Source organism: Nomascus leucogenys, chromosome 13 (genome assembly GCF_006542625.1).
Source record: "Nomascus leucogenys isolate Asia chromosome 13, Asia_NLE_v1, whole genome shotgun sequence".
NCBI classification, from domain to species: Eukaryota; Metazoa; Chordata; class Mammalia; order Primates; family Hylobatidae; genus Nomascus; species Nomascus leucogenys.
Window position 1 is genome coordinate 88,224,221 of NC_044393.1, and position 129,800 is coordinate 88,354,020.

General features: G+C 40.6%; 1 protein-coding gene, 1 non-coding gene and 1 pseudogene across 5 annotated transcripts; 1 reads left to right on the top strand and 2 right to left on the bottom strand.

Annotated features, from left to right (window-relative positions):
* Positions 1-18,724: 18,724 nt before the first annotated feature.
* LOC115837955 lies at positions 18,725-19,756 on the bottom strand (annotated as a pseudogene).
* Positions 19,757-22,608: 2,852 nt separating this feature from the next.
* On the top strand, positions 22,609-100,563 carry UBN2 (ubinuclein 2). 4 transcript variants are annotated; one of them, XM_030825817.1, is made up of 18 exons: positions 22,609-23,312; positions 28,353-28,442; positions 44,130-44,231; positions 51,079-51,216; positions 51,859-51,962; positions 53,512-54,001; positions 58,620-58,690; positions 61,981-62,110; positions 64,917-65,035; positions 65,891-66,004; positions 66,523-66,666; positions 68,673-68,723; positions 71,889-71,931; positions 74,537-74,587; positions 75,554-77,104; positions 85,356-85,587; positions 86,322-86,414; positions 90,120-94,406. In XM_030825817.1, exons 1-18 carry the CDS (start codon positions 22,860-22,862, stop codon positions 90,167-90,169), a joined length of 4,026 nt encoding a protein of 1,341 aa, XP_030681677.1. In that variant the 5' UTR covers positions 22,609-22,859; the 3' UTR covers positions 90,170-94,406. The 4 variants fall into 4 exon arrangements, with proteins under 4 accessions (XP_030681677.1, XP_030681678.1, XP_030681679.1 ...); XM_030825816.1 differs by having other exon boundaries at positions 22,612-23,312; positions 28,350-28,442; positions 90,120-100,563; XM_030825818.1 differs by lacking the exon at positions 74,537-74,587 and having other exon boundaries at positions 28,350-28,442.
* Positions 100,564-107,309: 6,746 nt separating this feature from the next.
* On the bottom strand, positions 107,310-107,413 carry LOC115838077. Its single transcript, XR_004033132.1, has one exon. It is a non-coding gene; the product is annotated as a U6 spliceosomal RNA (small nuclear RNA).
* Between the last annotated feature and the right edge of the window lie 22,387 nt (positions 107,414-129,800).

Sequence of the window (129,800 nt, forward strand, 5' to 3'; positions counted from 1 at the left end):
GTGAATATTCAGCTACAAGATGTTGGTTACATAAATGCAGGTGCATCTATAAAATATAATACTTTGCAATCATAGGCTGGGCACAGTGGCTCATGCCTGTAATCCCAACACTTTGAGAGGTCAAGGCAGGAGGATTGCCTGAGCCCAGGAATTCAAAACCAGCCTGGGCAACATAGTGAGACTCTATTGCTACAAAAACATTAAAAATTAGCTGGGCATGGTGGCCCAGGCCTGTAGTCCCAGTTACTCAGGGGGCTGAGGTGGGAGGACTGCTTGAGCCCAGGAAGTCAAGGCTGCAGTGAGATCTGTGATCACACCACTGCCCTCCAGGCTGGGTGACAGAGTGAGACCCTATTTCAAAAAATAATAATACTTTGCAATCATTGAAAAATGGTAAGGTAGATTTACATTTAATGACTGTGGTAGTCAGAATAATGGTCCTACAAATATGTCCATATGAAAATCCCTGGAACCTGAAAATACTTGCAACTACATGGCAAGGGGAATTAAGGTTTCAGACAGAACTAAAGTTGCTATTAAACTGGCCTTAAAATGGGGCAATTATCCTGGGTTATCCAGGCAGATGTGGTGTAATCACAGAGGTCCTTAAAAGTGGAAGAGGGCGAACCCAAGAGATGGCAGCATGAGAATGACTCAGCTGAAGCTGCTGGCTTTGAAGATGGAGGAAGAAAGCCATGAACCAAGTAATGTAGGCTTCCTCTAGAAGCTGGAAACAGAAAGGAAATGGATTCTCTCCTGGAGTTTCCAGAAAGGAATGCAGTCCTGCCAACAATCTGACTTTAACCCATTTTCAGACTTCTGACCTATAGAATTGTAAGATAAAATTTGTGTTGTTTTAAGCCACTAAATTTGTGATAACTTGTCACAGCAACAATAGGAAACTAGTAACACTACAGAAACATTTATAAGATATACTGATAAGTCTTAAAAGTAGGTTACAAAATAACTTTGTGTTGTCGTTATAGTTTGAACGTATCCTCCAAAACTCATATGTTAGAAACTTAATCCCCACTGCAACAGTGTTAAAAGGTAGGATCTTTTGGGAGGTGTGTAGGTCATGAGGGTTCAGCCCCCATGAATGGATTAATGCCACTATGAAAAGGGCTTTTGGGAGTGGGTTTGCTGTCTCTTGCTCTTCTGCCTTCCTTCATAGGAGAACTCAGCAAGAAAGCACTCAGATGCTGGTGCCTTGATTTTGGTCTTCCCAGCCTTCAGAACTGTGAGATAATAACTTTCTGTTCATTATAAGTTACCCAGTCACAGGTGTTCTGTTATAACAGAACAAAATGGACTAAGACACATGTGATTTTATTTGTGCATATATATTTGTATATGCATAGAGATGTCAAGAAGGATACTCATGAAAAGTTAAATTTAGATTTTTATTAATAATCATTATACATCTATCTATGAGTAGCTGAAGAAAAAATATTTTCTTCTGGTATAACCAAAAGACTGGAAGAGGGTTTAGTGGCATAGTTTCAGTGGAAGGAGAAATGACTACCCAATGGTCTTAGGGACCCAGTGAACCCACAGTAAGATGGACTTTGGCCAGGACTGCACTTATTACCTTGTCTGCCAACTCCAACAAAGGGGACCAGGATGACATTTTGGGTCTCTATGTATAAATGCTAACTAAAACCCTGTGTCTCATAATCCTCAAAATAGCTGGATATTCCCTAGTGTACTGTTCCTGAGTAAATGGCGATAGGTCCTTTTGGGAAAGGACTGAGGATATCATTAATGTACATGTATATGGTAGTCATTACATGACTGTATACATTTGCCAACACTCATAGAAATGTACGTTTTAAATAGGTGGGGTTTTTTGTATAATAAAGCTATTTTTGAGGGAGTGGAGTGAGGGTTGAGAAATTACTATTGGGTACAATATTCACTATTCAGGTGATGGGTACATTAAAAGCTCAGACATCACCACTATGCAGTATATGCATGTAAGAAACTTGGACTTGAAATTCAAAAGATCATTGAGGCTACTGTGGGCAATAATAAGCCAATAAATTGGAAAACCTAGAAGAAATTGATAAATTCCTAGACACATACAACCTACCAAAATTGAACCATGAAGAAATCCAAAACCTAAACAGACCAATAATAAGTAACAGAATCAAAGCCATAATAAAAAGTCTCCTAGCAAAGAAAAGCCCAGGACCCAATGGCTTCACTGCTGAATCTTACCAAACATTTTAAAAAGAACAAATACCAGTCCTATTCAAACTATTTCAAAAAAGAGAAGAGGAGGAAATATTTCCAAACTCATTCTATGAGGCCAGTATTACCTTGATACCAAAACCAGACAAAGACACATCAAAAAAAGAAAACTACAGGACAGTATCTCTGATGAACATGGATGCAAAAATCCTCAACCAAATACTAGTAAACAAAATTTAACAACACATTAAAAATATCATTCATCTTGACCAAGTGAGATTTATCCCAGGAATGCAAGGATGGTTCAATAGATGCAAATCAATCAATGGGATATGTCATAACAACAGAATGAAGAACAAAAACCATGTGACTACTTCAACTGATGGTGAAAAGAATTTCATAAAATTCAGTATCCCTTCATGATTAAAAAAAACCTCAAAAAAATGAGTATAGAAGGAACACACCTCAACACAATAAAAGCCATATATGACAGACCCATAGCTAGTATCATATTGAATGGGGAAAATGGAAAGCCTTTCCTCTAAGATCTAGAACAAGACAAGGATGCCCACTTTCACCAATGTTTTTCAACATAGTACTGGAATTCCTAGCTAGAACAATCAGATAAGAGAAATAAATAAAGTGTGTCCAAAGTAGAAAAGAGTAAGTCAAATTATCCTTGTCTGCAGATGATATGATCTTATATTTGGAAAAACCTAAAGACTCCACCAAAAAAAACTATTAGAACTCATAAATTCAATAAAGGTGCACCAGTACCATTTCTACATGCCAACAGCAAACAATCTGAAAATGAAATCAGGAAAGTAATTCCATTTACAATAGCTACAAATAAAATGAAATGCCTAGGAATTAACATAACTAAAGTAGTGAAATATCTCTACAATAAAAACTATAAAACATTGATGCAAGAAATTGAAGAGGACACACACAAAAATGGAAAGAGATGCCATGTTCATGGATTGGAAGAATCAATATTAAAATGTCCATACTATTCAAAGCAATCTACAAATTCAGTGCAATCCCTATCAAAATACCAATGACATTCTGCACAGAAATAGAAAAAAAAAATCCTAAAATTTGTGTGGAATACAAAAGACCCAGAATGGCCAAAGCTATCTTGAGAGAAAAGAACAAAACTGGAGGAATCACAGTACCTGACTTCTAAATATACTCCAGAGCTATAGTAACCAAAACAGCACGGTACTGGCATAAAAACAGACACATAGACCAATGGAGCACAATAGAGAACCAAGAAATAAATCCATACATCTATAGTGAACTCATTTTTGACAAAGGTGCCAAGAATATATATTGGATAAATGACAGTCTCTTCAATGAATGGTACTGGGAAAACTGGATATCCACATGCAGAAGAATGAAACTAGACCCCCATCTCTCACCCTACACAAAATCAAATCAAAATGGATTAAAGACTTAAATCTAAGACCTCAGACAAGGAAACTACTACAAGAAAACATGTGGGAAACTCTCCAGGACATTGGTATGGGCAAAGATTTCTTGAGTAATACCCCACAAGCACAGGCAACCAAAGCAAAAATGGAGAAATGGGATCACATCAAGTGAAAAAAGCTTCTGCATAGCAAAGGAAACAATCGACAAAGTGAAGTGACAACCCACAGAATGGAGAAAATATTTGCCAACTATCCATCTGACAAGGGATTAATAACCAGAATATAGAAAGAGTTCAGGACCAGGTGTGGTGGCTCATGCCTATAATCCCAGCAATTTAGGAGGCTGAGGTGGGTGGATCATGCAGTCAAGAGTTCGAGACCAGCCTGGCCAATGTGGTGAAACTTTGCATCTACTAAAAATACAAAAATTAGCCGGGGTTGGTGGCGTGCGCCTGTTGTCCCAGCTACTCGGGAGGCTGAGGCAGAAGAATCGCTTGAACCCAGGAGGCAGAGGTTGCAGTGAGCCGAGATCGTGCCACTGCACTCCAGCCTGGGTGACAGAGCAAGACTCCATCTCAAAAAAAAAAAAAAAAAGAAGGAGCTCAAACAACTCAATAGGGGAAAAAAATGTAATAATCCAATTTGAAAATGGGCAAAAGATCTGAATGGACATTTCTTGAAGACATACAAATGACAAATGGGTATAAGAAAAGGTACTCAACATCATTGATCATCAGAGAAATGCAAATTAAAATTAGAGTGAGAGATCATCTCACCCCCTTAAAGTGGCTTTTATGCAAAAGACAGGCAACAACGAATGCTGGAGAGGCTGTGGAGAAAAGGGACACTCCTACACTGTTAGTGGGAATGTAAATTACCACAACCACTATGGAGAACAGTTTGGAAGTTCCTCAAAAAACTAGAAACAGGATGACCATATGATCCAGCAATCTCACTGCTAGGTGTATGCCCAAAAGAAAGGAAATCAGTTTATCAAAGAGACATCTGCACACTCCTGTTTATTGCAGCACTATTTACAATAGCCGAAATTTGAAAGCAGCCTAAGTGTCCATCAACAGACAAATGGGTAAAGAAAATGTGATACATATGCACAATAGAGGACAATTTAGCCATAAAAAGAATGAGATCCCGTCACTTGCAACAGCATGGATGGAACTGGAGGTCATTATGTTAGGTGAAATAAGCCAGGCATGGGAAGACAAACTTCACATGTTCTCACTTATTTGTGGAAGCGAGAAGTTAAGACACTTGAACTCATGGAGATAAAGAGTAGAATGATGGGTTACTAGAGGCTGGAAAGGATATGGGTGGGGCACACTGTGGGGATGGTTAATGGGTACAAAAAAATAGAAAGAGTGAATAAGATCTAGTGTTTGATAGCACAACAGGTGCTAAAAATAAAAATAGCCAGGCACAGTGTTGTAGGGCTCTAGTTCCAGCTACTCAGGAGACAGACAAGAGGATCCCTTGAGCCCAGGAGTTCAAGGCTGCAGTGAGCTGTGATCGTACCACTGCACTCCAGCCTGGGCAATACAGCAAGACCCTGTCTCAAAAAATAAAATAATAATAATAATAATTTAGTTGTACATTTTAAAATAACAAAAAGAATATAATTGGATTGTTTTTAACACAAAGGATAAATGCTCAAGGTAATGAATACCCCCATTTACCCCCATTTACAATGTGATTATTACACATTGTATCCTTGTGTATGAGATATCAAAGTATCTCATGTGCCCCGTAAATATATACACCTACTATGAACCCACAAAAATTAAAAATTATAAAAAGGAAACCTGTACTTATACTCCCTAAATATATAAATATTTAAAAAAAACTATAAAGCTATTTTTTAAATCCCAGGTTTAATTTATTTTTTCCAATATTAGTAGTGCTCACTCTCCATGATCACAACTACTAACCAGAGACTAGAATTAGACCTAGGCATCATTCCAGGGTGTCAGTGAAATTGAAAAAGAAAATTATAGGAACACCAGAGACAAAGAGACCTCAATCGTGGGGGGAGATGGGCACAAGTTGCAAACGATCAAAAATCACATCAACAAATGACATCGGACTTTTTTTTTTTGAGACGAAGTTTTGCTCTTGTTGCCCAGGCTGGAGTGCAATGGCAGGATCTCAGCTCACTGCAACCTCCGCCTCCCAGATTCAAGCGATTCTCCTGCCTCAGCCTCCTGAGTAGCAGGAATTACAGGCACCTGCCACCACGCCTGGCTAATTTTTTGTATTTTTAGTAGAGACAGGGTTTCACCACGTTGGACAGCCTGGTCTTGAACTCCTGACCTCAGGTGATCCACCTGCCTCGGCCTCCCAAAGTTCTGGGATTACAGGCATGAGCCACCATGCCTGGCCGACATCAGACTTCTCAGTAGCAACTCTGGACACTAAAATAATGATGCGATGCCTTAAGAATTCTGAGGAAAATATATTTCCAACTAAAAACTGTCATTCAAATATGTAGTAGAACAAATATCTTTTCAGACATGTATATAGCATAAAATTATTTCCTGAATAATGTACTCCATCAAAAATTGGGGAACAAATTTAGGGAAAAAGACATGGTGTATAAGAAACAAGGGCTCCAACTTGAGTACAAGAGAGATGAAGGGACTACCCTGACTAATGGTGGGGACATATTTCAAGACAGGTCAGAAGCAGGTCAGAAGGCTCTAAGATAGGCTCAAGCAAGATTAAATACACAAATACCTCATTTATCAACACTTCAATAACATGTTTATTAACATTGTGAGAGTTTGGAGATGAGTTACATAGAAAAGTAAGCAAATGAGAAGACAATTAGAAGGTGTACAAGAAACGAAAAGTATTCATAAGATACTTCATGGATCAGCCGTAAAAAGTATTTATTTGGTCCTAAAACTGTAAGCACTGAACACTGATTCAACCAAAAATTGACCCAACTGTATTAGGAGGATGGGGAGATAGGAACTATCCATGTGTGGGGGTTATGTGTGTGTGAGAGAGAGTGTGTGGGCACCAAATCCTCATATTTCATTGCAATATGATAGATGCAATGTATTTAGACTGAAACTCTCATATTTATTTCTGAGAAGCAGAGGAAGCTGAGCAAAGCAAAGAATCACAGAGACAAGCCATATTTGTAGGAAGCACTTTGCCCTGCAGAAGAGAAGACATCATTGTGAACAGTTCCACAGCTACTTATCAAATAGGATGGAGAAGAGTAAATGCAAAATTCAGGGTCAGGTAAATGCCCGCTAAATAGGTGGGCACATGGCTCTGGGGTCCCCCTACAAGTATATTCATCAAAATAGCTGGTCCAGGAAAACTCTTCCTCAAAGATGAGCAACTACACAGACAACACAGCTGAGAGTCTATAGAAAATTAACAGAAGAGAAAAAAAAAAACAGAAGGGAAAGGAACAAAAAAATCAAATGGTGGACAGAGAATATCAATAGAAAATAGATAACTAGAATATTCATGTATAGGAAAGCTATCACCAAACATTTTACTCTGACAGTGTATTAGTCTGTTCTCGCATTGCTATAAAGAAATACCTGAGAATGGGTAATTTATAAAGAAAAGAGGTTTAATTGGCTCATAGTTCTGGAGGCTGTAGAGGAAGTGTGGCAGCATCTGCTGGACTTGCGGGGAACCCTCAGGAAACTTACAATTATGGTGGCAGGCGAAGGAGGAAGGGGGAAGCAGGCTCATCTTATATGGCCACAGCAAGAGGAAGAGAAGCAGGGGAGGTGACACACACATTTAAACAACCAGATCTCATGAGAACTCACCACACAGTGCCAAGCGGGGGATTATGCTAAACCATTCATGAGAACTCTGCCCCCATGCACCAGTCACCTCCCTTACCTCCAGCAGTAGGGATGACACTTCAGCATGAGATTTGGGTGGGGACACAGATCCAAACCATATTGGACAGAAAGGTAGAAAGTAGTGTTAGTACATTGATATTAGGTTGGTGCGACAGTAATTTTTTGCCATTACTTTCAATGACAAAAAATGCAATTACTTTTGCATCAACTTAATATATTTAAGATATCATTTAAAGGTGATAAATCAAATAGTAGGACTGAGTGTATTTTGCAATACCAAGTTAAACACAAAATGTAGAAAAAAACCCACTAATTTCATCATTGAATTATAGTATGAAATGATAGATGTGTTTCCAAAAATTAAAGGTTAAAGGCATAGAGTAAGACCCTGTCTCAAAAAAAAAATAATAATTTAATTGTACATTTTAAAATAACAAAAAGAATATAATTGGATTTTTGTAACATGAAAGATAAATGCTAGAACAAAAATATAAACCTTCCAAATTATTGGAAGTAACATACACAAAATAAAGCAAATGGAGAAGCTCATGGAGGATTTTTTTTAAGGTTTAAAGGAGAGAGAATGACATAAAATAATGTGATAGATCTATGCTCAAACATACCTCTGGTGTCAAAAATGCAAATAGGCTGAACTCACCTATTAAAAGAAAAAGATTGGCAGATTGGACCACAAAGCAAACTCTAACTCTGTGCTGTTACTTCTACTCAGAACAAAGTGATGCATAAATGTTGTTAATAAAAAGATGGGCACTAGTACAATTAGGCAAATGCAAATAAAAAGAGCAGGTGTCACAATCAAACAAGGTTGAATCCGGGTCAAAATCATTAAGCAAGTCAAAGAAACACACGTTGAATGATAAAGGATCCATTTCTCAATGAAGATATAGCAGTTATGAATATGTAGCAAATAAAATGGCATCAATATTAAAAAACAAAAATGGTGAGAGTCACAAGGACAGTAGTAACAGAAGATTACAGGTCATGAGAGTTGACATGAAGAAAGGAGTAAAGCTTATAGGCAATCTAAATATCACAAATAATAAAGAATAGATTGTAAATATAGCTTATGCCTTGAAAACAAAGAATAGGATCCATAGCATGTTCAATAAAACTGGCTGTACCTTAGGTCACAAGAAAATAACACTAAACACTTACACAGCTTACTATGCCCCAGCCATCCTTCTAAGCAATTCATGTATGTTAACTCACTTAATTCCAGCAACTTTTAAAAGTACATATATTATGATTCCCATTTTGCAGGTGGGGAGACTAAGGCACAGAATGGTTACATCACTTTTGCCAAGATTGCAGGGAGCATGCTAGTGAGCAGCAGAGCTGGAGTTTAACCCAGGCGGCCTCACTCCCAATCTGCTCTTAACCACTAGGCCAGAGACTTTTTTCAATGAAGTCTCAAAAGTAGAACCGCTGTAGATAGTTTCCAATCACAATGCCCTAAAAGCAGAAGTTAATAGTAAAAACAAAAAAGCTTAAGAACTCTGCCACCTAAAATTTAAAAAGAAAAAAATAAATGAACGAACCAACCAATCACCCAAAGAAACAAACAGTTAACAAACAAAAACTACCCTTTAAGTTTTGGGTAAAAGACAATCCAAACTGGACTAGAGTTAAAGCTCAGAAGGTAAGGTCTTTAATTTTTATATTAATAAACAAAAAAATAAAAATGAATGACTTAAGGATCTTATCAAGAGGTTATAAAAAATAATTGAAATAAAAATAAGGAATCCACAAAGAAAAATAAAATGAAATTAATGAATTTACAAACAGAAAAAATGGTACTACCAATAAATACGTGAAGGAGCTGGTTCTTTGAATAAAAGGTAAACCAATAAAACAGAAGAGCCTTTAAACAATCAAAAGAAACGAAAACATATAAAATATTATAGATCTTAGAAAAATTCACAGAAGTGGAAAATCCTGGTTAGAGAGTATGAACGTTTATAATTTTGACAGATACTGCTGATTTGCCATATACAGAAGATTTTTCCAATTTCCATCTCCACCAGCAATGAATGCAACTGATTGTTTCCTCACATGTTCAGCAACGCAGTATTAGCCATTTTTACAATGTGTCAACCTGAAAGATGAAAAGTAGTGCCTCTGTATAGTATTATAGATAAATGTCTATTTTGTTTTGTTTTGTTTTGTGGTTATAGTCTTTGCCAGAATTGGAATCTGCTTTGCTTGAGTCATGATAAGAAGTTGGAAGGTTTTCTTCCATGCTGTATTACTTTAAATAATATTAAACCTATTTTTCTATAAATGCTTGGTTGGATTCCCCTGTGTAACTGTCTGGTCCTAGTTTTTTTGTTTTCTTTTGTTTTGTTTTTGAGACAGGGTCTCACTCTGTTGCCCAGGCTGGAGTGCTGAGGCGTGATCATGGTTCACTGCAGCCTTGAACTCCTGGGCTCAAGTGATCCTCTCACCTCAGCTTCCCAGGTAGTTAGGACTACAGGCATGCACCACCATGCCTGGACAGTTTTTTAAAAATTTATGTAGAGAGAGGGTCTTGCTATGTTGCACAGATTGCTCTTGAACTCCTGGCCTCAAGCAATCTTCCCAAGCAATCTTCCCACCTTGGCCTCCCAAAGTACTGAGAATACAGGGCAACATTCTTGATTTCTTTTATAGTAACTGGTCTGGATTTTCTGTCTTTTCTGAAACCAGTTTTGTTATCCTTTTTTATGGATAAGCCATCACTGTAATTCACATTTTTACACAAAGCTTCCTGAATCTTTTTTTTTTTTTTTTTTTTTTTGAGACAGAGTCTCGCTCTGTCACCCAGGCTGGAGTGCAGTGGCGCAATCTTGGCTCACTGCAACCTCTGCCTCCTGGGTTCAAGCGATTCTCTTGCCTCAGCCGCCCGAGTAGCTGGGATTATAGGTGTTTGCCACCATGCCTGGCTAATTTTTATATTTTTAGTAGAGAAGGGATTTCAGGCGTTTGCCACCATGCCTGGGTAATTTTTGTATTTTTAGTAGAGACGTGATTTCACCATGTCAGCCAGGCTGGTCTCACACTCCTGACCTCATGATCCGCCTGCCTTGGCCTCCCAAAGTATTGGGATTACAAGCGTGAGCCACCGCGCCTGGCTCTTTTTTTTTTTCTTTTTGAGACAGAGTTTCGCTCTGTCCCCCAGGCTGGAGTACAGTGGAATCTTGGCTCACTGCAACCTCCACCTCCAGGGTTCAAGCTATTCTCCTGCCTCAGCCTCACGAGTTGCTGGGATTACAGGTGCCTGCCACCAGGCCCGGCTAAATTTTTTTTGTATTTTTAGTAGAGATGGGGTTTTGCCATGTTGGGCAGGCTGGTCTAGAACTCCTAACCTCTAAGTGATCTGCCCTCCTCGGCCTCCCAAAGTGCTGGGATTACAGGCATGAGCCACTGTGCCCAGCCCATCCTGCATTGTTTTGTTCTGCTATCTCATGTTGTAAACATCAGATGGATTGCCTGACAAGCCCCTTACCCTTTCTTGGAATAGCATCTTGCCCCCTAAGCCCCTTCCACCTAATCAGAAGCTCCTGGTAGCCATACCTTTCCTCACAGTTGTTTGACCTAGGAGTGAGCCTTGGCCTCCCAAAGTACTGGGATTACAGGCATGAGCCACCGAGCTGGCCTAAAAATTTTAAAAGATGCAAATGTTCTGCTATCAGAGTTTGCCCCAAGGCTAAACAAGCACAGCTGGGCTGTCTCCATAGTTAAATCTACGGGTCTCTCTTCTGTTTCTAAGACTGTCCCAAAATAGGTCAATCACAGATCCTTCCCTAGAATTTTGGAGGTAGGTGTAAGGGTCTTCAGTCTTAGTCTGGACTGGTCCCTTCAACAAAGAAGGTATTTTTTAAAATTGCTAATTATAATAAGGCCATATTTTTAACCATGTAACTTGGGGAGTAGAGAAAACTAATCCACAGAGAGGGGAACAGAATGAAGTAGATCTTAGATGCATAAATGAGACAGAGATAAAATTGCCTGGAATCCATGTGATTTTTTAAATTCCCAATTCTGGTTCCATCTTCTTGGGACCTGACTGCAATCCTTCCCTTGGATTCTGGGAGATATCCCTACCTCTGCTATAAAAACTCTTCTGTTTAAACTAGCTTAAGTTGATTTTATAGTGCATGCAACCAAAAATTCTAACACATTCTTCAGTTCTAATTCCCACTGCCCCTCTTCTGTCGGGGCAGCTCACTCCACCTTCCCAGGCTGTTGAGTTCATCTCTAAACTATAGTCATGCCTGCCTCTTTTCTTTCCCTTCTTTCCTCTTTCTTTCTCTCTTTCTTTCTTTCTTTCTTTCTTTCTTTCTTTCTTTCTTTCTTTCTTTCTTTCTTTCTTTCTTTCTTTCTTTCTCTCTTTCTTTCTCTCTTTCTTTCTCTCTTTCTTTCTCTCTTTCTCTCTTTCTCTCTTTCTTTCTCGGAGTCTCGCTCTGTCACCCAGGCTGGAGTGCAGTGGCATGATCTCAGCTCACTGCAACCTCCACCTCCTGGGTTCAAGCAATTCTCCTGCCTCAGCCTCCTGAGTAGCCGGGACTATAGGCATGTGCCACCATGCCCGGCTAATTTTTGTATTTTTAGTAGAGGTGGGGTTTCACCATGTTGGCCAGGCTGGTCTCAAACTCCTGACCTCAGGTGATCCACCCGCCTTGGCCTCCCAAAGTGCTGGGATTACAGGTGTGAGCCACCGTGCCCAGCCATGCCTGCCCTTTTCTATTTATCCATATTCTCATCAAGTTCCCATTTCCTCCATCAAGTTTTCCCTGACTATTCTAAATTTCATTGATTTCTCCCTCCTCTGAATTTCCATGTTGCATTTATATATTGGAAGAGCTGAAAAATGTTACCCCAGCTATGCCAAATAACACTCAAAGCTTTTTAAATCTCAAGCCTCTGAGTGAATTTCACATGGAATCTTTTAGTCTTTCCGCTTCTGCAGTGAAATTCCCACAGCCTTGACCCATGGTCACAATCTCATCAACCTATTCAAGACTAAATTGGCTGGGCGCGGTGGCCCACGCCTGTAATCCCGGCACTTTGGGAGGCCGAGGCAGGTGGATCACCTGAGGTCAAGAGTTCAAGACCAGCCTGGCCAACAGGGCAAAACTCTGTCTCTACTAAAAATACAAAAAAAAAGATAGGCGGGCATGGTGGCAGCCGCTTGTAATCTCAGCTACTGGGGAGGCTGAGGCAGGAGAATCACTTGAACCTGGGAAGCGGAGGTTGCAGTGAGCCAAGATCGCGCCATTGCACTCCAGCCTGGGCGACAAGAGTGAAACTCCATCTCAAAACAAAACAAAACAAACAAAAAAAACCAGGACTAAATCTACTATTAATTTATTATTTCACCACTTCCAGCACAATTTGCAACAAAACAAGTTTTGCTCAAGGGAACTGTTCAACATTAATTAAAAAACAAAATTAATATACTTTATAAGCATAAAAACTGAATAGTACATAAAATGTCCATTATAAGTTCACAGTATAAACAAATGGTGGTATATTCATAAATGGAATACTATACAGCACGAAAAAGGATAAACTACTGATGATATGCAGTAACATGAATTTCAAAACCATTGTGTTGAGAGAAAGAAGACAGACATAATATATAAATACATATTGCAATGATTCCATGAACATAAGGTTCAAGAACAGGCAAAACTTATCTGTGGTGATGGATGTCAGAATGGTTACCTCTGGGAGCATATGGACTGGAAAGGGGAAAGATGGACCTTTAGAGGTGATGGAAATCTTATACATCTTGAATGGATAGTGGTTAAAGGAATGTGTGCAAAGAGTAAAATTCATCAAGTCGTATGCATCTTTCTGTAAGTCCAGAATCCCTTAATTAAAAAAAAATTTTTTTTTCTTTTTTAGACAGAGTCTCACTTTGTCACCCAGGCCTGGAGGGCAGTGGCACAATCTCTGCCCAACCGATTCTCCTGCCTCAGCCTCCCAAGTAGCTGGGACTACAGGTGTGAGCCACCATGCCAGGCTAATTTTTTTTTTTTTTTGAGAGGGAGTCTTGTTCTGTCACCCAGGCTGGAGTGCAGTGGTGCAATCTCGGCTCACTGCCAGCTTCGCCTCCCAGGTTCACGCCATTCTCCTGCCTCAGCCTTCCGAGTAGCTGGGACTACGGGCACCCACCACCACCACGCCCGGCTAATTTTTTGTATTTTTAGTAGAGACGGGGTTTCACCATGTTAGCCAGGATGGTCTCGATCTCCTGACCTCATGATCCGCCTGCCTCGGCCTCCCAAAGTGCTGAGATTACAGGTGTGAGCCACAGCGTCGTCTTTTTTTTTTTTTTTTTAAACTAGAAATGGGGTTTCACCATGTTGGCCAGGCTGGTCTCAAACTCCTGACCTCAGGTGATCCTCCTGCCTTGGCCTCCCAAAGTACTGGGATTACAGGCATGAGCCACCGTGCCGGCCTAAAAATTTTAAAAGATGCAAATGTTCTGCTATCAGTTTGCCCCAAGGCTAAACAAGCACAGCTGGGCTGTCTCCATAGTTAAATCTACAGGTCTCTCTTCTGTTTCTAAAACTGCGCCACATAATATCCCTTTTGAGATCAGTTCTCAGTGTTGTAAATATACACCAAGAGATTTATTTTATAAATTCTTATATACATACACATACATAGATACATGCATATACAAATAATACATTAGTTCTCCCTTTTAACAAAATGTTCCTCTTTTTATCCTAATGGTAGTATATTAAATAATAGTCTGCATATTCCTTTTTTCACTTAAGAATAGATTTTGGTAATTAATGTTTTAAAAGATTGCATAGAATTCGATTGCATGGATTTACTCAAAATAAGAGACATGTACACCAAAATCATTTTTTGAAATATATCATCTTTTGGCAAAGATTAAAACATTTGATAACATAAGTTGCCAAGGGGATTGGGAAATACAGACCCTCATGTATTGCCAGTGGAATATAAATCAGTACTTTCTATGGAAGGCAATTTATCAAAGTTAGAAATACACATATTATTTTGTTCAGCAATTGAGTTAGGTTGAACATATTTCATTCATATAAGAGCCTCATATTTCCTTTCCTGTGAACTATTTGTTCATATCTTTCTCCATTTTTCTTTTTTTTTTTTTTTTTTCGAGACAGAGTCTCGCTCTGTCGCCCAGGCTGGAGTGCAGTGGCACGATCTTGGCTCACTGCAAGCTCCGCCTCCCAGGTTCACGCCATTCTCCTGCCTCAGCCTCTCGGAGTAGCTGGGACTACAGGCGTCCGCCACCATGCCCGGCTAATTTTTTGTATTTTTAGTAGAGACGGGGTTTCACTGTGGTCTCGATCTCCTGACTTCATGATCCGCCCGCTTCGGCCTCCCAAAGTGCTGGGATTACAAGCGTGAGCCACCGCGCCCGGCCTATCTTTCTCCATTTTTCTAAGAGGTTATTGTTGTTTCTTTGATCTGCAGGAGTTCCTTATAGATTAGGGAAATTTACTCTTTGTGAAATGTATTGTAATTTTTTTTTCCAGTTTTGTCATTAGTCTTTTGATTAATGCTATTGAAGCAGTTGAAATTATCAGTCATACTTGGAAAGGCCTTTCTTTGTCTGTTATTTTTTTAATCTCAGCCTATTTCTTCTAGAAATATTATAACTTCTTTTTTCTATTTAAAACATTTATTCACTAGAAATTTATCCTTTTGTAAGGTGTGAGATAGAATTTTATTCTAGTCTAGATAATTACCTATTTGTCTTAAGCTATTTATTGAATAATCTAAGCTTTCCTCACTGATTTGAAATGCTTGCATATTCAACCAGAAAAAGACAGAAATCATAATAGAAATATGAATAATGATTATAAACAGGCAATTTACACAAGAAGAAACTTAAAAGACTAGCAGATATATGAAGAGATGCTCAAATTCCTTAGTCATCAGAGCAGTGCAAATTAAAATAATAATGAATGGCAGAAATTAAACTGTATTTATTGGTGGCAATGCGGTGGGAGAAGAGGAGGTGATACAGCAACCCTCACACCACTGGTGTGACCATTCTGGAGAATAGTCTCTTAATGTGTACGCAGGCCTGAAGATCCAATGGTTCTTTCCTGGGTCTGTGTCCGAAATAAATTCTCATATAGACTCAAAGAGCACATGACTAAGGATGTCCATAGTTGCACTGTGGTGGTGGTGGGGTTGGGGGTAGTTGGAGGCAAGCTGAGCATCCATCACTGAGGAAGTAAACAGGCAAAATATGCGATTGCAGATTACCACTCAAAAGTTGTTAAAAATAAAAAAAGTTGCAAAGTGAATATATTATACACAGCAGCATGAGTGGTTCTTAAAAATACGGTGTTGAGCAAAAAAAGAAACAGAATGAGATATATAACATAGTAACAAATTACAAATATATGGATGTAAAATAAAAATATATACAAGGTCACATACAAAAAGTTAAAATTGGCCAGGCGCGGTGGCTCATTTCTGTAATCCTAGCACTTTGGGAGGCCGAGGTGGGTGGATCACCTGAGGTTAGGAGTTTGAGACCAGCCTGACCAACATGGCGAAACCTCGCCTCTACTAAAAATACAAAAATTAGCCAGGCATGGTGGCAAATGCCTATAATCCCAGCTACTTGGGAGGCTGAGGCAGGAGAATCGCTTGAACCTGGGAGGCAGAGGTTGCAGTGAGCTGAGATTGTGCCACTGCACTCCAGCCTGTGCAACAGAGCGAGACTCTGTCTCAAAAAAAAAAAAAAAAAAAAATTTAAAATTTTAGAATTTTTGCCATTGGATGCAATGAATGGAAATAAAGAGGAATTTCACAGAGAGAGAAAAAGACTGATGATGATAATGTGCCACAAACTGTGAAATATGATTAATTCAACCTTCTTTGCCTGAAGTGAAAATTAAAAATAAAAAGGTCATCAAGGTTACCAATATCTCAGCTCTCATCTTACTAGAATTCTTGGTAGCATTCAACAGTTAGTTGGCTACTCCTACTTTCTTGAAATGTGTTTGTTATAAGATCATGTCACTTTTCTACTTAAAATTTCCCCAATGGCTTCTGGTTTCATTTACAGTAAGATCCAAACTCTTTTTTTTTTGTTTTTGTTTTTGAGACAGGGTCTTCCTCTGTTGCCCAGACTGGAGTGCAATGTTACGATCACAGCTCATTGTAGCCTCAAACTCCCGTGCTCAAGGAGTCCTCCCACTTCAGCCTCTTGAGTAGCTAGGACTACAGGTGTGTGCCACCATGCCTGGTTAATTTTTTATTTTTAGTTTTTTTAGAGACAGGTCTCATTATGTTGCTCAGTCTGGTTTCGAACTTCAGGGCTCAAGTGATCCTCCTGCCTTGGTCTTCCAAAGCGCTGGGAGTATAGGCGTGAGCCACTGCAACCTGGCCAGATCCAATCTCTTTATGCCATTCCATGAACTGGCCCTTCGCTCCCTCTCAGATTCCATCTTTGCCCACCCTGCTCACTGCACTTTGGCCACCCTCACCTTTCTTCCAACTCACCAAACCACTCCCTCCATAGGCTTCGTACTTGCTTTTCTTTCTGATACTCTTCCTTTGGATCTTCACAAGGCATTTTGGTCTTTAAACTTATATGTTGTCAAGAAGGGATGAGTAACTTGATCTCACAGGGTATTTTATTATGTATTCATTTATTTGCTAAATAAAACAAGAGTGCCTGATCTGACCTTATAGCATTACAGTTAAATAATATTAAAGGTATTTTGACTTTGTATTCTACAGGAATTGACTTTGACCTCTTCTCAGCCTCCTTGAAGGGCCCCCACTACCCAACAAACGCATTTTGGATTTTCCAAATTTACATGGAAATGCATAAGTAGGTGTGCTCTACCCCTAGTCCCTAGTAACAAAATTACTTTCTCATCACCTGCTCAGTCTCTGCTGGAAGAGACTGAACTAACTTTCAAATTGGTGATCGCAGCCAATTAGAAGTTTGTGAAACAGTTTTGAGGATCACAAGCAGCATTTTAAAAACATGCAATATATTACAACAGAATCTTATGGAAAATATCAGAGTGTACACACTGATCCTTATCCAGGAATACAGACACTCTAACTGCTGATGAAGAGAAGGACAGGGAGGGAGGGGTGACTGCAGTCCCTGGGATCTCACGGGAACTCCTAGGTTCCTTTGTTGGACAGAATACATGGTACAGCCTAATTTTATGTTATCACAACTGCCCATGACTTATGAAATGAAGTAAAGGAGAATTTCATTCAGTGATAAAAAACTCATAATTTTCAACTGGGTTACAGTGAAGAGCTTTAAGTATGTTTTTGGGAAAGCACCATCAGTATGACATGTGTGTGTGAACTATGATATATTAAACTAGTATAAATTGCTCTCAAAGAGATTGTTTTATTATTAGAAGAAAAAGGAATAAGAAAGTGAAAAATACAGAAACATATTCCAATTCAGCTGCTGGGTCTGGAATTATAGTGGAAATACTGAGAAAATGTTAACTCTATCATCAAACATTGACTTTACATCTCATTCTAAAAAGAAAAAGCACTTTTCCTGCAAATGAGTTTAATACCTTCAAAATTAAAAGGACATCTGAGGCTGGGTGCAGTAGCTCACATCTGTAATCCTAGCACTTTGGGAGGTGGAGGTGGGCAGATCATGAGGTCAGAAGTTCGAGACCAGTCTGGCCAACATGGTGAAACCCCGTCTCTAAAAATACAAAATTTTCTTTTCTTTTTTTTTTTTTTTTTTTTGAGATGGAGTCTTTCTCTGTCGCCCAGGCTGGAGTGCAGTGGCACGATCTCGGCTCACTGCAAGCTCCGCCTCCCAAGTTCACGCCATTCTCCTGCCTCAGCCTCCCGAGTAGCTGGCACTACAGGCGCCCGCCAACACGCCCGGCTAATTTTTTTGTATTTTTAGTAGAGGCGGGGTTTCACCGTGTTAGCCAGGATGGTCTCGATCTCCTGACCTCGTGATCCGCCTGCCTTGGCCTCCCAAAGTGCTGGGATTACAGGCTTGCGCCACCACGCCTGGCCCCAAAATACAAAATTTTCAAAAAATTTCTAAAAATACAAAAATTAGCTGGGCGTGGTGGCGCGTGCCTGTAATCCCAGCTACTCGGGAGGCAGAGGCAGGAGAATTGCTTGAACTCAGGAGGCAGAGGTTGCAGTGAGCTAAGATCGCGCCACTACACTCCAGCCTGGGTAACAGAGCAAGACTCCATCTCGGGAAAAAAATAAAAGGACATCTGAAAATTTAACATGATGAACTTGTCAATAAGTCCCTCAAATATGTTCCTAAAAAAGGGGGGAGGGGAGTAGAGTTATTGGCACAATTTCTCAGTTTTTCCACAAATCTTTTTAATTTTTTTAGTTACATAAATTAACCCATTTATTATAGGCTAGTCATGTCTCAAAGAGTAGAGGAGCGTCTACTGGTCTTTCAGTCGCTGCAGTCTTCTGATGGTGGACTTTACCGTGAGAGCAGAAGTGGTATTGTAGGTCCAGACAATGTGGTTCCTGGATGAAGACACCGCTACTGTCTTCATGCAGGAACCACAGCGCCAGATCCCCACAGCTCGTCTCTTCATCTTGGTTTTGCCACAGAAAAGAGCAAATGTACTTGGCGTACTGGCTGATTTCAATTTTCTTCACCATTTTCTGGAGGGAGGCCCCATAGCGGGTCCTGTATTTACCAACGATTCCTACTTCTTGGTTTAGCGATGTGGCCGTGAACTACGTCCGAGCTCAGAGAGCTGTTCCACAAATCTTAAGGATAAAGACAATCAGTGTGCAAAAGAAATATGGGTCATAGTTAAGTGCTGAAAAACTTCATCCAGTATTTATGGGTATGGTGCACATGCTTTCAGTGACAAATCAGCTGATCAATGAAAAACTATATTTCTTGGCAAAAACACAGTATCAGTGTATTACCTACCACAGAATATTTACAGCAACAATAACTATGATGTAGTAACAGTCCAACTTGCTGAGAGTACTAATACTGAAAGTTGCATAATACTTTTATGCCAGATATGTGTAGCAAGATAACTTTATAGAGGAATTATTGACTGTATAAAGAAAAATATATTCAGAATTTTAAAATAGTTCCCTTGGCTCCATCATGGCAAGTAGTAGCAGCATCTGGGCAGCAGCAGTGATCAGAATGCGGTGAGGGAGATCGTGGACATTCTGCTTGTAGTCCCAGCTACTTTGCAGGCTGAGGCAGGAGAAGGTGGTGAACCTGGAAGGCGGAGCTTGCAGTGAGCCGAGATCGCGCCACTGCAATCCAGCCTGGGCGACAGAGCAAGACTCCATCTCGAGAAAAAAAAAAGAGATTTCAAGAATTCTGAATACTGGCTTACTGGAAACTCTGGCTATTTGTGTAAAGCTTTGTGAGCAAGGACTTAACCCAGAATTAATAAATAACCAAGGAAATATCACCGGTTATTAAGGAGCTTCGAAAGACTACCAAAGCACAAAAGGCTGCTGAAAACATGACAATCTAACTTTCTGGAGAAATCCTGATATGTCGAGCTCTTCAAGAGGATTTGAAGACTGTGTTGTAATCAAGAACATACGGGGAAATTACTGCATGCAGTAGTGTAGAAAAATCTTCCTTTTTAAAAGAATTATAGAACCATAGCTTTATAAATCAGTGGGAAAGTGGCTTACAGACGGAACTATCAGGTGTGTTTACACTGCATCTTATTCACTTTTTAAAATGGCACTGATGTATTGGCATTGATATGTTTATATTTAGGCATTCCTTATTTATAGCTCTAACAGCTTTAATTTTCTGAGCAGTCTATCAGATGTTTCTATCTGCTGTGCCTGGGTGAAGTGTGGTGGAACCCATTAGTAATAAGGTGTGGTGGTTATATGACTTGTTGGCGTTTCCTTTATAAACTAATTTTGAATTGTTTATGCACAATAACTATGGATTTATGTTGTACTCTGACAGGATTTCAGCCACCATTTGTGAATTTTGATTTAGGTTCATTATATGAGAATCTTGTTTTTTAAATTAAGAACATGGAAAACATTTCTTGTAATCTGCCCTTTAACAAAGAATATATAGTTTTCAAACAGTTTGTTGGGCAGTTAATAGGGTGAACCAGATCATTTTTATTGACTTAAATAATTAATTTGATTAAACTTGGTATTTTATGAAGAGAATACATTATTACAGCTTAGTACTTCATTTACACAGAAAAATGATTGTCAGGTATGAAATTTATCATGATGTCAGACTAAGATTAAAGAAGGATTTATTACTATGTCGAACATGCATACGCATTATTACTATTCATGACTGCCTATATATCTGAACTAGGTTTTTCAATTTTGATCAGTTTAGAAAAAGAAAAAGATCAAGCGCCATAGTGGATCAGATGTTCATGTACCACTGTCCTCATGACTTCTGGAGTGCAATAAACCTATGAACAGGCAAGAACTTCCATGGCATTAAAATCTTTCCTAATTTGCTTCTATAGGATGTTAACTTTTTTTACACTGTATTATAAAATATTTTATATTAAATTAACTCTGTTGCGTCTGTTGCTTTTACTTTATCCTAAGCAGTAGGGAAGTATTGTGAAACTTATATTTCAGATATGCACATATGTGTTATGTATATATGGGTGTATATTCTGGGTTACAATGTAAAATTTCTTACTGTGGGTTGTGGATCAAAAAGTTGGAAAACTCAGTGGGTTAGAAGATAATGTTGGATAAGTAACACACCTGTAGGAGGTTTTGGCCCACAGACCACCAGTTTGCAGTCTCTGAGCTAAATTGTGGAGGATATTGAATACGAGTATACACACATAGAACTCAGTTTGTAGGTAAGTTGCAGCCAGAACAGAGAACGATATAATAAAAACTCTTTGAGAGATATTAATATGACCCCTTCTCAAGGCTGGTGGGAATAGAGACTGAAGGCAGAAAGGTCATTTAAGTATCACTAAGACAATCTACAAATGAGACCCGAATTCAGAAAAGGAGCAACAGGGAAGGAGAGAATGTAGGTAAAACATGGTGCCGAGTAGAAAAGATAGGGTTTTAGAGCTGGGAGAGACCTTTGGAATCATAGATTTCATCACGATCTTCGTCCACGTAGGGAAAGTAACAGGAGAGGAAAAAACGGAACCCTCTCAGAATTTGTCTATGACGTCACACGGACTTAATAAAAGAGATTTCAATAGTTAATCCAGTTAATGCAATTAACAGAAGGCTTGGATTCCCTTCAGGATGTGAAGGGCGAGCCCTCAAATTTACTTTTTATTCAATGGATTAAAATGGCCAGTAATTCTTATCCTTTTAAACCCCACTTCCAATTAATTAATTACAAGTGAGCCTATGGGGCGTGCCCAATCAATTCCTTCCCCATCCTGAAATGGGTCTTTTAGCATTCTTTTAAACAGTACGTTTCCTGAAATACCACTAAACCCTCTTAAGCAGTTTTCTATTATTTCAGCAGTTTAAGCCTTCTGAATGAGCCCAGAACTCGTCATCTGCTTGTTAATTTTCCAACTGCAAAGCGTTATTGAACATTTAATGACCCTGCCCCACGCAACGCCCACTGCGGCCGGGCAAGGGAAACCAGAGTAGGTCGAGGAAGGGGAGCCCTGCGCTTTCGGGAGGGAAGCCGCTGGGGCTAGTCTGGCTGAAGCTGGGCACTTCCTTTTTTCCCTCGATACTTAAGGCTACGGGGACGCACGGCGGGCAGGCAGGCACAACGGCTGGCGCGTCTCTCTACCCTTGCCCAGAGTCTGCCTTGAATAATCAGCTAACAACCCCAATTCCCTTGAACCCAGCGCCGGAGACCCGGCGCCAATGGCTAGGTCGGTCTCAGTCCCATCCCGATGCAAGCCCCGGGAAGCTGCTGGAGCGCCTCTGGTTTCCGGGTGCGAATAGTAAGCTACTCGGGAAACCCCAGAACCCTCCCTTTGAGGAAGGGTGCAGACGGCGTCTCCGTTTCCACGGAAACAGGCCGAGCCATGTCGTCACTTCCGCCGACCTGTCTGGACTCCAGACTGTTGGGAGGAAAAGGGGAAAACTGAGCAACAGCCACGACAGTGGACGCGAGCGTCTCCTCTGTGCGCATGCGCCCGCTCAGCGGCCTGCTTCTATTTATGTGGGGGATCCAACATGGCGGCCGCGGCGACCCTGGCGATGGCGGTGAAGCCCATCAGAACGTAGTAGCGGGGAAGGGGACACGGTCCGCACTCACCGTGGCGTCGGCGGAGACGGCTGAGGGTGGTGGAGGGAAGAAAAGCGAGGGAGAGCAAGAGGAAGGGCGGGCAGGCACGCAGCGCGGCGTAGAAGCGAGCGCCGGCTCGAGCAAAAGCGGAGGGCCAGAACAGTGGGGATGGCGGAGCCGCGCAGAGTAGCGTTCATTAGCTTGTCACCGGTGCGGCACGCGGGGCCCGAGCGTGAGCCCGAGTACTCCCGCGAGCCCCCCCGGCTGGAGCCGCAGCCGTACCGCGAGCCGGCCCGGGCGGAGCCACCGGCCCCGCGGGAGCCTGCCCCCCGCTCGGACGCGCAGCCCCCGCCGCGGGAGAAGCCGCTCCCCCAGCGCGAGGTCAGCCGCTCCGAGCCGCCCATGTCGCTGCAGCGGGAGCCCCCGCGGCCCGAGCCGCCGCCGCCGCTCCCGCCGCTGCCCTTGCAGCCGCCCCCGCCGCGGGAGTCGGCTTCCCGGGCTGAACAGCCGCCGCGGCCGCCGAGGGAGACGGTGCGCCTGGAGCTGGTGCTTAAGGACCCCACCGATGAGAGCTGCGTGGAGTTCAGTTACCCGGAGCTGCTGCTGTGCGGAGAACAACGGGTACAGAAGATTCCTCTCTCCTGCCCCAGACCCCGGGAGCCTCAGGACCCGCCGCCTTCCCCAGCTGGTTTGCACCTTGGGACGCCCACCGAGCGCGTCCAGGTCGCCCCGAGGGTGGGGTGCGGGGGGCCGGGGCCGAGCGGGTGGACGGGGCGGTGAGCGCTGCTTTCTCCACTCCCCGGGGTGGCCGAGGCTCTCACCCGGCTGCGCCGAATCTCCAAACCCCCGGCACTCGCTTCCAACGCCGCGCCGAGCCTGTTTTCTTGTGCACCTTTCGGAACTTCAGATTTTCCTTCTTTCCTTTCTGCTCCCCACACAAAATCCTGGGGCCCTGCAGGCCGTGTGGCTGGGTTCTCCCTGTGGCGCTACAGCTGTCGTTCCAGTAGAAAGGAAGAGAAAACCTTGGGGGACACGCCCCCGAGTCTGAAGCAGAGAGATTGTGTAACCCCTCTCGTATCATCCTCATCCTCATCACTGTTTGTTTTGCTGGGCGCCGTGGCTGCTGAGGTGTGCTTGCGTGCCTGTGATATTTTTCTTAATCGAAGGGAATTTAAGAATAATTAAAGGTTTTCAGAGACTTTAGGAATGGAGAAGTGGGTTAATCTGGTTACTAATTTTTCTCTCGTGTTGGTGTTGGAAAACCTTTTTAGCTTTCCTTTTTCGTGGAGTTCGTTCATATTGTAATTGAATGGGAAGGTGTCTCCTGTTTTATTTGACACCTACCCGTCATATTATTTAAGTGTACTATCATTAGTTTATAGAAGAATATTGTACTCAGCCTTTGTAATTTTCGGAGGATGATGAAAAAAATCTCAGCTTTGAATTTTTTAAAACAATTGAAAATATGTAGGTATGCTTTTGATGTAAGAGGTGAACAATGGAGAAAGAATAGGGGTTATGTTCGTAATTGTAATTTTTATTGTTGTGGGTTGGTGGATCTTCAGAAGTAAATTAGAAAAGGAAATGATAGATTAACAGTAAAGAAAGAACAGTTTTCTCTGTTGCTTAGCAATTATGCACGTTATTAGGTTTTGCTTTAGCTTGGGTCTAATGGACTCCAGAAGTCACTTGTTTTGTTTTCATCTTCAACTACCTTTATGGTCAAAATGACTGACTGCTTAGTCACAAAGTATCATGTTGAACAGTTTCACTAGATTTTGTTTACTTCATGGCCAGCTAATGTTTTCATCATTATTTAGAAATGTTGTGTGGTCAAATCATTACAAAATGTTTTCAACCAAATTGAGTTGTTTAAAGGTAGAGATCGTTTTGGTCACGTCCACCTAAGCTTTTGCTCTTTAGACTCACTTGAATGCTCCCTCTTTATAAATGTGAGGTCACTTTTTTCCCAAAAGAATATTAAAAATATTGGATTGGAGCATTTTTCAAACATTGTATTTGAGCTGCTAATCTAAGTTCGTTTGCAGTTTTTGTAATTTTCATAAATTACAGGAGAAAAGCATTATCTTTGGGTAAAAATACATAGCAATAACTACATTTACTGAGTTCTTACTGTATGCTAGATACAGTTCTAAGCACTGCACATGGTTTTTCTAGTAGTCCAACAGAACTCCATGAGGTAAAAACTATTATCCTCACTTTACAAATGTATGTAATTTTATTAGTACTTCTTTCCATAGTGATACAATTTCTTAGTAAAACAAAATTTCTTAAAATTAACTCATATAGTTTAGAGGATTCTGCCAAAATGACGTAAAATGTAAGTCATAGTAGAAATACAAAGACCTTTATTATGTCCCTGTTTATGCTGTAATATTCACACGATGGCAAATTAATAATGTGTATCATTTAATTATAAAAAAGAAAAAGGTTTGACACCCTAGCTTTGTTAACTTGATAACACCGGAAGTACTACTTTCATGCAATAGGAGAAAGAGGAATAATTCCATTTAATTTTTCTTTTTACTTATTAACAGTGTAGGTGTCTATTGGCCCAATTATCTCGTATATCAACCTTCTATTTTTTTCATATACCTCTGAACAAAACAAAATCCATTGTATATAATCACCTTTGCAGCAAAGATTTGCCACATTTTCCTGTGATTGCTACCAGCGTATATCCTTATTATGCAAGAAAGCATAGAAAACATATGTTTAAGTAAAATTGTCATGGTTTCATGAAAGGAAATCCTAGAAGAGAGACCATCAAAAAGCAAAATGCGAACATTAGGATTCGTCTGGGAAGTTGGTGGTTCCCAAAATTAGAAGAATTAGAAAAGGAAGGGCTCCACATTTTTTGAAATAGCCATCTATCACTAAATAAGATTTTAGCTCCAGATGCTGAAATTGGTAGATGTGGGGCTATTAAAAAAAAAAACAAACAACAAAAGGTATGTTACGGCTATGGATACCATTCATATGGGTGCATTTAAATCAGTTCCCTTCTTAAATACTAAATGAACAGTAAAACCCTGATTTACTGGAACACAATCAGAAATTTTTGTATGCCCTATTTGTATTAATGAGGAAAGCACAATTAAATAATTTACGTTGGGAAAATATGAAAAAAGCAAAACCACAAGTTAGCTAAACCTTTAACCTTATTGTCTCTAGGCAGTACAGTGCTGTGATTGAGATGGTTTAGGATGATGACCGGCATTGGAATCATCTCTATCCTGAAAGATTAATTTGGTCACCATTTCTGGCTAAAGGGTAATAGTGCATTTTAGAAATAAATTTTGGCAATGATTGATACACAAGAAAAGGTTTAACTCTTAGTAAACCAGAAAAATCAGTTAACCAGAACACCCATTTGTGAACATGCTTAATTGAACATTTACTGTAAAAAGAAAAATAAGTGATTATAGTGTGTTAATATAACTATACTATTTGAGAATTCCATGGTATTTCATTGTTTGCATATTTTTGATGAAATTTGTGAAAGACCTCCTGAAAATGGTATTGATGAGTTAAGATCAAAGGACAAAATTATTGCATCAGTTTTGCATGTGGGTAGTTGATAATTTTCAGATTTTTTTTCACCTGAAAAAACAAAAAAGCTTAGTGTTGATTGGGGGAGGGTGTTTATTCTTAACTGTAAAAGAAAAGTGAGTCCATTTTCTTAAATTTGTTTTTGTAGGCTGTCAAGAGAAAATAAGAGCTGTACTTTTGATACCTACATAAAGTACATAAAATATTTTAGAATGGCATATAAAGTGATTCTTATTAAAAATATAGATCCATGTGTTTATATTTATACATATAAAATGAGTCATACCGTAGTAAGTATTTGGGCTTCACAGTGCATGAGGGAGCAGTTTGTAATAGGCGTGGCAATTGCTTACTGTCCTTAACCTGAGCCTCTAGTTAAGGCTATACCCTGGACATGCCTAGGATTCCTTAGTTTATTCTCACTAGTTTATTCCCTTTTGGATCATGTTTCTGTTTTTCATTGGTAAATTTTTATTTATTTATTTATTTATTATTTTTTTTGAGATGAAGTCTCACTCTGTCTCGACCAGGTTGGAGTGCAGTGGCGCAATCTCAGCATGTCAGCTCACTTGCAACTTCCACCTCCCAGGTTCAAGCGATTCTCCTGTCTCAGCCTCCTGAGTAGCTGGGACTACAGGCATGTGCCACACACCCAGCTAGTTTTTGTATTTTTAGTAGAGATGGGGTTTCACCATGTTGGCCAGCCTGGTCTTGAACTCTTGACCTCAGGTGATCCACCCACCTTGGCCTCCCAAAGTGCTGGGATTACAGATGTGAGCCTCTGTGCCCGGCCTTTCATTGGAAACTTCTATTGGGGTGAACTATTCTATAAATTTATTACTTATTACAATAACTTTAAAAATTGATTCTAAAGTTAACTCCTTTAAAGAAGTATCCCTATATTCTAATGTCCCAAGTGTGAGGAATTGTCTCGTATTCATTCTGTCCACATTTTTCTATCATGTTTTTTAGACCAATCATGTCTCAACCTTTATATCCAGGATGAAGTGTCTCAGTTTCAAAGTGTGCAAATCTTCCTTCTGCATTTTTCCTTGCTCTTCAGGGTCCATTGAATCTATATCAGTATTTCAGTTGTAGTATACCTTCATTTTTAATTACCTGAGTCAGTTGTCTGAAATTGGATAAAAGTAGTATTTTTATCCTTGTTTTGGTTTTTTTGTGCATTGAAAACCATATATATGTTTGTATACTAAAACAGAAGACTTAAGGATGTGATCGCTATTTTTGTTTGTTTTGTTAAATAGATGGTTCATGTGGGCTTCTAGCTCTGTGTGTGTGTGCTTTAAACCATGTATTATAATAAACTTTCACTTTCCCCTACTAGAAGAAAGGCATGGTAATGTAATCTTTTTGCAGCTATTTCTCTTTTCTAGCTTTGTTTAAAAGTAATGTGTATTCCCTGAATGGATATCCATTGACAGGATATTGGTGATACAATGGTTGTTGATACTGGACCTCAACAGAAAGCCTTAGCCGCTACACACACAGTGTTAACTCACAGGCAGATGATTAAGTGTTGATTTTAATTAATAATCTAGAGCTCCTTTTAGAAGCATTTCCTGATCAAAGTAGTTAATCTTTGTTAGTGAAGATATCAATCTAGAGTTATAAGTGAGATTGTCGTATTTAGCTAGTGTTCCTGGGGATTTTTTTCCTTGTTATTTTGGATGAGGTGACCATATGATCATTTTGCAGGTGAAGACAATTTGGATTGTTGAGTTCTTACTCATCCAAACACTGTGAAATGTATATGAGTCCATTACAACTGGAAATATTTTTTGCTATAACCAACTTTTTTTTTTTTTTAGTTTTAATACTTCTGACTTACTTGTTAGTATTAGGAAAAGTTGTCTCATATTGATTAAATTTAAGATACAGTCTCTGAGTAATAATATAATTAATTATATAACATGTTATATATTCTCACTAGTTTATGTCCTTTCAGATCACATTTATTGAAATAGAATTGAGGTGGTTGTTACATAATGATAAATACATAAATAATAATACTATTTGTAATACTAATAGATACTTCTGTTTCTTTTCCCATTCACCTTGAATCAGAAGAAGCTCATTCACACGGAAGACCCATTTAATGATGAACATCAGGAGAGGCAAGAGGTGGAAATGTTGGCTAAGAAGTTTGAAATGAAATATGTGAGTATAATAAGCTGATCACTTAGGTAATTTTATCGTTTTGACCTGTTTGCTTTCTGTGGCTGGTTGGGAGGGCCTATAAATATCCATTGCCTGCCTTACCTTGTTCTCACCAATGGAAACCAAATGAATGGTTAGACAGTCAAAGATTCCAGTAGGCTTGTGATAGTTAAAGTAGCCATCATTCATTTTTATTTATTTATTTTGGAAACAGGGTCTCACTCTGGCGCCCAGGTTGGAGTGCCGTGGTGCAGTGTTGGCTCACTGCAACCTCCGCCTCCCAGGTTCAAGCGATTCTCATGCCTCAGCCTCCCAAGTAGCTGTGACTATAGGGGCAACACCACACCCAGCTAATTTTTTTGTATTTTTAGTAGAGATGGGGTTTCACCATGTTGGCCAAGCTGGTCGTGAACTCCTGACCTCAAGTGATCCATCCTGCCAAGTAGCCATCATTTATTATAGTCTTTCTAGAGTCTGAGCGGTTTGCTTTACATATATTATCTTCAATCTTTGTAATAAAACCACAAGCTAAGTAATATTGACCATATTTTACAGATGAGGAAACTGAGGCTCTGAGTTCAAGATTAAGTAGCTGATATAATGTCACACAGTGGCAAGAGTAGGCTACAGGTCCAGGTCTGTGTAGCTTTAACTCTATTCCCTTTCTGCCACCATCGAGAATGCTATTTTAATTCCTTTGGTATAGTAGTTCTGAAACCTTCCTGCCTCCTAAGAGTTTGAGAGTGAATGTGTGTACTTCTAAGCTCATTGCATCAGACTCAAAACCAGCATGAGACTTCTTTGAAAGTGTCCGGTTTATGCTAAATATTCATGTACATTTTATATTCAATGCCACAACATAGTGATGTTTGTTTGAATATAAAAATAATTTTTAATTACCTGATTAAGTTGCTTAACATTTTTCTCAAATTTTCTAGTATTACTAAATTTGTAGAAAGCCCCACTCCTCACCCCCCATTTACACTATGGCTTTAAATACTCTTGGCACTTTGCTAAAACATAACCCAGTTGAGAAGCAACACCTTACCCCTCTGATTCCTCTGTGAGCATTGAAAAATATCCCACAAGAGAAAGGATACCAGCTCACATTGGCCCTGTCATTCATACTACCCTCAAGATACAACTGGGATCTTGACCCATATGTGCTGGCTCCTTGTGGTAATTAAGAAACCATTTGAAGGTAGAAGAAGTAGATGAGAATAGATTGGAATTGGAGTCAGGTCCTAGGCCATACTTTGTCATCTACCAATTGTGTCCTTTTGGTGAGGTTTTTTAGCTTCGGGCCACCGTTTTCTTTTTCTCTCTTTTTTCTTTTTTTCTAAGACAGAGTCTCTGTCACTCAGGCTGGAGTGCAGTGGTGTGATCCGGGCTCACTGTAACCTCCACCTCCCGGGTTCAAGCAATTCTCCTGCCTCAGCCACCTGAGTAGCTGGGATTACAGGCATGCACCACCATGCCTGGCTAATTTTTGTATTTTTAGTAGAGATGGTTTCACCATGTTAGCCAGGCTGGTCTTGAACTCCTGACCTCAACTGATCTGTCCACCTTGGCCTCCCAAAGAGCTGGGATTACAGGCGTGAGCCATTGGGCCTGGCCAAGGCCACAGTTTTCCCATCTATAAATTGAGAGGTTCAGATTTTTCAGAGACCCTATTGGTTCTTTATTCTGTGACTATATAATAATAAATTTAGGGACGGACTGGTGGGTTTTTAAATAGAAGGAATAGCATTGTAGTATTTAATTACAATGTAATCTTTTGGGACTATATTGTATCATGATGTATAAATCGTAAAATCCTATAGGATGTATAAATCCTAAAATACTGTGCTTTTTATACAAGTTATACAGTGGTTACACTTAATGTTTTAACCAACTAGTACGCTTATGTGGCTCAAAATTCAAAAATTAAAAATCCTCCTTTTGTTGTATTGCCCACCCATGGAATCCCACTTCCTAGGCAAGTAACATTCCTATGGTACTAGAGATATATCTCTGTACATATACATCTATTCCTTTCCCACCCCCTTTTTATACATATTATAGAATTGTACACACTTAAGCTCTTTGCTTTTTATTTACTGTATCTTAGTATATTTGCGGGGGTCATACCAGGACAAAGTGCTTTCTCTCCCTTTTTTTTGAGGCTGCATGCTGTTTCATTGCATGGAACTGTCACACTGTAACCAGTCCCCAAATGATTTAGGTTGTTTTCAAAAATTTGCCCTTATTAATAGTGCTGCAGTAAATTAGTCTGTAAAATGGCATTTTACACAATTTCAAGTTTATCTCTAGGACAGATTCCTAGAAGTAGATGATTCAGGTCGGAGGATTTATGCATTTATAATTTTAGTATATATTACGAAATTACCAGTCCTACTCCCTCCATCACTATATTAGAGTGTCTTTTTTTTTTTTTTTTTTTTTTTTTTTTGAGACAGTTTCACTCTTGTTGCACAGGCTGGAGTGCAATGGCGCGATCTCGGCTCACTGCAACCTCCACCTCCCAGGTTCAAGCAGTCCTTCTGCCTCAGCCTCCCAAGTAGCTGGGACTGCAGGCATGCGCCACCATGCCCAGCTAATTTTTTGTATTTAGTAGAGACAGGGTTTCACCATGTTGGTCAGGCTGGTCTCGAACTCCTGACCTTAGGTGATCCACCGCCTTGGCCTCCCAAAATGTTGGGATTACAGGTGTGAGCCACTGCGCCCAGCCTAGAGTGTCTATTTTGCCGTGGGTTACAAAATCAAGGATTAGAATTTCCCTTTGCAAATGGAAAAATTCCTATATATAATCCTATAAGTAAAGTGATTCAGTATATGACGCACTACCTTAAAGTTAGCATTAAGTCTTCTTAGTTAACCCTAGGATAGTATCTGGCATAGAAAGACCAGCGTTCTGAAGAAGTTGTTTGATGCGTGAAATTGAGTTTCAGTTGACTTAGATATATTCAAGCCTTGTTATTTTGATTACAGTGATAAAATATTACTCTTGTTATAATCTAAATTAATGGGCCATATTTCTTGTCTGGATTTTTATTTTGCTGACTTACTCTCTTATTTCCATTCTAATTAGAGATTGTATGTATATTAACCAAAAAGCATGCCCAAGTGTTGTATCTATGAGTATTAAGTGTGTGTGTGTGTGTGTGTGTGTGTGTGTATGTGTATATGTATATATATTTATTTGGTATAGACAGGGTCTTGTTGTGTTGCCTAGGCTGGTCTTCAACTCCTGAGCCTAGGCAATCCACCTGCGTCAGCCTCCCAAAGTGCCGAGTTTACAGATATGAGCCACTGTACCCAGCCTAAATATATATATATATATTTTTTTAAATAATTATTTGGAACCTTTTAAGAAAATCATCAGGCCAAAAGTGACCTGAGAGAAGATACATTGTCCTGCTAGGTGCTATAGGCCTAGAGCTCTAGGCTATCACAAAATGTCTCTCTTAAGCTACGATGATCTTTATTGGTGTTTGGGGCAGGTGTTGCAGCAGTTGAACATCAGTGATATCAGAAATTATAGGGAGTATAAAATTGTAAAAAGAGCACCCTGCATTGAATTTATGGGGTTCTCCCTCCCATTGTGTCCTATTTTTATGGCCATGTTCTGTTTTCTGTTATGTTGTTCTTATGCTCAGGTAATGTGACAGTTCATATTCAGCATCAATTACTAAATGGTTTTTTGGGAAAAGGTCAGTATGACTATTAAGTACTTATTTTTACCTAGATTATACTAAATTGGTTGTTGTACATAAATCTTTTTAAATAGCTAAGTCCAAGTTTTGACATTTCTACAACTGTCTAGGCTCCAGATTCGTCTTGATGGCTAGAAAGGAGGCAGGATACAGGTAAAAGAGGCTCCCATGCCTCTCTTTATTCCCAGTTAAGGCTCCAAAATGTTTAGGCAAAACATCTTGGTTTCCAATTCAGTTTTTAGATGGTCTCTAGGTAATATGTGCCTTTTATGAGGCCACCTATACTCTATACTCGGGAGTAGGATGCTTCAGTTTGATGGGTATAGACTTGTTCTCTTAGCCTTATAGGACATAGGATAACCTATAATTGTTGGAAGATTTCTCTTAGTGATTTTTTTCTCACTCCATTACCCCAGCCATTTGGAAAGATCATACTGTCCTAGAATTGGATATAAATTCAATAATCTAAATGAAAGCACCTAGCACAATACCTTGTGCCTAGCAGGGGCTCAGTTAAGACTATTTGAATCTGAATGACTCTCTGAATAGGAAGACATATATTCTGCCAGGCATTTATTAATAATCATGAAATCACATTATAACTTTAAAAAAAATGTGCTTACTGTGCTATATAGACCTTGAATACCATCTTTCACGCTTAGTTCTATGTGATTTTGGGCTCTCAGAGCCCTAGTAGTTTCATATTTGTTTTAAAAAGAAGGGTAAGTGTAGATTTGATAGTAGAAAAGTAATTCTGAGCAGTCTTATAAATAAAACAGTTGACCAAATGGAATAACACTGTTTTTACTCAAAGACAAATTATTCTTCTAAATACTCTTGATTTTCTTGAGACCCTGTCTCTAATAAGAATAAGAATAATAAAATCAGCTAGGTGAAGTGGCCCGTGCCTGTAATCCCAGCCCTTTGGGAGGCCGAGGCGGGCAGATCACCTGAGGTCAGGAGTGCAGCCAGCCTGGCCAACATGGTGAAACCTTTCCATCTCTACCAAAAATACAAAAATTAGCTGGGCATGGTCGTGGGTACCTATAATTCCAGATATTCGGGAGACTGAGGCAGGAGAATCCCTTGAACCCAGGAGGCAGAGATTGCAGTGAGCCGAAATCATGCCATTGTACTCCAGCCTGGGTGACAAGCAAGAATCCAGCTCCCCCCCCAAAAAAGTCTTGATTTTCTTTTGTATGACTTGTTAAAGTGATTCTTTCCAGACAATGTTTTAAAGAATGGCAGTATCTTGGAATAACTAATTTCTGATGAGTAACTTCTTCACAGTAAATACTACTTGGCTAAGTGGAAAGAAATATAATTTTGTCTTAAAATAATTATAGATTATTGTTTTAAACTGTCTTCAAATGTGAAACCGATACCAAGTAGTTAGTTTTGAAAGCATTTGTGTACTGTTTCTGGGAGTTGTAAGAATCATATCAATTACTCATATTATTAGTTGATCATCTACACTTGCTGAGGGGTTAGAGCTTCCTTGGGAACTTCATAGGCTGGTTAACCTGTTTGTTTTGGCCTTACCTGAGGTCTGGTCCCTAAGGATGATCTCCATATAGAGCTTTGGGCAAACTTGTTGACACCACCACAAAGTAAATTCTACTTGCAAAACACAAATACCAGTGGATTTAGGGTTTTGTAGACCAATACTAGTATGATATTACATGTACAATAAAAATATAAAATAATCTTTCAGAGCAAACTGGGGGAGGGGAGAGGGCCTTAAAAAAAGGGCAAGGAGGAATCCTAGCTCAAATAATAATTTCTTTATTGCAGTTACCCATTCTAATCACTTGCTGTGACATGCCCTTTTAATTCCTTGGCCTCTTTGAATTGAATAAATTCTCTTCAGCCTTCTTTAATCCCTTAGCAACAATTGAGAATCAGCAGTTTTAGGGTATTTAGGAGGAAGGACTGGTATCCATATGTGGTGATTATAGAAATTCTGTATACTATTTTTGTGCTGTGTAGTCAGCTCTTGGCTGTATTTCCACTGCCTTGAAACTCAGCTCCTTTCTATTGGTAGGTTGAAGAAATGGGCATAGATGTAAAGAGATAAGGTTGTGGCAGGGCTGGGACAAGTAGGGAGTCTTGTGATGACAGGATGTTTTCTTCTCACTTACAGGGCTGGTGTGTTTTTTAGCCATCAGGGTCATTCTTGCTCTGTCTACTAGAGGTGATCAATGAATGTTGGTTTTTAGTTTGGTTTACTATTAGCTGGAGGCAATTTGGGGTCAGGGGGTCCAGTACTAAGAACATCTTGTTTGTTTGTTTTCCAGTTTAGTGTTACACTGTAATGAGGCGGCATTGGCCTAAAACACTGATTGTCAGGTTAAGCAAGTACTAATGACTCAGTAAGGAATATTCTTCTGAGTCACAGGGAGCTAGTGCCTAGAAGAGTAGATAAGAAGGAGGTTCTTCACTTTAGATGTAGCAAAATTCAGGGGTTTTTTTGTTGTTGTTCTTGTTGTTTGGAAAATAAGTTTTGATTTTTATAAGATCTACTTAATTTATAAACTGTGTAATATCAACTGCGGAGGTTCAGAGAATTTATCAAGTAAGACTTTGATTCTGCTGCAGTAAGGGTACTGAAAAAGAGAGTAATTCAACAGAAGTCTTTCTAGTAGGGAAGATACTGTAATCCTTTGCCAATGTAACTTGAGTTTCTTTAGGTTAAATTTTAATATTTGTGAATTAATTTATATGTACCTTTCTGGCAACTGCCAAAAGTTTGGTTCCAACTTATACAATTTACACATTATTGAATTTTAGCACAGTTAGGGAACCGGAGGGTGGAGAATAGATATGGGGTGGTAAGGCAGGAGGCAGGTCAGGGTTAGAAGTTTTCCAGGAAGACCACAAGTGAGGAAAAGCAAACTGTACCTAGAAAACTACTCTAATGACCTCTGTGATGAAGGAGGGAACTGGAGATTGTGCCTTATAGTTGGCAAAAATCTATTTATAAGTGGAGCAATGCCTTTGGAACTCTGGTTGTTGGAGAGTGAGTTAAGAAAGAGCTACTCAGGTATGGGTGTGTCAAATACAGGTTATCCAAAACTCCCCACAGTGGGACTGGGAAGTAGAGCCAAATGAGGAGGAGTTGGAAACTTTGGTAGTGAACATTTTGTGGGCCAAACCTAATAAAATAAGATTTATTGAGTGGGTAGTACGTGTCCTTAATAAAACTCGGAAGATACAAAAGCTAATGATAAAAAGTAAATCTCCTTCCTACCCCTGACTCCCAGCTAACCAGGTCACTCCCTAGAGACACTGTGAGTTTCTTGCCCCAGAGAGCTATGTGTATGTGGGCAGTCACATATTTCAAAGATTTTTTTTTTGGTTACTGTTCACTGTAAGAGGATATATAAATACAGATAAATGAAAAGATCAAAATAAAAATCAGCAAATCACCTGTAAGTCCACTGCCAGGCAGAACCACTGTGAATAGTTTGATGGTTTAAAGTGTATCCTTTCAGGAGTTTTAAAAATGCATGTGCAATTACATTTGTACTTTCTTACACTATAAAAAAATTTTTTTAGAGCCTGGTGTGGTGGCTCACACCTGTGATCTCAGCTAATTGGGAAGCTGAGGCAGAGAAGATGTCTTGAGCCTAGGAGTTCAAGACCAGCCTGGGCAACATAGCAAGACCCCATCTCTTAAAAAAAAAGTTAGATCACCTGAACAATACATGAATATGTTCCTTTTATTAAAAACAAATTCAAATAATACATCAAAGTCTTCCTGCACCACTGCTTCCAGTTCTATCCCTTCTCCATCATAATGACCATGGTTATCTGCTTGTTGTGTATTCTTTGAGCATTTTATACATATCTATAGATATATATTGCTATGTTTTGTTTTTCATAGATGAGAATATCCTGTTCATATGATAGTGGAAGAAACAATATCTTGTTATTTAGATGTTGTCTCCATAATTACCAGTTAAGTTGAGGACCTTTTCAAATGCTTAGTGAACACTGATAGCACCTTTTCGTGACTAGCCTGAGCTGTACATAACATTTAGGAAACTCTTCTTGTTACCTTCTATATTAGTAAATACTCTGTATCACAACTTTTAAAAATTTATTTTGGAGACAAGGTCTTCATCACCCAGACTGGAGTGCAGTGGTGTGATCATAGCTCACTGCAGCCTTGACCTTCTGGGCTCAAGCGATCCTCCCACCTCAGCCTCCCAAGTAGCTGGGACTAGAGGCATGCACCACCATGCCCAGCTTCTTTTTTTTTTGGAAAAACAGGATTTCACCATGTTTCCCAGGCTGGTCTTGAACTCCTGGGCTCAAGAGGTCAACCTGCTTCAGCCTCCCAAAGTGCTGGGATTATAGGCATGAGCCACCTCGCCCAGCCTACCACATTATTCTTCGATGGCTATTAACATTGAATGGATATGTGATAGTTTGTATAATTTATACTTTAATAATTAATACGCTTGGTGAAGACCTTATACCTGTAAGATCATTTTGGGGGCAAGCATTTTGGTCAGATTAATACTATTATGATCAAATAAAGCTTTAAGTCTTTTATTTGCTCCCCTTGATAAGATTTATACTTATTTAACAATACTAATCATTTTACTACTTTGATTAGATTATGGACTCAGAACTATTATGGTTTCTGGTGGCAACAAACTAGTCACTTTGGCTAGACATAGATGTTCCTAAATCTCTAATTACCCATAAATTGTTTGCACTTCTGCATATATCTGATTGTGCCCATTACAACAGAACCTGTTTGTTTAGTTTTCCCTGGTAAATCTTATAGGCAGCTATTTATGCCTAGACAAAAAATATGTTAGGAGAGCAGAAAAAGATCATTGTCATTGTGATTTTAATTAGAAAGTATCCTGGAGAAAAGATTGAAAATATAGGCTGATACGTGAAAGCTGGGAGGATTAAGTGAGTAGCAGGAGACTATCCCAGGTGGGGAGAAAGCACAAGGAACAGTAAGAAGGTGTGTTTGGGGGAGAGTTGGTAGACAGTTTGAATGGATGAAGGGTTCGTGTTGGAAAATTGTGAGAAAAAAGTTGGAAAGGTGGTTTGAGTCAACATGCAGAAGGCATTTAACTGGTGCCATGTTAAGGGTTTTCTTTTCTTTTCTTTTTTTTTTTTTTTTTTTTTTTTTTTTTTTTTTTTTTGAGAAGGAGTCTCGCTCTTTGACCCAGGCTGGAGTGGGAGTGCAGTGGCGCGATCTCGGCTCACTGCAGGCTCCGCCCCCTGGGGTTCACGCCGTTCTCCTGCCTCAGCCTCCTGCGTAGCTGGGACTACAGGCACCTGCCACCTCACCTGGCTAATTTTTTGTATTTTTAGTAGAGACGGGGTTTCACCGTGTTAGCCAGGATGGTCTCGATCTCCTGACCTCGTGATCCGCCCACCTCGGACTCCCAAAGTGCTGGGATTACAGGCGTGAGCCACCGCACCCGGCCAAGGATTTTCAGTTCTTACAGGTGGAGTGCTTCTGAAGCATTTTGAGCAGGGGAAATAATAGGGTATTTTCAAAATATTAATTAGGTGGTAATTATACAGGATAAATTTGAGGGAAGAGGCCGGGTGCGGTGGCTCACATCTGTAATCCCAGCGCTTTAGGAGGCCAAGGCAAGCAGATCACCTGAGGTCAGGGGTTCGAGACCAGCCTGGCCAACATGGTGAAACCCTGCCTCTACTAAAAATACAAAAATTAGCTGGATGTGGTAGTGTGCACCTGCAGTCCCAGCTACTCGGAGGCTGAGGCAGGAGAATCACTTGAATCTGGGAGGCAGAGGTTGCAGTGACCTGAGATCATACCACTGCACTCCAGCCAGGGCGGCAACAGAGTGAGACTCCACCTCAAAAAAAATTTGAGGGAAGAGAGGCTAATTAAGACATTCATTATATTTAGGTGAAAAACAAAGGCCAGCATTCTAGCATTGACAGCTAGAATGGAAAGGAAGCTGTAGATGTGGTTAATCATGGCAACAAAGATTTATGGGGAGAGACACTTGGAAGCAGAAATTATAAGAGACTTTTGAAATAGCATTATTGAGGTATAATTTAAATAAATATAATTCATCCGTTTTAAGCGTACAGTTCGATGGATTTTAACAGATGCATGCAATCCTGTAACCACTACTACAATCATGATACAGAACAATTGCGTCACCCCAGAAAATTCCCTTTATAGACAGATCTGTCCCTCCAGACTTAGCCTCTGGCATCCTCTGATCTGGTTCCTGTGACTCTAGGCTTTTTTGGTGTTTGTTTGTTTGCCTTTTCTAGGGTTTCCTGTAAATGGAATCTCACGTCTTCTGCGTCTGGGTACTTTCACTTAGCATAGTACTTTTGAAATTCCTCCATCTATTGCCTGTGTCCCTTTTTATTGCTGAGCAGTAATCCACTGTATTCCTGCTGTGGATTATGTACCACAATTGTTTATCCGTCCACCAGATGATGACCATTGGGTTGTTTCCGGTTTTTGGCTGCCATGAGTCAAGCTGCTATAAACGTGAGAGTACAAGTCTGTGTGTGAATACACGTTTTCATTTCTCTTGGGTGCATGTAACAGTGGGGTTGTTAGCTCCAATGGTAACTGTATGCTTAATAAGAAATTACCTGATTCGCTGATAGAGAGCTTTAAAAGAAAACAAAAAACAAAAAACTACCAAACCATTTTCCAAAGTAGCCACATCATTTTGCATTCCTGCTAGTGATGTATCAGAGAACCAATTGCTCCATGTCCGTGTTAGCATTTGATGTCATCACTCTTTTAATTTTAGCCAATAATGGTTTTAAGGCAGAAAAAATAGTCAGGATGAACAAAATTGGAATGTCAAGTGGGAGAAGCTAATTTGGAGACAAATGACAGTGGAAACACTAATTTCAGTTTTGCTTTATTAGAGTTTAAGGTGTTTTCAACTAAAAAAATGACCCTGTAGGTTCTATAACTTCTCATATAGAATTTTTTTTTTTTTTGTATTTTTAGTAGAGACGGGGTTTCACCGTGTTAGCCAGGATGGTCTCGATCTCCTGACCCCGTGATCCGACCGCCTCGGCCTCCCAAAGTGCTGGGATTACAGGCGTGAGCCACCGCGCCCGGCCCTCATATAGAATTTTTAAAAGAATGGCCTGTTGGAGTTAGGCAGTCATGAGTTTGAAGATTGGCTCGCCTACTCTCTGTGTGACCTTAGATAAGTTACTTGTCCTTTCCTAGCCTTCTTTTTTCCCATTTGTCAAATGTGAAATAATAGATGGTTGTACTTAGTATAGGATCTGATGCAAAGTTGGCATTCAGTGAATGGTAGCTTGGTATTTAAATATATATTTTATGCCCCCAGTAACTTGTGAATTTCTTGCAAATCTGAGCATTTTTTTTCTTTCTAGCTGTTTTATTCTCCAACTGTGTTAATTCCCCATACCAGTAGTCAGAGTGATTTTGTTAAACACTGATCTTGTCAGTTACTTCCTTGTGCTGATGCCTTCGGTGGCTTCCACAAGTGCTTAACTCCACTTGCCCTTGTCTGGGTATGAATATCTTAGGAAGAAGCCTTGATGAGGTCCTCTGTTGAAAAGGTCTCCTTTCAACCTTTTTCCTTTCTACCATTTATAACTACTGTAGTAATTTGTTTAATCTTTCTCTTCCCCTCTCTGTACTTAACTGCTTGTGTATAACTATAAAATCCATGAAGGCTGGCACATGGTAAGTGCTCAGTAAGTTTATTTAATAGATTATCTTGTTTTAAGTTACTTGAAGACAAGGACATTTCATACTAAAACTCTGATGTTTTAACATATTGCTTTCTGTGGCATAAGTTCTTAACAGATATTTTTGACTCTAAGTAATAGTTCGAAATAAGCTATGTAGAATTATTGGGTCAAATAAGATGAAGAGTTTTAAAAATTATTTTAGCATATTTCTGTTATAACAGGAATACTTCAGAGGAAATTTGGAAATCATAGAAGAGGCAGAAGAAGAAAATGTAAGAGTATTGCAAAGTCTCTTGGCAGGTGCTTTCAGATTGCTTTCCAAAAGGGTTTTATTGGTACATTCTTTATCAGCAGTGTTTGAGCAGTCCTATTCTCCATCTTTTCAGAATTTAAAGGTTTATAATTTGATAGAAGAAATTGATACCTTTCTTTAATCTCATTTATTTATTGATCATTTTCCATTGAGTTGTAATGCTGCCTTTTTCATCTTTAATTCTTAAATAGGGTAGGTTTCTGAACAATGCTGTTCATTAATCTTTTTATTCTTATATTCCTGCCTCATCTATTTTAACTCCCATAACTTTAAAAATAGTTCGTATGTGGCAAGACTAGTCCTCTTCATTAGTTTTGTCTGTGGATTTTTATATATTTCTTAGATCTCTTCCTCTCTCTCTCAGTTTAGGGTGAAATCATCCCTCATGTCCTTAACTGCTTGTGTGTAACTTTTTCTCAATAGACTACCTCCTACCAACCTCTCTCTTTCCTTTTCCTGAATGCTGATTCTCACCGTAATTCTATAACATAATGTAAAGGTCTCAGTCTGCAGACCTGCCAAAATGGGAAAAATAAAGGACAATCTAATATGTATTTTGCATCTAAGCACACGGGTATGTTGTATGTATATATGTGTATATGTGTGTGTATATATATATATATATATATTACATTGTGTGTATGTATATGTGTGTGTGTGTATATATATGTATGTGTGTGTATGTGTGTATATATATATATATATATATATATATATGCATGTATGCATGTTGTTTAAGGTTGCCAACTGGCATTTCTTGAGAAGGATTGTCATTGTTCTGGGATTATACCCTCAGTAGCCCTGTTCAGCAAGATGTTGCCACCCTATGTTGCTTCCTAGAATTGTACTTGAAACTTTTACCTAACTTGTAAAATCTAAAAATATGGGAACCATTACTTATATTTCGCACCACAGTACCTTTCTTGGTGATGATGGTACAGTAATCGTGTTGTTTTGTCCACTGAAAAGTGTACAGTGGAGGCACAGCTTATGTGGGAGTTAGGTTTTTTTAACATCACTGTGTAATACAGACATAGCAGTTAGAATTGCTTTTGCAAGTTACTTGTAAAGTAATGACACCATGTTGGAGATGTCTTTCATAAGTCTGGCATAACTTTTTTCCCTCAAGCACTGGAACAGATCAGTGTTTCTTTGCGCTGAAACAAGGCGAAGCAATTTGCTTTTATTTAAGGGCCATGTTACATACAACTTACTCATCTTTAACCGTTAGAATCACACTTTTCATTGAGAGGTATGCGGTTTGAGAGCTGAAACCAAATGAGGTGACTAGAGATTTACATCTTGCATCTCATGCTCTCAACAAGGCTTACTGTAGCTTAGTGGTGGCATGTTGGTTTGCAGAATCTTTTGCACTAATCGTTTTCTTGGTTTTGTTTTTGCTTTTGTTTTTAGAGATAGGGTCTCGCTCTGTCACCCAGGATGGAATGCAGTGGCATGAACTTGGCTCAGTGTAGCCTCAACCTCCTGGGTTCCTCCTGCCTCAGCCTTTCAAGTAGCAAGGACCACAGGCACATGCCACCATGCCTGGCTAATTTAAAAAAAAAAAGTTTGTAGAGACAGGTCTCACTATGTTGCCTAGGCTAGTCGCAAACTCCTGGGCTCTCGCAATCCTCCTGCCTTGGCCTCCCAAAGTGCGAAATTACAGGTGTGAGTCACTGCATCTGGCCTTCTCTTCTCTTTCTAAGCATCCTCTTCCCCCCTCCCCTACCAAAAAAAATATCATGGGACAGGGAAGTCTTAGAAGATGCGTAGAAAATTTAAGATGGTTACCATAGCTTGTGTCTGTAGTCCTGACTACTTGGGAGTGTGAGGCAGGAGGATCACTTGAGCCTAGGCGTTCAAGGTGAGCTATAACCATACCATGGCACTGTAGTCTGGGCTACAGAGCCAGACCCTGTATCATTTTTTTTCTTTTGGAGACAGAGTCTCGCTTTGTTGTCCAGGCTGAAGTGCAGTGGTACCATCTCGGCTCACTGCAACGTCCGCCTCCCCAGTTCAAGTGATTCTTGAGCCTCAGCCACCCAAGTAGCTGAGACTACAGACGCATGCCACCACACCCAACTAATTTTTTTGTGTTTTTAGTATAGGTGGGGTCCCGCCATTTTGGCCAGGCTGGTCTCGAACTCCTGGCCTCAAGTGATCCGCCTGCCTCGACCTCCCAAAATGCTGGGATTACAGGCCTGAGGCACTGCGTCCGGCCCAGACCCTGTATCAAAAAAAAAAAAAAAAAAAGAAGAAGAACTATAGATTCACAAAAGGTTGTAAATATACTACAGAGAAATCTCATGTGCCCGTTGAACCCAGCTTCCCCCAGTAGTAATATCTTACATATCTACAGTTATCCAAACTAGGAAATTGACATTGGCATAATACAGGTAACTAGATAATAGATCTTATTTTTTTTTTTTTGAGACGGAGTCTCGCTCTGTCACCCAGGCTGGAGTGCAGTGGCGCAAGCTCGGCTCACTGCAAGCTCCGCCTCCCGGGTTCACGCCATTCTCCTGCCTCAGCCTCTCCGAGTAGCTGGGACTACAGGCGCCCGCCACCACGCCCGGCTAATTTTTTTGTATTTTTAATAGAGACGGGGTTTCACCGTGGTCTCGATCTCCTGACCTCGTGATCCACCCGCCTCGGCCTCCCAAAGTGCTGGGATTACAAGCGTGAGCCACCGCGCCCGGCTGATAATAGATCTTAACTCAGATTTCACATACTCATTTCAGTTTTTACATGCACTCATTTTTCATTTTGTTGTATGTCTGTGTATATAATTATAATTATTAAAACAAATACCTTTAGGCTGGACCCAGTGGCTCACACCTATAATCCCAGCACTTTGGGAGGCTGAGGCACAGGATTGCTTGAGCCCAGGAGTTCAAGAGCAGCCTGGGCAACATAGAGAGACCCTGTCTCTACAAAAATATTTAAAAATTAGCAGGGCTTTGAGGCATGCACCTGTAGTCCCACTTACTCAGGAGGCTGAGGCAGGAGGTTCACTTGAGCCCAGGAGGTTGAGGCTGCAGTGAAGCCATGATCATGCCACTGCACTCCAGCCTGGGTGACAGAGTGAGACCTTATCTCAAAAAATAAACATGCAGTGAGCCATGATCATGCCACTGCACCGCAGCCTGGGCAATAGAGCAAGACCCTATCTTTAAAAAAATAATAATAATTTAAAACATAATTTTAGGTTTACAGGAAAGTTGCAGAGACAATACAGAGAGTTCCCATACAGCCTTCACTCACTGTCCCCCGTTGTTGACATCTTGTAATGTTGTTGACATCTTGAAATTTGTACATTTGTTACTGCTAAGGAGCCAGCATTGGCACACTACCATTCAACTCCACATTTTATTTGGATTTTACTAGTTTTCCCCTAGTGTCTTTTTTCAGTTCCTGAATCAGCCAGGTTACCATATTACACTTAGTTATTATTTCTCCTTAGGTTCATCTGTACTGTGGCAGTTTTTCACATTTTCCTTGTTTTGATAATTTTGACAACTTCGAAGAACGCTGGTCACTCATTTCATAGAATGTCCGTGAATTTGTTTTGTCTGGTGGTTTTCTCAGGGTTAGGCTGGGGTTATAGGCTATTGAGAAGATCACAGAGGTGATGAAGTGCAGTTTTTATCACAGATCATGGATACATGCAGTCAGTATGATGTATCCCTGTTGATGTTGACTGTGATCACCTAGAGAGGTAGTGTTGGCCAGGTTTTCTACTATGAAGTTACCCTGTCCCTCCCCTTTTCATACTCTTTGGAACAAGTCACTAAGTGCAACTTGCACTCAAGGTGTGGGAGGACTTAAACCTCCTGGAGAGGGGGATTATCTACAAAAATTATTTGAATTATTCCAACAGGTCTTTTTAAACTTTATGGAAAGAGCATGAGCACCAAATCAGTCTAACGTATCTGTTCTTTGCAGGGTGGGAAACCCCGTAAACACCGGAAGGATCGGCTACAAGATTTAATTGATATAGGCTTTGGCTATGATGAGACAGATCCATTTATTGATAACTCAGAGGCTGTGAGTAATGTATCTTTAATATAGCAGCAAATTCATTGTTTGTATGGGATAGTAGAAGTCAAGGGTAAAGTAACTTAAATAGTGCAGTGAATGTTTTTGTTTGTGCTTTTTAAAGCCATGTTCACTACTTAAAGATTTTTTTAACCTTTTTTTTTTTAAAGAATACTGCAGATTGAGAATTATGTAATTTCCGGTTTGTCTGTGGTGAGTTGTTATTACACTGTTAAAATAGATCAAATTTTATCAAACTTTTTTCTGTAAAAGGCCACACAGTATTTTAGACTTTGTGAACCCTATGGTTTCTGTCACAACTACACAAGTTTGCCATTGTAGCATGAGAGCAGCCATAGATAATACCTAAAGAATTAGCGTGGCCGTGTTACCATGAAACTTTATTTATGGTCTGTGAAATTTAAATTTCATATAATTTTTCGTGTGTCATGAAATATTAATTTCTTTTGATTTTTTTCCCAATAATTTTTAAAATGTAAAATCCATTTCTAGCTTGCAAGCTGTTTGAAAACAAGTCGGTGGGCTGGATTTGGCCAGTGCATCTCATGGTTTGCTGACTCTGTACAATGTCTTTATTTTCATATGCTCTGCTCCTTTCCAGTTCCTGAAAGAATCTCTTGGGATTCTCTAGTCATTGCTCATTTTCAGAAGTCTAATTATAGTGTTGACTCCATCCTCACCCCTTGCTCAAACAGAACAAAAATAAGTTTTTTGAAAAAAAAGAGAAAAAGAAAAATCAAATGCCGAAAAACATTATGTTAAGCTAATGGTTCTCAATCAAGGGTGAGAATATTAGTACACTTGTCTTAACTCAGACTTAAGGAATTAGGATTTCTGGAGGTGAGGCCTACAATGATTTTAGTGTTCTTTTTTTTTTTTAATTTTAAGATTAACATACGCTTATGGTAAAACAGCAATAAAGTACAAGGTGGTTATGAAGTAGAAGGTAAAGTACCCAAAGGCCCCACTCCTGAGAGGTAAATACTATAAATCTTCTTATGTAGTTATCCAGAAATTTCAATGATACTTATATATTAGTATATGGATATAATCCTTTTAATGGCTGCTAGTGAATATACCTAAATTACATAATGTGTTTATCTACACCCATTTGATGTACATCTAAATTGTTTCTGGTTTTATGTGCATACAAATAATTGAGCATCTGGGTGCATTTATCTACTTAAGTAAATGTGTATGAAGGGTATTTAGGGGGTGCATTTATATGGGTAGGATAAATTTCTAGCAGTGGAATTTATTGGTCAAAGGGCATTTATTTGCATCTTGATTTTTATTGATATTCCCAAACTTGGGCAGGTGTGTTTCAAAATGACTTCCAAGATAAGAACCACGCAATCTTAAAGATTGGTGCTACTGGGTTGAAATTAATCTGGCAGACATCTCTAATATCTATTTAATTCTTTATTGCTGCCAGGATGGTACATTGAATGCCAGTCCTTATCACCAGTCTGTTTTGATTGAGCCCTACAGCTTTTCCCCTGGAATCCTCTTTCTCTTACAAAAGGAAGAGGAATTTAGGAAAGCATTTAAGGACTGTAGCAGCCCCTTAATCACATAGCAAATAAAAGACAGTAAGTCATGTTTTGCAGTAGAGAAGGTATATGTTCTTCCATTCTTGTCCGTGTACTAGAGTAATCTAATCCCTGGGATTATGATATCCTCTGCAGTGTGCAGTAATTAAGCATGTACAGAAAGTGACACTAGGTGACTATTACACTACCCACAAATTATATAGTATGTCTTTTTTCCTGTTGCTACAGTGCTTGCTTATAAAGTTGATGACAGAACATATAAAGGTAGGAGAGTGACAGTAAGGGCTTCAACAGGAGACACATTGGATACTCTGTCAAACTCCTAAGTTAATTCTGTTTTCCTGGCCGGGTGCAGTGGCTCATGCCTGTAATCCCAGCACTTTGGAAGGCAGAGGTGGGCGGATCACGAGGTCAGGAGATCGAGACCATCCTGGCTAACACTGAAACCCTGTCTCTACTAAAAATACAAAAAATTAGCCGGGCGTGGTGGCGGGTGCCTATAGTCCCAGCTACTTGGGAGGTTGAGGCAGGAGAATGGCGTGAACCCGGGAGGCGGAGCTTGTAGTGAGCCGAGATTGTGCCACTGCACTCCAGCCTGGGCGACAGAGCGAGACTCCGTCTCAAAAAAAAAAAAAAAAAAAAAAAAAATTCTGCTGTCCCGACGTAAACTTATTTACCATACTAGGCAGTCTGGTCTGTAGAAGTAACCTATTGCCAGTGCCCTTTGGAGTAAAGTGGCCTTCGTCTTACAAAAAAGGTTGTCAACCAATAAATCAGGGCATGGAATGTTTTCCAGAGTCTTGACCTTGATTTGTAACTCGGTGCAGAAGTCTAGATTGTAATCTTAATTCAGTTTCTAATTTGCTGTGTAGCCAGGAGCAAGTCTTTTAGCACCACCCGGTTTTCTCTGCTATGACTTGCTTACCCCACAGAATTATTGAGCCTTAAATAAGGTAATGAATGTAAACCACCTGAAGAACATGAAGCAAGTGCAAAGCATCAGTAGAAGTGTTATGTGTACATTTTGAATTCTAAATAACCCAAGAAGGAACTTAGCCATATATAAATGGGCATCACGTGTACTCAAACTTACATAAATAGCTTTTTTAAATTAATAAACTTCATTTTTTTTTTTTTGAGTCGGAGTCTTGCTGTGTGCCCCAGGCTGGAGTGCAGTGGCGCGATCTCGGCTCACTGCAAGCTCCGCCTCCTGGGTTCACGCCATTCTCCTGCCTCAGCCTCCCGAGTAACTGGGACTACAGGTGCCCGCCAACACACCCGGCTAATTTTTTGTATTTTTAGTAGAGACGGGGTTTCACTGTGTTAGCCAGGATGGTCTCGATCTCCTGACCTCGTGATCCGCCCGCCTCAGCCTCCCAAAGTGCTGGGATTACAGGCTTGAGCCACCGCGCCGGGCCAATAAGCTTCATTTTCTTAGAGCAGCTTTAGAGTCACAGCAAAACTGAGCAGAAAGTACAGAGTTTCCATGAACACCTTGCCCGCATGCACACGCTACCTTCCCCCCCCCATCATCCTGTACCACAGTAGTACATTTGTTATAGTTGATGAGCCCAGACATTGTGACACATCATTGTCACCGAAGTCCATAGTTCACATTAGGATTCATTCTTGGGATTGTACACTTCGTGGGTTTGGACAAATGAATAATGACACGTATCTACCATGGTAGTATCACACAGAAGTATAGTTTCACTTCCCTTAAAATCTTCTGTGCTCTGCCTATTCATTCCTCCTTCCCTCCTAATCACTGGCAACTACTGGTCTTAACTGTCTTCAGAGTTTTACCTTTTCCAGAATGTCTTATAGAGAAAATCATATAGTATGTAACTTTTATAAATAGCATTTTTAATATCTCCTTTTGTAGCATTTAGGATATTTTCATGCTGACTTTTGTAACCCATAATTGGATTATGTATCAACTTAAAGGGCATGACTGGTATTTTTAAAGAAAATGAAATCAAATAGAATAGGAACTAGTACGTCATTGGTAGACTATACAGTTTTTATTGTGTGTGTATGTGTGTGCTAGATTTTGATGAGTAATGTATTTTCCACTTGGGTTGTGGTGAAGAAAAATTGAAAACTTCTGTTTTAATAAGTCAGGATAAATTTTGTAGATACAAATTGTTTAGTCAAACAACTAGTTTCTGAACAAGGTAGGTTCCTGTTTTATAAGAAGAAATCGAACTGAAATGCAGGTTGCTTGACTTAACAAAATAACTTAGTGTCTTTGCCCTTGACATATTGTTTGTTTTTTTTTTAATGAGATACTTCAAACATAAAACAACTATGGTCGAACCGAATGATTCTTGTTCTTTTCATTTATTGTATTGCCAGTAAGCTTTCAGTGTTGGCATATTATTTAATGTATTCCGAATCATGCACTAATTACTAAAAATAAATACCTGAAAATAAATGCTTTTGAAGATTATTTTTAGTCTCGTATTTATGCTACCAAATTATAAAAGAGCTGAAAGAAAATGTTTTATTTATTATTAATAAATAATGATACCAGGCATGAATCACACTTTTATTTAGATAGTCTCTTTTAAATTTCACTAGAACTTTGTGAAGTAATATTGTCCCTGTTTTATAACCCTCCAAAATTGATGTTAAGTGATTTTCCCTGGGTCACAGTAGCTAGTCATAGGCAAAGAATCTAAATCCAGGCCTTTTGATTCTTAAGTTCAGTGTGTTACCTCTTAACACATTCTACTGAAATGACTGAACTAAATATTCACAAAGAGTGTACTCCCCTGAAGAGTTTTCAGATAGGAAAAGCTCAGCAGAATACTGCATAAGAAAACAGACTTTGAGCACATCAGAATTGCCCTGTATACCTGGAGATGAACATATTTCACTCCCACGTGAAGCTGCTTGGTATAGTAGATGGGTTGGAGGCAGCCACTGACTTTGCCATAAACATATGTATAGAATTGCTTTGGTGTAAGGCTTTCATTTTTAAAGTGGGAGTAATATTTGCCTTTCTTACCTCACAAGGGTATCATGAGGACCAAATGAAATAATTTATATGAAGAAGTATTGAAAATTATAAAGCATTGTACAAAACAATGTAGGCAAAGAGTACAGGTGTTTTTATCTTATCACAGTTAGTTTTCAAAATTATTACTGTCTCACATTTAATCCCTCACTCCTCATATCACTTTATTTGCAGATGGTACTGCCCCTTTTCTGTAAGATCTTTATAATAGTGTAGATCTTTGTAGTAGATCTTTTTAGTAGCATATCAAGTAGAACGATAAGAAAGTAGTTCATTTTTTTCTTTACCTTTCTTCAATCATTTTATTTCTTCTTAATTCAGTGTGATTAAACTAGACCCTCTTCCTTTTTCCATTCTCCATATAACTGAAAAGGATACAGGTTAAAATTACAACTTTTGTACTTAGCCTTAATATTCTTACAGTAACTAATAGGATATGTATATTCCTTGCCCATGGCAATGAAGTTTCCCTAAAAATCTGACTTTCTTAAAGACTAGTTAGATGATGAAGAACCTTGGAAGTAGAGGTCTGGAGATCCCAGGTGACAGATATCTTTCTACAATCAAATAAGTTCCTTTTTTCTTTCCTACTTTGAATACCTTCATTTGGTTAAGTTGTCCTTCACTTAGTGTTTGCTTTTTACCCATCTTCATCAGGTGAGGTAATGATAAACCTTAAGATCCAGCCTTTGGGAACATAAGTGTGATTTAAACAAATTGAGTTCCTTGCTCCAAGCAAAGTACCTCCTCATTCTAGGTCCTCAAGTATGTGCTTTCTGAACTGGGCAGTTGTTTTTCTATGCTATTCAATTCTTTTAAAATATGTGCTATTCTTTTTATAAAATATATTTGCTATTTTTCTTTCTTTTTCTTTTTCTTTTTCTTTTGAGACAGAGTCTCGCTGTGTCACCCAGTCTGGAGTGCAGTGGTATGATCTCAGCTCACTGCAACCTCCACCTCCCACGTTCAAGCGATTCTCCTGCCTCAGCCTCCCAAGTACCTGGGACTATAGGCACCCACCCCACCACACCCGGCTAATTTTTTTTTTTTTTTTTTTTTGTATTTTTAGTAGAGATGGCGTTTCACTATGTTGGCCAGGCTGGTCTTGAACTCCTGACCTCATGATTCGCCTGCCTTGGCCTCCCAAAGTGCTGGGATTATGGGCGTGAGCCACCATGCCCGGCCTAAATTAAATGTTTTTAAGGTTTTCCCCACTTAGAAGCGTACGGCTAAGACAGAAAAAATAGTTTCTGTTAAATAGAATGTTGTTGCTGTTTTTTGTTTTTTTAGACCAAGTTTCGCTCTTGTTGTGCAATGGCGCGATCTCAGCTCACTGCAACCTCTGCCTCCCAGATTCAAGGGATTCTCCTGTCTCAGCCTCCTGAGTTGCTGGGCTTACTACGCCCAGCTAATTTTTGGTATTTTCAGTCGAGACAGGGTTTCACCATGTTGGCCAGGCTGGTCTCGAACTCCTGACCCCAGGTGATCCACCTGCCTCAGCCTCCCAAAGTGCTGGGATGATAGGTGGAGCCACTGCGCCCAGCCAGTTTTGTTATTCTTTATAAAATCTCCTTATGGTAGGAAATGAAATTTACTCCTTATCTGGACACTTAGTCATTTTTTTTTTTTTTTTTTTTTTGAGACGGAGTCTCGCTCTGTTGCCCAGGCTAGAGTGCAGTGGTGCAATCTTGGCTCACTGCAAGCTCCGCCTCCTGGGTTGACGCCATTCTCCTGCCTCAGCCTCTCCAAGTAGCTGGGACTACAGGCGCCCGCCACCACGCCCGGCTAATTTTTTTGTATTTTTAGTAGAGACAGGGTTTCACAGTGGTCTCGATCTCCTGACCTCGTGATCCGCCCGCCTCGGCCTCCCAAAGTGCTGGGATTACAAGCGTGAGCCACCACGCCCGGCCTATCTTTTTAAACTTGGTTTCTCATCAGAACCATTTGTCATTAAGAATAGTAGCAGTGGGAAGGAAAAAAAAAAGGAATAGTAGCAGTGATCCTTAAATTTTTCTTAGCAGGTGATATATTTAGAATTTACTTTATTATTTCAGAAGTTTTTTTCTTATACCAAATTATCAGAACTAATTTTTATTTCAGATAGTAACCTTTTCTAAATTTATTTTACAAACATCCTCATTGCAGTCTGTGTTGCAGTTAGGATTTAAGGGAGATGCTGCCATGGTGGATGAATTTCTTTGACATTTATAGAGTTAAAGACAATAGGATATAGCTGAAACTTTTTTGTTTTTTAATCTAGTATGACGAATTAGTTCCCGCTTCTCTAACAACAAAATATGGAGGCTTTTATATCAACACTGGCACTCTACAGTTTCGCCAAGCTTCAGATACTGAAGAAGATGATATTACAGACAACCAAAAGCACAAGCCACCCAAGGTGAGTTTATCAAACATTGCAACAGTAATGAGAATGTTCAATTAATAGGATATATTTTTTTAATGTTACTTGTGTCACAAGTGTGAATGTAAGGAAAAGTAAAATACAAATCATTGTGTCATGAATATATAATTACATGCTTTAAAATTAACATGTAGATATGGGAAAATTGATATTTACATCATAGAATTATATTTTCCTGTAAAAACTTCTCTCTACAAATGTGGGCTAATAATTTACTCTTTCTGGGAGAAGGTTATATTTCTCGGATAGGTTAATACTAATAGCTGTTACCTTTCCTAAGATGTCATTTTTAACAAAATCTATAGAATTTGTATACGTTGTCTTTGGGAAAGATATAGTGGCCTTAGATAAGTGTTTCTTGAAGTGTGGTCCAAAGACTTACTTATACCAGAATCACCAGAATGCATGTTTAAAATGCAAATTATAAGGTCCTAACTCAGATAACTGAATCGAAACTGGAGGTGAGAGTGCTCTTGAACCCCAAGGATCTGCAGTTATAACAAACGATTGTAATGCACACTGACATTTGAGAAAAACCACTGCCGATGCTGGATTGCTAACATCAAAGAGTAAAGCATTGATACTTACATAAATGATCATTCTTTTATCATTTTGCAGGTCCCCAAAATAAAAGAAGATGATATTGAGATGAAGAAGCGGAAGCGGAAAGAGGAAGGGGAAAAGGAGAAGAAGCCAAGGAAAAAAGTTCCCAAACAACTGGGGTACGTTAAATTAAACCTAAGAATGGAACTGGCGTCACAGTCTGACTGTCTCTCCCTTTAGAAAGATATACTTACCATTAACTAATTCAACCTAGCTGAGTCTAATTTAGTACGTTATTGACAAATATTAGTGACTTACATTTAATACTATTGTAGTATTTGTTCTTAAGTAGAAGGCTTTGTCATCTTAGAGACTCATAGTGTTTTAGGTGAAATGCTCATTACTACTTTTACCAACAAGAACCAGTTTGAAAAGATATTATAAACATTGGAAAAACTGTTCTAATCTTTTTGGTACTAAAACTAAGTTTAGATGCCTGGGGAATGAGGATTGGCAGTAGCCTATATGTAAACAATTTATGGTTGTTTTAAAAATTTTGATTTGAGTGATTTGAGACAGAGTCTCACTCTGTCACCCAGGCTGGAGTGCAGTCGCACAATCTAGGCTCACTGCAACTTCCATCTCCTGGGTTCAAGTGGTTCTTATGCCTCAGCCTCCCAAGTAGCTGGGATTACAGGTGTATGCCATCACACCCGGTTAATTTTTGTATTTTTAGTAGAGAATATTTTAGTAGTGAAACATGAGGGTTTCACCATGTTGGCCAGACTGGTCTCAAACTCCTGACCTCAGGTATTCTGCCTCCCTCAGCCTCCCAAAGTGCTGGGATTACAGGCATGAGCCACTGCACACAGCCAGTATATAGCTATTATTAATGATATTGCTGCTAAAAAACAAATAGAATTTCTTAGAAGCCTTACATAAGAAGAATAAAATATTTGTATAATGCAGTCAAAAACTACCAATTGCCTTGACTTCTCTGTGGCTTTTTTCACAGAGCTAAGGGAATGATGCTTGTGAGAGGCTGAATTTTCTTACTCTACTTAGCAGTGGAGGTGCATCTGAATTTTGGGTTATCAATATCCATAAGATTGATGTAGGGTGTATTTCTCCCCTCCTAAAACTTGGGATTACAGTCATTAAGAAATTAGGAGAAAAAATGTGTATATTACTAATGGTTGTCTTAAATGTTCATTATTTACAGGTAGACTTCTTTGGGAATGTAGGCTACAAGTAATCCCTTTTATTGAATGTATTGTTTTTCAACTTTATAATTTATTCATTTTTTCAGCTAATATTTATTAAGTACCCTGCTGTATACCAGGCACTGATACAGGGTTTGAGTTGTATAACAGTGACTGAAATATGGGGCTGCCTTCAAGATGCTAATAACCTTTTAGGTTCTGTAATGCACATGGAAGCATTTAAGCCATAGGATTTAGAAAAGATTTCTAGGAGGAAGTAATAGCTAAACTGAGCTGTTTCCCCATTTTCTTCACTGTAATGGCCATTTACCTATTTGCCTTTCATGGGTGACATTCCAGATTATACTGAAGAAGGTGCTATTGTAATAGTATAAGTTAATAAGAAATTAAGAAAACTGCTCTGTCACCTGTCAAATGATTATCTGAATTCTGTGCCTGCTTATTTATGTGACACTTTAACCTTTAAAATCACACATAACCTAACTGATCATTTTTTTCTTCACAGAGTTGTGGCTCTAAATTCACACAAGTCTGAAAAAAAGAAGAAACGTTATAAAGATTCTCTTTCTCTAGCTGCCATGATTAGAAAATTCCAGAAGGAGAAGGATGCATTAAAGAAGGAGTCTAACCCCAAAGTCCCAGTGACCTTGTCAACCCCTTCTCTGAATAAACCCCCATGTGCTGCTGCAGCACTGGGGAATGATGTCCCGGACTTAAATCTGAGCAGCGCTGATCCAGACCTTCCCATTTTTGTTAGCACAAATGAACATGAGCTGTTTCAGGAAGCTGAAAATGCCCTAGAGATGCTAGATGATTTTGACTTCGACAGATTACTGGATGCTGCTTCTGATGGTAGCCCCCTATCTGAGTCGGGGGGTGAAAATGGAACCACCACCCAGCCAACCTACACTTCTCAGGTTATGCCCAAAGTGGTACCTACACTCCCAGAGGGTCTACCTGTACTTCTTGAAAAACGTATCGAAGACCTTCGTGTAGTAAGTATAATAATTCTTTTGCTTTTTATTTGCTGCACAAACATAGGAATTAATGCTTTTGTTTTTTTTCTATGTTTAACACTGATATAATTGCTTTTGTTTTTTAAAGATAAAAATAATAAACTGCAATCCCAACATTTTTGTAACTTTTTATTTGCCATGTTTCCTTTTAGACCTTTCTTTTTTCTTTCTTTCTTTCTTGTTTTTTTTTTTTTTTAGTAGAGACGGGGTTTCACCGTGTTAGCCAGGATGGTCTCGATCTGCTGACCTTGTGATCCGCCCGCCTCAGCCTCCCAAAGTGTTGGGATTACAGGCGTGAGCCACCGCACCCGGCGTTTTATTTTATTTATTTATTTATTTTTTGAGACGAAGCCTTGCTCCGTCGCCCAGGCTGGAGTGCAGTGCCGTGCTCTGCTTACTGCAACTTCCGCCTCCCAGGTTCAAGAGATTCTCCTGCCTCAGCCTCCTGAGTATCTGGGATTACAGGTGCACACCACCTCCCCCGGCTAATTTTTGTATGTTTAGTAGAGATGGGGTTTCGCTATGTTGGCCAGGCTGGTCTTGAATTCCTGACCTCAGGTGATCTGCCTGCTTTGACCTCCCAAAGTGCTGGGATTACAGTCGTGACCCATTGTGCCCAGCCTAGACCTTTTCTCTTAAATAGAAATAACTGTCTGGGCATGGTGGCACATGCATGTAATCCCAGCACTTTGGGAAGCCAAGGTGGGTGAACCACCTGAGGTTAGGAGTTTGAGACTAGCCTGGTCAATATGCTGAAACCCTGTCTCTACTAAAAATACAAAAAAAAATTAGGTGGGTGTGGTGGCGCGTGCCTGTAATCCCAGCTACTCGGAGGCTGAGGCAGGAGAATTGCTTGAACCTGGTAGGCAGAGGTTGCAGTGAGCCGAGATTGTGCCACTGCACTCCATCCTGGGTGACAGAGCAAGACTCCGTCTCAAAAAAAAAAAAAAAAACCCAAATAAATAAATAGAAATAACTATAGTGATAACATCAATAGAGTTGATTCTTTTATTATTAAACAGCAGGATTCACCTGACTCCAGAATTGGTGGCATAGGTTTTTTGTTATCCCATGTGGCCCCATCTGTACAATCTTAGTTTCTTTTAGGTTTTAAAAAGTGCTAATGATGTAATTCAGGTTTTTCAAGGTGTAATTATTAATAATAGCTATCGTTTATTTAGCAAGAACCAATCCTGTATGTTCCTTATTTGTAAGATAGGGACTATAACACCAACTTTTTTGGCTGTTACGGAAGTTAAACATGGTGATGAGTATGAAGTCAGACACATGGTAGGCAGTAACATGCATAGAAAATGAGACATCTGTTTCTGTCTCCTTTCTGTTACCTTGGAAATCACAGCAAGAATTAATAAACCTATGGATAATCAAAATACACAAGACATCCAAAGTATTTGCCTCATTTTGTGAATTTAGGAAGACAAATTATTATATGTATGTATATCAAATATGAAAGAAGGGTATGTATGCTAAATTTCAACACTCTTTAATTGCCTACTTTATGCCAGGTACTAAATTGCATACCAAGGATACAAAGTTAAGTGAATTATAGCCCTACCCTCAAGGAGCTTATTTTTTAGTAAATAAATGTGGAAACAGTATCTTGTTTTTTAAACTGTGGATTGAGACTTACCAATTGGTTGGAAATCACAATAGTAGGTAAAGGCCAGCATTTTTAAAAAACGAAATAAAAATGGTCAGGCACAGTGGCTCACACCTGTAATCCCAGCACTTTGGGAGGCCGAGGTGGGCGGATCACCTGAGGTCGGGAGTTTGAGACCAGCCTAGCCAACATGGTGAAACTCCATCTCTACTAAACATACAAAAATTAGCCCCGCGTGGTGGCGGGTGCCTGTAATCCCAGCTACTTGGGAGGCTGAGGTGGGAGAATCGCTTGAACCCAGGAGGTGGAGGTTGCAGTGAGCATGCCACTGCACTCCAGCCTGGGCAACCAAGCAAGACTCCATCTCAAAAAAAAAAAAAAAGATAGGAATACGTGCTAATACATCAAAACTAGGTTCCAAAAGTATTGTTGTATGGCATGTTTGTTTAAATACATGTGTGACTACTGGATGACTAAATCTAATTTTCTATAACTAGGTCATATAAAAAGTCTTAAGGTTATAAAGTTTAAAATTCCATCAGAAATTCTTCTAGGTGTTTTTACTCAAAGGAAATCTATTTTTTATTCACATTAGGGTTTGGTGAGTACTGTATGCATCATGAAGAGATTATAACTTAATTTGCAGTTTGATACCTTTTATGACCTGTGATGATGATTGAATCTAAAAATAGGCAGTACTAATTTATTATTCACATTACTTTTTAAAAAATACTGTTTTTGCCTTCACCAAATCATCAGTTAAATGACCTTTTAAAAAAATCCTTTATTTCGACAGTTGTACTTTCGATTCCGTATTACTTTACTTATTCACTACATGTTTGGCTTTTTAACTTCCTCTTAGAGATTGCCAACTCTACTGATTTTTTGTTGTTGTTGACTATATCTAAGGTTATTTTTTTCCCCAAAATACAGCATACTGCCTCCAGCCACACATTTCAGCTGGATCATTGACTGTATTCTGGTCAACAATCCTCATGGAATGTAGCTAACTCTATTAATAATTATGATGTCAGTGACTCCTTAAGGACAGAGTCATAGAGTCTGTCTTCTTAGATTCAAGTTAGATATGGCACCAGATTCTTTTGTCTGCTCGTAGAAGTCTGCAACTTCAACGTGGGTTGATGACACGATTTGGACCTTTTTTTTTTTTTACCTACACTATTTTTGTTTGTTTTGAGACGGAGTCTTGCTGTGTCCCCAGGCTGGAGTACAGTGGTGCGATCTCAGCTCACTGCAACCTCCACCTCCCTGCAACCTCTGCCTCCCGGGTTCAAGCAGTTCTCCTGCCTCAGCCTCCCAAGTAGCTGGGACTAGAAGGTCCACATGCCACCACACCCAGCTAATTTTTGTATTTTTAGTAGAGATGGGGTTTCACCATGTTCGTTAGGATGGTCTTGGTCTCTTGACCTCATGATCCACCCGCCTTGGCCTCCCAAAGTGCTGGGATTACAAGTGTGAGCCACCATGCCTGGCCTACACTATTTTTTAATTGATACATATAAGATGTATATATTTTCAGGGTACATGTCATAATTTGATACATTCATATGATAAAATCATGGTAATTGAGCTAGCCATCACCTTAAATATTTATCTTTATACCAGGAACATTTGAATTATTGTCTTCTAGCTATTTTGAAATGTGCCATCAATTATTTTTAACTGTAGCTACCCTACTGTGACCTACACTATTTCTAAATATCTTTCTATTTGATTCTAAAGACTCTTAACCTTGATGGAAATTTATCTTTTTGTTTTTTCATATTCTTAGGATCACAACTTTTACAGATTTTTAAAATATCGGCCAGGCGCAGTGGCCCACGCCTGTAATCCCAGCACTTTGGGAGGCTGAGGCAGGAGATCAAGACTATCCTGGCTAACACAATGAAACCCCATCTTTACTGAAAATACAAAAAATTAGCCAGGCGTGGTGGCACACACCTGTAGTCCCAGCTACTTGGGAGGCTGAGGCAGGAGAATCACCTAAACCCAGGAGGTGGAGGTTGCAGTGAGCTGAGATCACGCCACTGCACTCCAGCCTGGACAACAGAGTGAGACTCTCTCAAAAAAAAAAAAAAAGAAATTTTTGTATTAAGGCTTACAAAAGATAGCCATATTCTAATCCTTGGAATCTGCAAATGTTATTTTATATGGCAAAAGAAGGGTGGAATCTTTGTGTGTGTGATTAAGTTAAGGATCTTGAGATGGGGTTGTTATCCTAGATTAGCCTATGGCCCATAAATGCAATCACTTGTATGCTTAGAAGAGGGAGGCAGAAGGAGGTGTTATACACACAGAGGAGAAGGTAATGTGAAGGGAGAGCCTAGAGGGATTTGAGGTTGGAGTGCTGCGGCTGTGTCTGAAGAATGCTACAGCTGTGTCCAAAGAATGCTGGCAGCCACCAGAAGCTGGAAGAGGCAAGGAACGAGGTCTTCCCTAGACCCTTTGGAGGGACCATGGGCCTGCTGACACCTTCATTTCAGCCCAGTGATACTGACTTTGGACTTTGGACTGAGGAAGGATACATTTCTCTTTTTTCAAGCCATAAAGTTTGTGGTATGGTAGCTGCAGGAAACTTACACAATATCCAGCTGAATTTGAATCTCTCAAATGGCTTTGCCTCTCTGTTCATCACAACTCATTTGGTGTTCTACTGATAGGAGATTCTTTTTTTTTTTTCCATTGGATGTTCATCTCAAAGTAATTGTTTATTGCAGCAGGGCACAGTGGTACATACCTGTAATCCCAGCTACTTGGGAAGCTGTAAGGTGGGAGGGTTGCTTGAGCCCAGAAGTTTGATACCAACCTGGGCAACATAGTGAGGCCCTATCTCAAAACAAACAAACAAACAAACAAAACAAAACAAAACAAAAAAACCTTTGAACACGTGTCCTAAGAATACAAAATACAGTAATGGCCTATTTTGAATTATGATCATCTTTCTTGTTTCTTTAGGCTGCCAAACTTTTTGATGAAGAAGGAAGGAAAAAATTCTTTACACAGGATATGAATAATATTCTTCTGGAGTAAGTAATTTTCTTTAAAAAAAAAAGAAACCTTAAGAATGATTCATTAAAAAATGTAATAGGCCTTTGAGATACTGAGTGTTTGGCAAGTCTTGGGCGTGAGTTCTTCCCTTTAAGCCTTACAGCATGTGTGATTCACATTTGTTTCTCAGCAAAATTATCTTTCTGTATATATTGGTTTTCCTGGACCACTTAGGATAATCAAAGCTTCCAATAGTTACAACTGCCAGAGCAAGTGATGACTATACAGGTTGGATATTAAGCTAGACTTAAAGTACTTCATATCACCTTATATGAAAGTATCTTTCTGGGAAATGTTAGAGCGTTTATATACAGATTTGGCATGATTTTCCATCTACTTTTATTACTTACAGTGGGGAATAGTAATTCCATTGATATCTAGTGAGGTTAATTATAATTTGTACAAACTTTTATAGTCAAATGGAAAGTAGTTTTATAAAGAAATTGTGGTTGTGAGGTAGGGTAGAGATAATGTAGAGGAGATAGCAGTTAGATTGAGAATAAGAAGGTGAAGGTAGATATATAATATAGATTGTATTTAAATTAGCAAATTTTGTATTTAACTTAGCAATAATTTCACACTCAGAGTTTGATACTAATGAAGCTGTAGGGTCTAAGGTTGTGGTCAAATAAACTGAACTTATAAACCTTGTCCTTAACTTAGATTTTAACCATCGTTTACTGGAATCAGGTATATAATTGGATGCAGAACTGGGCAAAACAGTAATCATGAGGAAAATAGCAAATTTTAGCCCTCTCTGGTGAAGATAATGTTTGCTTATTCTTAGTGGTTTAGTAGCATCATATATTATAGAAAGACACAGGAAAGGCCAGGCATGGTGGCTCATGCCTATAATCTCAACACTTTGGGAGGCCAAGGTGGGAGGATCGCTTGAGCTGAGGAATTTGAGATCAGCTTGGGGAACATAGTGAAACTCCATTTCTATAAAATATACAGAAAAATTAGCCAGGTGTGGTAGTGCACACCTATCATGTCAGCTACTCAGGAGGCCGAGTTGGGAGGATTCATTAAGCCTGGGAGATTGAGCCTGCAGTGAGCTGTGTTCATGCCACTGTACCCCAACCTGGGTGATAGGGTGAAACTCTGTCTCCCCTTCCAAAAAAAAAAACAGAAGGAAAAGGGAAATAAAGGGAAAAGGAAGGTAATATTTATAATACGATGATTCCCATCTTTTAAATACATAATGGAGATAGTTTCTCATGAGATGTGAAGAAAGACTGATTGATCATTGCTTCTGATAATGCTTGTAATTTACTACTGTCTATTATTTTAGAGTGCTTAAAAATAGACTCAGAAAATGTATAACTTAGTCTGCTGCTAGTATGGTGGCAGAGGAGTTTCTCATTTCTGTTCCTAGTTTAACCAGGAATTTTCAGATGGAGTCTTTCTGCCTGGCAGCCAGGCAAATGCTTTCTATCTACACCACCTCCTTTTACCTAGCTCCCTTTAAAACCCCGGACTCAGTGAACAGTGCAGCCATTACTTGTCAGAGCTGACCCAGATTCCATAGTCAGGGATCTGACCAACTCTTCTTTTTCTTTCCACCTGGGAACCCGAAGTGTGTTCAGGTCCTTCTCTTGTGACTGAGGCTGTTCTTTTTTATTTTGCTCTTCTGTAAAAGGGAACAACTGTTTCTCTCCCGGGAGAGTCAAAAGACCATCCTTGGGACATAGCATCTCAGATAAGCAGAATATCAGCATTCCATTAACAGGCTTTCCTGTTTATTCCTCTCATGTCTGTCTTAAAACGAGTCTTCTCATTTTTTGGAGCCCATCTGCTTTTTATTTCACAGAGGGTATGCCTCCAGTTTCACAAGTACTAGTGTTCTGAGTTGAATTTTTTCCCTTTTAGTCACTTTCTTATTCTCTCAGCCTCTTTTTCCACTTTCCTAAACAAACATGTCTTATTTTCTGTATTGAGTTGCCCTTCTAAGAGAATATGGAACATGATTATTTAGAGTAGGAACTCCCATGAAGCTATCCAGTTGTATTGGTGATACCTCGCCATTGCTTCCTTATACTAGGGAAAAAAGAGATCAATTTGTTGGAATAGGGAACCCCCCCTTTTTTTTTCCTGATTGAATTTGACCCGGATCAATAAAGATAAAACATGCTGACGATTTCCTTGCCTACTACCTAGAGCAGACGTTGCTCATAAATGTTTTTTTCTTTTTTCTTTTTTGAGACAGGATGTCACTCTGTTGCCCAGGCTGGAGTAGTGATGTGCTCATGGCTCACTGCAGCTTTGACCTGCCGGGCAATTGCCAGTGGTCCGGGGGGTACTATAGTATCTCTTTGAGGAAAGAAGCTTTTGATTAATTACAAATTTATTGTGCTTTACCTGAAAACATAGAGTTTGCCCCTGTAACCCAAAAAATATTTCCAGCTTGTTCATGGTTATAGAACCATGAACTAGACTGATAGACTTAAACTAGACTGATAGAATACTTTTTTTTTTTTTTTTTGAGACGGAGTCTCACTCTGTCGCCCAGGCTGGAGTGCAGTGGTGCAATCTCGGCTCACTGCAAGCTCCGCCTCCCGGGTTCATGCCGTTCTCCTGCCTCAGCCTCTCCGAGTAGCTGGGACTACAGGCACCCGCCACCATGCCCGGCTAATTTTTTTTTTTTTGTATTTTTAGTAGAGACGGGGTTTCACCGTGGTCTCGATCTCCTGACCTCAGGATCCACCCACCTCGGCCTCCCAAAGTGCTGGGATTACAAGCATGAGCCACCGTGCCCCGCCAAGAATACTTTTATAGCATTGCTATTTATTGGTATGGGGCTGGGTGCAGTGGCTCACACCTGTAATCCCACACTTCGGAATCAAAGGCCAAGGCAGGTGGTTCATCTGAGGTCAGGAGTTTGAGACCAGCCTGGCCAACATGGTGAAACCCTGTCTCTACTAAAAATACAAAAAACTTAGCTGGGCATGGTGGCGGGTGCCTGTAATCCTGGCTACCTGGGAGGCTGAGGCAGGAGAATCGCTTGAACCCAGGAGGTGGAGGTTCCAGTGAGCCGAGACTGCACCATCGCACTCCAGCCTGGGCTACAAGAACAAAACTCTGTCTCTAAATAAATGAATAAATAAACTATTTATTGCTATGGGTTTTTTTTTTTTCCTTGAAGAATACTGTTTAGGAAATCATGAAAAGATAAAATGAGAACAAGAACTGGCTTTGCTTTCTTGTCTGTACAATGCCACCTAAAATAAATTCTATACTATTCATTGTTGTTAACTTTTTTGGCCAGCATTGAGTTACAGCTACAAGAACTAGGCCCTGTCATTCGCAGTGGTGTCTACTCCCACCTTGAAGCTTTTGTGCCATGCAATAAAGAAACACTAGTAAAACGTCTGAAGAAGTTACATCTCAATGTCCAGGTAGGAGGAAGAACAATAATATCTACATCTTGGGTTTCATAACCTGTAAAGATACTTGTTTCTGTTTGGGGCCTTTGCACATTAATAGATTTATAGTCATATTGTATGTATTTAATAACCATGGGAGGTTATTAAAAGTATGTTGGATCCCCTGAAAAATAATTGCGTCTTCAACAATTGTTAAGTTTAGATGAGAAATGTTTTCTACGGCATAGATTGCTGGATGTAAGTTAATATAGTAGGTATGCTCTGACAAACAGTATTTTTTAATATAAGTACTCACCTTTTTTTTTTTTTCCTTTTGATACAGAGTCTTGCCCTGTTGCCCAGGCTGGAGTGCCGTGGCGTGAACATGGCTCTCACTGCAGCCTTAACCTCCTGGGCTCAAGCAGTCCTCCCACCTCAGCCTCCCAAGTAGCTAGGACTGCAGGCTGGTGTCATCACGCCTGGCCATTTTTTAATTTTTTTCTGTAGGGACAGGGTCTTACTATGTTGCCGAGGCTGGTCTTGAATCCCTGGCATGTTTGAAGTTATTTAATATCCCTTTGGCTATGGAAGAAAGATATCTTATCCTTGTTTTTCTTTATATGGTTTTATCACATATATTTGTATCCCTAAACATTATATTTAGTTTTGCATATTTTTGAGCTTCATATATATAAAGAAATACTGTCTGCTTTCTTCTGTAGCTTGTAATGCTCAATATTGTGCACCTGAGATTCATCTTACGTCTACATATAGCAGAAATACTTTTTTTTTTTTTTTTTTTGAGACAGAGTCTCACTCAGCCCAGGCTGGAGTGCAGTGGCGCGATCTCAGCTCACTGCAACCACCATCTCTTGGGTTCAAGCAATTCTCCTGTCTCAGCCTCCCGAGTAGCTGGGATTACAGGCACCCGCCATCATGCCCAGCTAGTTTCGTATTTTAGTAAAGATGGGGTTTCTCCATGTTGGCCAGGCTGGGGTCTTGAATTCCTGACCTCAGGTGATCCGCCCAGCTCGGCCTCCCAAAGTGCTAGGATTACAGGCGTGAGCCACCGTGCCCGGCCAGAAATACATTCATTTTTTACTGCTGGGTACACAGTGTTCCATTGTGTGAATATTCCCAATTAATTTGTCCATTTTACTATTTATGGATATTTGGGTTGTTTCCAGGCAGATAGTCTAAGCTAAATAATTCTTCAAAGTAATTGAAGAATTACTTTGTAATCATCTAGGAACCAGTAATCATCTAGGAACCATGATACTGGATGTTCACTTTTTAATTTTTTTTTTGAGACAGAGTTTCACTCTTGTTGCCCAGGCTGGAGTGCAATGGCGCGATCTCGGCTCACCACAACCTCCACCTCCCAGGTTCAAGTGACTATCCTGCCTCAGCCTCCTGACTAGCTGGGATTACAGACATGCGCCACCACGCCCAGATAACTTTGTATTTTTAATAGAGACAGGGTTTCTCCATGTTTAGTAGAGACAGGGTTCTCCATTCTCCAGGCTGGTCTCGAACTCCTGACCTCAGGTGATCTGCCTGCCTTGGCCTCCTAAAGTGCTAGGATTACAGGCGTGAGCCACTGTGCCTGGCCAGATGTTCACATTTTTAAACATAGGATTTTGTCATATGTGCTATAATATTTATTTACTGGTGTTCATGGAATAGATTAATATGTACATTTTTAAACATAGGATTTTATGTTATATGTGCTGTAATATTTACTGGTGTTCATGGAGTAGGTTAATATGCTTATTTGTAATGTTTGTGTTTTAAAAATCTTTTCTTTACCAAAAATCACATTTTAAAAACAGTTGTTTTGGCTGGGTGGCTCATGCCTGTAATCCAAGCACTTTGGGAGGCCGAGGCAGGCAGATCACTTGATGCCAGGAGTTCGAGACCAGCCTGGCCAACATGGCAAAACTCTGTCCTACTAAAAATAGAAAAATTAGTTGGGTGTGGTGGCACACACCTGTAGTCCCAGCTACTCAGGTGGCTGAGGCACGATAATCACTTGAACCCAGAAGGCGGAGGTTGCAGTTAGCCAAGATGGTGCCACTGCACTCCAGCCTGTGTGACAGCGAGACTCTGTCTCCAAAAAAAAAAAAAAAATTGTTCAGTGAAGAAAAGTCTTATAATATTTCTGCACCTATGATGGTGATAAAAGTATGTTTTAAGTAGTTACATATATATACGGTTGCTTGCAAGATGAAAGTAATAAATTGGTTGATTAAAACTGTCAGATGCAAACCTACTTTCTTTTTTGCCCTGAAAACCCACGTGAATAAGAGTTTTTGGGTTCCTTTCACTTTGGCCTTGACCTTGCATTTTTACTTGCAGCCTGAGTTAAAATTACTAACCATAACTGAGAGAACAGGATACCAACATCTGGTTGGTAGTCACCCAAACCAAACACATGTCTTCATGTTCCAGACCAGTGTCTCTTCTTAGGGTACTGGTTTCCCATCATAATGGAGATTAACCAGCAGTAGTCTATACAAGTAGAATACAATGATTTTGTTTTCTGTATGAAAGTGTCCACGGGGCATTTTTAAGAGTGTAACGGAACACTATTAATAATTATGCTGGGCGACAGGGAAAAACTGGGACTCTTCTTGGCTAACTGGAAAATGTCATTCTAATTTTGTATCCAGTGTATCTTACGAAAAGTCAGTGCTGTAGAAGAAATGTCCATATTTAGATATGCTAATATTTCAAATCTATAGTTGGTATCTAAAACATAAATTTTATCTTTTGAGGACCTGCTTACAAGATTTTGTAAATATGTCTGATAAAACTTCTAGTATGTTTTTCTTTTTAGGATGATCGTTTAAGAGAACCTCTGCAAAAACTGAAACTGGCTGTTAGCAATGTCATGCCTGAACAGCTATTTAAATACCAGGAGGACTGCCAGGCTCGTAGTCAAGCTAAGTGTGCCAAGTATGTATCTCTTCTATTTGGACTGGCTTTTGCATTTGAGAAGTGTGTGTACGTATGTATGTATGTATGTATGTATGTATGTATGTATGTATGTATGTATTTTGAGACAGAATCTCAGTCTGTTGCCCAGGCTGGAGTGGAGTGGTACGATTTCAGCTCAGTACAACCTCTGCCTCCCAGGTTCAAGCGATTCTCCTGCCTCAGCCTCACAAGTAACTGGGATTACAGGCACGTGCCACCACACTAGGCTAATTTTTGTATTTTTAATAGAGACAGGGTTTCACCATGTTGGCCAGGCTGGTCTCAAACTCCTGACTTCAGGTGATCCACCTGCCTTAGCCTCCCAAAGTGCTGGGATTACAGGCATGGGCCACTGCACCTGGACATGCATTTGAGAAGTACTTTTAACTGTTCTGATGTTAAGTGGACCTCATTCTCAAGTAGAAATCCACATATACTGCTGACATGATATAATTGAGTATTTTGTAAATGGCACTCAGTTGCTTTGCAGTCAGAGACAAAAGGTGTCTGTTGATTGATTGTATGGAGGTGATCAAGCAAGAGCTGACACTGGTGAGAGATTTCACAACCCCAGCTTGACTGACTGTGGTTGAACGCAAGTATTTTCTGACCTAAAAGATAAAAGTTGGTGCCTTTACATTATAATCAAAAGTCCTTATTTACCAAACTACTTTATAACTCCTTTCAAATTTGAAGTATTATGTGGAAAGGTAGATTTCGTCTTTACCCTCTCTTTTAACATTCAGTTAAGCAATTCAACGAGTATTTATGGAGCATATTATATAGGCAGTGTTGGGTTAAAAGTTTGTTTTGTAAAGTGTTTTTCATTTTTAGATTGCAGACAGATGAAGAACGAGAAAAAAATGGATCTGAAGAGGATGATGATGAGAAACCAGGAAAACGTGTCATAGGACCAAGAAAGAAATTCCACTGGGATGACACCATCAGGTAAGATTTAATTAGTTTTCACTTTTAATATATAATGCAGAAGTAAGATTCCTCATTTAAAAAAAAATCTATAATAAATATAAAACTAGATTGGAAGCAACCAAAGATTAGTGTGTAGGAAAAAATTATTCAAGAGAAGATTAATTGGGCTCTAATATCCTCAGAGTATTATTGCTTTTATTTTCATATACACTGTAATACTTTTTATAAACTAATCTAATAATGGAGTAAGTCATACTGGTTTCAGAAGGTGAAATACTTTCAACATATTTCTTCTTTAGCCATCTTTCTCAATAGAATTTCTATACCCCAAGTAGAGAACCATCCCTTTCAATCTTTGGTGCTTTGATTAAAGATATCAAAGGAAATTGTTTCATATTGCGGGTTTGACTGTGGTGCAATGAATGATATCTGTTGGAAATTGTTTGTTATTTTCTGAATTTTTCACATAATCTGTATTATTGCTGCCAAATGTATGTTCTAAAAAAAGTTTCAAATTTAATTTTCAATCTGTTTAGAACTTTGTTATGTAACCTTGTTGAGATCAAATTGGGATGCTATGAGTTAGAACCAAATAAAAGCCAGTCTGCTGAAGATTATCTTAAGTCTTTTATGGAGACAGAAGTGAAGCCCCTGTGGCCTAAGGGCTGGATGCAGGCAAGGTAAGAAATGTGACTTACTGGATTTTATTTTATTTTATTATTATTGCTGTTATTAAAGATACACATACACATATGTGACATTGATTTTGCTAAGAACCTAATATATTCAGCATGCTGTCTAGTCATCTCAGATGATCCTTGCTTTGAAAACCTTAAGCACTTAAATGACAAAACAGTCATGCACACACAGAGATAGATGTAAAGGTGATATTTTACTTAACTTTTTTTTTTTTAAACACCCAAATTTGCTAGTAGAGAAAAAGAGAGGAGGGAAGACTCCCAAATGGTTATGAAGTTTGGGAGAGGAGTTTCATATGGGTAACATGAAGATAAGGAAACTAATACGGGATTAGAACATAGGAAAAGAGATACAGCCTTAGATTCTATTGAAAATAGTCAGTGTAGAGGCCGGGCGTGGTGGCTTATGCCAGTCCCAGCACTTTGGGAGGCCAAGGCAGGCGGATCACCTGAGGTCGGGAGTTCAAGACCAGCCTGACCAACATGGAGAAACCTCATCTCTACTAAAAATTCAAAATTATCCAGGCGTGGTGGCGCATGCCTGTTATCCCAGCTACTTGGGAGGTTGAGGCAGGAGAATCACTTGAACCCTGGAGGTGGAGGTTGTGGTGAGCCGAGATCACACCATTGCACTCCAGCCTGGGCAACAAGAGCAAAACTCTGTCTCAGAAAAAAAAAAGAAAAAGAGAAAAGAAAATAGTCAGTGTCGGCCGGGCGTGGTGGCTCACGCTTGTAATCCCAGCACTTTGGGAGGCCGAGGCAGGCAGATCACGAGGTCAGGAGATCGAGACCACAGTGAAACCCCGTCTCTACTAAAAATACAAAAAATTAGCCGGGCGTGGTGGTGGGCGCCTGTAGTCGCAGCTACTCGGAGAGGCTGAGTCTGGAGAATGGCGTGAACCCGGGAGGCGGAGCTTGCAGTGAGCCGAGATTGCGCCACTGCACTCCAGCCTGGGTGACAGAGCGAGACTCCGTCTCAAAAAAAAAAAAAAAAAAGAAAATAGTCAGTGTAGGCCAGGTGCAGTGGCTCACACCTGTAATCTCAGCACTTTGGGAGGCCAAGGTGGGAGGATCACTTTGAGCCCCAGGAGTTTGAGACCAGTCTCAAAAAATAAGTAAATAAATAAGAAGATCAGTGTAGAGAGATATCTCAAGAAACAAAGAGTCGCTCTGTTTAAAGTCTCAAGGGTTAAGAATGTGGCCCATTGTGGTGGCTCACACCTGTAATAGCAGCACTTTGGGAGGCTGAGGCTGGCGGATCACCTGAGGTCCAGAGTTTGAGACCAGCCTGGCCAGCATGGTGAAACCCTGTATCTACTAAAAATTAGCTGGGCGTGGTGGTGGGCACCTGTAATCCCAGCTATGCAGGAGGCTGAGGCAGGAGAATCACTTGAACCCAGGAGGCAGAGGTTACAGTGAGCCGAGATTGCACTATTGCACTCCACCTGGGCAACAAGAGCAAAACTCTTGTCTCAAAAAAAAAAAAAAAAAGAGTTAAGTAAAAATTAATAAACTTGGCTAGTTCAACCCATGATCTTAAATTGCTCCATCTTCTATCAACAGAAAAGATCTGTTGGCCAGGTGTGGTAGCTCACCCCTGTAATCTCAGCACTTTAGGAGGCCAAGGGCCACAGTGAGAGGATTGCTTGAGGCCAGGGGTTCAAGACCAGCCTGGGCAGCATAGTGAGACCCCTGACTCTGCAAAAAGTTTTAAAAATTAGCTGGGCGTGGTGGCATACACCTGTAATTCCAGCTTCTTTGAAGGCTGAGTTGGAAGGACCATTTGAGCCCAGGAGGCCTAGGTTATAGTGAGCCATGAATAAAACTCTCCATAAAATAGATTATTGAGTATACTGTACCATTATAACTTTTACTTGGTAAATAAGCAGTAATAGTCTATTGAAAATTAAATTACTTTAAAAAATAAAACAATTATGTTATTATCTGCTATAAAGAAAATAATAATTTTGTTCTTTAAATTTTTCCAGAATGCTTTTTAAGGAAAGCCGGAGTGTTCATAATCATCTTACTTCTGCTCCGTGAGTAAATGCAGACCCCAGATTGCTTCATTTATTCACATTATGTGCTTTAGTGAACAAAAGTATCATTTATTAAATGCTAGTTGGAATAGGACTTAAAAAGATCATTTTGACCATTGACTATTTAGACTTCAGAACACATTTATCTATTGAAATAATTGTCAGGCTACTCTCTAAACACCTACTAAATCCACACCGTGACACATAATGGCCTGGGATTCCGGTAGTAGGGAAGCGTGAAGGCTCAGGGGTTTTCCTTTGTTCCTGGGCCTTCTACCTGCCAGTCTTTTTCTCCACCTCCTAACGTCCATCTGCATTTGTAATCTACAGCCCTCTGTGTCCTGAGTTTACCAGGACAGATCCATATGCACACCCACCCTTGCTGCACTGCAGAGTGTTTTATTCCACAAAATTAACCTGTTCTTGAGGTCTTCTGTTCAAAACTGGATATTTCCTTAGTGATGTGATTACTAGAGAAAGCTTTTATCCCCCCAACATACAACAAAAAGGCAAGTTTTTTCTGTGGTCACCTTTTTGGTTGAATATTGGTCAATTCCAGAACAGTTTTATTTTTCCCTACAACTTAGGGCTACTTCTCTGTAGCCTGCAAGGGTGGCATTAAGGGTTATTAAAGCCAGGCACAGTGGCTCGCTTCTGTAATCCCAGCACTTTGGGAGGCTGAGGCAGGTGGATCGCTTGAGCCCAGGAGTTTGAGACTGGCCTGGGCAACATGGCGAAACTCCATCTCTATAAAAACTACAAAAATTAGCCAGGCATGGTGTGTGTGCCTGTAGTCCCGGCTACTCAGGAGGCTGAGGTGGGAGGATGGCTTATGCCAGGGAGGCAGAGGTTGTAGTAAGTGGAGATCATGCCACTGCCCTCCAGCCTGGGGGACAGAGCAGACTTTGTTTCCAGAAAAAAAAAAGGGGGTTATTAAAATATAAAATTAGCAAGTTACTGAGAATTTACTGAACACTCTAATTCAATATTCTGCTGAGAGGTCTGTTTAATATCTTTTGGGCAACATTATAAAATTCGTACTCTGCTTGTATGCAGTTATATAGGAATTTTTTAGTTTTTAGGAAGGACACTTCATTACTACAGTTGACCCTTGGAACAACACGTGAGTTAGGGATTTCACCCCCTCATCCCACACAGAAATCCACGTGTAACTTTCAACTCTCCCAAAACTTCACTGCTAATAGCCTACTGTTGACCCGAAGCCTTACTGATAACATAAATAGGTCATGAACACATTGTATGTGTTTTATGTACAGTATACTATATTCTTACAATAAAGTAAGCTAAAGAAAAGAAAATGTTAATAAGAAAATCATAAGGAAGAGAAATTGTATTTACTATTCATTAAGTGGAAGTGAATCATCATAAAGGTCTTCATCCTCGGGTCAACTGTATATCAGAAATGCATTGAGTTGGTTGTGGTTTTTGGTTCTTACTGGTTTTTTTAGTATAAATTCTAAGTAGTTTGGTTTCATATATTACAGGTTTACTTTGTTGCAAGAGTTTTTGTTGTCTTTGAAATAAATTTTATATACATATGTATATGTTTGTGTCAGTAGTATTTTTGCCTTTAATTTCCCTATTCAGTAGTCCCCCTTATCCTCAGATGATATACTCCAAGATGCCTGCAGTAGATGCCAAAACTGCAGACAGTACTGAACCCTACATAGACTATTTTTTCCTATACATACATTCCTATAATAGATTTTAGTTTACAAATTAGGCACAGTAAGAGATTAACAACAACAATAATAAAAGAGAACAGTTTAACAGTATAGTATAATAAAAGTTATGTGAATGTGGTTTATCTCTTTTTCTGGAATTTTCCATTTAATATTTTCAGACCTCAGTTGACCACAGGCAACTGAAACCGCAGAAATTGAAAACTGTGGATAAGGGGGGCTACTGTAGTTCTAAAGCCATATATGCATTACAATTCAGGTACAAATAATGCATTCCTTTAATTCTAAAGGTGTTTACAAAAGATGTCTCCCTCTCTGTCTCTCTGGCTTTTTTTTTTTTTTTTTTTTTTTTGAGATGGAGTCTTGCTCTGTCGCCCAGGCTGGAGTGCAGTGGCACGATCTCGACTCACCGCACCCAGGTTCAAGCAATTTTCCTGCCTCAGCCTCCTGAGTAGCTGGGACTACAGGCATGTGCCACCACGCCCGGCTAATTTTTGTATTTTTAGTAGAGACAGGGTTTCACCATGTTGGCCAGGCTGGTCTCAAACTCCTGGCCTCACGTGATCCGCCTGCCTCAGCCCAAAGTGCTAGGATTACAGGCATGAGCCACTGCACCCAGCCTCCTCCTCCCTTTTTTTAAATAGCTTCATTATTATCATTAACTTTGTGTTTTGTTTAACTTTGTGTTTTGTTTTATACCAGAAAGTAGGAATCTATGGGATAAGTGGGCCTAGAGGTCGTTTCCCTAAATGGCCTTCATCAAAAAAAAACTCAGAAAATTACTGTTGCCTAAATGAAGTTGTAAATTGACAGTTTTAATCAAGATTCTTGTTAATCTAATTGATGACATTTTAGCCAAGTGAAGTAGACAAGGTGAAGTATTTTAGCTTGTCAACACTTTAATTGTTCAACAAACATTTGAATACTTTGACTTACTGTGGAACTCGTTCGTTTTTTCATCTTCAAACTTTATCATAGTTTTCCAAAAGTTCCAGGATTCCATAGTAATTTTTCTTGCCCTTTTTCTCCCTGTCATTTTGACATTTTTTATTTGAATTTTTACATTACAAAAATTTTTCTTTAAAAGCTCAGGGGTTTTTTTGTTTTGGTTAAGTTAAATCGCATTCACACCTTCTTGGCATGGTTTAATTTGAGCCTGAAGTTCCTTGAAGCTCTTTTTTTGGGGGGGTTATTTTATAGCTTATTTACATTTAATTTTTTAAAAATTGTATTATCTGCGTTTCATGGTTTACTAGTTGTTTGGCCTTTCAATTAATCTGAATTGGGGAAAATGTTGCTACATACTTCGTATAAACTGAGCACTTAAATACAGTTCCTTCAAAGAGCTTTCCAAATAGCAGAAGGAATTATTTACCACATAATTACAAAGCTATATATTATAACTTTCTAATGAGCAATATAACTGCTACTGAAATAGCCTTTTAAAATCTTTTTATCTTAGGGCAAAGAAAAAGGTGATTCCTGCACCTAAACCCAAAGTAAAGGTAAGTATTGAAACAAAATATTTAATTAGTTATAGTTGGTGAATGTTGAAATACATTCCTAAGATGAAAAAGATGTATTTAGCAGAGGTCAGTAGGCACTATAAGATAGATGTTTTCAACTTCCTAATAATCTTAGTACTTCTGTATTTGGGAGAATAGATTCCTGTGTAGCAGTGGGAAATATGCATACACCAATTGTAAAGCTTAACTCTATTAATACTTGGAAATGCTAGGTAAAATATAACAAATATTCTTTCATAGCATAGGTGTGATTGAAAATACGTAAGGAAAATTCATAAGACCAAAACCAAAAAAGGAGCTGACAGTGTTAATCTGTCGCTTAAACTTTGGTTGCCCTTGGAGGCATTTGGCACTTTCTACCCATCACTTTATGGTTTCTTTTTACGTTTCTTCTCAGAGCATAGCAGTTAGGGTTTTCTTGGGCTTGTGCAGGTTAAAACTTGGGATGAAATCTGCATAAAGCTGGACCTTCAAACAATAACATCTTTAGTAAAAGAAAGGACTAGAAAAAAATCCAGCCACCAGCAGAGACATTAAGTGGCTGTCTTGGACTGGGTTCTGGTTTGGGGGAAGAATGTCCTTGCTGAAAAATTTTCTTGGCTTAGGAATTTAAGTTACACTACCTCTACAATCTGAGAAAAACCCAAGCTGAAAAAGTAACTTAGTTACTGGATTAGTAGTAACCTGGGGCCACTGGCAAAAGCAAATTCTCTCTGGTATAATGTGCCTGCTTCAGAGGCCTCAAAGTCCTTCCTCCTATAAACCATGTCAGACCTGAGCTTACAGTCTGAAATACAGAATACATGAGAGAATAAGTTACGATGAGTGAGAGTCAGTAGGAACAATAAACAGCAGTTAGATCCCTAAGATGGACAAGTAGTACATTTATGGAATTTAGTACATAAAATAATTTTACTTAAAAATGTTTAATATTTAGAGAAATAGAAAAGGGAATAAAAAATATCCTATCAAAATAAACAAAGTAGATTTGAAAGAGAACCAAGATATAACCTCCAGAAGTAAAAACTATAATGATTTGAAATTAAAATTTTAATGAAAGCCCATACCCTTTAGGTTTTACACTTTGCTCCATAGCCTTTGTCTCTGGTTTTTTGTTGTTGTTGTTGTTTTTAATAGATGAGGTTCTTTGCTTATAAGATTGTGGCCAGATGGTCAATATATATTATTCTGTGGCCTTCCTGACTTTTTTGGTATTAGAGCCTCTTTAAATGCAGGGTAAATAGTCTTCTTTTTCTTTCTTTTTTTTTTTTTTCTTTTGGAGACAGAGTCTCGCTCTGTTGCCTAGGCTGGAGTGCAGTGGTGCGATCTCGGCTCACTGCAACCTCCGCCTCCCAGGTTCAAGCGATTCTCCTGCCTCAGTCTCCTGAGTAGCTGGGATTACAGGCGCGCACCACCACGCCTGGCCAATTTTTATATTTTTAGTAGAGACGGGGTTTCACCATGTTGGTCAGGCTGGTCTTGAACTCCTGACCTCGTGACCCACCCGCCTTGGCCTCCCAAAGTGTTGGGATTACAGGCGTGAGCCACCACACCCAGCCAGTCCTCTTTTTCTTAATAGCCTACTTTGTCTTCTGATCCAAATAATATTGAGCCAATCTTTCATTAAATCTGTTGAATTTAGACGTTGTTTTGACACTTGACTTTATTAGAATACTAAAGTCTTAATACCCTCCATAAAGGATTGGTTACATTTGATACATCTATGATTAATAGAATAATAGGATAGGAAATTTGTTAAATTCTAATACTGTTGTGTTAGGATGATATGGGGGAGTCATCAGTTTTTTTGTTTGTTTCCTTCTCTATGATTAAATTACTTTTTTCATTTTCCCAAAATGGAAAAGCTATATTGTTGATGTGGTTTTTTTCTACTGTAACTCCCCGTACTGTTTCTAGTTATAAAGGTAAGATAAGGGAATGACTACAATAGAAAATGCAAATAACCCAGAAAAGTAAGGAGAAAAGTAAAAGTATCTATAAATTTCTCCTCAGTCAGAGAGTAAAAGCTCTTAGCTTTCTAAGACACATCTTCCTTCCCTTCTTCTGAAACTCTGTTCCTCCCTCCCTCCCTTCCATTCATCCATCCATCTATCCAGTCAGCTATCTATTTATTTAGTCTTTTATATAAATGGGATAACCTGCTTTTTTGACTCAGTTATATGTCCTGAACAATTTTCTCTGCCAGTATAAATCTTCACAGTATTCTATTAGAGTGGATTTAGTGTTTTTATAAATAAAAATTAATCAAAAAGTTATTTTAAAACAGCAGTTTTATACTAGTAATACTTCCAACATTTGGATACATTTCCTACCCTTTATTCTGTACTTTTTATAATGGAATTTTCACTAATCATGTCAGTGGATGGCATATCAAAACAAACATGTTTCATCTGCATTACCCATTCTTCTTAGCAGACATTTGTGACCTTAATGCAGTTACACTTGTACTTCCAATAGGTAGTGAGGTTTTTAATCAGGGGTTTTAGAATAAAAGCTTAGAAAAAATACTAAGGAAGTTAGAGTGTAACAGTATTCTTAACAGCTTGCTTATGTAATACCTTAGGAGGTGATGGTAAAGACCCTTCCTCTCCATTCTTTCCCCACTATGCTTAAGGTAAGTGCTATGGTTGTATAAATCAGTACGTAATATAACACTTTAGGTTTGTTTGGGTTTGTTTAAGAAACTAATTGAAGAGACTTTGATATGACTTTTATGTAATAGGCTTTTGCTTCTCAATCTTAAAATGAGTCAAATACTTTATCTTTAAAAATAAATAGTTGCTTTTTAATTATTTTGCTCTTTGAATATTATAAACTGTGCTCTAGTTCTTTTTCTTAAATATTAAGAAGGTTGATTATTTGAGAAACAGACTAACAACTCTTAGGTATTCAGAGTTGTAATTCTTAATATCCTTGTTTTCTTAGCATAGAGCCCTGTTCACAGCGGACACTTAGTGGATATATTGAATAAATGACAAATGAATAATTTACAAGCAAATTACAGATTCACCATAATAAATAGCATAATTTATTTGTGCTTGGATTGAATCATCTGCCACTTTGACGTACCAGTTTTTCTATGTACTGGCTGTAGGGTAGCTGCAGGACAGGGCATACAAAGAGGCAGAAATGCATGGAAGCAGAAAGTGAAGGTCAGCCTCCTAGCAAACCATCCCAGACGAGAAGGAGAGAGTCTTAATATAAAGGCAGAATTTCCTCTGAGTGCAGGGGAATAAAAAGATAATAATCTGAACGATGGATTTGGAGCAGGATTTGAAGATCTGATGCAGGTGAGGGAGGCTCATCAGTAATGTAACTAGTATATGAATGTTCCTTCCACTTGGTGTTAAGCTTACCAAGGTATGACAGCTATGTGCAATATATCAGATACTTTGTCTTGTGAGGACAGCTCAGTCAGGAGCTCTGTCATCTCAAAAATTATTTTTGTTTTGATAGTCTCGAAAGATTTCCAGTAGAAAAACAATTTTAATTGCCATGAGAATCTTTTAGTTATTTTAAATTAACTTTGTAATTTTTTATTCACCATTTCTATTTTTTTCCATATGATGCTTTACATTAGGAGTGTAGTCCAAAAAAGGACCAGAAAACTCCAGCATCCCTGGTGGCTTCGGTTAGCGGTCCTCCAACGAGCTCCAGCACAACTACCGTTGCTGCAGCCAGCTCTAGCTCTGCACCAGCCCAAGAAACCATCTGCCTCGACGACTCACTAGATGAAGACCTTTCTTTCCATTCACCTTCACTGGATCTTGTTTCTGAAGCTTTAGCGGTTATCAACAATGGGAACAAGGGCCCTCCAGTTGGCTCAAGGATAAGCATGCCAACCACAAAGCCTCGTCCAGGACTGAGAGAAGAAAAATTAGCAAGTATCATGAGTAAGCTGCCACTAGCTACTCCCAAAAAACTAGATTCTACTCAGACTACACATTCTTCAAGTCTTATTGCTGGTCACACAGGGCCAGTACCAAAGAAACCCCAGGATTTAGCTCATACTGGCATCTCTTCAGGCCTTATTGCTGGTTCTTCCATTCAGAACCCTAAAGTTTCTTTAGAACCTTTGCCAGCCAGGCTACTTCAACAAGGACTTCAGAGGTCAAGCCAGATTCACACTTCTTCCTCTTCACAGACCCATGTCTCCTCTTCTTCCCAAGCCCAAATTGCTGCCTCTTCTCATGCTCTGGGAACATCCGAGGCCCAAGATGCTTCTTCGTTAACACAAGTAACAAAGGTGCACCAGCATTCAGCTGTCCAGCAGAACTATGTGTCTCCATTACAGGCCACCATCAGTAAATCCCAGACCAACCCCGTCGTGAAGTTAAGTAATAATCCCCAACTCTCCTGTTCCTCCTCGCTTATTAAGACTTCAGATAAGCCACTTATGTACCGCCTTCCCTTATCTACCCCCTCACCTGGAAATGGTTCTCAAGGGTCCCACCCCCTGGTTTCTAGGACAGTACCTAGCACCACTACCTCCAGTAACTATTTAGCCAAGGCTATGGTGTCACAGATCTCCACGCAGGGTTTCAAATCTCCCTTCTCGATGGCTGCCTCCCCAAAACTTGCCGCATCTCCCAAGCCTGCCACATCTCCTAAACCCCTGCCCTCGCCTAAGCCTTCTGCCTCACCCAAGCCCTCTCTGTCAGCTAAGCCTTCAGTATCAACTAAACTTATTTCTAAATCCAACCCAACTCCCAAGCCTACTGTATCCCCAAGTAGTTCCAGTCCAAATGCACTAGTCGCCCAGAGTAGCCACTCCAGCACTAACAACCCAGTCCATAAACAGCCCAGTGGAATGAACATCAGCAGACAGTCTCCCACCTTGAATTTATTGCCCTCTAGTCGCACTTCAGGCCTTCCACCTACAAAAAATCTTCAGGCCTCCTCAAAGCTAACAAACTCATCATCCACTGGAACTGTTGGGAAGAATAGCTTGAGTGGAATTGCAATGAATGTACCTGCCAGCAGAGGTAGCAACCTTAACTCAAGCGGAGCTAATAGGACTAGTCTATCTGGGGGAGCAGGAAGTGGAACACAGGGTGCTACCAAACCGTTGTCTACTCCACATAGACCATCCACTGCCTCAGGGTCTTCAGTGGTAACAGCCAGTGTGCAGGTATGTATGTTCTGTACATCCGTGTGATAAACTGTAAGATTGTATAATGTCATCTGTCTTGCGGGTAACTTTAATAAGCTTTTTATGTGTGGATTGTTCTCAATTGGCTTATTACAGCCTGCGGCCATGGAATGTTCCTGATGCTGACATCACAGTGACAGACACACTTGTAGATGAGGTGTTTGTTGGGATATGGATTTTTCTTAAAGTAACAAAGGTGCACCAGCATTCAGCTGTCTGACAGAATGATGTCTTCATTACAAGCAACCATCACTAAATCAACTTTAAAATTATTTGAAAAAACAAAACTAAAATGCTTATTTCAAACTTTCTCTCTTACCAAGTCCAGAACAAAGTAGTAACTTAGGAATTTAACAAACATTCGCTTAGCTCTTCCCTTCCCTTTTTCTCCTGCCAGTTTTCTTATTTTTAAATCAAATTTATACATTCATGTTATTTTTTAAATCATTTATCTTCTCAAAATTTTTATTTTGCGTTAATTTTGTAGTTATATATAATTTTCGGTGTCAAATTAGTGTCATTCGCCCTTTTATACCACAATTTTCCCATTCATGAATTTTTAGTTTAAACTTATATCTCAATTAGCTGAGTGCCTCACTCAAGCAATCTTTTTAAGAAGGGTAGCCGGGCATGGTAGCTCATGCCTGTAATCCCAGCACTTTGGGAGGCCAAGGCAGGAGGATCACTTGAGGTCAGGAGTTCAAGACCAGCCTGGCCAACATGGCAAAACCCTGTCTCTACTAAAAATACAAAAAAATTAGCTGGGCATGGTGGCACATGCCTGTAGTCCCAGCTATTCGGGAGGCTGAGTGAGGAGAATCGCTTGAACCCAGGAAGCAGAGGTTGCAGTGAGCCGATATCATGCCATTGCACTCCAGCCTGGGTGACAGAGCGAAACTTCATCTCAAAAAAAAAAAAAAAAAAAAGGGGGGCACTAACTGCTCCACTCCAAATTTTGTAAATACTACTCCACTGACTCTTGCTTAGTGTTTAGGATTATGGAGAAGTCTGAGGCCATTCTCAGACTCTTTCTCATTCTCGTTTTGTTCCGTTATCATTAATGTGTTTTCTCTGCCTAGTTTTCATTAATTGTATACCTAGAACATAGTAGTAGCTTTCCATCTCAGACCTGGTTATTTATTTTAGATCAAGAATATTTTATTGTATTATGTGTCTGATTACTGTTTCTGATCTATTTATTGTAAGTTTTTTGAGAACTCTTTATTATGTATATATTTTTTTATTTTTCCCTGAGACAGAGTCTCGCTCTGTCGTCCACGCTGAAGGGCAGTGGCGCAATCTTGGCTTACTGCAACCTCCGCTTCTCGGGTTCAAGAGATTCTCCTGCCTCAGGCTCCCGAGTAGCTGGAATTACAGGCACCCACCACCATGCCTGGCTAATTTTTGTATATTTATTTATTATTATTATTATTTTTTTGTGACGGAGTCTCCTCTGTTGCCAGGCTGGAGTGCAATGACGTGATCTCTGCTCACTGCAACCTCCACCTCCTAGGTTCAAAGCAGTTCTCCCTGCCTCAGCCTCCTGAGTAGCTGGGATTACAGGCATGGGCCACCATGCCCAGCTAATTTTTGTATTTTTAGTAGAGACGGTGTATTGCCATGTTGGCCGGGCTGGTCTTGAACTCCTGACCCCAGGTGATCCGCCCACCTCGGCCTCCCAAAGTGCTGGGATTACAGGCATGAGCTACCACGCCTGGCCTAATTTTTATATTTTTAGTAGAGATGGGGTTTTACTATGTTGACTAGGCTGGTCTCAAACTCCTAACCTCAAGTGATCTGCCCGCTTCCACCTCCCAAAGTGCTGGGATTACAGGCATAAGTCACTGCGCCGGGCCTGTATTTCATCTCTCTGTCTTCCATATCATCTTCTGTTATTGTTTTCATCTCTATGCCACTTCTTTGTATTCTGACACTTTCTCAGATTTGTCCTTTATGTTAATGATTTAGTTTCTTTAACTTTTTTCCCCTGAAAGTAATATGTGTTCATTGAAGGCAAATTTAGAAAAAAGGAAGTAAAAATCACCTATTAATCCAATACTGTTTATGCTTTGTAGGTACTTTTTAAGACTTTTTTCAACAAAATGTGTTTTATATAATATTTTGTTTTATAACCGGCAAAAAAAAAAATACCATTTTATGATATGCAAGTTCTTAGGTTCTTAAATATTCTTTGGAAACATAACTTTTATTTATTTATGGAATTGTGTTGTCTAAGGAAGTGCTCTTTGTACTGCCTCCTATTTATGTGGAACAGGAACATGTAATGAGAAGAGTTTCCCCTTGCTGTATGTCAAGGTTTCCTGCTGTTCAATATAGTCTAAGGGTTGATATTCAATATACATTGTGTATTCAAATCATCATTCTGCTACTATGTAGGCATAGGAATGACTGGATGCCAGAATTCTAATGTAGAACGAATTCAGCTAACTGGTAGTTCATTAATTGAAATCTAGGATTAACTGATGTTTTATGTATGTACATTTACTTTCATCAGAAATAAAATAATAAAAACATTGATATTAGGGATTATATGTTAAAATGTATATGGAGATGGATGAATAAAGGCCTTCCCTTATGAAAAAAAAGGTATATGGAAGATTGGAGTTAGTCTGCATTACTGTTTATTAAATAGTTTACTCTTCTTAAAATTAATTCTTAATTTGATCAAAGGAATAAGTGAAAAGATAGCATAAATGGTAGTTCCCTGCCCCGTATCCTCCTCCTAGGGTTAACTACTTTTAACTCTCTCAGCATTTTCTTTTTGCTTTTAAATAAGAATAATAAATGGAAAACTCTTGATTTTATCAATTTTATAAAAAATTGGGGAGTTATTTCTGGAATTAAAAATTCATTTTTGTTTTCATTTGCTTCATTTTCTTTGAACTTAAGATTAAATCTTTCTTCATCCTTTGTCATCTCTACATTCTTTCAGTTCTATTTTGTTCCCAAAGATCTTCCTGTATTTCATTATTTATTGCAAAAGAACCCCTATACTGTCTAACAAATAATTGGTTTGTCAGCATGGAGGCTACTTGGCAAAGTTTGAGTTTCTGAAGACTAACTACTCCCTCCTGGTTTTCTTCCTCTCCCAAATGGCTTTATGATTTGGAGACTGAAGGGTTCCTGCCTTCATATCTTATCTTTTTTTTTTTTTCTGTCTTACTGGTTTGACTGAAGAAAAGGTTAATAATTGAATAAGGTCATTTCTACCCTTTGGCGAAAGTAAGGTTCTTTTTGTTTTAACATAGCGTCTCAATGAAGTCTTATCAGCTATCTTGTGGCCTCTAGAACCTGTCTATAGCTCTCCAACACTGAAAACAGAGTTCCTATCTATGCCTGTAAAGCATTCACCTTCTGTCTGAAAGGCATCTGTGGGTGTCTACTCATTTGCAGAGTGAAAATGACAGGTCCTTTAACAAATGGCAAAAGTTAAACTCCTTCTGGGTTCAGCTTGTTAGCTCTGCTTGCTTTCTATTTAGTAACTTTCCACACAGGGGTTTCCTCCTCTTTCTTACCCTTCAACTTACTGATATTCTGTGAATCCTGTCTTTGCCACTTGATAATTCCAAACATCATTCATTCATTAAGCAAATGTTTATTGAGTGTTTACTATGTGCCAGGCACTCTTCTAGGTGCTGGGGATATAGGTATGAACAGCATACTCACGCATATAGTCTAGGTAGGAAGACAAGGAAAAATACAAGTTTTTTCAAAATGTGGTAAATGCTGTGAAAAAATAAAATTGTAGGATAATATGATAAAGTGATTGCTGCTAACGTAAAGAAGGTTAAGAAGGTTTGAGGAGGTAACGTTTGATCTGAGAATTGAATGAGCAGAAGCCAGCCATGTGGAGAAATGAGGGGGAAAGTAGTTCAGGCCAGAGGGAACAGTTGTATGAAGACACTGAGATGGAAAAGAGCCTGAAGTGAAGGCCTGCATGGCTGGACCATGGGGAGAGAGTGGTAGGTGATGAGATCAGAGAGAGACCAGAACCATGTCATGGAAGACCTTGTGGACCATAGTAAGGACTTTGGATTTTATTCTCTGTGCAGTGGGAAGCTATTGGAGGTTCTTAAACAGGGGACTGGTATGGTCTGATTTGCATCTCAAAAGGTTACTCTGGGTGTTGTGGGGAACAGGGGACCAGTGCACTCACCAAAGTAGAGTATGTGGTTTAAAAAAAATTTAATTGCGGCTGGTCGCGGTGGCTCATGCCTGTAAACCCAGGACTTTAGGAGGCCGAGGTGAGCGGATCACGAGGTCAGGAGATTGAGGTCATCCTGGCCAACATGGTGAAACCCCATCTCTACTAAAAATACAAAAATTAGCTGGGTGTGGTGGGACGTGCCTGTAATCTCAGCTACTTGGGAGGCTGAGGCAGGAGAATCACTTGAATCCTGGAGTTGGAGGTTGCGGTGAGCCGAGATGGCACCACTGCAATCCAGCCTGGCAACAGAGGGAGACGCCATCTCAAAAAAAAAAAAAAAAGAAAAAATTAATGCCCACTACGGGAAGAGCAAGGTTTCCCTTCAATGTTTTTTCCCCTGGGAATAAAATGTAGAGGTCACGGAAACTCTTTTTGATTCTGGGGCATAATCCGGAACTATTTACCTGCTTCATGCTGACTTCTTGTGCATGATCCCAGATGATATCAACATTGGAGTACCCCACTGCTGAAAGGTCTCCATCTTTTAGGATAGAGAGATTTGCAAATACCCATGTCACATTTAGATTATCTGATGCTTCCATTTATATTTGTAAACAAATGAAAGTGGATATAGAAGTTACTTGAAAGTGTAAAATGTTAGTTATGGCATAGTATCACTTTTTTGCTATACTTGAGTTATTTAATTTTGGAAATTGCCCTCCCTAATTTACATTTTGCTTTTTTTTTTTTTTTGAAACAGGGTCTAACTCTGTTGCCCAGGCTGGAGTGCAGTGGCGCAATCTTGGCTCACTGCAGCTTCCGCCTCTAGGGTTCAAGCAGCTCTCCTGCCTCAGCCTCTGAGTACCTGGGATTACAGGAGCGTGCCACCATGCCCGGCTCATTTTTGTATTTTTAGTAGAGACGGTGTTTCACCATGTTGGTCAGGCTGGTCTTGAACCCCTGGCCTCAGGTGATTCACCCAACTTAGTCTCCCAAAGTGCTGGGATAATAGGAGTGAGCCATAGCACCTGGCCCTCATTTTGCATCTATTTTAATGCTTCAATTACACTCCTCCAGAAAAGCTTTAAAAGATTCCTTTTATTAACAGTATTTAGTGTTCCTCACTAGGGAACTCCAACTGGGGCACACAGCCTTGGAGACTCTTTATCATCCCAAGACTGCAGTAGAATTATGATTAGAAGAAGCAACTCTGGTTAATTTTTTTTTTTTTTTTCCGAGACAGTCTTGCTGTGTCTCCCAGGCTAGAGTGCAGTGGCACAATCTTGGCTCACTGCAACCTCTGCCTCCCAGGTTCAAGTGGTTCTCCTGCCTCAGCCTCCCGAGTAGCTGGGATTACAGGCACGCGCCACCACACCTGGCTAATTTTTGTATTGTATTAATGAATTAATTATTGTAATTTTGTATTTTTAGTAGAGACGGGGTTAGTAGAGACCACCATGTTAGTCAGGCTGGTTTCGAATTCCTGATCTCATGATCCACCCACCTTGGCCTCCCAAAGTGTTGGGATTACAGGCATGAGCCACCGCGCCTGGCCAACTCTGGTTAATTTTTAAGTTGATGCAGGATCTTTTCTATCCTAGTTGCATTAAGATACTATTATTTCTAACTTGGTAATTTTTTCCTAAATTCTCCCATTTTATGTATTGTGGTTGGCACAGTACAGGAAAAGACAGGCAAATAAGAAAAACTGTCAGGTTCAAACATGGAGTGGTGAAGGTTTGTACTTAAGTGTAAGAGGAAATTTTGGTAAAAAAGAAAGAATGGGGTTTTTTACTATAATGTTATCATTTTATAATGCCTGAAAACTAAGGTTTCAAGCCTAAGGGACTGGAAAGAATGGAATTCCCTGATGAAAGCAGTTGACAGAAGATGGGGGAACCCATTGGAGAAGATGATTTCAGCTTTGGATATGTCAAGTTGGTGCTAGATATTCAAGTGGAATTATTCACTTGAATCTCAGATATGCAGGATGGAAATTGAGATGAGAGGCCAGAACTACGGATATAAATTTCAGTTGTAAAATTTGTTATTTTTATTAACAAATGAAGGAGAACAGGGGAGGGAGGCAGTTAAAGAACCAGAAAGAAGGCTGCTTGCGGATATTCTTCATTTGTTTGTTCAGCAGTGGCGTAGCCTCTTAAGTGTATAAATATATGTAATGTTATGTGGCATATGTGTGCGGAAAGATTGTCTGCATTTTTCTTATACATTAACTTAAGAAATACCCCACTAGGAGCAAAAGGACAAAGATTTTTAAAACAATCAGTCCTTAATTAATAATGCTTATTGATATACATAATAAAACTGGAAAGAGCTAACATTTTTAGTTATTTTTAAAATAGTCAACAAATTCTATTTTCCTGAACAAATTTAGATTTAGATGGACACGGTGGCTCACGCATGTAATCCCAGCACTTTGGGAGGCCAAGGCAGGCGGATCACTTGAGCACAGGAGTTTGAGACCATCCTGGCCAACATGGTGAAACCCCGTCTCTACTAAAAATACAAAAATTAGCTGGGTCTGGTGGCACACGCCTGTCTGTAGTCCCAGGTACTTGGGAGGCTGAGGTGGGAGGATCACTTGAGCCCAGGAGTTTGAGTCTGCCATGAGCTACAATTGTTCCACTGCTCTCTAGCCTGGATAACAGAGTGAAACCCCGTCTCTAAAAAAATAATAATAATAAATTTTTTTAAATAAAAAAGTCAAAATGGAAAAAAATGATTTAATTGCTGTGTAGAAAATTGTTCAAAGAATTATACTAGCTATAGGAATATATTTTCCAGGCATTCTGGCTCACGCTATAATTCTAGCACTTTGGGAGGCCAAGGCAGTGAGGAGATGGTTTGAGCCCAGGAGTTCGAGCCCAGCCTGGGCAACATGGTGAAACCCTATCTCTATAATAAATACAAAAAATTGTTAGCCGGGTATGGTGGCATGTGTCTGTAGACTTAGCTACTCGGGAGGCTGAGGTAGGAGGATCACTTGAGCCTCCAGGAGGCTGAGATGGCAGTTAGCTGTGATTGCACCACTGCAGTCCAGTGTGGGCAACAGGAGACCCTGTCTCAAAAAAAAAGGGGGCGGAGTTTGGGCAGGGGGAATATATTTAAGTAAGTTCTCTGTGAAAGCCCATCCATGTTGGCATATTTCTTATTTATTTTATTTTTTTAAAGTCCTCCCTGCAGTCCAGATGTGTTAGCATATTTCTGATTTCAGTGTTTTTATTCATAAACATGGCATCAAAGCCCAGGTAGGGGAGTGTGAAAACACTGTCCAATTTATCTTTTACCTCAAGGAGTGTAATTTCAAAAAAGTAATAAAGTGAAAACCCACTTTCAGGAGTTAGAGACTAGAACTAAGGAAACTGAAGTCTGTCATTCTGTTTGATAATAAAAGGAAGACAGTTGCTAGGAGCTGGGGAAGAGCTAGAATAACAGCGTGGTTATAAAAAAATAATAAGCTTCTGTATCTGAGAAGGCAGAGGAAACATGGAAAAGGTGCAGTACTAGATATTTATACAAGAAAGTTCCACACGGTGAGAATTCATGGAGTAAGTCAGGTGGTTAGCTTTGGAGAAGGGCAGGTGAGGCTCATGGCGAGGAAGAACACCTCGGCCTCGTCTCTCTAAGCTGATGTGATGACAGTAAAGGATACCAAGTAGGGCCCTGAAAGCAGCAGTCTAGAGCAGCTGCTGCAGGAGACATGATGAGACAAATAGTAAAGTGAGCATTTTCAGAGACTGAGCTGAAATTGCACAGAATTATTTACTCATGGTTCAGGTGTTTGGGCTAGGAGGCAAAAGTGGAGGAGTGCGAGTGGAAGGTTGGGAATTAGTAGATTGAGAGAGTGCGTGGGTGTTCATGTAAGTGCCACTAAAATAACAGCATCTAAGGAACCTACAGTGATAATGAAGAGTCTGTCTCACAACATTTCTGTCAGAGCAGATGTAAGGCACAGTCTTGCATCTGTGAGGATATTATAGAAAATAAATCAATTTGGGTTACTTTATTTCTTATGTATTTTGACCCCTGGTTTCTGCACAGTCCACAGCAGGAGCATCATTATTGGCTAATGCCTCACCTCTGACTCTCATGACATCACCTTTGTCTGTAACAAATCAAAATGTGACTCCTTTTGGGATGCTGGGTGGCCTTGTTCCAGTGCCCATGCCCTTCCAGTTTCCCTTGGAGATACTTGGCTTTGGAACGGACACAGCTGGAGTGACAACCACCTCGGGATCTACCTCAGCCGCTTTCCACCATAGCCTAACTCAGAGTAAGTGGGGCTCTTCTATTTGGTTGGGCTGTCTAGCTTGACAGAACAGGAAACCTCACAAATTTATTCTAATTAAGAGTAGTCCAGTTGGAGTTAATGAAGATTATAGTTTTTTTGTTGTTGTTGTTGTTTTTTTTTTTAAGAAATGCAGTTTAGCCAGGTGCGGTGGCTCACGCTTGTAATCCCAGCACTTTGGGAGGCCAAGGCGGGCGGATCACGAGGTCAGAAGATCGAGACCACGGTGAAACCCCGTCTCTACTAAAAATACAAAAAAAATTAGCAGGGCGGGGTGGCAGGCGCCTGTAGTCCCAGCTACTCGGAGAGGCTGAGGCAGGAGAATGGCGTGAACCCGGGAGGCGGCGCTTGCAGTGAGCCAAGATTGCGCCACTGCACTCCAGCCTGGGCGACAGAGCGAGACTCTGTCTCAAAAAAAAAAAAAGAAATGCAGTTTATATATAGTAAGTCAAATTATTGGACACTGGGGTTTTATGTACAGTTTTTAAGCTATCTATACCACATTTCCATCTTAATGAAAATTTTAAGAGGAAGTCAATTGTGTTGGGTTATGCGCATACACATACATTAACATAAGTAAATTTTTAAAAACGTGCTGTAGTTTTAGAAGGCCTTCGAAGTCAGGTGCTGTGCCTGCATTACATAAATCAGTTTTCATTTTGGGACTAAAAGGGCTCAAATCTGGATTTAAAGATGACTGACAAGTCTTTTCCTCTCAGATTTACTAAAGGGTTTACAGCCAGGAGGAGCTCAGCATGCAGCAACGCTTTCCCACTCACCTCTGCCTGCACACTTACAGCAAGCATTTCACGGTGAGAATGCCACCTCCTTCTTCATCTCTTTCTTATTTGTATAGGCTTGTAGATATGGATTATACTTTTCTGAAAACAATGAATGGAATGACAAAGGTTGGAAAATGCAAATATTCATAGACTGAATCCTCATTCCTCATTAGCAACACATTCCTTTTAAGAGGAAGGAAATAGGTAAATGAGATCTGTAACATAAAAAGAACCTTTTTGAAGGTGTTTTATTATGTGGAAATGATGACTAATCAGAGGGTTCATAAGATAGTTAAAAGTTATGTACAGTAATGATAGTAGTTTACATTTATTGAAAGCTTACTAAATGCCACATAGTCTTGTGACAGCTTACATGGATTAGCTAACTTAATCCTTACAGCAAGCCCCTGAATGATAGACGACCATCTCCATTTTACCGATCACGAAACTGAATCAGAGAGCTAAGCACCTTGCCCAAGATAATACACAACTTTCCCAGATAACAAACGCTTGATCTGAGATACAAACCCAGGAAGTCTGACTCCATGGCCTGTATTCTTAGCCATTAAATGTCTTGGCATTTTAGCGGAGATGAAATTAATATGATCCTGCCAGGCACAGTGGCTCACTCCTGTAATTCCAGCACTTTGGGAGGCCAGAGTGGGCAGGTCACCTGAGGTTGGGAGTTTGAGACCAGCCTGGCCAATATGGTGAAACCCCGTCTCTACTAAAAATACAAAAGTTAGCCGGGCCTGGTGGTGCATGCCTGTAGTCCCAGCTACTTGGGAGGCTGGGGCAGAAGATTTACTTGAACCCGGGAGGTGGAGGTTGCGGTGAGCCGAGATCACGCCACTGCACTCCAGCCTGTGCAACAGAGTAAGACTCCGTCTCAAAAAAGAAAAATTAATATCATCCAAGCTGTATGCGTTATGTCCTTGTAGGCAGCCAGATGGCTCTGAAATCTGACATTAGGCAGTCAGATTAGGCAGTGTGCGTAACACACTGGGCTCCAGCTTCTCATTTTCCCCAGCAGTCTACCTCCACAGACACTGATATTATTCTGAAGCCCATTTTCAGGATCTTTTGAGCAGAAATAACTGCTCAGCTGCCCTCTTAACTTTGGAAGTTGACTAGGCCTCACTTTTTTTTTTTTTGGCCACTGCATTAAAAATGATCTTTGAACCAGTTTACTGTTAACCACAGTGCAGAGATGGGAACTGAGAGGCAATCTTGAGGCAACAGATTGCCATTAATCCTCCGAAAGAACTAAGTGGTGAGCTGTCTCAGTCTTACCCTTGAGAATGAGCATAAAACCACAGTTATGTAAAATGGGTAACACAGAGTCGTGGCACAAATGTCAGCAATCCCGATCTTCCTGAACTCTGACTAGTTTAAATATCTAAAGAGAATTGCCCTGTGACTAAAGCACATCCCCCTCCCCCCGGGTGTAGACAACTGCTTGGTATAATGAATCCAGCTGAGGGTAGTGTACTCATGGGCAGATTGGCATGAATGTGGCCACAAGGAATTAAACAAGTAGGATTCTCGCAGCTCAAAAAGACCCCAGTGTTCGCTCTTACACGAACTATCAAATTTATCTATGCAGCGCTGCTATTCCAGAGGGAGAAAGGAAATACGACAGTATTTTCCAAATAACTAAAGTTAAAAAGTTTAAAATTTTTCAGCCAGGCATGGTAGCTCGTGCCTATAATCCCAGCATTTTGGGAGGCCAAGGCAGATGGATGGCTTGAGTCCAGGAGTTCGAGACCAATCTGGTCAACATGGTGAAGCGCTCTCTCTACAAAAAAATACAACAAATTTTCTGGACATGGTGGTGTGCACCTGTAGTCCCAGCTACCCAGGAGGCTGAGGTGGGAGGATCACCTACACCTGGGAGGTTGAGGCTGCAGTGAGCTCTGATTGTGCCACCGCACTCCAGTCTGGGTGACAGAGTGAGAATCTGTCTCCAAAAAAAAAAAAACTTTAAAATTTTTCCTTTAAGAAACATTTTAAAGTATAAGTCACTGAACTTGAGGATCAGACTTGGATTTTTGAGTTCCAGAACTGCCAGTTTGAGTAGGCTTGTTTGACCATCACTTTCTCTTGCTTGTAAACTGGAGACAATAAATGTTTTTAATGACTTCATATGAGAATTTAATTAAAAAAATTGATTTAAAGCTTCTAACATGGCACCTGGTGCATAGTAAGAGCTTAATTAATGTTAATTAATTTTATTTGGTCTAAAACAAAGATCAGTAAAATTTTTCTATAAAGGGCCAAATAGTAAACATTTTAGGTTTTGCAGGCCATATGGTTTCTGTCACCACTACTCAACTGACCATTGTAGTGAAAAACAGCCATAGGGAGTATTTAAACACATGAGTATGACTGTAGATAAAACTTTTATCTGCAAAAGCAGGCAGGGAATCAGATTTGGCCTGTGGGCTGTAGTTTGCCAAACCCTGGTCAAATTTGGTCCTTTTCACCTGCGTATTTCTGCCATTCATGCCTCTTCCCTCAGAGTAAAAGGTTTCCTTCTCCTGTCCTTTGCTGTCAGACGTGGGTTGTCTTTGAGGCCTCATTTTTCTTGCTAAGGCCATGACCTGTTGGAGACTTTCTCCATATTCTGTTGGCTCTCCAAGTCACTGGGCCTTACCCTTGCCCTGGTATCACCCCTTTCCTCTCCTCCTGTCCAGTTTTTGTACGTAATTTAGTTGAGGCTTAAATGAAGTAACCAACATTTTTTCTGCAAGCATTTAAACAGCAGTATGTAAAAATAGAAATTATTTTGAGCTGGTGTGGTGGCACACACCTGTAGTCCCCCTACTTAGAAGGCTAAGGCAGGAGGGTCTCTTGAGCCCAGGAATTTGAGGCTATAGTGCGCTGTGATCGCACCTGTGCATAGCCACTGCACTCCAGCCTGGAAAACCTAGCAAGACTCTCTCTTAAAAAGTGAAAGAGCCAGGCGTGGTGGCTCATGCCTGTAATCCCAGCACTTTGGGAGGTTGAGGCGGGCGGATCACGAGGTCAGGAGTTTGAGACCACCCTGACCAACATGGTGAAACCCCGTCTCTACTAAAAATACAAAAATTAGCCGGGCATGGTGGTGTGCGCCTGTAATCCCAGCAACTCGGGAGGCTGAGACAGGAGAATTGCTTGAACCTGGGAGGCGGAGGTTGCAGTGAGCTGAGATCGCACCATTGCACTCCAGCCTGGGCAACAGAGCGAAACTCCGTCTTCAAAAAAAAATAAAGGAAAGAGCCTTGTCCCAGTAGCAGACTTTCCTGTCACTTAAAGGTAGGTTAGAATGAGCACACAGACTCAGCTGGATGTTTTTCACTACAGATGAAAAGTTTGCTACATTTGTTTACACAAATAATCAGGAATTACGAAATGCTGTGTCCTGGCAAGAAATTTTATTTCACTTACAAAAAAAAAAAAAGATGAAATTGACCTGTCTTCCAAAGGAATTGAAAGATGTAGTGGGTCCCTCGGAGGTAGAACACTGGAAACCACAGTCATTTGAGAGAAGAGAATCATTGTTGTTGAGTTTTTATCTCCATGATGTTTTATCAACCTCTATAATGCTATATGGGATGCAAGATATTAAAAGTTATATCTTTTCAGAGATGTCATCCACAAAAGATAAAAGTTAATTGTTCTTTTTGCTTTGTTTTTCTTAGCTGGTTTTTGTAACATGTGGACCCATACCAATTTAACATCTCTTTTTCTCAGATGGAGGCCAAAGTAAAGGGGACACTAAATTACCACGGAAATCTCAGTGACTGCCCAGCAAGCAAAGGAGACGAAATGTTTAGTTGACTGATGGAATCTACCTGATGGGAAAGTACTTATGTGGTCATAGGGCTGCTGTTTCTGTCGATGTTTACATTCTCTCGTCCCAAGCACTGTGGTGAGGAGGAAAAAGAAAAGAAAACATTACTTGAGCAAAGCCAGGTGCAGGAGGAAGAAATGCTTTTGTGCAAAGTTAGTGACCTTGGGTCTCTTCTAAAGAATGACAGAGTTACCCTATTAACAGACTTGAAAGAGACTCAGTTGTCAAACCCACAGAACTACAAATTTGATTTTTCCCGGGGGAGGAAGAAGGAAGTCAAGAGAATTTGGGTAAACTCCATCCATCCTGGGGGTTGGATCTGAACACTTACAGACGTAATTGCTAATAAAAGGCATTAAAAACTGGAATTAGGCCAGTTTGTCAGGAATAATGATCATGTCTATTTGAATGGACTGTGTAGCAGATTTGCCACAAAAAAAATAATAATGATTCTATCTCCGATAGACAGTAGCTGAAGAAATACCACACCCTCAAAAGTCCTGAACAAACTTGAATCTCCTCCAGTGTGTAGCAACTCCCCTAAATCAGTGGACTAAAGATCCTTCAGGAAAGTTATTTTAGCACAGTGATATATATTATTAAATCATCTAGATTTTTAAAAATCAGGAAGTTGAGCCTGTTGCTCTTAAGAGATGAAACCTAGATGTCCCCTTTTTGTAAAAGGGTCAATTTCATCTTCTGTTCAGAAGCAGGTACTTAACTCTTTTCTTCAGGTGATTTGTGCATCTAGTATTGACTGGTTAATTCTTATTTCCATTCTTGATGTTAAAATGTGACTGTGTTCACATTTTTCTCTTGAGAAATGGGGATCTTTACAGGGTTATTGCTTTGCTGCTTTTAGCCCTTGCAGCAACATAAACTCTAAGTTTCCCCAATTCATCTAACTTCACAACTTCTCCTTCTGTTCTTTTAGCTAGTGGTCCTTCAGGTGATTATTAGCTATTGGTATAAACAGGTAGAAGTGTACACTATGTTTCTTCATTGGTCATTCAAATGGCATGAATATAGTTTTTGAATTTTTAAGATGGTATTTTAAAGGGAGGAATCATGTTAGGATCACAATCACGATGTATTTTGACTCCCTGTTTCCAGTGTAGTGAAATTGTTTGGAGCATTTGAGATCCTAAAGCTTTACTAATATTTGCTCAGTGTATTGATATGTGAGTAAATCTGCAGAACATAAGACTCCTTAGTTATTATAGCTTCCTTATGCAAATAGCATATTCAACAAAAGATCTTAAGGGAAGAATTTATGGTTCTCCTTGGATACATTTGATTTGATGTTTTTTTTTTTTTGCCGCATTATTCTAGTTTTTTAAGCTTCTGAATATTTTCATACTATATCAGAGAATGGTGTAAACGCTACATGGTGTAAGCTTGATCCATTTATAATGACACTAACTTAAAATAGACTGGTAGTGACAAGATTTATTGCATATGTGTTTATTATACATTACCCTATCCATTAGATTTACTCAATTAAGAGTATTAACCAGGCCCTTTTTTCTTTTATACACAAAAGTCCCAGATATCCTACAGGACTGTGAATAAATAACCACAAATCGGTTCAGATCTGTATGCCTATATTTTGACTTCAAAGTCACATTGGCTTGCTTCATAGCGAAAAAGTTAATAAATAACTGAAAACTTCAGTTCCAAGAACTTGTTATGGTACAGGGAAAGGATTATTTCAAAGGAATCACTGATATAATTTCTTGACTCAAAGAATTTAGTTGATCAATAAAACAAATATGGATGTAGTATGAACCCCAGCAGATATTTTAGGAGGATACTGGGAGGATGTTGCAGAGAGGTTTGACTTGAATTCGGTATGTTTGATGAAGATTTGCTTGGTTTCAATTAGGGAAGCTTGTCCAATTTTTTTTATGTTTTCAAATGTAGTGGACCTCTTGCTTTTACAAAATTTGAATAAAAAGGTCTTTTCTTCATACTAGGGGAAGTGATGGGATTTCCCTTTGGGAAGGTAACCTTTGTTTTACTTCTCATACCACAAGAGAAGTCGAAGTGCATATTAATTTCTCTTCCTGAATACTTTATATATGTTTTTCTGTATGTATATATACATACACACATATATTCATATAAATGACTAGTTTGAGTCAAAAAATCATTTGAATTTCTTAAAACCATCAATTCTGAATCATGCCACATGAAGATCCCTGGTGACGCTCATCATTAGAAAAGAACAAGATAATCAGTTCTTTTCCCTGTAACATTTTATACTAACCAGTAAAAATATCTGAAGGCCCTTGGCTCCAAGAATATAATATGGAGATTCTTCTGTGTTCTCTTTAGTCTTGATTCCTTGAGGACTACTGTCAGATCCCTACCTTAAACCCCCATCTGCACTGACGACTTACATTGATTTCAGTCAGGACCCCCCTTTTATGTTGTATGAATCAGTCAAACATCATTGTATTTCTGTATAGATAAAGTATGATCAGAGAGTTTCTACATGTAAATAGTAATCTATTTCTTTTCTAGATCATAACATTGAAAAAGGTGCCCATACTTTATGGTCACCTGTCTTTACCGTTTTTATTACTAAAAACAAACATATAAATTGGTTATTTTTTAGCACAGAGACTTGTGACTCATACTGTATTTTTGCACTTAAAAATCAAATTATGTTATTTTTTAAAATGGTGAGTCATTGGAAAGGATATCTATAGAGCAACGTGTATTTCTGAAGAGCATTAGCAACATCCAAATGCAAAAATAATCAGCACACATGATTATATCCCACTCCTCGGGATTCTTGATTCAGGAAGATTAAGCTGTTTGTTTTCAACTGTTTTATATTTTAAATTGCCTTCACTGATATATAAGCTGTTACTGTACATACAAGTTAATCCTCAGTATTCACAAGCAATAACAGTCAGCAGGGTTGTCCTCGGAGATAGCTGTGCTGAGCCTCAGTTGGAGACTGGGAGCAAAGTGTCAAGCTCATTCAGAGCATCCAGAATAAATGCAAGCAATAATTTCCATTATAAGTCAATTATAATTCTTGTATGCTTTTGAGGTCAGAGGGTAAATGAAATCATGATTTTAAAACATCCTGAAGAAAAAGGTTTTGGGAAAGGAAATGAGGCTAATCTGTAGTCATAAAATTCTGATACTTTGTGGAAATTAGAAGATGGTGATAGTGCATTCTTTCGTGCCCACCCCCCCTCTGATGGATGTTGTTAGCCCAAATTACATTTTTCATATCACGGACATTGAATAGGGTTTATTGAATCAGGAAGGTAAGGGGAAAAACCGGGTACGTATGTGTTAGAATACTGTGGGTTTGACACCTGGTTGAAAACAACGTATTGTTCATGATTTTTAACCCAGGATATTTTTTTCCCAAAGCAGATCTAAATTGTTTACTACCCAGGGTTGGAAAGGGCAGGCACCTCTAATCTAGTCTTTCTCCTCTGGTTGCCCTCTCCCACACCCCTTTCCACCTATACTTGGTTCAAGACATTTTCTGAAACGAAAATTCTACTGTTATTCAAACTGCCATTGGTTATGAGAACTCTGTGTCCTTTGGGATCATCTCTTAGAACTCCAGTGATCTATCATATTTGCTGCTACATTTGTAAAATGAACTTTGCCTGTATTGGTTGACTTTAATTTACAGTTCTTTATTTCTAGGATGTTTTGTCCTCTAGTTTGACTCATGTATAGAATTAGGATACTTTATTTTAGGAGTGTACCATAAAAGCACACTGGTCCCTTTGTTGTTTTTATTATTTAGGTTTGGAATTTCTGTTTGCTTTTTTTTTTGTTTTTTGTTTTGTTTCTGTTTTTGTTTTTTTTAAAGTTGGAAATGGAAGAATGAGAAAAATCTATAATCAGGCCAAACTTGAGAACTTTCCTGTGCTTCAGCACTGTAATTCTGCTGACCTAATGTTCTCAAAAGAGGCACTTTTACTTTCTATTGTGCATGTATGATTGTTGTTTTTTGCTTTTAGGGGGGCTTTTGTGTTTGTAATAATGAAGCAGAAGAAAAGTGCAGTAGTAGATAAATGATCACAACATGTTATGCAATTTTATTTTTATAAAATTGTAAGGGGAAAAGTTTAACTCTTTGTAAATCATTTCTTAGCTCTGGTAAAATGCTTATATTACTCCTCTAAAACATGCTCAATTCAGGCCTTTGTCTTTGTTAAGTGCCTTTTTTCTTTCTTTTTTCCTCTCTTTTGAAACTATTGTCAGATTAACTTAAAGTACAGACTGATAAGTCAGGGGATTCAGGAGGAAGAATCTCACACTTGCCAATGTCATGTCATGCTGTGTAACCCTCTTCCTTTTCTTTCTATGTATATGGATATATGTGTAAGATACATACATTACATATATATAAAACTAGGAGCTGCTGTACCATTGCATCCTTTCCAAACACTCCCCTTTCAATGTTTGCAAAACTTCTGCCTTGTTTATTCCATTGCTTTTAGTTGATTAAAGTGGGTGGATTAGAAAAGTATCTTTTCGGCCGGGCGCGGTGGCTCACGCCTGTAATCCCAGCTCTTTGGGAGGCCGAGGTGAGTGGATCATGTGGTCAGGAGATCGAGACCATCCTGGCTAATATGGTGAAACCCCGTCTCTACTAAAAATACAAAAAATTAGCTGGGCGTGGTAGCAGGCGCCTGTAGTCCCAGCTACTTGGGAGGCTGAGGCAGGAGAATGGCATGAACCCGGGAGGCGGAAGTTGCAGTGAGCTGAGATCGCGCCACTGCACTCCAGCCTGGGCGACAGAGCAACACTCCATCTCAAAAAAAGAAAAGAAAAGTATAGAAAAGTATCTTTTCACAAGAGGCCATCTTCGCCATTTGAATATCTGCTTGTAGAAGTTAACAATAACAATACACACACACGTCAGTTACCACAAGTAAAATAAACTTAGTGAATCATTGACTATTCTTGGATATAGCCCACTTTTCTGTGCTCTTTAAACTTGGCATAAGAAATATAGGAGACAGCGTTGGAATAACAAGAGTACCTTGCAAGTCACATTGGTAAGGTGCGCTAGACTAAACATGTGAGAAGGCTAGCGTTAGAACCATGGTTTGGTATCTAAATAAGTTTAGAAGGAAGTTAGCAACTGTCAATGTTAAAAATGTGTGATATTTTCTTCTGGAAAATGATTTTTAAAGAAATCATATAGCTGCATATCTATCTGTTAAAAGGTTAATAAACTCAGAAGTAGAAAGACTTCAGATGCTGAGGAAAACATTCATATAATCTATAGCATTCTTGAGAGATTTTTCATTTGCTTTTTATTTGCTAGATAATTACATTTGGCTTAATCTGATTTTATGGTTATTTAGATTTCTCCCTTGAGCAAAATAACATAATTTTCAGTATCTAAGATTCATCGATTTCTTGTTGAAAACAAATAGATGTGACATGTTAAGGGAGACCAAGTTGAACCATCCCTCAAGCCCAGTACAAATATACCTAGTAAGTGCCCCCCTTTCAATACATTCTAATTGGGAAGAAGAAGAGACTAGTGGCTTAAAAGGAGAAAGCAGAAGCTCCTGGTATGTTACCCGATAGCAGAACTTACCAGGCAGTTGGAATTCATGAGTGTTACTCTTGAATGACTATGTCTAGGGGGAATATTGTTTAACCTTCGTGCCTCAGATTACCCATTAGACAATTGGGTATAATCATATTCACCTACCTCCCAGGGGTATCAGAGACTTTACTATTTCAAAAATATTTCGAGTTTTTGTAAAATGTCCTATATAATTAAAAATAGTATTATCATCTTCCTGCAGAGGCTAAAAAATGTTTTCCTTATGAGTATAAAAAGCACCCTATGATTTTTAAATAAAAATCACTGGAATTTTAATTTAGATACCTATTTGTTATTTAAACATCTTTGAAGTGGGATAAAATGTTTAGTTTCAGGTTAACAAGGGAGAGAAATAACACTAAGTAGTTTTTTTTAGCCTTTTACGGTGTTATTGTGATTTTCGTCAAGGTTGTGGAGCTAAAGTTAGATAAAGTTATGATGCTTGGTTATTGGAGTTGATAAATGATCCTGGAAGTTTTAACTGCCTCACTTTTCCATCTTCTCAGTCTAATTTCCTTTTATTGCTTGTTTGGGGACGGATAGCTAAGCTTTTTAACTTTCTAAGAATGAATAGGATGCCTCATTCTTGCAAATCAGAGATTGTGTACTAATTCCATTAACTGTAGGTGTATCCAGCTCTGCACTGAAGGGGGGAGCACTACACACAGCCAGCTGGATACTCTTGTAGCCATTGCACCTTTGTAATTCATGCTTCTTCAACCCATGAAAGAGGTGGAGCCATCAGCTGCTCAGGTTGTAAGAAAATGGGAGACGGAAGGCAGGATTCACTTTCTAACTGGGTCGGGGTGGGGAAGGTCAGGGTAGAAGGAAACATGTTTTCCCCAGCTCCCAGGAGGAGACGAAGATCATTTTATCCCACCTTCTATCCCTGTATATTAAGTAGTACTACTACATAGAATTTTCCCGTTATCGCTTAAAATAATAGCAACAGGAAAAAAAAAATGGATGCTGCAGTTTTAGTTGGGGCTAAATGCTGAGCAGCGATTGTTGGAGTGTGTGTGTAAATTTAAATTGTAGCACATATTCAGGGTCAGGAAAGGAGAATGTGGGGGATGAGGAACCAATTTTATCAGGTTCGAGTGAGTTAGTAGAAAGCACCAGGTCCAAGCAGACAAAGCATCTGGTTAATTTTCAGAATTGGCTAAGGTCCACTGAATCTCTAATGATAGGATGCGTGTGTGTGTGTGTGTGTGTGTGTGTGTGTGTAAGTCACTTTTTGAATTTTTGTTGCTTTTTCCAGATAAGGCCTTAGTAGCCTCTAAATATCAACTATGCAGATAAACATACTCCTTTTTTTTCACATTTCCCTGTCTTTTCCATTCTCAGATAACAAATGTTAAGACCCAAAGAAATAAGGCATAAGGGTTTTTGTTGAGTATGTGTTTGTTCCTCTAGGGAAAATTAACAGAAGCATAAAATAGAGATACTTTGTGTGTTCATCTATCCTAAAATGTGAACTCTGTATTCAAAAACTATCTACAGATCCTTTCACTGGTGCAAAGCTGTAGTTAGTATCATGGAATGTCTTTGGGTTGTAAATGACAAAATCATCCCAGTGTTCAATTCTGAGAGTTTTAGATTATATGACACAATGTTCAGGTTTATAGAGCTGAATGGGTGGTCAAACTCTAATTAAAAATAGCTTTGAATATTAATGTTTAATTCTTCTTTCTTGCTTTCCGTTAGTCTTCATTCTTTATTCAGAGCTCTTAATCATATTGCGACACTAGAATATGAGTTGTATATTAGGAGTCTGGGGAGGAAAGGTTAAATTGTCTTTTACATCCTCTTCTCACTCACTCTGGCAACCTATCCTGTGTCCCCGTAGAACTGAAAAGTAAAGCCCCGTGCAGGCCTGCTTTAGAAGACTGTTTACATCCCAGCAGAGGAATCAGGCAGGGACTCTCTTAGGATTTTAATCAGACTGCCTTTGAATAATGTGATATTAAATTTTATTTTTCTCATAGACTCTCAAAGTACCACTTGCTTGAAAGTAGCTACTTGTGATCTTTAATTTCCTTATATTGTAATAGTTCTACTTCTGAGTCTTTCCTGTGTATCGCCATTTCATAGTGGGTTAGTACTTAAACTTCGGACACTTTTCCAAACTGTTAAACAAGTCAGGAATGCTTTTCAGAATCGCAGTAGTATTATTAGGGTCTCTGTGTCTAGGACTTACAGTCATCAGTGGTCATCACTGGGACTAGAGGTTGTTTTTATTTTCCTCTTCTCGTTTGTATTAAAAAATAGATTTTACTACTGTATAATGCGGCATTTCATGACTTCCTCTTGTTACTTTTCAAGGTTATTCTGAAGAGATGGAGATCTTTATTAGGGGCTATTTCTCATAATAGTCTGCCTTGCTTATTTTCATACTCCCCCTGAAATAAGCCTACTTTTGCAAACAGGCCATATGAATCAAATTTTATGTTGGTTCCTCACAAAATTTTCTATACATTATTTGTTTCCACTTTGCTAATAATAATATAATGATTTTATTGTAAATCTGTGTTTTAAATATTTTATAATAGAGCACTAATGGAAACCTAATAAATACAAACAAGATGACTATTACCCAAGATAACATGGAAATACTTCTGTTTTTGAAGTTAACAACACCGTCTGCCCTCAAAGCACATTTAGGAGTATCAACCAAGACCAGCCAGTTGACATGTTTTTCTGTGTGACAACCTGCCCTTAAATTGTCAGATCTTAACTATCTTGTGTTTGCTGTGCTTGCAGCCATAAGCTTTCCTCCTTTTTTGCTTATCCCTGCTGTTTGTAGGGTTAGTGTGCCCTCTGTCAGAAAATTGAGTTTTTTTTACTATACCTGCAAAATTACCAAGGGTTACCCCAATATTGTCTAGAAGAATTAAAAAGAACTTATTCTCAGTTGACAAAAGTATTACTGTTTTACATAGTTAATTGGAAAGTTGGCCAACTTTGGTCACCTGTTTTTGAGTCTTGGCTATGCCTTTGTAATTAGTTACATATACCTTCTGAGACCTTCAGATAATCAATGGGCCCTTCCCCATTAGAGGTAGGTTCCCAGCCTACAAGTAATTTCCTGTGATCCATGGCAAGCCTCCAGAGAAAAGATTCAAGCTTTGCACTGCCATTTTGTTGATTGTCATTGAAAACTTACTTTATTTCAGAAAGTATCAAAAATACCAAATTGGTCTTTCAGAAAGTATGTAAATCTGGGGCTTGCCCTTGGATTTCACTTGTTAAACACCCTCAAACATAAAAGAAGAAAATAAATCTCCAGCTGGTGAAAATTTTGTGCCCCAAATAACATATTAATCCAAGTCTACCAAGGTAACTAAGTGATGGGTGTTTTCTCTCTTTTTATTACAAGCAAGAAAGTTTATTTGCAGTTGTAAAAATGATTACCGAACTCCAGACCTATTTGCTATAACTGATTGGAAACAGTGATTCTGATTTTTAGTCTGGGTAAGCACATACTTCCAACCCTTACGGTGTGAATTTTGATAAGGGAAAGACTTGTTTGGTAGCCCAAGGAAAAACAGGATGTATTTATACAGTGACTATTCACTCTGCAGAGGAACTTCCCTCCAGTTACATCTTCCTCATACATTGGCCACCTCCACACTTGACATAGATGCCAACATGTTTCAAAACCAATCTCGAAGGAGCCTAAAGAGTTGATGGTCCTCTAGGTGAAAGACACGAATTACTGTATTGCATTTGCTTATAGGGAGGTGTGTTTTTGCTAACTTGAAGGGATATACTGTATTTCAAATAAGTGTGTGACTTAATATTTTGGGATTTTTTTTTCCTCCTTTAAAAACTGGACCTGAACACAAGCTTTGAGTTGATATTTGTAATAATCTCAGGACCTGAAAGATTGTAGCATTTAGTGTGTCTTAAAAATTATGTACTGTACCAGCCATGGATTTTTGTAAATATACCTGTCTCCCTTTTTTGTATTTTAGTAAAAAAAATAATAATAATAAATTTAAATAAAAGGGGGTGGTGATGACATGTGAATGGGTGTGGGTATGTGTGTGTGTGTGTTTGTATAAGGCTCTTTTGAGATGAACTGGTGCTTGTTTAATTTCCAGCTCAAATCGGAGCAGGAATATGGACAAACTGCTGCTACTGAACCCTGCACTGAGCCGAGGTATTTCCATTTGGTTAATTAAACGCTAGCTACCAGGAAATGACGCAGAAGTCACGTTCTTCTTCCCACTGCCATCTTGCCTTTGCATTCTCAGTTCTACGTGCCCTTTGAACTTTAATGGTAAAACATTTCAAACTTTGGGTGGTTTGCTTGTCTCTAGTTTTTAGAAAGCTGTTACCACTCCTTCCTAAGAAAAAAGAAGGGCAGGTAAATTTTTTTAACCAAAAAAAAATTTACACATTTCATAAAACCCTGATGAATTTTGGATATGTGAGAGGGCATAAACATTCCTAAATATGGACCTGTGAATTTAGTAAATTACTCCCATGAATATACTCTTTCAGTGCAGGGATTTTTGTGTTGTTTTTTTTTTTTAAATTTTTTTGCAACAGCCTTGCTCATATTCCACATGTAGCTAGCAAACCCCTGTTTTTGAAGCAAGAGCCTTATTTGATTCAGTGTAGATGTTTCCTGTCTATCCTTTGTGACAGGGCCTTTTAATGAGTGTTTTTTCTTTTTGTATATGTTACGTGTTTGTTGTTGTATTAAATAAAGAGGAATGTACATACTATCCTCGTGTCTGCTGTGTTACTGAGTTACCTTGGGTTCTAACATCACACTCTCAGCTGTCGTGGAGTATCTGCTGTCCATATCACATTATGCTAGGTTTATGGGGTACAAGAAGTAAAGGACACGGTCTCCTGCCTCCCGGTATACTCACAATTTGTAGTCACATGATAAGTTAAAAGATAATGGTTCAAAATGTGTCACAAAGGTGTGGTCCATTGCTACCTGACATTTGAGTTCACAGTGGGGAAGAAACAGGACTGGAGTAATCTGGGAAGACTCAGTGCAATGGGTGGCACTTGACGTGGGCCTCCAAGAACTGGTGGAATTTGGCCAAATCAGGAAGGTAGATCATTTGCTGTGAGGGGCATGTTTGGACAAATAGAGGAAGGCAGAGCCTGGGAGTCCTTGATTGTGACTCACTCTAGGTTTTTTGGGTAATAGGGTATATGTGTATTTGATGATGCTACTACGGTCAGGACTTGAAATGTAGATGTGGGAATCATACAAAAATAATTCAACCTTAGAAATTCAGGTAAGAGGCCAGGCGCGGTGGCTCACGCCTGTAATCCCAGCACTTTGGGAGGCAGAGGCGGGCGGATCACAAGGTCAGGAGATTGAGACCATCCTGGCCAACATGGTGCAACCCCGTCTCTGCCGAAAATACAAAAATTAGCTGGGCATGGTGGCATGTGCCTGTAATCCCAGCTACACGGGAGGCTGAGACAGGAGAATCGCTTGAACCAGGGAGTCAGAGGTTGCAGTGAGCCGAGATCGCGCCACTGCACTCCAGCCTGGTAACAGAGCGAGACTCTTACCTCAACAAAAAAAAGAAATTCAGGTAAGGGGTGGGAGAACGATGAAGAGAGAGAAAGCAACTTGTCAGAGGAAGTGAATAATTTATAAGTGTACATGTGATCTGCATAGAAAATATCAAAGAGGTTCTTGCTGAAATGGGGGTGTAGGAAAAAATATCAAAAAGGACATACGCCCCAAAATAGAGTGATGGTATGAGTGCTTTTTATTTTTTCCTTTTAAGTGTATTTTCAGTGTGTTGTCATGAAGATGAAAAGAACTAAGAAATTCAAAAAGACATGGACCTCATACATTAGGGGATGAGGGGGACTGTAAGTGCCTTTAACATTTACGGACAATTTTGCAAAAGTGTGTTGTCAGCAGTACTCCTCAAGATGATTTTTGACAAAACCAGAAAACCCTGTGGTTATGTAATTCAACTATACTTAACCATGTTTTCACCATCTTGTAAGTGTATGTTAACATATAAACATGTCATTGTTAAATTTACTTTAAAAACTCCTATTTTACCAAGAGTATTTGGCATGGGACACTTTTTTCATGTAATTCCAGTTAACATTAAATTTTAAAACGTGGCCAAGGCGGGTGGATCACCTGAGGTGGGGAATTTGAGATCAGCCTGACCAACATGGAGAAACCCCGTCTTTTTAGTAGACTAAAAATACAAAATTAGCTGGGCTTGGTGGCGAACACCTGTAATCCCAGCTATTCAGGAGGCTGAGACACAAAAATCACTTGAACCCAGGAGGCAGAGGTTGCAGTGAGCCAAGATCGCGCCACTGCACTCCATCCTGGGTGATTGTAAGTGTAAATACATGTGTGTGTACATACATGCATTAGAAAATATACAAAAGAACATACACCCCAAAATGTAGAGTGGTGGTATCAGTACTTTTTCTTATTTTTCCTTTTACTGAGATATATTTTCAATGAACGTGGATAACATGAGTAAGTTGTTTTGTGTAACAAATAGGTGACTTTTTGGTTGAAAAGAGGGAGAAAGAAATGGGAAGGGGCCTCTCCCTGTCTCATCACTGGAAGAAGGGGAAAGAAAGGAATGTATTTCTTCCACTCAGACCTTAGTAGATCCTAACATTGGATTTGGCTTGGAGGGTCAAACATTGTTTTGCTTTGGGAGGCTGAAGTGGGAGGATCACATGAGCCCAGGAGGTTGAGGTTGCAGTAATCTATCCTGGGCAACAGAGCAAGACCCTGTGTCTTAAAAAAAAAAAAAAAGGTTATATTTGGTAGGGAAAAAAAGTACAAAGTACATGGGGATAAATGCGTGCAAAGCAAATCTTCCTGCCCACAATCCCATCTTCCTTCCCCAGAGCAACCACCTATCAATTTCTCCACTTATAAGCAGTGATATGTATCTGAGTTTGTAATATAAACTTAGCATACATGGCTAGGCACAGTGGTCACGCCTGTAATCCCAGCACTTTGGGAGGCCAAAGGAGGCGGATCATTTGAGGTCAGGAGTTAGAAACTAACCTGGCCAACGTGGTGAAACCCCGTCTCTACCAAAAATACAAAAAAATCAGCCGGGCATGGTGACGCATGTCTGTAATCCCAGCTACTCAGGAGGCTGAGGCAGGAGAATCGCTTGCACCTGGGAGGCAGAGGTTGCAGTGAGCCGAGATTGTGCTACTGCACTCCAGCCTGGGCGACAGAGCGAGACTCTGTCTCAAAAATAAATAAATAAACTTAGCATACATATACACTGTATCTAGCATTTTTCAGTTATCTTGGAGGTTATTTCACATCAGCACATAGAGGTCTGTCTGGTTCTTTGAACAGCTTCATAGTATTCTATAGTTGTGATATCACTTATTGATGGGTGCTTAGGTTACTATCAGAGGTAAACCACAATATCCTTTATATATTGGCCATCTGTATATATTGCAAACGGACAGTCAAAAGTTTGCTTTGCCATGGACAATAAATGATGTAACTCTAGATTTGAGTCTGTCTGAAATCTGTACCACTGCTTCCTATACATACAAAGCTTTGAGAAATACTTGAGAAAATTAGTCTTTTGTTTAAGATTTTTGATAATTGGAAACAGGCAGAAGAGATGCCTTTGAATTTGGTAAGGGTTGGGTTAATCGTGAGATCGTACACTTTTCAAAGGACAATGACAGTCTCTTCTCAGGCAGGCATACTCTGACGTGTCATGGGTGTCCTTCAGAAAACATCAGGCCTCCATATGTGCCTAGGCGTAGTTTGTTTTTTCTCCCTCTGTATATTTGCCTCTTCTGTGTCTCTGTGTTTGTCCCTTCTTCATTTCCCCATCATCTTTTCTAGTAGGGTGGCGTGGTGTGAAGAACAGGTTGACAGCAGACAGACGGGTTCACAAGACCCCACTGTGAAGCCGTGTCGCTCTAGACAAGATGCTTTCCCTTTCAAGCCCATTTCCTCATCTGCACAGGGATCAGACCCCAGGCGGGTGTATTGTTCGGATTAGAGACAAGGTATGGAAAGCACCTAGCACAGTGCCTAGCACATAATAGGAGCTTATAAATGGCTACTATTATTCTGTCTCTCCTCTGCCTTTTTACTTCTTAAATGTATGCTTCGTCTTGCTCCCCTAATTTCCCAAAAGTATAAAAGTGAAGCCATAGTGTTATTTAAAAATCTGGTGTAGTTACTGCTTACAGTACAGGCATAGATAGATAGCCGTTAAAATTCTTTCATCACAGGTATCAGAAACCCCTGGCTGAAAAAGTCAAGGGAATCTGGTTCATCTGAGCGGTCTTACAGATACTTGGTGTAGATGAAGCGTCATGGAGTGATTCCATGTCTCCAAGATCCAGCTCTGTCTCCACTCTGCCATTCCAAGGGCCTGGCTCCGCAGGGAGTCTGTGACAGCCTCAGTCTCTCTTTCTATAGTCAAATGCCTGCTGTTGTTTCAAACTATATGTGAGTATGTGCTGTGGATAATTTCTTTTTACTTTGTACTCAAATGCAAAGTAATGCGTCAATCATATGCCTTGATTCATAGCACATTGTCATCAGTCACCTCAAGAACTCGTTCCCTCACTTCATTATCCATTAAGTTTCTCCTCTTCCTTAGTCCCCACTCTGCTCTGTCCCATAGGCACCACTCTTACTTTTTTGATATGTGCCCCTTGTTTTGCAGGCATTCTTCGAAGTAAGTAATATTGTGTTGTATGTATACAATTTTAATTCATACCAATGGTACTGTGGTAGCCATGTTTACTGTTTTCTACTTACTTAGATACATCCATGTTGCTATGCGTACATTTAGGGTGTTGCTTCTTACTGCTGCATGGATTCCCTAGTGTGCATGTACCATGTTATACATACCTGTTCCCCTCACAGTGGATAACTAGGTTATCTTCAATTCCTTATTATCAAAAATAAGGTGATAGTTAGTCTTCCCTTCTGTCAATTGTGTGTTGATCTTTGCTCATTGTGCAATTGCATTTTGGTTTCTTGTTGTGGACATTAATCTCTTACCAGTTTTAGATGTGTCAGTTACTTTTGTCTGTTACCTGTCTTTTAACTTTGTCTGTTACCTGTCTTTTAACTTTGTCTGTGACATCCTTTATTGAACAAAAATCCTTACTTTTTAATTAATCTACTTTTTGTCTTATGTTTGTGTTTTGGGCAGTTTACTTATGAAATATTTCCCTAGCCCTACACCACAAAGATGTCCTCCAGCATTTTCTCCTATGAGCTTTATAGTTTTGCCTTCACATTTTCATTGACAATCCATCTGGCATCCACCTTTGTATATTGTGTAATGTAGGGAATCCAGCTTTATTTTTCTATATTTAGTGAAGCAGTTTTCCTAATACCACCTAACAGATCAATACTTCTCCCATTAATCTGTGGTACCATTTTTATCATATATCCAGTTCTTATACATGGAAAGATCTATTTTTGAGCTCTGTTCTGTTCCACTGTTCTTTTTATTTCCACACCAGTATCTTACTGTTTTCTATTACCATAGACTTAAAAATATGCCTTAATGTCTAGTAAAGAGAGTCCCCGTCTTTGTTATTCTATGTTGGCCCAGCTAATTATGGATTTTTATTCTTCCATATAAATTTTAGAGTAAAATTTTCCACTTCCATTTAAAATCCAGTTGAAATATTGATTAGGATTGAATTTGCATTAAATTCACATTCTTTGGGGCCTGTAGAGTGGTTTAAGAAGAATAATAGAATCTTTAAGTTACAGATTTTTTTTGTGTCTTCCAATAAAGCTTTTGAAACTTCTCTACGAAGGTCTTGTTTATATTAATTTCTAGGTATTTTATAGTGTTTCTTCCATGAATTGTATCTTATTCTTTGTTTTCTAATTTGTTGTTGGTACTAAGGAATGCTATTGATCCTTTAAAGTTGATTTTATATCCAGCAATTTTGCTAAACTGTTATTCTAATAACTCATCTGATTATTTTACTAGCTTTTTGATGGAAGTGACCATATAATGTACAAATAATGACAGTTTTATCTCCTCTTTCAATTTCACATTTTACATCTTGTCTTGGAGTATTAGACTGGTCCTTTAATACTATGCTAAACAGTAATGGGGAAAGTGGCATCTTTGTTCCATATTTTAATGGGAACATTAAAATCTTTGTTCCTTATTGATCTAAGTCTTCTCCATTAAGTATGGTGTTATTCTAGATTTTTGGTATATAGTTTTTATGAACTTAAGTTCTATTCCTAATTTTCTGGGAAGGTTGATTATATGCATGCGCTGAATTAGATCAAGTGCTTTTCCCATAATACCTATATATGATCAACAATGACAGAATTTTCTTTTTTTTTTTTGAGACAGAGTTTTGCTCTTGTTGCCCAGGCTGGAGTACAGTGGCACAATCTCAGCTCATTGCAACCTCCACCTCCCGGGTTCAAGTGATTCTCTTGCCTCAGCCTCCCAAGTAGCTGGGATTACAGGCGTGTGCCACCATGCCTGGCTAATTTTGTATTTTTAGTAGAGATGGGGTTTCACCATGTTGGTCAGGCTGACCTTGAACTCCTGACCTCAGGCGATCCACCTGCCTCAGCCTCCCAAACTGCTGGGATTACAGGTGTGAGTCACTGCGTCTGGCCCAGAAATTGTAGAAGTATATCTGTGGCCAGGCACAGTGGCTCATGCCTGTAATCCCAGCACTTTGGGAGGCCAAAGCGGGCGGATCACAAGGTCAGGAGTTAGAGACTAGCCTGGCCAATATGGTGAAACCCTGTCTGTACTAAAAATACAAAAATTAGCTGGGCGTGGTGGTGGGTGCCTGTAGTCCCATCTACTCAGGAGGCTGAGGCAGGAGAATCGCTTGAACCCAGGAGGCAGAGGCTGCAGTGAGCCAAGATCGTGCCACTGCACTCCAGCCTGGGCAACAAAGAGAAACTCTGTCTCAAAAAAAAAAAAAAAGTGTATTTGTAGGATTACTTATTTATTTATTTTTTTAGACTGAGTCTCACTCTGTCACCCAGGCTGGAGTGCTATGGTCTGATCTCGGCTCACTGCAACCTCTGTCTCCCAGGTTCAAGCTAGTGTCCTGCCTCAGCCTCCCGAGTAGCTGGAATTATAGGCATGCGCCACCGCACCCAGCTAATTTTTGTATTTTTAGTAGAGACAGGGTTTCACCATGTTGGCCAGGATGGTCTCGAACTCCCGACTTCAGGGGATCTGCCCACCTTGACCTCCCAAAGTGCTGGGATTGCAGATATGAGCCACCGTGCCTGGCCAATTTTTAATTGTTTGTAATCTCCTAGTTCCGTTTGTTTCCTAGTTCCTGTGTTTGTTTCCGTTTTCATGCTGTGCTTTGTTTAGATGCATCATCTTACTCTTAATCAGTCTTGCCATTCTTCCTTCTCAATAACTTTTCGAAGAACCATGAATGTTTTTGGATGCATATATGTTCATTATGGTTACATCTTTTTGATATAATTATTTTTTAAAATATGGAACGCTTCACGAATTTGTGTGTCATCTTTGCGCAGGGGCGGTGTTAATCTCTGTATCATCCCAGTTTTAGTATATGTGCTGCTGAAGCAAGCACTGATATAACGTTCTTTTACTAATGTGATGTCCCTCATTTTTCTTTGTGACTTTTTGCCTGTCTAGTATTAAATTTAATATCCATATATCTATACCCCAAATAGTAACTTATTGTATGAATATGTCACAGTTTACCCATTCATCAGTTGATAGACACTTGGGCTGTTTCCACTTTTTAGCTATTAGGAATAATGCTCCTTTTAACACTTGTGCACAAGTTTTTGTGTGGATATATGTTTTCAGTCCTGTTAGGTATAGACCTGGGAGTGGAATTGCTGGATTTTATGCTAACTACGTTTCATTTGAGGAACTACCAAACTCTTTTCCATGGTAGCCCAACCATTTTACATCCCCACCGGCAATGTATAAGAGTTCCAGTTCCGGCCAGGCACGGTGGCTCAGGCCGGGCATGGTGGCTCACACCTGTAATCCCAGCACTTTTGGGGGCAGAGGCAGGCGGATCACCTGAGCTCAGGAGTTCGAGACCAGCCTGGCCAACATGGTGAAACCCCGTCTCTACTAAAATCACAAAAATTAGCCAGGCGTGGTGGTGGGTGCCTGTAATCCCAGCTGCTGGGGAGGCTGAGGCAGGAGAATCGCTTGAACCTGGGAGGCAGAGGTTGCAGTGAGCTGAGATTGCACCATTGCACTCCAGCCTGGGGGACAAGAGCGAGACTTCGTCTCAAAAAAATAAAAAAAAAAAGTTCCAGTTCCTCTACATTCTCATCAGCATTTGTCATTTTTCATTTTTTAAATTATGGCTGTCATCTCCTAGTGGGTATAAGTGGTATCATTATTCTTTTGATTTGAATTTTTATAATAACAGTGTTGAACATCTTTTCATGTGCTTAGTAAGTTCTTAGTATATTAAGTATAATATATTAAGTATAAAAGTACTTATTCCAGGAGAGTTTTCGAAGGGGCTTTTGTGCTGGTTTTAAACTTTGTATGTCTGAAAGTATTTGTATGTCTGAAAGTATCGTATCATCTTTGCTTCTTCACGTTTAAATAATAGTTTAGTGGGATGTAATTTTCTAGGTTCTTTTCCTTCATCACTTAGAAATATAATTTCATGGCCGTGCACAGTGGCTCACGCCTGTAATCCCAGCACTTTGGGAGGCCAAGGCGGGCAGATCAGCCTGGCCAACCTGGTGAAAACCCGTCTCTACTACAAATACAAAACTTAGCTGGGCATGGTGGCAGGGGCCTGTAATCTGAGTTACTCGGGAGGCTGAGGCTAGAGAATCACCTGAACCCAGGAAGCAGAGGTTGCAATGAGCAGAGATCACGCTACTGCACTCCAGCCTGGATGACAAGAGTGAAACTCTGTCTCAAAAAATAAAAATAAAAAAATAAAAAATTATGTATATGTATATATATGTATAATTTCATTGCTTTTTTGTCTCCAATTTTTCTGTTAGGAAGACTAATGCCAATCCAATTTTTATTCTTTTGTGAACTATATTCCATCTTTCTATAAGCTTTTTGAATTTTTTGTTCTTCTTTTTTGGTCTTTGATGTTCCTAAGTTTCTTTTTTTTTTTTTTTTTTGAGATGGAGTCTTACTCTGTCACCCAGGCTGGAGTGCAATGGTGTGGTCTCGGCTCACTGCAACCTCTGCTTCCCGGGTTCAAGCAGTTCTCCCACCGCAGCCTCCCGAGTAGCTAGGACTACAGGCCAGTGTTCCTAAATTTCATTACAACACGTCGAAGTTTAGGTTTTTCCTTCTCTTTTCTGTTTGATGTTCCACAAGACCTTTGCCTTGCGGTCTTTTTATCATTAATCTTTATTATTATTATTTGAGATAGAGTCTTGCTCTGCCACCCAAGCTGGAGTGCACGGCTCACTGCAGCCTCAACCTCCCAGGCTCAACTGATCCTCCCACCTCAGCCTCCCAAGTAGTTGGAACTATATGGTGCACGCCACCACACCCAGCTAATTTTTAATTTTTTTAGAGACAGGGTCTCACTACATTGCCCCGGCTGGTCTCAAGATTAATCTTTAAAATTTCACACTTAAGCTTTTTTTTTTCTTTTTTTTTTTCTTTTTGGCTCCCAACATGAAACACACACACAATTTTTTAATACATTCTCTTTCTTACATCCATTTTCTCTTTTTCTGGAACTCATATTAGGCAGATATTGATACTAATATTTTCCATCTCTCTTAAATTTTCTTTGGTATTTTCCATCTCCTTATTACTTTTCAGTACCTTCTAGGAAAATTTCTTCAGCTGATTTAGATCATTATTCATTTTTCAGCTATTCTTGTTGTTTTTGTTGTTGTTGTTGTTTTGTTTTTTGAGACAGAGTCTCGCTCTGTTGTCCAGGCTGGAGTGCAGTGGCACAATCTTGGCTCACTGCAACCTCCACCTCCCGGGTTCAAGCGATTCTCCTGCCTCAGCCTCCCAAGTAGCCGGGATCACAAGTGCCCGCCACCACGCCCAGCTAATTTTTGCATTTTTAGTAGAGATGGGGTCTCACCATGTTGGCCAGGCTAGTCTCAAACTCCTGACCTCAGGTGAGCCACCCGCCTCGGCCTCCCAAAGTGCTGGGATTACAGGCATGAGCCACTGCACACAGCCCAACTATTATTCTTTTTATCCACTTTCCTGAGTTTGTTACCAACTTCATATCAGTGTTTCCACTGGATTCTGTGCCACTGCTCGTTCCTTGTTATCATCCTCTTATCTCTCTGAGGATCTTTGTTGTGCTTATTTTAGAGTCCTGATCTGTCTTGTTCCATTCCGGTTTGTGTAGGACAGTTTGTCTCCTTTGATGTGATTGTACTCTTAAAATATCTGGTGATATATACCTCCGAGCTTGTTTTTCCCTGAGCTTTTCAGCTTCCTTAGCTGGTGACATACAGTCAGGGGCATGGGCAAGGTCCAGCTCCTAGCCTGTGCTTTAGCAAGTGGGCTGGGAGCAGCAGCAGCCTTTCCCAGAGCAAACTTCCAGGCACCTGAGTCAGACCTGAACTTAAACTGTGGGTCTGATTCTGCAGTTTACTGTTTTCTACTAACTTGCTCATGGTGGTTTCTTTCTCTGTGTGTTTAGTGATTTTTGTATGATATATCCCTGCACTTCAGAACTTTATGGACATTCTTTGAGGCCTGGATATTTGTTTGTTTGTTTTTTAAGGCAGGGTTTCACTGTATGCCCAGGCCAGAATGCAGTGACATGATCATTCCTTACTGCAGCCCTGACCTCCGTGGCTCGAGTGATCCTCCCACCTCAGCCTCCCAAATAGTTGGGACTACAGGTGCGTGCCACCAGCTAATTTTTTTTTAATTTGAGGACTGGATTTAAAGAAGGATTTAAAGAAATCCTTCTTCTAGAGAGGACTTGATTTGCTTCTTCCAGGTTCCTAGGGACATTACCAACCCAAGACTGACCGCTTCAAATTAATTTTCAGCTTGGGATTTCCGGGCTGCGAAGTTAGGATGGATTTCAGCCACAAATTCATACGAGTGGTAAGGGCTGGTGGTTAAGGACTCCTGTGGGCGGTTCTCCGGCTGGTGACTAAGGACTCTTGTGGGGGGGGTTCTCCACCCTGCCACCCACCCAACATTGCAGTCGAGACAGAAAAGCCTCTTCTCAGCAAGGTCAGGGATGCTTTTTTCATTCTCAGCAATTCCCCATCTTTGCGGCCCCAGCATTATGCAAGAGTCTTTTTTTGTTTGTTTTTTTTTTGAGATGGTAGTGCTTCTCTGTTGCCCAGGCTGGAGTGCAGAGGTGCAATCTTGGCTCAGTGAAACCTCTTGCCTCCCGGGTTCAAGCGATTTTCCTGCCTCAGCTTCCTGAGTAGCTGGGATTACAGGTGGGCACCACCATGCCTGGCTAATTTTTGTATTTTTAGTAGAGACAGGGTTTCGCCATGTTGGCCAGGCTGATCTCGAACTCCTGACCTCCAGTAATCTGCCGACCCGGGCTTCCCGAAGTGCTGGGATTACAGGCATGAGCCACCGCACCCGGTCCACAAGAGTCTTAATCTGCCACCCCACCATGCCTGTCTGGGGCCTTCTTTCCTTTTGGCTGCCTGAGGCAAATTAAAAATCCGTACTCAAAAGCCAGTTGTGCAGATGCTCACCTGTAGTCCCAGCTACTTGGGAGGCTGAGGCAAGAGGATTGCTTGAGCCCAGGAATGCAAGTCCAGCCTGGGCAACATAGCAGGCATTCCATCTCTAAAAAATAAAAAAGTGATAAAAATTCCAGCCTCTAGGCCACCAGGGATTAGCATAGGCCCTCAGGGCAAACAACGCATTCCTGCTCTCTTTCTGGGTCCTCCTCCTTCTGACCTCCAGTTCTTCTAGTCTCCTTTACTTCCCTGTTAGCTCAGTCATGCTTTAAAGTATTTTTTGTGTATTTATTAAAATTTCACCCAACACTCGGGCGGGTGTGGTGGCTCATGCCTGTAATCACAGCACTTTGGGAGGCCGAGGCGGGCAGATCACAAGGTCAGGAGATGGAGACCATCCTGGCTAATACGGTGAAACCCCGTCTTTACTAAAAATACAAAAAATTAGCCGGGCGTGGTGATGGGTGCCTGTAGTCCCAGCTACTCAGGAGGCTGAGGCAGGAGAATGGCACGAACCCAGGAGGCAGAGCTTGCAGTGAGCCAAGATCGCGCCACTGCACTCCAGCCTGGGCGACAGAGCGAGACTCCATCTCAAAAAAAAAAAAAAAAGAGAAATTTCACCCAATACTCAAAGTAGTCTCTATTGACGGAGATTTCTCTGCACATCTAATTATCCATAATTTCAAAAACAAAAATTCTGACCAGGCGTGATGGCTCACACCTGTAATCCCAGCAGTTTGGGAGGCCGAGGTGGGCGGATCACCTGAGGTCAGGAGTTTGAGACCAGCCTAGACAACATGGTGAAACCCGGTCTCTACTAAAAATACAAACATTAGCCGGGCGTGGTGGCAGGCGCCTGTAATCCCAGCTACTCAGGAGGCTGAGGCAGGAAAATCACTTGAACCAGGAGGTGGAGGTTGCAGTGAGCCGAGATCACGATACTGCACTCCAGCCTGGGTGACAGAGAGAGATTCCATCTCAAAAACAAAACAAAATTTCACCCAACACTTTAAGGTAGCCTATATTGACAGAGATTTATCTGCACATCTAATTATCCATAACGTCAAAAACAAAAATTCTGGCAAAGTGCTGGGATTATAGTTGCAGTGGCTCATGCCTATAATCCCAACACTTTGGGAGGCCAAGGCAGGCGGATCACTTGTGGTCAGACATTCGAGACCAGCCTGGTCAACATGGTGAAACCCCGTCTCTACTAAAAATACAAAAATCAGCCGGACGTGGTGGTGGGCGCCTGTAGTCCCAGCTACTCAGGAGGCTGAGGCAGGAGAATCGCTTGAACCCAAGAGGTGGAGGTTGCAGTGAGCCAAGATCATGCCACTACACTCCAGCTTGGGCAACAGAGTGAGACTCCGTCTCAAAACAAAGCAAAACAAAACAAAACAAAAAAACATTCTCTATATATTTTGTATAAAAAGTCATATTAATATAAGGATGTAATATATAAATATGTAATAATTCTATATTAGCTATACCTTCACACAGCCCACTTCCTAAGTCAGGCTGTCATGAGACACCTGCGGTGCATCAGGTATCCTGGCGTGAGGAAGGGGTTACTTTTTATAATGATAACTTCTTTTACTAAAATGGGACTCTTTCTGTGTCAGTTTCACCAGAGGCCCCAAAGGCTGAGAACAAAACAGTAGGTGCCAAGTACTTCCACATTCTAAAGGCAGGAGGAGCTAGATCACCTTCGCAGCTCATGCTGAGTTTGTAAAACCGTTAGCTCCACACTGGGAAGGATTAGCTTGGCATCCACTTCCTGGCCTTGGCGGAATGCGAGAGGATTGCTTTGGAGCAACTGTCTGTGTGCTGGACGTTGCCCTTCTCCCCAGGCAGGAGGGGGTGGGTGCCTCATCTTCAGCTCATGCCAAATAAGGGAGCACTTCAAGAGGACCATTTGGAAAGTGTGACATGTCTTCTGGAGTTTGAGGGACACGTGGACTGGGATTTGACTCCGTGTTGGGGGCTAGCCCCTGGAGATGGCTGCCTTTGGCATGGTTTGCACTCTCAGAGTTCCTGTAGGCCTGCTGTGGCTCTCTAGAAGGGGAGACAGCCTTGTTCCAGCCAAAGGGAACACCGGAGGGATGGGATAACCTCAATAGATGGGAGGACTTCTGGAGCCTAAGGGGCTGGGCAGGTATCCTAGTGTCCAGCTGGAGAAGGTGTAACCTCTGGGGGACAGCAGGTGGCCTGGGGGTGGAGACTCTCCAGAACCCATGAGAAAACGCCTAGGAGAAAAGAAGCGCCATTTGGAATCTGTCACTCCCAGACTCAACTCATGGAGTGAAACCTGACCTTCCTTCCCCTGCTTCCCCAGGACAGCAGCAGGCCAGGGACAGCAGCCAGCGAGGCCGGAGGAGGCAGTATGAGAAAGAGAAATGACACTGACCATGACCCCACAGACTCCAGGCTGGAGGAGGAGAGAGGCTTTCAAGTCAATGACATTTGAAGTTTTGAGATGACACTGTATGATAAGACTGACTAATACGTAGAAAAAGAGACTCTTTTTTTTTTTTTTTTTGAGACAGAATCCTGTGTCTCCCAGGCTGGAGTGCAGTGGCGCAATCTCAGCTCACTGCAACCTCTGCCTCCCAGGTTCAAGTGATACTCCTGCCTCAGCCTCCGGAGTAGCTGGGACTATAGACACGTGCCACTATGCCTGGCTAATTTGTGTATTTTTAGTAGAGACAGGGTTTCACCATGTTGGCCAGGCTGGTCTCGAACTCCTGACCTCAGGTGATCCACCCACCTTGGCCTCCCAAAGTGCTAGGATTACAGGCATGAGCTGCCGTGCTCAGCTGAGACCATTTTTTAAGTAAAAGAACAAAAAACAAAACAAAAAACTCTTTAACCTGTTTGTTACCCAAAAGAGCCTGGAAAAGCTATAAATGTCATCCAGGCCTAGGAAAGAACGTATCATTACAACTGATTTGTAGGGGCACTCCTAAGAAAGCAAAGTTGCTTTTTGTTCCTACCTTAGCTCCTTCAGCAAAAGGCTGCATGGGAGTGTAGAAGGTCAGGTCAGGGAAACAGGTGAGCCATGTCCCCTGGCCCTCTTGGCCCACTTCCAGGCCGGGGCAAGCTAAGCCAGCAATGGGGAGACGTTTCATTGGAACTTTGGAGTTTTCATGTTTTTTTTTTTTTTTTTTTTTTTTTTTTTTTTTTGAGACGGAGTCTCACTCTGTCGAGAGGCTGGAGTGCAGTGGCATCCCACCACACCCAGCAAATTTTTGTATTTTTAGTAGAGACGGAGTGTCACCATGTTGGCCAGGATGGTCTTGATCTTGATCTCCTGACCTCATGATCTGCCCGCCTCGGCTTCCCAAAGTGCTGGGATTACAGGCGTGGGCCACCGCGCCCGGCTGGATTTTTTTAAAAAACCAAAGAGGAAGATTGTCCTGCTATTTCCTGGAAAGGCTGTGTAAACCACCCCCAGTTTCACACAGGACAGAAAGAAGTCACCCAGGAAGCTGACGAGTGGCAGTGATGAGAAGGAATCACTCACTCTCTCCTTGCATCCAGCAGGTGCCTGTTATGAGTTTCATAATATACTGAGTATTGTCATGTACTGCAGTTTCCATGCTGCAGGATGTCATCAGTGGGTTAACTTGATTAAAAGCAAGACCTTCAAATAACAGAAACGACTATGTAATGGAAAGAAGCCATGAAAATCTCATATACAAGAATTGTTGGCTGGGTGCAGTGGTTCATACCTGTAATCCCAGCACTTTAGGAGGCCAAGGTGGGCAGATCACTTGAGGTCAGGAGTGCGAGATCAGCCTGGCCAACATGGTGAAACCTCGTCTCTACCAAAAAATACAAAAATCAGCTGGGTGTCAAATGTCAAAATTAATCACCTAGTTTTCTTTTACAAAAGAGTCAAGCATTTCTCATATGCTGACCTCTCTCCTTTGATGACAAGTGGCTGTCAGGAGTGTGCTGCCCTGAGGTTCACAGCATATTTTTGGCAATCAGGCTTCGTTCCCAAATTTTTATATGCTACTCTCCGTATTACAGGGACTAAAATTATGGAAACTGCATTTCTCAATTTCTCTTGCTTGCAAGCTTCTGGACCTAATTATTATTATTATTATTATTATTATTATTATTATTATTTTTGAGACGGAGTCTCACTCTTATCATCCAGGCTGGAGTTCAGTGGCGCGGTCTTGGCTCACAGCAACCTCCACCTCCCGGGTTCAAGCGATTCTCCTGCCTCAGCCTCCTGAGTAGCTGGGATTACAGGCGCCCGCCACCAAGCCCAGCTAATTTTGGTATTTTTTGGTAGAGACGAGGTTTCACCATGTTGGCCAGGCTGGTCTCGAATGGATGTGATTTTTTTTGTACTCATGCAAGTTTTCGTAGGTGCAAGGAAAAAGTGGTATTATTATTTTGGAGGCCATGGCAGACCTAAAATCCCACAGTAGCCTCCAAGTGATCCATTAGCCCCATCTCAGTGCTTTGGGGCCTCTGCCATCAACAGGGGTTTCCTGCATTTTTCTGACCTGGGTGACAGCAGCAACCAACCTCCTGTACTCTGAAGTACTGTATGGTGGCAGACTTCCCCTAGCTCCTAATTCCCGCTGCCATTCTTATGATGTCATAAGCATTTAAATATCCTGCACTCAATTCCTGTCTGTTTGAAAGGCCTACAGTGGTTCTCTTTTTCTTGCTGAACCCTGACTAATATGGATGCCTAGCTGATATTTTGAAAAAAATGGAGATCTTTAATGGGTCTCTTTAAGTTAAACATTTTTTTAAGCTTTAATGAAACATTAACTGCCAATTTTAAAAGAAACTTGGCTGGGCGCGGTGGCTCACGCCTGTAATCCCAGCACTTTGGGAGGCGGAGGCGGGCGGATCACGAGGTCAGGAGATTGAGAACATGGTGAAACCCCGTCCCTACTAAAAATACAAAAAATTAGCTGGGCGCAGTGGCGGGCGCCTGTAATCCCAGCTACTCGGGAGGCTGAGGCAGGAGAATGGCGTGAATCTGGGAGGCGGAGCTTGCAGTGTTTATCACTGTGCAATTTTGTTGCCTGAAATAATGTGCTAAAGATTTTTCAGAATATGGCCGGGCGCGGTGGCTCACGCCTGTAATCCCAGCACTTCGGGAGGCTGAGGCGGGCAGATCTCCTCAGGCCAGAGGTTCGAAACCAGCCTGGTCAATATGGCAAAGCTCCGTCTCTACTAAACATACAAAAATTAGCCGGGCGCAGTGGTGTGCGCCTGTAATTCCAGCTACTTGGGAGGCTGAGGCAGGAGAATCGCTTGAACCTGGAAGGCAGAGGTTGCAGTGAGCCGAGATTGCACCACTGTACTCCAGCCTGGGCGACAGAGCAAGACTCCATCTCAAAAAAAAAAAAAAAAAGATTTTTCAGAACAACGAAACATACTGAATTACGTGTTTTCAATAAAATACGCAGTCATAATCTTTCTTTACTGAAAGAAATTAGGACTTTTTAAAATGTTGATAAAAATATTTTCAAAATATGTATTTCATTTTTAAAACATTTCTATTTTTTCATGTTTTATAAATGCTTCCGTAGTAAATGTATGTAATTTAAAAATAAATACAAAGGATTACAGGGGAGGAACAAGACTTTTACTGATATGAGTACATAATAAAAAAGTTTAGAAATCACTGCTTTCTTTTTCTTCTTTTTTTTTTTTTTTTTGAGACAGAGTGCAATGGCGCGATCTTGGCTCACTGCAACCTCCGCCTCCCGGGTTCAAGTGATTCTCCTGCCTCAGCCTCCTGAGTAGCTGGGATTACAGGTGCCCACCACCACGCCCGGCTAATGTTTTGTATTTTTAATAGAAACAGGGTTTCACCATGTTGGCCAGGCTAGTCTCGAACTTTTGACCTCAAGTGATCCACCTGCCTCAGCCTCCCAAAGTGCTGGGATTTGAGGCATGAGCCACCATGCCTGGCCGAAATCACCGCTTTCAGACACAACATCTATAGCATCACACTCGACAGAAGTGCATGCACACACATGTATACTCCAATGTATACTCATTTTCATCAGTCCTGACACTTGCCCACCAAAATCTCCCTGCAATTATGGTAGCACATCCAGGTTGCCAGTCCTTGCTGTAGTTGAAGAGTAAAGATTGGGCCCTCGAAGTCTGTCCCCACAGTTTTGCTGGGCATAGTAAACTGTTGTCCCAGAGCTCCGTTACCTTCACATAAAGCTTGAAGGACAGGATGGAGGTGACCTGACAACGGCTGGGGAGTGGAGGTAGGGTTTCTTTAGTTAAAAACATGGGCATTGGGCCGGGTGGTGGCTCACGCCTGTAATCCCAGCACTTTGGGAGGCCAAGGGGGATGGATCACTTGAGGCCAGGGGTTTGAGACCAGCCTGGTCAACATAGAGAAACCCCATCTCTACTAAAAGTACAAAAATTAGCCGGTTCGACGACCAGACTGGTCAACATGGAGAAACCCCATCTCTACTAAAAATACAAAAATTAACCAGGCGTGGTGGTGTGTACCTGTAGTCCCAGTTACTTGAGAGGCTGAGGCAGGAGAATCGCTTGAACCCAGGAGGCAGAGGTTGCAGTGAGCCAAGATTGTACCCCTGCACTCCAGCCTGGACAACAGAGCAAGACTCTGTCTCAAAACAAACAAACAAAAAATGGGCGTTGCCCCATACAGCATATGTACACACACGTTGAAAATGGCAGAACCCTCCTATCATTTGCCTCTCAGCTCAAATATCACCTTCTCAGGAAGGACCTCCAGAACACATTACAAAGCAGCAGGTCCAGTCCCCAGCCCTGGCTTTATTTTTCCCCATAGCACACATCACCCTTTGACAAACTTTGTTTTATTTGTTATTTATTATTATCTGCCCATCTCTCGAACAGAAGCTTTGTGAGTATAGGAACTTTTACCTATTTTGCTTGCTCTGATTTCCTTATCACCTAGAAGAGTGCCTAACTCATAGCAAGTGTGCAGTAAAATTCGTTGAATGATAAAATATTTGCTTTCCCAGGCTTCCTTGAAGCCAAGACATGGGCACATCACCCAGGCCATGCCAATTAGAACCACTCACTTGAGAACATGACCCAGATAATGACTTAGACTCATCCTGGCACATGTGGGAGCAGAGAAGCCAGCCACTGCTAGTGTGCTGTAGCAGCAGCTTCGGTGCCGGTGTCCAGGTCCGGCCCAGGGCCACTGTGTCAGCACTGCAAACTGTGGTGACTGTGCCTGGGGATGTTCTCACTGGACCAGATCTGTGGCAGGATTTGGGTGAGGTTGTTGGCTATGTCACTCCCAAGCCTGGTCTCTAGCCTTACCAGAAAATTGCGAGAGGCACCCTGCATCCTTTTAATGAAAGTATTTTCTTCTTCTTCTTTCCTTTTTATTTTATTTTATTTGTTTATTTTTGTTTTGAGACGGAGTTTCATTCTTGTTGCCCAGGCTGGAATGCAATGGCACGATCTCAGCTCACTGCAACCTCCGCCTCCCGGGTTCAAGCGATTATCCTGCCTCAGCCTCCTGAGTAGCTAGGGTTACAGGCATGTGCCACCATACCCAGCTAATTTTGTATTTTCAGTAGAGACGGGGTTTCTCCGTGTTGGTCAGGCTGGTCTCGAGCTCCCGACCTCAGGTGATCTGCCGGCCTCAGCCTCCCAAAGTGCTGGGACTATAGGCGTGAGCCACCACACCCAGCCCAGAGCCAACATTTTATTATTTACTCTGTGTATTAGTCTATTTTGTGTTACTATCACAGAATACCACAGCCTAGGTAATTTATAAAGAAAAGAAATTTATTTCTCATAATTCTGGAGGCTCGGAAGTCCAATATCAAGGTGCTGGCATCTGGTGAGGGCCTTTGTGTTGTGTCAGAAGGCAGAAGGGCAAGAAAGCAAAAGGGACCCAAACTCACTTTTATAACAAGCCCACTCTAGTGACAACAAACACTCTGCAATAACAATATTAATGCACTCTGCCCTCATGACCTAATCACCTATTAGGCCTCACCTCCCAACACTTGTACTGGGAACCTAGTTTCCAACATATGAACTGTGGGGAATACATTCAAACCATAGCACTCTGCCTTAATGAACTAATAGCATAGAATGGAAGATAAGAGTCTTCTGGCAGTTCAGTAAATCCAGAATTCTTATCACCCCTTACCACAACAGTTATTGAAGACCTATTTCCAGAAATTTATCCCACTTCTTCAAGGCTGGCTAAAATCTGCTGCATCTTACAAAACTGCTTAAATTTCTATCACAAGGAGAATAACTGATAGATTTCTCCCTAATCCCTCCCGTGTATTTGCCCTTTAAAACCATATACTTGTGAACTAGAGGTTGATAAAATAAACATGAGTGTGAGTGGGACAGATTAATTCATTCTCCTTAAGTTATATAGTTTCCTCTTCTGTTGACTCTGAAAGTGTCAGGATTCCAGCTAGGGTTTGAAAGATTATATCAAAAAGGGCTGTATTAGTCTATTTTCACACTGCTATAAAGAACTACCTGAGACTGGGTAAAAAGAGCTTTAATTGATTCACAGTTCCATATGGCTGGGGAGGCCTCAGGAAACTTACAATCATGATGGAAGGTGAAGAAGAAGCAAGGCACGTCTTACATGGTGGCAGGTGAGAGAGTGAAGGGGGAAGTGCCACACTTTTAAACCATCAGCTCTCGTGAGAACTCACTCACTATCGTGAGAATAGCAAGGGGGAAATCCACCCCCATGATCCAATCACCTTCCACGAGGCCCCTCCCTTGACATGTGAGGATTACCATTTGACATGAGATTTCAGTGGGGACACAGAGCCAAACCCTATCGGGGCTACAGCTAGAGCTAAACCCTGACAGGGACCTAGGACAGAAGAGCTGCTAGAGTGAGAAGTCCTTACTCTGAGCAGTTGCATCCTGGCTCACATGGAAGATGATGGAGCTGAGACATAGGTCATCTAGCTTGTACTGGGAAAGAGTCCAGGGAAAATTAGGATGAATCATGACTCACACCAAAGATGAACCAGCATCAGCATTATGAAACTCACAAAAACATGTTAAATCAGAAATCAGAAAGTCAGGTATGGTGGCACATGTCTGTAGTCCCAGCTATTCAGGAGGCTGAGGCAGGAGGATCGCTTGAGCTGGGGAGGTCAAGGCTTCAGTGAGCTATGATCATACCACTGCACTCCACAACAGACTGAGACCCTGTCTCAAGGAAAAAAAAAAAAAAGGAAAAGAAATTAGGAACCCATCAGTAGAAACTAAAGATTAAACTCAAATGCAGAGGCTTTTTAGCAGCGATTTAAAAATCATGAACTTCAAGCAGGCCAAGATGGCTCACACGTGTAATCCCAGCACTTTGGGAGGCTGAGATGGGAGGATCACTTGAGCCCAGGCATTTGAGATCAACCTGGGAAACATAGCAAGATCCAATCTCTATTTTTTTTTAAATTATAAACTTCAAGGCCAAGGGCAGAAATTAGTGTGAAATAAAGCCAGGGAATGATTTAGAGGTCAGTAAGGCCAGTTGCTGTAAGAAAAGATTTTTTTTTTTTTTTTTTTTTCAAAAATAAGACTTGTTTCTTCTTTTCTTACAGGGGCCTTGCCTTAGAGATGTCTCTGAACAATTTGGACCCTGACAAGAAGGGTCAAGGAGAAATCGGATACTCTTGTGATTCCCCCAGTCAACCACTGTTCCAGTTGCTTATCTGCTGAGACAGCAGTTCTTGACCCCAGCTACACATTAAGCTTAAAAAAAAAATTACTGTTGCCTGGACCCTAGCCCAACTTGTGAATCAGAATTTCTGGGGGTGGGTCCCAGCCACTGGTGTTTTTGAAAGTTTCCCTGGGTAATTCTAATGTATATTCAGTACTGAGCCCCACTGGCCTGACACTTTCATTCCCACTGAAACAGAAGTAATCCACTACAGAGGAGAGAAGGTTGTTCCATTCTAAGCCATAGGAGTTTTTAGTTATCACAGCTCCAAACCCATAGGAACTGGCAGGAGAGTATTCTTACGTGGGTGATGGATGTAGGAGCTCCAGGAAGCCTTGGAACATCTTGTCCCAGTATGTTTCTACTTGTACAGGTATTCAAAATGAGGGCCAAACCCTTCTTTGGAACCCAACTCTGCTCTAGGCTAGTTGGCTGCCCCCAGACCAGGATTCAGCACCAACAAACTGAGAATGTGATCAGAGGATTGGGGCCACTAACATAACTGGAAAAGAAAAGCAGAAAAGCATTCTCCCAACTCCTGTTCAATTAATTCAACAAATAGCTGTGACCATGGCTGCAAAGGTACCAAGGTGTAATGATTAAGAACTTTAGCTTTGGGGTCAGATAGTCCTGGGTTCTCATGCTGGCTCCACAAGGCCCACAAGCTGTGCACTCTGGGCAAGGTACCATATGAGCCTGAAGTCCCCAACTCCCCTTACGAAAATCCCCAGAAAAGAGTTGGCTTGTAGTCAAGGCCTTACAACACCTCTCATATTATAGGGTGCCCTCTCAATTACTTTACTTGGAAAAAGAACTATTTGCTTCAAATGTACATCACCTTAGATGACCCCAATTAATGCAAGTTTGGGGTATCTATAGAGGCCAAAAATCAAACAAAATCAGTTTTTTTAAGTGACAGATAAATTTTTCAATTTTTAAGTGTATGAGAAATTCATAACATTTACCATAACTATGTTTTAAGTGTTAAGTATATTTTCATTGTTGTGAAATAGATCTCCAGATCTTGTAGAACTGAAACTGTGTACTCATTAAACAACTCCTTTTTGCCTCTTACTTCCAACTCCTGGTAACCACCATTCAACTTCCTTTGTCTATGACTCTGACAACTGTAGATACCTCATATAAGTGAAATCATGTAGTATTTGTCCTTCTGTGACTGGCTTATGTCACTTAGTGTAATGTCTTCAAGGTTGGTCCATGTTGTTTGTCATGTGACAGGATTTCCTTCCTCTGTAAGGCTGAATAATATTGCATGGTATGAATGGACCACATTTTATTTATCCATTCATCCATTGATGGACACGTGGGATGTTTCCACCTCTTGGCTATTGTGAATAATGCTGCCATGAATGTGGGTGTACAAATATCTGTTTGAGTTTCTACTTTCAATTCTTTTGGATATATACCCGGAAGTGGGGCTTTAGCTTATGAAAAGTTCTATTTTTAAGTTTTTGAAGAACTGCCATACAGTTTTCCATAGTGGTTACATCATTTCACAATACCACTGTTGGGTTTTTTCTCACACCTCTTCAACACCAAATGAGGGTAGTTGTTTTTTTCCCTTCCTGACACCAACCTATTCTCCAACTCTCCAGACACCAACCGAGAATCCTACCATTCAATTCCATTTTGACAGTAACTACCCAGAGTTACTATAAGACTCACAGCTTTAAGCATTCAGTCCCACAAGACTGCCTTCACTTACACAACCTGGGCCAGTCTCCAGTATTGGGTCCGCAGGTTACCCACATTTCTGTCTGACATAACTATAAATTCGGGGGTTCCCACAATCCTCCCAGATTGGATAATTTGCTAGAATGACTCACAGGACCCAGGAAAGTGCATTACTTACTATCGTCAGGTTATTATAAAGGATACAACTTAAGAACAGCTGAATGGAAGAAATAAATAGAGCAAAGTATGGGAACGGAAAAGTGGAGCTTCCAGGCCCTCTCTGCATATACCACCCTCCTAGCACCTCAATGCGTTACCAACCCAGAAGCTCCCAAAACCCTGTTGTGTAGAAATTTTAGTGGCAGTTTCATACACAGTCATATGTAGGCCTGACTGATTTGATCATTGGCCATTGCGGATTAACTCAATCATAACCTCTCTCCTCGCCCAACAGAGGCTTGGCTTTCAGGAAGAGAAAATATTTCCCCTCTACTGAAACCAGGGCAGGCAATTAGGAGGGTTGTGGAGAGAGGATGTGAGAGGGTTTTTTGTGAGTGAGCTACTCTGTTGAAAAGTGGGTCTGGGCTGGTCGCGGTGGCTCACGCCTGTAAACTCAGCACTTTGGGAGACCGAGGCGGGCGGATCATGAGTTCAGGAGATCGAGACCATCCTGGCTAACACGGTGAAACCCCGTCTCTACTAAAAATACAGAAATTGGCTGGGCGCGGTGGCTCACGCCTGTAATCCCAGCACTTTGGGAGGCCGAGGCAGGCGGATCACGAGGTCAGGAGATCAAGACCATCCTGGCTAACGCGGTGAAACCCCGTCTCTACAAAAAATACAAAAAAATTAGCCGGGCATGGTGGCGGGCGCCTGTAGTCCCAGCTACTCAGGAGGCTGAGGCAGGAGAATGGCGTGAACCCGGGAGGCGGAGCTTGCAGTGAGCCGAGATCGCGCCACTGCATTCCAGCCTGGGCGACAGAGCGAGACTCCGTCTCAAAATAAATAAATACATAAATAAAAGAAAAGTGGATCTGCCGGACACAGTGGCTCATGACTGTAAACCTAGCACTTTGGGAGGCCAAGGTGGGTGAATCACTTGAGGTTAGGAGTTCGAGACCTCACTGGCCAACATGGCGAAATACCGTCTCTACCAAAAAATACAAAATTTAGCTGGGTGCAGTGGCATGCGCCTGTAATCCCAGCTACTCAGGAGGCGAGGCAGGAGAATTGCTTATTGAACCCGGGAGGCAGAGGTTGCAGTGAGCCGAGATGGCGCCACAGCACTCCCACCTGGGAGACACAGTGAGACTCTGTCTCAAAAAAATAAAAAAAAAGAAAAAAGAAAAAAGAAAGTGAACCTAATGGAATACAGTATTTCCTTTACTGAGGTTTCACCTTCCAGTTTGTTACCTGCTATCAACTGATGTCTGAAAATAGGTGAGTACAGTACAGTTAGATGTTTTGAGAGACCACATTCACATAAGCTTTATTATAGTATACTGTTATAATTGTTCTATTTTATTAGTCATTAGTCTCTTACTGTACCTAATTTATAAATTAAACCTTGCCATAGGTATGTGTGTATAGGAAAAAACAGTCTATATAGGATTCAGTACTATCTGCAGTTTCAGGCATCCACTGAGGGTCTCGTAACATACAGCCCTCAGGTAAGGGGGGACTACTGAATAGGCATAGAGTGAAAATACAATTGTTTGAAGAAGCCGATAATGTGCTGGGGAATGCTGCATAGAAGCTAATACTATGGCACTGGCTTTTGAGGGGAAAAAAAAAAGCTTTATTATCACAAGTCAACTGGCAAGGAGATAGGAGGGAGGCAGCAGTCAAATTTGTCTCCCCAGTCTGCAGGTGGGTCCAGCCTTTATGGCCTGGCCATCTAGTCCCAGGTGATGCCAATGCAGCTGGTCTGCCAGGCTGGTGGTAGTAACAATTAGGAGGTTACAGCCCTTTCTATTTCACATGCCTGGACAATTTTGGCTCCGTGTCACCTGTCGCAAGTAATGGTTAATCAGCTTGAGCTTGTCCCACGGCTACAAAAGGAAGCTCAGCCCCTAGATGACATTTTAGAGCAGAGCTGCCCTACTAACCTGGAATGACCACTTCTAGACTATTATGCAAGAGAAATATTTTTTATTTAATTTTTAATTTAAGCTACTGTGTTTGAGGTCTCTTTGTTACAGCAGTTTAGCCTTTAATTAATACATATAAGAAATCAGTTGAGAAGCCGGACGCGGTGGCTCATGCCTGTAATCCCAGCACTCTGGGAGGCTGAGGTGGGCGGATCACAAGGTTAGGAGTTCGAGACCAGCCTGACCAACATGATGAAACCCCATCTCTACTAAAAATACAAAAATTAGCCAGGCCTGGTGGCACGTGCCTGTAATCCCAGCTACTCGGGAGGCTAAGACAGGAGAATCGCTTGAACTCAGGAGGCAGAGGTTGCAGGAGCCGAGATCGCACCATTGCACTCCAGCCTGGGCAACAGAGTGAGACTCTGTCTCAAAAAAAACAACAACGAAACAAACAAACAAACAAAAACAAAAAAGAAATCAGTTCAGAAAGAGAAGACAACTGATATACACAGAGCTTTCTGACCTGACTTCATCTGCTTAAATATACAATTTTTTTTTTTTTTTGAGATGTAGTTTCACTCTTGTTGCCCAGGCTAGAATGCAATGGTGTGATCTTGGCTCACTGCAACCTCTGGCTCCCAGTTCAAGCGATTCTTCTGCCTCAGCCTCCTGAGTAGCTGGGATTACAGGTGTCCACCACACCTGGCAAAGTTTTGTATTTTTAGTAGAGACGGGGTTTCACAATGTTGGTCAGCCTGGTCTCGAACTCCAGATCCACCTGCCTCTGCCTCCCGAAGTGCTGGGATTACAGGCATGAGCCACCGCTCCCAGCCAGAGTCTTGCTCTGTCACCCAGGCTGGAGAGCAATCTTGGCTCACTGCAACCTCCGCCTCCTGGGTTCAAGCGATTTTTGTGCCTCAGCCTCCCAAGTAGCTGGCATCATAGGTACGCGCCAGCAAGCCCAGCTAATTTTTGTATTTTTAGTAGAGACAGAGTTTCGCCATGTTGGCCAGGCTGGTTTTGAACTCCTGACCTCAAGTGATCCACCTGCCTCGGCCTCCCAAAGTGCTAGGATTACAGGCGTGAGCCACCACGTCTGGCTAAAGTATACAATTTAATGGTTTTTGATATAACTGAAACCACTACCCCAAATGAGATTTTTGTCACTATAGATTGAGTTGCATTTTATATAAATGGATCATATAGTATGTAGGCTTTGTGTCTGGTTTTGCTCAGGATAATGACTTTAGATTCATCCATGTTATCACATGCATCTGTAGTTTGTCCTTTTTTATTGCTGAGTAGTATTCCACTGTACCGATATGCTACATTTTATTTATTCATCTCTGTTGATGGACATTTTAATGAGTCTATTATTCACACATCGAGGGTGACTCCAAATGTGATGTCATTTCTTTTATATTCAACCTCATTTTCAAGTGGTCAAGCAGTCCCTAAGCAACAGCTCAGTGCCTAACACTGCAGTAGTTTCTAGGCTGACTTGCCAAACTTCGACAGACCCAGTCAAGAAGGAGACAATGAATCCAATGGGTTCAGATAGTTTATTATTTACACAGACAGCAAAAGCAAGATGGTGTCTGCTCCCATGTCCCCAGCCCAGCAGGATGATGATGAATCATAGCTCACGATGATGAAGATAGCTCAAGTGGTGGATTGCTCTGCCATGGAGCCAAATCCAAACTACAACCAAGGCATTTTATAGACTCACACAGAAGTCTGCAGCTGTACCATAAGTTAGAATAAAGTGGAAAGTTCTGTGCTCAACTGAAATTAGAGAAGTTGATGAGAAATGGCCTTGTAGCAGTCTCCCAAAAAATAGGGATGCGAAACTGCCTTACAGTAGTAGCTCCTTACCAGGCATATCCCCTTTTGCATCAGGAGCAATCACAGGGCATTCTACTGGAAAATGGGGAAATAGATTTTGGGGGTGCCTGACTGCAATATACATGGCCTACATGGAGATGTGCATGGTTGCCAAGATGTCGTGGCAGACCATTCCTACACTCATCATATGCCATAATGACATCTTTTTTTTTCTTTTCTTTTCTTTTTTTTTTTTTTTTTTAGATGGAGTTTTGCTCTTATTACCCAGGCTGGGGTGCAGTGGCACTATCTCAGCTCACTGCAACTTCCACCTCCCAGGTTCAAGTGATTCTCCTGCCTCAGCCTCCTAAGTAGCTGGGATTACAGGTGCCTGCCACCACGCCCGGCTAATTTTTTGTATTTTTAGTAGAGACGGGGTTTCATCATGTTGGCCGGACTGGTCTCAAACTCTTGACCTCAGGTGATCCACCCACCTCGGCCTTCCAAAGTGCAGGGATTACAGGCGTGAGCCACTGCACCTGGCTTCCATAATGATATCTTAAGTCACATGCTATAACAACAAAAATTCACTAAAAAATGACTAGCAGAATGAATTTGTGTAATTCACTGAGCTTGAGATTTCTCACATAAAAGTAGCACCTAAATAAATTCCAAGGTCACTTCTATGTCATTTGAATCAATTCAGAATTGTGACTGTACCAAATGGTTGTCATTAAATTCATCATGCTAGGTGCATACAACCTGATAGGTTTCACCTCAGTATTATATACTTTTCCTCAAGTCTTATTACAAACAGCACAACAAATAGGAACTAAAGAAGTAAACCGTTTAGGTTTCTTTTTCTTTTTCTTTTTCTTTTGAGATGGAGTTTCGCTCTTGTTGCCCAGGCTGGAGTGCAACGGCACAATCTTGGCTCACTGCAACCTCTGCCCCCTGGGTTCAAGCGATTCTCCTGCCTCAGCCTCCCAAGTAGCTGGGATTACAGTCGTGAACCACCACACCCGGCTAATTTTGTATTTTTTTTAGTAGAGACAGGGTTACTCCATGTCGGTCAGGCTAGTCCCGAACTCCTGACCTCAGGTGATCCGCCTACCTCGGCCTCCCAAGTGTTGGGATTACAGGCATGAGCCACCGCGCCCAGCCAATTGTTTAGGCTTCTAAGAGTCTCAGGAAAACTGTCCTCCTTGGAGGTTCTATGTGATCTCTATTTGACAATTACTAGAAAAATGATGGCAACTGAGAGAGCTGCCTCAAGATATCATCACTCAGGTACGACATATTCCATAATGGTGGGCCATCTCCAAACAACAGCACTTTGCAGGTTCTATCGTGGAGATCAGCTATTCCAGGGCCAGCCCCAAAGACCAAAGACCATAGCTCCACACGGGAGCTATATTACATCATCATAATGACCCAGATAGGTCCCAAACTCTCTGGGTGATGGTTTTAATTTAATTAATTCATTAGTTTTAATAATTATTTTATTATGTTTTAATGTTTTTACTCTTTTAAAACCTTCTGGCTGGGCGCAGTGGCTCATGCCTGTAATCCCAGCACTTTGGGAAGCCAAGGGGGCAGATCACTTAAGGTCAAGAGTTTGAGACCAGCTGGGCCAACATGGTGAAACCCCGTCTTTACTAAAAATACAAAAATTAGTCGGATGTGGTGATGCACGCCTGTAATCCCAGCTACTCCGGAGGCTGAGGCAGGAGAATCGCTTGAACCTGGGAGGCGGAGATTGTAGTGAGCTGAGATCGCGCCACTGCACTCCAACCTGGGTGACAGAGCGAGACTCTGTCTCAAAAATAAATTAATTGGCCGGGCGCGGTGGCTCACGCCTGTAATCCCAGCACTTTGGGAGGCCAAGGCAGGCGGATCACGAGGTCAGGAGATCGAGACCATCCTGGCTAACACGGTGAAACCCCGTCTCTACTAAAAATACAAAAAAAAAAATTAGCCGCGCGAGGTGGCAGGCGCCTGTAGTCCCAGCTACGCGGGAGGCTGACGCAGGAGAATGGCATGAACCCCGGGGGGCGGAGCCTGCAGTGAGCCGAGATTGCGCCACCGCACTCCAGCCTGGGTGAAAGAGCTAGACTCCGTCTCAAAAAAAAAAAAAAAAAAATTAATTAATTAATTAAATAAACCACTTCAAAAAGAAAAAACAAAATGCCTGGTGCGATGACTCACGCCTGTAATCCTAGCACTTTGGGAGGCCGAGGCGGGTATTATCACTTGAGGTCAGGAGTTCGAGACCAGCCTGGCCAACATAGTGAAACCCCCATCTCTATTAAAAATACAAAATTACCATCCTGGCTAACACGGTGAAACCCTGTTCCTATTAAAAATGCGAAAAAGCTAGCTAGCTAGCTTGCTTGCTTGCTTGCTCGCTCCTCGCTCCCTGCTCGCTCCCTTCCTTCCTTCCTTCCTTCCTTCCTTCCTTCCTTCCTTCCTTCCTTCCTTCCTTCCTTCCTTCCTTCTTTCCTCTGTGACCCAGGCTGCAATCTACTCAGCTCGCTGCTGCCCGCGCCGCGGACTGCCTGGGACTGCCGCCGCGCGCCACCGCTGCCTACTTTTTCTCGTTTGGCTGCAGGCGCGTGGTCGCCATGTTGGCCACGCTGCTCACCAGCTCCTGACGCCGAGTGCTCTGCCCGCCTCAGCCTCCCGAGCCCCTGCCCGGCCACTGCCCCGTCTGGGAGGTGGGGAGCGCCTCTGCCCGGCCGCCCCGTCTGGGAAGAAGTGAGGAGCGCCTCTGCCCGGCCGCCCCGTCCGGGAAGAAGTGAGGAGCGCCTCTGCCCGGCCGCCCCGTCCGGGAGGAAGTGAGGAGCGCCTCTGCCGGCCCCCCGTCCGGGAGGAAGTGAGGAGCGCCTCTGCCCGGCCGCCCCGTCTGGGAAGAAGTGAGGAGCGCCTCTGCCCGGCTGCCCCATCTGGGAAGTGAGGAGCGCCTGCCGGGCGCCC

Excerpts from the sequence above, each read along its gene's own strand:
- UBN2 (XM_030825816.1), top strand. The coding sequence starts at position 22,860 with ATGGCGGAGCCGCGCAGAGTAGCGTTCATTAGCTTGTCACCGGTGCGG. Across the intron at positions 58,691-61,980 it reads ATGAATAATATTCTTCTGGA|CATTGAGTTACAGCTACAAG; the intron begins GTAAGTAATTTT and ends TTTTTTGGCCAG. Across the intron at positions 66,667-68,672 it reads AAGGGCTGGATGCAGGCAAG|AATGCTTTTTAAGGAAAGCC; the intron begins GTAAGAAATGTG and ends AAATTTTTCCAG.